The 144,179-nt window shown below is 37.0% G+C and overlaps 1 protein-coding gene across 1 annotated transcript; it reads right to left on the bottom strand.

Annotated features, from left to right (window-relative positions):
- Window positions 1-79,743: 79,743 nt before the first annotated feature.
- Window positions 79,744-143,807, bottom strand: LOC126374488 (agrin-like). The gene is made up of 26 exons (XM_050021160.1): window positions 142,983-143,807; window positions 131,229-131,264; window positions 127,194-127,403; window positions 123,982-124,194; window positions 115,140-115,364; window positions 111,684-111,899; window positions 111,028-111,249; window positions 108,961-109,064; window positions 107,787-107,901; window positions 102,668-102,907; window positions 101,806-101,958; window positions 101,075-101,353; window positions 100,735-100,881; window positions 100,240-100,373; window positions 99,363-99,663; window positions 97,550-97,717; window positions 96,657-97,017; window positions 96,359-96,571; window positions 95,822-96,216; window positions 95,489-95,735; window positions 95,167-95,331; window positions 94,894-95,090; window positions 94,390-94,576; window positions 90,634-90,998; window positions 88,714-89,874; window positions 79,744-81,098 (listed from the first exon to the last, which is right to left on the bottom strand). The coding sequence occupies exons 1-25, from the start codon at window positions 143,767-143,769 to the stop codon at window positions 89,729-89,731; spliced, it is 5,826 nt and encodes a 1,941-aa protein (XP_049877117.1). The 5' UTR covers window positions 143,770-143,807; the 3' UTR covers window positions 79,744-81,098; window positions 88,714-89,728.
- Window positions 143,808-144,179: the final 372 nt, after the last annotated feature.

The following is a 144,179-nucleotide window of genomic DNA, read 5'->3' as shown; positions in this document are numbered from 1 at the left end:
TATAACTCTAATTTCAAAACTACACACGCAGACAGTTAAAATTTGTTATTTATTGCTTGGCATAGTATACTATGCACCACATAAATATCATAGTCTTCGTCTTTATATAAACTTTATAAGCGCTAAGAAAAAATGTATAATGCCTTCAACCTATTATCCAGAGCACACCGTAAAAGTCAGTTTAGGAACTGTGTCCTCTACAACACGATTGACTATCGACATGAGCGATAAGCTGATAACGATAAAGATTTATCAATCTTTTTTAAAAGTTCAATCAACCGGAGGGGGTATGGAGCATACTCCACCACGTTGCTCCACTGCGGGTTGGTGGAGGTGTTTGGGCTAGTAGCCCGGGGCAGCAGTGGGACGTGTATAGGCTATTTATGTATACCAAGCGCGCCTAGATATAGTCTAATAATGGTGTCTTATGATGATGTGATGATGATGTGTGATGATGTGTGTGACGTCTTATGATGATGTCTGTCTGTGTCTGTGGTGTCCGGAAGTAATAAATGTTTCTTTCTTTCTTTATATGTGGCTATGTCTACAATGACGATATAGGTCGAAAATATCACATGGACAGGAAGTGGATCTGGTGGTGTAATTGTTAATACGCTCTCACTCTTGACAAAAAAGCTACGAGTTCAAATCCCGTGCAAATCAGACTTTCTTTTTCTTCATTTCGATACAGTTTACTGGTCTATTAGTAGATCATGTGGGTTTGTCTAGCTTTAGACACATAGATTATAATAGACTATACACTATTCGCTCGCTAATAGGCGAGTACTAAAACTTGATGCACACATAACTGTGAAAGAGTGATAAGCGAGCCGGTACGGATTTCGTTGACGCTTTCATACGAAATATTAATTTAAGTATTATTTAAGTATCACATTGGTCTAGCAGAAAGCCCGGTAAAACGTGGGTACTCAGTTCATCATGTGATCGACTCTCGCAATTGGTGACAGGTAGAATTGTGAGCTTTTGTTGTTGTTTGTTGTTGGTTATGTCTAACATTATAAGACTATAATTATATGGATGAAAGGCTAAGCACCTTTCCGTTTTTGAACGTGTTTGTCCATTTTTGTGACTGCAAAAATTACGCGCGTTAATTTATGTACTTATGTATGAATTTGTGTTCATACAAAATCTCGTGCCCTTTTGCCCGCTTATCCCGCTTTCCCTGCTCTGTGTAGCAAAGCTTTATAGGTAGTGTAAAATAGAATCATACGGACGTGGGTAGATCGGCGCGACTAATTTCAGCTAAGTGCTCACGTAGACAGACGTGGCACATATAATTGAGCTTAAATGGAAATTATATTTGCGTATAATATGGTGTTTATGTGTGACCTTTTCTTGTTTTTATTTGCACGCACCCGGATTTACTCTCGAGCTATTTCTGTGTCGACTTCATTGGATATTTACTTAGTTATGTTGAGATATTTACGCTGCGCCAAGTATGCTCACTTTCACTTTTCACACTTTATTGTGTATTCAACTTATTTAAATCATCATCATCATCACCAGCTCATTAACGTCCCCACTGCTGGGGAACGGGCCTTCCCTATGGATGGATAGGGAGATCGGGCCTTAAACCACCACGCGGGCCCAGTGCGGATTGGTGGTTATTAACGACTGCTAATGCAGCCGGGACCAACGGCTTAACGTGCCTTCCGAAGCACGGAGGAGCTCGAGATGAAAACTTTTTTGGGTCACCCATCCTATGACCGGCCTTTGCAAAAGTTGCTTAACTTCAACAATCGCAAACCGAGCGCGTTTACCGCTGCGCCACCGAGCTCCTCAACTTATTTAAATATTTACTTATAAAAAAAAATGCACAGAAATGTAGTGGATTATTTTTATACGTAAACCTATGCATGCTTTAACACATGCCTTCGGGCAAGTCTGGGGCCAAGAGCAAACCCATCAAAGGTAAAAACATGTATGCAATGTAATGGTGTCTTTGTAGTTTTAGCAAGAAACCCGATTCGGCCTGCAGAGGTCGAGATGGTCCAGACCAAGAGTAACCTTAACTTCCAGCTGAGAAGAATCAGCCAGAAAAGACACAATTTTCATGCAATTCCTGTACGTACATAGCTAGCTATCTATAGAAATTATCAAAAGTCCGCAGTTTGAAAGACCTTTTCTTTACAAAGCGTTCTTATAATCGACTATTCATTTTATTTGATTGATGACTTAGATTTATTGTTCATAATTTATAAATACCACACTTTCTATACGTTTTTTTTCCTCTTCTTATAAAAGTATTTGGCCTAAAATAGCTCGCTTAAATATTTCTTATATACGTGATATTCCGAGAAAAAACCATATGTACCTAATAATTCTCGCATATTTCTCTACATGTTAGTATGAAAGCCTAATAAATTAGCTTTTCGTAAATATTTAATTTTAAGCTTTGACGAGAGCCAGTGAGGAAGAAAATTTATTGGTACTTCTGAAATTACTAGCGTTACGACCGAACGAAGCAAGCATATCAATAAATCATTTTTTCATCGAAAATATATGAGCGGTTTTCAATAAAAAATATTTAATAGCCCTTTGAATAATGTCAATAATGACTTCCGAGTATAACAATGGGGTTCCGTCCATCGACAGCTAGCATTGTCAGGGCTCTCAATGGGCTCCCAGTGGAAAATGGCTCCTCAAATGATTGCTTTTATAAACTTAACGGGTGACAGTCGCCTTTGAATATATGAAGTAATCGAAGTCTTCCCTTTGCAAAATCTTTTTTGGCAACCGAAAGAAAAATATATTTTTTCTTTGCGGTATCCACGACATTGACTTCCTTGAATTCCGCGACATGCACAAAGAACCTGTGATCATACCTTTTGTATTGTCGAGCCTTTAAAAGATCTTCTAATGCCTCGCCATCTTAATGTGACCCAACCCTTTGATGGTTTTGGAAATGTGATCGAACAATAGCTTCTGTTCTTTGTTCAATTGTGAACAGGTTTCCAGGCTAAAACAAGGTAAATGTGAATAAAGTATTCGTGAAAATGTGTTCGTTTAAACGTAGTGGTATTTAAGGGGGTGTCTCAAGCGTTTACGTTTTGAATGCATCCCGGTAGACAACAATGGTAGCGTTGCGAATGCAGCCGCGCTAGATAAAAGTTTTAATGACTCGCAGTACAAAGGAGACGACGCGGGCGTCGCAGGAACCCGTTCACCTTTAGGGTAACAGTAACAGCTAATCGATAAGAAACTTCCCCATTGAAAAGTTTCGCATCTATCAATTCAATAGGCGAGCTAACTCGCCGGGACAAATCCAATTCCTATAGTCCCCTTCTGCCGTTTTGTATTAACAAAGAAACTAAAAGACGTAATAAGGTCTGAGAGTTATTCAGCTCTAAAAGTACTTTTTATCTTTTCAACGTTGTTGCTCACTGATCCAGTTCAAAGAACCCGTGAAACAATTTGAAGTACAATTTCTCCAATGTGTTATAAGAATGACTAATGACGCTTTAATTTTTAAAGAGATCAAATTAATTATAAATGTTTTTAAGACAGATTCCGTGATTAGAACTTTTAAAAACAAAACGTCAAAATGTGTTGATTAACTGGGTATACATATCCAACAAATTATAATTTGTTTACCACAATGGGAACTTTTGTCCTTGGTATGTATTCGAATTTTTCAATAGCCATTAACTGACATCATTATTAAAATTATGTACGATAAGCTGCAAAAGTCTAATAAAAAAAAAAAAACAGTTTCCTGCAAAGTAATAAATTATAACTGGTTGCACTTAAGACCTCCTGGTTACATGTCGTTTAGTTCTGTAACAGACCAAAAACACCAACAAAACATAAATTTTATAATTATGATAACTAATTGTTCTGAATGTCATCACAAAAAATCCACTGGTCTCAGTGACTGAACTTTTGCTCTTTGATTGTATATACAATTTTATCACAACAGGAACTTACAAATGAGCGTAAAGGTCATAAAATCAATGACACACGCTACCTAGGTAGCGCTAGCGCTAGCTAGTTACTTCTTACTACCTACGCTTGATGCAAGCAAATAAAGGAAGCACAAATAGACAAATCACGACGGGTAGGACTTTTTTAACATTTTCTGCGTTAACACGAACCGAACAATATCGGCCGACCCACCTAAAGTTTTAGGGAGTTTATATCAGTTCTATGTTCAAATAAAAAGAATGAACGATTTATCCTTACCTGTTAAATTGAAAAAGTTGGTGGGACTACTGTAAAGGCAGATTTACGTGCAACGGGTGCTGAGTAATATCAAAAAAGTTTATCGAGAGACGTTTGCAGTTGGTAGCGACGACAGCGGGTGTGGCCACATCGGGAATTTTAATAATTTCGATGGAATCGATCTCAGATCGCGGCCGAGATTGAGTTCGCAACTGACCGGATTGTGTCGCTCCCATTAGTACGTTACGGTTTAGTTTCGAGGTTTAGCTCAAGTTTCCCGCTTTGTCATTATTGTTGGTATAACTCGTAAAGGATTTGTCTTGTATACCTGGAGAATATCATTGATAGTAAATGGAAAATCTAGAAAGGATTTTCAGTAGATAATGGTTTTCTTAGCATTTTTGTGTACACTTAATTCATTTGTATATTTTCTATGTATTTCTAAAATAATGAACGTAAGTAATAGTGATTGTGTCATTTATCTCTTTACAATGCAGTTCGAGATAAAAATAGTTGTATAATTTATGTAAATAGCACATTAGAATCAACACCGTAGAATCGTGATCATCAAGCGAGTATATATTCAAAATTAGGTAAACCTATTTAAAAAGCAGTGATAATATTTACACACGCGTATTTTATTACTTTATAATATGAAATAACCTCACTTTACCCCTCACTGATACAGTGAATGAGTGATTTCAATAAATACGTAAGTAAATTAATAATTCAGATTAAAAACTCCATTGAATGTACTCGTAGTTTAATCATTTAACGGCGATATTAATTTGGTTGTTTCCGCTGTAATCCGTTCAATGTGATCGACATGTACGCTTAATTTGACCCGCCATTATTCTCACTTAATTTTGTACACAACTGTACTACAGCTGACCAAATCATGAACATATTAATTAATCCTCACTTTTGATACTTAATTACATAGAGTAACCAAAATTGCGGAAGTAAAAAGAAGACTTTCTTTCAGTAGAAAATATGGTTTTCTTTAGAAAAAAAATATTCTGAAAGCTAGTTTTAATTAAAACCTATTGAAGTATACAATAAGACAAGAATTCACCAAACCCGGAGTGCAATACAAATGTTAGTTCGAATAGTGCCGAACGTTGTGTAGCTACGTCTACGGTGCTACGCCGCTACGATGTTCGTAGCCAGTCTACACGACGTGTTCAAACCATTGGTTCGGAAACGTTTACTCGATTAGACGGAAGGCATACGCTTTAGTGGTGACAGAATTCTCTGGCTTGCCCAATGAATGTCCGATTTGTATAATTTTGATTTCACAGAAAACCCTTTCTATTGAACCATCACATAATACTAACGTCATAGTAAAATCATAGAATAAACAATATAATATTACGTATGGAAGGACCACTCTCCGCCCCGCACCAAAACGAGCTTGGAGCGAGCTTAATTTAGTTCACCCTCCGAACTTTAGTCTATTTAAACCGTAAGCCGTTAAGTAGTAAGGGAGCGTCCGCGGTCTGCCTGTCTCACTCTCACGTACGGCGTAAGGCAGCGGTAAGAACGAGATTTTCGATTTTTTCTGCTTTCAATTCAACATTCTATTATCATAAAAATAAACACAAACTAATTACAACTAAAATTTACACCAGCGATTTAAAGTAATGTGTGGGCTTATCGTAGAATTGAAATTGTTTTTAAAATACACAATGAAATTAAGTTAAATGTATATTTAAAATAAATATCTCACTAAAATATTTCTATGAAATTCAATTGAAATGTTATTTTGGTGCAAAATAATAAAGTGTATTTTGATAAATTTGTCTCGGAGTCAAATACAAGAAACTGAGAGCTCAACTTAATTTTAGAAATTCAAATTCACTTTCAGCTCCTTACTTGTATGTGACATGAATTATTCAGACTCCGTTGCAACATGGCTCAGGAATTTAGTGAAAGGAGCTCTAAAATACATACAGGCACTTATATAACTATATAAACCATACTATTCGATATGGTTTAAAACCCTCTCGACCAGGGGGTTTAAGGCCAGCGCCTTGACATACTCCTGACGTGTGCTTACCAGAACTGTGGATCACCCACTCAAGCATAGTGTTTAAACTATTATAAACTTACTTAGATATTGTGTGCTTGCGCTCAAATGGGCGAGCGCCTTCAATATTAAAACAGATAGGTGCCTTTGCAATATTATTGTAGCAATGTAACGCTCCAATCCGATTAAAAGCTAATTACAGATTACGTCACTAACCCAAAATTATAGCCTTTTTATTATTTTCACGTGGCGAGACGACTTGGTCGCCTGCCGGAGGGACTGTCTAGTACGCACAGTAACCCAGCAGTGGGATCTTGTAAGCTAATCTAGGTAAGATTATTTTCACATAAATGCACTACATACAATTATAATCCCTCATGGGGTTGGCACAAGCAATCACTAGTCAACTTCTACAAACAACAACTTTTGCAAATAGTACATTCATACACATATATAAACTCATGCCTATTTCAAGACTATGAAATTCAATTTTCTTAAAAAGAGTAAGTAAGTGGCTGGGGCGGAAAGGTTCTAGAATGGCGACCACGTGTCGGACGACGCTCAGTGGGTAGGCCCGCTACAAGGTGGACCGACGATCTGGTGAAGGTCGCGGGAAGCTGCTACATGCGGGCAGCGCAGGACCGATCGTCGTGGAGATCCTTGGGGGAGGCCTAGGCCCAGCAGTGGGCGTCGTACGGCTGATGATGATGAAGTGGTAAATAGTAGTGTGAAGTATAGTATACAGTATAGTGTAGTGAAGTACTGTGTAAATAGTAGTACACTTACTACCGAAAAATCTTTTAAATAGCCGATTTACCCGCTCCCAGTTCCAACAGAGCCGCAAATTCTTCCACTTTAGTTGGTCTAGAGACGAATAGCCGCCTCTGCTTACATTTCGTTTAAACCCGCGACTCGCGACATTGATAAGTGTTTGGCGCGACATGTCTCTATTTGGGCCAGAGCGAGATAACAGCTGAAATAACTCTACTGCTAAGAATACTAGCGCCTAAAGTGGGCTACGTTTTATTAGTTTTATATAAGACGTTATGTTGAGTGTAGAGCAGTTTTACGTTTTTATTTCTTAGCTCTTTTTGTAGAATAAAGTCTTAGAATGTTCTTTTATAGTAACATTTAAAACTAGAAAAATGAAATTCCTAGCATTATCCCGTTTTTCACAGGGTCAGTATATCTAACCTGAAGATTTAACAGGTCCGGTTTTTTACAGAAGCGACTGCTTGTTTGACCTTTCAACCCGCGAAGGGAAATCCTGTCCAATACGGGTTCGGTCACATACCTCCGAAAATGCATTTCTCGGGAATGTGGGTATCCTTACGATGTTTTCATACACCGCTGAGCATGTGATAATTATTTATGATCCAAACATGAATTGATCAAACATTGGTTAAGGCCTGTACTGGATTCGAACCTGCGATCTCAAAGTGAGAGGCAAGCATTTTACCAACTGGGCCACCACGACTCACGGCACGGATTAGATAGGTTAATTAGTTTCGAGTATAACATGCTTTAATTAATAGCGAATATTGAAATTATGAATAAAGGAGGAAATACAATTTTTTTATTTGAAATATAACATGTTTTAAGCAGAAAAACCAAGTAAACAAAATATTGTTACGTTATAACCTGTTATTAAAGTCGTGCTCATGCTTCTACTGAAAATTACACGTTATACAGGAAAATGTCTCTTATTACTGACGTTGTTTTAAAACTTCATGATAACAGCGTTGTCATGAATTAGTTAATTCGATGAAACTTTTTCATTGAAGCACCGATACCGTTCTAAGTACCATTGAGCCATTATGTCTAATAAATAACAGGAACGTACCCAGAGTGTACGTTCCTGTTATTGTACGCTCATGCTTCTACTGAAAATTACACGTTATACAGGAAAATGTCTCTTATTACTGACGTTGTTTTAAAACTTCATGATAACAGCGTTGTCATGAATTAGTTAATTCGATGAAACTTTTTCATTGAAGCACCGATACCGTTCTAAGTACCATTGAGCCTGTTATGTCTAATAAATAACAGGAACGTACCCAGAGTGTAGTGTAAGCTAAAAAATCAAGTCAGGATAAACTATGTGAAGGGCGTAGTCTGCTAAAATCTCGCATTATTCACTTCTACTCGACTGCGCCAATCTTTTAGGCATGTCTTTTCGAAAAGAAGTCAAATATCACTTCCTTTGCCGTTAATTTCCTTTTTTATCCAGCTTTTTTTACTCAAACCCTCTTTTTCTTAGCAAACTGACGTTTCAATCGAAAGAAAACAAGGTAATTACAGGTTTAGTCACATGCCTCGATAAATATAACAGCCGCAGTATACTAACACGCGAGAAACCAGCACAAACACAAGATTATAATTATTATGTCCTTCACTTAATAGAGTTGAGCCGAATAATATTAAATCGCCATTTAGGATTACAGCTACAATACAGTGATTAAAGCGCCATCGTTCATTCTAATTACACGTATTCGATCAGATTATGCAAATCGGGGTTTGATGTAATGCATGAAACTTGCCCGAGGTACGTAAAGTAGCAATATCTAGCTCATATTGACGAAATGTGAAATAGGTACAGATAATCGAGTGCCCCTCGAAAGTACGTAATCAAGAAGCAGTTAAGCAAGTAGATTGAAACATTACGCAAGGGAAGATTCTCGCATATACATCAAGCACCAAGGTCCTACTATAAAAAGCTGTTACCGCAATTGAAGCCAGATGCCGAGGCATTTAATAAAAAATAAACGAGAGTGGCGGCGGACGGTCGGCAATCTATCACGCTCTCAGTCATAAGCTGACTTTAATGCTGGGTCACTTCAGGCCTTTTTGTTGACGTTAATATTACTTAGCGTTGTACAAAAAAATTACAAAGTCATCGGGCGCTCTTTAAATGAAACGTCAACGTCGGGATAAACGTCTGAATATTTATGGGGCGACGTGACGTGACGGCATTCAGTTCTCCTCAACGATGAATTAATTAATACATTTTGCTACTATCCAATCGACATTCAGTTAATTAACTGCTTTCCTGAACAATCGCTACTCTGAATTCATTTAACATGTCGATATGTTACACTCAAATGTAATTGGGGAGTCGAGAACTAAAAACACATATCTTGTGCTGTATATTTCTGCGACTTGTTCTCGACTACCTAATTAATGAGTATTGTGACGTGTCGGTACAAACGAATGCGAGGAAGAAGAATAAGAATGGAAAGAAAGAATCCTTTGACAGATGTAGCGTGTGTTAAGAGACGACGAGTGCGGTCAATGTACAGGAAGAGGGCTAGAATGCGCTACCCCGGGCAATTTCACCCTTTGTTTAAATGACAAGGAGTCGTCACTGTTCCGTTGCTCTTACTCCCCTACACTCGAAAAGTCGAGCATTCTCCCCGACTCATGATGCAAGCAGAGTGCAGATTTCAACAGCCTTTTGTTGTTTAGCAACTATACGAAGTTTCAGACGGTTCCCTTACAAAACTACGTGAGAATTCATATTTGCGAGATTTGTTAACATCGTGGAGTGAATTTCCAAATTGTATGATAGAATATGTTATGAGTTTGAGCTATGATACAAAGAAACAGATAGATAGAATTAACAGACAGATAGAGAGGTAGAGGGAAAATTACGATGAAATATTCAATATTAGTATAGTGCATAAATGGCTCCACCAACCCGCAGTGGAGCAGCGTGGTGGAGTATGCTCCATACCCCCTCCAGTTGATTGAGGGGAGGCCTGTGCCCAGCAGTGGGACGTATATAGGCTGTTTATTTTATAGTGCACAGTTACCTATAATAATAAATAACATGCATGAAAGTAGAAAACAGCGTGCATTAAGTATATATTTAACCAATTTAACATGAAAGACAGACAACAGGCACTTGTGAAGAGGCAATTAATTAATTGTAGGTACACAAGAACGGCCGCGCCTACTAACTAGTGTTACATAAACGACAAAGGCTGGGAACAAGAAGAGAGAAACGCGAGGTATGAAACTAGATGCACTGTGCACTGTTAGCATCTAACCGAGAGGGTACCCATCTCCTACAAACGCAAATGAGGATCGTACTCAGGGGCTTCGAGCAAATGAGTTCCTCAAATGAATCGTTACCAAGTGTCGGTAACGAGGAATCAGTCGGCACCATTCCAACGCTTTCCAATTTCGCACACTTACTTATTCCACACGCGTCGAAATAATCCTTGACCTAAATTGTGATGGTCCTAGATTTCTTATTTTCAAAATGTGAAGATGTATTATGTAGATTAGTTGTTGTAATAACTTTGTAAGTCTTCGTGTGCTTCAGTTTTTCGGGGAAACACAACTTTTTAACATATTTATTATTTAATCTTATATTTCCGCCAGGTATTTATACTAATAGCTGGACAGTTGGCAAACAAGTCATCTTTATTTACTATAGTTGACTTATCGGCTAGCAGCTAGTTACTACAGCCAGCGGTTGAAAGAGTTTTTTAGAAAAAGAAAAAGTCCCTTATAATAACTAAGACTTAAATAACAAACAATTGCGTATTTATCTAACAACTAAAAGAGATAAATATAACTCAATCGAAGATGGCAAATAAATCTTCAACCCGTATTTGCAAATTTAAAAAGAAATGTAAATTCAATTAACACAAAACTCCACCGCAGCAATCATAAAATTCGATCAAGACATAAAATACAATTCGGTTTAAAATAGCACGGTAAAGAGTATCGGAATACGGGATGAAACAAACAAAGAGAATATACTGTGAAAGCTCTAAAGATAGTGAAAAATGCATTTTCTTTCACAAAGCACATAACGTAGAGAACATGAAATATGGTACGGATTCCGTTCGGCTCAGCGTGCGTTCGGAGCCAGCTATCGGTTTTCGCGACGCGAAAAGCATCGAACTTATTCCGAGCATTTGTTTTCTATTCACATTGTATGACGACGCGTAACATGCGCTCTTGTGTGCAAACGCATTATGGGATTGCATAGTTGTAACTACTGTGTAAAATGTAGGTATATTTAGGACAAACAACGGATATTTGCCCATTAAATTACCGACACAAATAGATCTATTTCGAACGTTGAAATGGTCTGAATTTTCGATGATCATGCAACAATGTAGCTTCTGTGAGAATTAAGTCAGTGATGTGTGTCAAAGTTAGAGACTATACAGTTTGATACAGGCGTATGTTGAGTGATATGTACATAATGTGGTATTACCTGCGGTCGCTGGGGAGATGCGGCAAACCGCAACTAATTGCGTCGCAGCATAGCTCGCGAGTCACGACTATTTCAATAGATTAGTCGTATCAATCAAACGTACTGTAGATAAGCGACACATTAGAACCAAATGAACGCTAGACGATTACCGTAACGAGAAACACGCCCCAGATGGCTGTAGAAATTACATTCACCGTTGACAAGCCTCGAATTAATTAAAGTCAAACAACGCAACCATTCTGCGAAATTATCTACTTCGCAAACGGAATTAATAATTTCATTTGGCGTATGTGAGCGCAAGACTCAAATACCTAATTCTGTATTGGATAAATAACTTTACATAAGTTATACAATAGGAAGTAGAGTATTACAAAGTTAATAATTCCGAGTGTGCTAAAACTAGAATACATAAAATAACAAATAAATTCATAATGTGTGTTTGTCCACGTTGCTATTTTTGCCGCGAAATTGTTTGGATCCAGCGAAATCTGTTGAGAGCTTTTCATTGTATCATTGAAACAAATGCTGCGTCTGAAAAAGTGAACGAAGCCATAGCAGTTTCAACTTTTGCTGTATTTTATGACAAACAAAAAATAAACCAAATGGCTTTGAGAAATAAAATTGAATTTTGATCAAAGTGGTATTATGTCTAATAGAAAGATTATTAAGAAATGTAAAAAAATGGTCGTTTTATTCTGCCGTAGTTTGTATATATAAATTACCTACGGGGTAATTTTACTATTACCCTCAATTACTTCAAGGACCAGTAAGCCAGTGACTCAGAAACTGTACAACATTGCCAACAATAAATCACCAAACAATGTTTTTATTACCTACCTATTGAAAACGAATTGATTAACCATTTATACACAAATAATATTATAAGTACCTACGATATACACATACAAGCAAGTCCTAATCTGATTAAATATACGTATTTTATTTCTTCTTATGTTAAGATTTAGGTTAAACGCTCGATAAGAACAGTCGTTTAACCGATAAATAACACAGAAAGGTTTTTTGTTCTTCTGTTCCAAGTTGCTTTGTAGTTCAAATGGCAAAGTTTTGGTTTGAGACAAGCCGACCTAAGTGCACTTTGTCACTTAAATTGGAAAATATTGTTCTGGTTGAAGAAGCAAGGCTTGGAGGTTAGAAAATGGGTCTTTATATGAAAAGAACGGCGTTGTTGTTTTCTAGAATTGAGGGGGATTAAACACCTCATCAAAATATTAGCGAAGATTTTTCAAGTCGACGACATTTCAGAATCAAAATCATATTTTCAACGTAATTATTATGGATAAACTTGTTGAAGGTCAATTTAACATTTTTGAATTTAACATTTTAGCAATGCGTTATGGCCAAGGCGAAAACATGACAACAAACAGGAACAAAAAACATCTTTTAAAGCATTACAAGATTTTTAATAATTAGAGGAACACATTTAATATCTGGCACTTTTATCATTTAGGTAATCATACATACATAAACAGTCTATACACGTCCCACTGCTGGGCACACGCCTCCCCTCAATCAACCGGAGGGGTATGGGGCATACTCCACCACGCTGCTCCACTGCGGGTTAGTGGAGGTGTTTGGGCTAGTAGCCCGGGACCAACGGCTTAGCGTGCCTTCCGATGCACTGAATCATCTTACATTTTCGGACAATCAGGTGATTCAAGCAATGTCCTTACCAAACAAAGGACAGTCTCATAAAGTGATTTCGACAATGTCACCATTGAGAATTGAACTCGGACCTCCAAGATCGTCAGCCCAACCATTAATCATTAATGTGAGATAATCATTAATCTTATAAATTTTCTTACGAGAAGGTAATGTGTACACAAATATTTAAAATTCTAAAATCCCTTCGAAGATACACGTGTGGTGCTATGTTGCGGAATGTTTAAAAAAAATGCATAAAATGTACTGATTAAAAGTGAGATTGTGGTCAAAGGCGAATTATTTCAGGACAAAAAAATAAAATAAGACCACATGCATCGTCGTTTTACCGTTACGTCGGCATTTATCGTCGGTGAAACGCAGGCAATGAATTTTGTCGATATGTCATCGTCCGGTCGGGCGCGAAAAACGGGCGTTATCGTCACAAATAGTGTATCTATCTGGACGTGTTTGACAGACTTTATGACACCACTGATGGGAATCAATGGTGGACGCATTTCGAAATTTTTGAATCGAAAATACCATAATAATACTGTCAGTCATCATTAGTTACGTCCGAAATAACGATTTTTTTTATAAATCAGAATGCTTTTCCTGGCTGTATCTGATTACAAGTGATATCTTATTACAATTTCATGCTATTTATTGATGATATTAAGAATAAACGTGAATCCGTGATAGCTCTGTTCGAAGGGAAAAACGCGTGATTAACACCATAGTGACGCGGGTTTGAATCCCGCGTCGGGCTCTAAAGCGTTGAATTCGACTTTACGAGTTTGAATTCATATTTGGATCATATATAACTGATGTCACGTGCATTCCAAGATTTGTGCCCGTTTAATGGCAATAGACTTACCCTCTTTTACATGGAATTTAAACATAGCTTACGAAGAGTGGGCGTATGTGCTATACCTTCATAGATACAGGCATGATACTTAGTTATGTTTGTTGTTAACGATAGAATAAAAAAAAAATTCATAGGTACAGTCCTATTCTATGCTACTAGTCGCAAAGCTCTATTTCTAAATTCAAATAGCCGAATTAAACTATGTATTCGTTCGACAATACAAACTGTTACCAAACCAGCTTGAACTATTGTTTGTTTCTCTTAATTTATAGGAGGACAGCGCAAACAAACAGAAATAGAGTTTTAAGAGAAGAGTCAAATCCCGATATTGGATTTAGTTCAGTGACGCCTCAACTGCAACAATCTAGCTCACTAATGGAAGACAGGCAAAGTTTCACATTATTAAAGTTTTACCTGCATTCGTGGTACTTTGAACACTTTGTACACTTAGTACACTTACCCATGTTAAGCTCACTTGCTAGTGTAATCTGTACTTTGTCTTCGGGCGCCTTGTTTATTAATGAACAGACTTATTACTTCGTACTGGAGTTGCTACGTTCGGGACTAAAGTTGTTAAATTACTTTTCCGCTTGGACATAATAATTAGATGTAGGTGCATACCTACTTGTTAATTATAAATTAAACTAATTCAGGCGTGAGTCTGATAAACCATTAATCTTCTACTGGAAGAAATTTCTTTTAGGACTAGTGTATTGTGTCTCTCTTCTTGTTTTATGTGTAATTATCTTATGTGTTGCACTTTTTCAAATATCGTGTAGACCTGTGAACTTTGTTGGCTAAACCCTGATTTAGATTCATAATTTTCAGACATTTTTAAACTTAATTTAAAGCAACACAGAAAAACTTTCAATTATTATTACACATTGAAATTAATTTACACGCAACAAATTTTCCCCGGGGCAGTTCTTTCGCGGCGTAATATTTCAACTGTTCATAATAAATAGTTGTGGCGCGTACATTTATCTTAAAACACACCCGAACTTCTATAATGGAGTCGTTTGATCAACTCGGACCCATTTTGTTTCGGGGATTGCCAGTAGCAAGGAATAAAAGGGGCATTTTAAAAAGGTCCGGCTATTGTGTTTGCTGCGTCGCGATGCTTAACCCGCCCGTAGCACAAAGCCACTACAGAAGGTAAATGGGCTTTCTGTTCCTGAAACCAGGGCCGCAGTTAGACTGGGAAGAGGAAGAAGTCTGACAGCTCTTTAGAACAATCTTTCATAGGTACTTAAAATGTTATGTGATGTAAATATTATGTTGCTGGAAAACTGTTAGATAATTTGTGTTGTGAAATATCCTGCGGTTTCATTATCAATATCTTAAAATTATAATGCATATTTATTTTTTCGTGTGCTTTGATACATGTATTTATTATACATTCACACACATGGTACCATCAGTAACGCAAATGAGCATTTTTCTCGTATTTTCCTTGCGCCGGTAAATGCGTACGCCAACAATGACACTAATCTTGCTTAAAATCTTAAGGATAATCTCCGGGACACCCTCATTACGAACATTTTTGCGCCCTACTTCCTTGCGCCATGCGCATCTTTAGCCCTTATGTGGCCCCAAGGGCTTGGCCCCTTTGCTTCACTAACGAGAGGCGAGTCGGCGAGGGAAGGAGACCAAGTTTAGTTACAAAAAGTCTGTCACTAAAGGAAGAAAAGCGTTTTCCACATGTAACCGGTAATTAAACGATTCTTGTCTAATAGGAATAAGACTTGATGTACCTATACTCGGCTGGCAAAAAGGGACAAGCAGGCCGGTGTATGTGATTTTGTTTGCGGTGTCATATTGACGCGGAGTAGGGAGTGTCCGTTCTATACTTAGTAATATTCTTTATTCTATGAACAAGGATGAAAACAAAACTAACGTTACCTATATTTACTGCAGAGTAGCGAGTGAAATAACGTGACGTAGGGAATCCTATAAATTCGTAAAAAATATGAACTAGTGCCCTAGAAATATGTCATATCAGAATTATGTAATGTACCCAAAAATTGTTCTGACAGCCGTCTTTGTAATCAAGATTTATTTTTTTACGAGAAATACTGTGAACTTCAACTGTCTTCTTCTTATCGTGTGGGTTGTGAGGTGGATAACCAACCTCATCAACCCTGACGTGACTCAAGTAACGACTACGTACTTACATCTGTAGTAGTAACCGGGACCACCGGCTTAACGTGCCTTCCGAAGCACGGATCATTTACTTCTAGACAATCACGATGATCGACTTGAACTGTGAAAATGAGTAAAACGAAACGTAAGATTGATAAGAAATTATGAGAGAATACTATGGAAGGATAATGTTGATTGTTTGTAGTATGAATTTAGAATGGATAATGAATGGGAAGGAAGTAAGTTTTTTGTTTTTAAAATAAAAAGATTTACTTGTCTTTAATTATTGGGATCGGATGTAAAGGTGCATTTGTTTTTTTTGTGATAAAGGAGAAAATAAATGGAGTGGAGATAAATAAAATATCCCCGCATAATAATTTAGACATAGGAAGTAGGTAAATCGTCACTCGCTTTATCGCTAACAGACGCCCTCACTCCGCCACTGCCGGGGGCCACCAGCCACACTCACATTATGTTTAAAGTACCGAGCAGACAGACTATAGCAGTATTGTTGCTGCGCCTTATTACTGTATGCATAATAACATAACATTCGTAACTGACACTGTTGGCTTTGTCCAGTTTATTAAAACGCAACTGAACTCACTGTTCTTTGCTTAATGTGTAATTGAGGTTCTTATTTGTTTTGGGAACCCGTTTTGCAAAACGCTCGGAAAGTTTAATTTTTACGCTATATGAATTAGGTACCTTTTGTTCACGACGATGAATGTTACAGTGATGATTGCTGTTAGAGTAGGTACTTATTTAATATAAATAGAAAAAAATATATATTTTTAAATTTTAACTAATTGTATATGATACTTAATGAGACGTATAATTGCTAAAGCACTGCTACCTCAAGATGACATTGCCATTGTTAATGTGATAAGTTCGCTGATAGACGGCGGAGTGTACATAATATATTATGAACAGTGTTTGGCTTTTTGCGACAAGACTTACCTGATGATTTACTGATTTTTTCTATTTTTTTTTCTTTGTTATTGTTATTAGTTTACGTATTGATTTTATTTTTATTTTTTTTCGAGTATTATTTTCATGACATTTAAAGTCTTATTTTTTTTAGTGTTAGTTATTTATACCCGCAGTGGAGCAGCGTGGTGGAGTATGCTCCATACCCCCTCCGGTTGATTGAGGGGAGGCCTGTGCCCAGCAGTGGGACGCATATAGGCAGTTTAGTTAGTTAGTATTTATATTTTTTGACGCTTACGTTAGCTTACATAAATAAATAAATAATAATTACCTATTGCGGATCACTAAGCGTAACCTATATACCTCTTCGGATTCATCACTAATCAAACAGTGATTCGTTCGATTAGTTGTTGTAAATGAAAAATAAATACTATAAGTAATAGAATAAAATAAAATAAAATATAAAACATTCTTTTTTTGTAAACGGTATTTCAATTCGTTTTTAACGAATGACCTTTGCGATAATCTCAGAGCCACAGAACGGTTCTGAATGTTTTTATTATTTTTCCATCCGTCCCCCGTATTACGTGCAAACAAGAAAGATTTCCTTGTCTTATCTACCCCACCTTTGTTTGCTTGATAAAGCTAATACCAACAACGGAAACGACTTTGGTGATAAACCAATTCTATAATGCTCATACTAAGCGTAAACATTCGGAATTCCCTCGCTTTAGAATAACGTATACATACATACATACATAAACAGCCTATATACGTCCCACTGCTGGGCACAAGGCCTCCCCTCAATCAACCGGAGGGGGTATGGAGCATACTCCACCACGCTGCTCCAATGCGGGTAGGTGGAGGTGTTTTTACGGCTAATAGCCGGGACCAACGGCTTAACGTGCCCTCCGAAGCACGGAATCATCTTACTTTTTTCCGACAATCAGGTGATTCAAGCCTAAAAAGTCCTTACCAAACAAAGGACAGTCTCACAAAGTGATTTCGACAATGTCCCCATCGGGAATCGAACCCGGACCTCCAGATCGTGAGCCTAACGCTCTAACCACTAGACCACTGAGGCTGTCAGAATAACGTATAGAAAAAAATAATTGTTCAGTTTAGATTTCGTAATTTGAATGGCCAAAACTCAATCAAATATGGGAATCACCCAAAAGACTTACGCTCAATAGCGGACAAAACAGTTCTTAAAACCAAGCTCTTTACGCGACATTAGCAGCCAATAATATATGATAGAGGCTTTAACTTGTTTTTTTTTTTTTTTTCAATAAACTTATAGTGTGACTTAGCTTCCCGCCCGCGACTGTCCACCTGAAAATCGGGTAGCGCGCGCTACACGATTTTTACATCCCCTTTTCATCTCTTTAGGGGGTGATTTTAGCAATAAAAGCTATCCTACGTTTTTCCTTAGGTTTTAAAATTATTGCCATACGAAATTACACCACAATCATTTCAACGGTTTAAGCGTGACAAGGTAACAAGCAGACAGACAGACGCCATTTAGGTTCATCATATCAATATTAAGTTATTTTAGGTTTATTATAATCCGTACTTGGACATCGTAGAATTGCGACGACGCAACGGAGTGGAAAAGCTCGTATGGTCACTCTCTTAAGAGCTTAACTTATATGACCCTGGGAAATTCCTTAGTTAAACAGAACCTTTTATATATGATTTATTTTTGTTTATTCATTTACTCCCAAAGTTGGTATTTGGGCTAAATCAATGTATAGCGCCTAGTGGTCTCTACTGTGCAAATAAGAAACACGATACGTCTTCCGCCACGTGCCCCTGATATTGACGGATTATCTTCTCGGAACAAATTCATCAACACTAAACGCGTTGTGAGTTTAGTTTTGTTCGGATTCTTTCATTTTTGACTTACTTTCTTGCATTACATAGACGTAGTAGTCTATATGTTACCGTAAAACCCGAAGAACGGAATATATAAAATTTACCGGTAACACTTTTACAGTAACATACAGGTATACTTAATTTGAAAAAGTATTTAAAAAAATCGACGAAAAATATCGCTTTGCTCGTCTTGGCGGGGGCACACCCGTGCACCCAGATGTATACGTAAATTTATGTCTCAATAATTATTTATGTACGTATATACGTAAGTACGTACATAAATAATTATTGAGACATAAATTTACGATTTACTTCCCAGGACAGTAACAAAAGCTAATCATGAACCGTGGTTTTTGGAAAGAGTCGACTAGGATTCATGTCACACGGCTACGAGTACCACTATGACGTGAAGAGGCAGTAGGAAATTATGTATGTATTCCGTCTGTCAGTAAATTAGTATATTTACCAGAAAATAGGCCTCAGTGTATACCTACCCTGTAGTAAATATTTGACATACTGAAAAACTACTTCTTGCTATTTTCCACTTAAGTAGGGTCGGCTCTCCTAAAAACACTTCTAATAATTTACTGATACACTACAAAAATCTTCATCATCATCAATATAAGGGCCCCGCTCTTATCGGTGTACCATTATCCATTCTTGTCTATCATATAGGCCAATTTACTTCTTTATAAGACACGACTTTCACTTTCTTCATCTTCATCTTTTAGTTGTTGCATGTAACACAAAATTGGACAATTGGACAAAAATCTCATAATTTCTAATTGAGTAAAAAGTGAATATACGTACAAGAGTGGATACAATATTCGTCCCAAATTTTCCAGATATTTAGTAAAATACTCTGCTCGCAAATAATTATTTTGAATATTGTTTTCTTTCATTTTGAGATTGAAAACCGGGCGTTTCAAATAGAGGCGGTGCAACACCGCACTTCATGTTTCTGATACCTACCGCACTTCACACACTCATTCATGAAATCTCATTAAAATTAAAACTGCAGTGAAGGAAGGTCTCGAATTAAATATCTTAAATGACATCACTTGTTTTAAATAGAGTTAAAGTTGGGAGCATCGAGTGAAATGGCTAATAAATGAGATAATTCCGCGCCAAATGACAAACTGGTGAGAGCGAATGCTCCCACTGATGCGTTGCGCTCCATTCTGCCGTACACAGTCTGTCGATTAAACCGGTTATTAGGTGCAATGATGCCTAGCACAGTTAATTTGTTTGCAAAGCAGAAAACTAGATTTCGATACGCGGAATAGCGAGCCGCATACGCTGTCCTGTTTAGGTAGCTTATTTATAATTATAACTATGCGAAAGACAAGTAGGTACTGAAATGAAAATAAGTTTGAAAGTTTTACCTGTAGATATTTTCTTCTCTTTACATCGGATATTAACGAAATGTGTTCACATCAAATTGTATTTAACGAGTCAACTTATACAGTAATTGCCTTACCAATAAAAAAATAAACATGCGGTGAACGTGTGTATAAGTATTTAACAACCAAGCAAAGTTCAATCAAATCGAAGGATAGTAGTAAGTAGTAGTAACTACTTTGGAGAGGACCATTAATGAGGATCAAATTTTGCTTTGCTGTCATATTATTATACTTAAAACATACGTTCACCGCTTTTTTATGTTTTATTAGTAAGGCGGTAACTGAAGAACGCCTGAAATTACAACTTATTCTATTTACAATAGATGAGCTTTTCATTAGAAAATAGTACATGATTCTGAGTTCTCCACAATATTCGAATATCGGGCGAGTAACTACCTATTGTTAAGTTTATCGGTAAACTGTCGGTGATGCAAACAGCCCGGATTGAAAGCTGAGCTGTAAACAAATGACAGTCGCCCCCGTCTACTTCGGCCCGACTCCGCGCGTCATCCAATCCGATCAGAGGCAATTCTGCCAGACATGGATTTTCTATCCCTTGAGCAAATATGCACTCATGAGTCCGCGAACTAACAATAAAGTCCTCGCACAAAATTGAATTGTATTTGAACACAGAAAATAAAGGTCTCTGTTTGTTTTATTGTCCATACGAGTAGACAGTTATTGCTCCTACTTTTTTTTTCAATTAACCTTTTTTCGGGCAACAAAAATAAAGGTTGAAGTTTGATTTAGGAGGTCAGATATGAGTTTTTGAAAAGGGTTTTTTTACACTGAAATGAACAGGCTGCGAATTAGTTCCGTCAAATTACTTTCCGAGGAGGCGGCCCTACAAACTCAAAACTTACTAGGTATATTGCCTTCGACAATTATTATGTACTTATAAAGGAAATAATATTATAGCCATCACAGTAGATCGTTTGAACTTTACAAAGAAAATTCGATCAATAAGAGCACATGTGTCGGTAGTCTCGACAGACAATTTTTTACTAGAACCAGACCCGCTAACGACACGAAAAAGTTTTGATGGATTTTTCATAGTTCGGCCTAAAAAATATACCAGCGTGCGGTCATTCAATATCGCAAGTTTTCGTCAAATTCTCCCCGTTTCAGACTTACAAAGTTTAGATTTATATTATAAGCTAGTCGTTTTTTTATCCTTTCGAGATTTTTAATACCTTGGGGTCTTGAAACTTATTGCTGTTGACGTGATTTGAATTTATTCGGTAAATATAAATGTTCAGAAATTTCCAATTTGTATTTCCATCGTATTTTTTCGTTAATGTTCTTCGTGAGTTGAAAAATGGTAGTGTGTTTGTTGGTTACGTGATATCCCAGTAGTAGCTCGACAAAGGTATAAATAAGGCTTACGTTGGCCGCAACTCACGTGTAAGATCTTCATATTACGTATCTCCGGCATTCAATCTTGCGTGTGTTATTATTTTTCATTGTGGCCTGTTATTGCGGACGCGAGCTGGAAACACAACAAAATAAAAAAATCAATTTATTTCCCTTGCGAGCGAACATGTCCCGAGCTAATCCAGTTTGTTCGACCGCGCAAGGGTTGAATCGTCAATGAGGAACGCAGTCCAAATGTAAAAGTGTACCACTCGGGAAAAAAAGTATCGAATATTGGCTCTTCGCAATGAAAACCCGCTCCTGAATGAGATCAGTATCTATTTGTAATTCTGTTCTCTCGTGGAAAGTCCCTTCGTAAGTTGTAAACGCTGTAAGTATACAGTATATTTGGGTGCTACAAACATACTCGCGTAATGATGAGGTTGCGGACGTGGCGTCTCTTAATGCATGCGGTTTTAATGTTTCACAACGGCAATTAGTATGTCAAAGCTAATAATTACCACTTATTAATATATTCATGGTTGATGCTGATATTTTAATTAGTTCGCTGCTCTTTTACATAAAATCGAAGTTGCAACTTAAAATAATAAAACTAAGCCTTTTCCGCGCACAGCTTAACGTAAGTTAATTTGTTTTGTGAGCTCTTTCTCTTTTCTTTTTTAATCCGGACTTTGTAAGCATAAAAAGTTTTTATATAAAGAATCTGTCTAGTGTTTCCAGTTTGTTATAATGTAAATTATTTCTTTCTGTAAAGAGATTAAGGTAAGAAGTAAGAGAGAAGATAACAACATACTCTTCATGAATATGAGTAGGTACTAAAGACAACCGACAAACCAAAAACAGTACATAACTTTTTATGTGAACGACTTTAGCTTCAAAACTCATCGCAAACGAGTCGGATGCTCCGACTGCTGGCTTTGGAGCAGAAAAACTTATGAATAAAAAATGAATTCCTTGGTTTTAAAATTAGCATTACAAAGAGAGGGTAATTCTCGTACCTTCACGCTCGCAAAAGGAACGTATAAATGCGCCTTTGTCGTTTATTGTTAGTGAAAAATCAGCGTTTTACCTGGCGTGATTATCTGCGAGGTTTTTTTTTACTTTAACTTAGATTATCTTATTGTGTCTACATTTACATCTTCTGTTGTATGGGTATTGTGTCACTACATTCACTCTTTTTCGTAGGGTAGCAGAATGGTCTCCTAGTCACAGTGGATCATCAAAGATTTCTCAGTAGTCCAAAAATACTGTTTCATTTAAATGTCCAATACCTTACTTGGTTCTTTCTTATTGTTACAAGGTTTTATTTATTAAAAAATCGGCACACGTATGTGGTAATTCGGCTCACCACTCGCTACATTTAGTACTCGAGTTTCGAGGGAGTAAATTTGAACGTATGATTGATCCCGATAAATGGCTCGCACTGGATTTTCCCGCTAATTCTTCAAGCTTTGCGGGGGAATCCGAAATTCCAACATTAGTAGCGTTGATGCGAACATTAGTAAGGTACTGAATAACAGCGATCGTTGGAATCCTTTTCATGAGTTGGAAGCGAAATGTGATACAGATACGTTAATTTGATTGTATTAAGCATTATCGAATTGGGTTTGGCCTGTAATGATAATGTGTTACGAAATGCAAATAAATAAATAAAATTTGCCAGAATATCTAATACCTACATGATGAAAACTATTTGAATTCAATAAATTTATACGTACTAAATTAACCTGTCTCGTTTTAACACATTTCTAGTTACTTAGTTAATTTCAATAGTTTTACTATTATACAAAATGCTAATAAAAAAAAAAACAAAATTATATAGTGTAAGTACCTACATGTTGTGTTAAACCATAACTGAATAAAGACAAGAGGGAGCGTGTCAAGCCAAGTTCAAGTAACAGAACTGGCGAGCAGCAGCAAGTGTAATAATAATATTACATGAACCATTTGGAGCCACTTTTGACTTCCTCATAATTCAAATTAACATTCTAAAATATCGTCATTCAAAAGTTAACATAGTTACAATTTGAATCGTCATTTTTTACATAACGAACGTCTCATCCGCCTAAAACTACTGCAAAAACAATTTCACATACATAATTATAACATTACCGCACTGTAGGGCCTAGACCTCCCCTCAGTCAATCTAAAGCTAAAAATAATAAGTAATAGAAAGTTATTAATCACATGTATTATAATTTTAAAAAATCTATGTAAAAACTATAACACTTTTTTAAGTAGACTTTATAGTGAATTAACTTCCACCTACCTACAATTTTTTTCAATTATTTTTTCCATGTGTTAAATATGTATAACCTTAGTTAAAACTGGAATTAAAAACTCGAGTTATGGGATATAATGTAGAATAAAGTCACGCGATTGTAATAATACGTTGTTAGGCAGTAGTACCTTGAAACAGGAGTATAAAATTTCATATTATGGTCTATTAATATCCATCCATGGTGCTATTTACACGTACTTTATCGCAGAAGTTGCATAATTATATTATATAATTATCTTCCTTATCTCCCAGTTCTATTTTTTATAATATTATTAATTAATTATTCATATATAATTAATAAGATAATTACAAGACTTTATTTGTACCATTTTGTGTATTCAATGGTATTTATTAATTGAATTGAGACATTTAATACCTTACAATGTATACCTTAACCTAAGAATATAAACAATGTTATAAGTAATTATCATTAAAATGTAAGACTATTTAGGGAATTTATTATTTGTCTTCGCCTTCCTGAAGCGTCGGAACACCGCTCCTTCTGGCCAGAAGTCCGCATGAAGCAGCTCAGCAGAGAGTGTGGTGGAGACATGAAGCTTGGAAGACCTAAAGCTTGTAGGCCTCTTATACTCAAAGAGAGTAACCTCTCTTTGAGTATACTTCAGCCCTTGGGCATCCTCGACACCTCGGACGATGTCCTCGTAAATAACTAGCATCACACAGGGTTTTTTTAACGGCCTCCGTGGTCCAGTGGTTTGAGCGTTCGGCTCACGATCCAGAGGTTCCGGGTTCAAATCCCGGTGGGGACATATCATGAAAATCACGTTGTGATCTCTAGTTTGGTTAGGACATTACACTGACACTGGCTGATCACCTGATTGTCCGAAAGTAAGAAGATCCGTGCTTCGGAAGGCACGTTAAGACGTTGGTCCCGGTTACTACTTACTGATGCAAGTTAGTAGTCGTTACATGAGCCATGTCAGGGGCCTTTGGCGGCTCAATAGTAACCCTGACACCAGGGTTGATGAAAAACAGTTTGTAACCATTTTTTGTCAATTTACGTCTTTAGCGCTATTGTTTTCGGTAGCTACGTTCGAGTTTCGCATCTTTATCACTTCCAAAGGAGAAAAATAACCCCGGGATGGAAACTTATAGAATTTTGCTTGAATCATAGGAAAAGCATGATGCTTTCATCAGTGGAGGTTCTTGGTCCAGTTTTGCCCATTGTCCTTTTGACTACTGACGCTAACTATAGTAGAAGTTCACGATTTGTTAACATTACAGCACATCATCTTTTATTATGGGATATGTTGTTCCTTACACGTGCTCGCTACTCGTGAACTTCCTTTATGGTCACTGCTTATTATGTTTAGTTTTCTACGCGGTTATTTGCTTACTAAGTTAGTTGTGATTATGTTTGTTTCAAACTAGTTGTTAATGAAATTATAGCCTATTTTATTTGAACATAGAGTGTAAACGTGAATAGCCATAAACAAAATAAAGCGTCTTCTGCAATCATGATTATGAAATGTTATCGTCTCAAAGTATTGAGCCTTTTCAAGGGATGTACTTACCTATAGCATTAGCATTAGAATAACCTTATAATCCAAAAAAATCTTTCCAAAGAAAAATTTATAGACTTTTTGCTGAAATACGAAGCTTCAGGATATGTATTATAAATATTATACCTATTTATTTAACAGATATTATTAGGTGGCCAATAGAAAGGTGTTCAAAAAGTACGTAAACTTGTTGTTTTTGAAAACTGATAAATTCGTCCTTTATCTCATTATCGTGTAAACAAAACAGCGTATATTTTTTAAATATCCGAAAATATTACAGTAAACATAAGCTAAGAGCTACCATCAAATATTGACAATATCAAAGTAGCTTTTGTTGTGCTTTTAATTATCCAGCGAATGTACCGCGTTGTCGTTTTCCTCATATAGCCGAGTGACGTGTGCACAAATTTCATATCACAGTGTACGTTGAAAAGTGCCCGGGCCGTCATACAAAAAGCGGTGACAGCGGAATTTCTCATTACAGTTCCAAGCAAGATCCCCATACATCACGATGAGGAAATATCGCTTTTAACATCGCCCTCGCCGCCATAAATACTCCGACATACATATATAAAAGTATATACCTACCATGTACTGCGAAAAAGTGTTTATATACAACAAGGTTTTCCTCATAACTGAGGGATTCTGTCTGCGTCGGGTTTCTTAGTTCGTCACACAGTTGGAAGTATACTTTTTGTTGGACAAACACTTCTGGAACAGTTGTTAGTCTAGAAGTGGGAAGTCCTACTTTTGCGTCCTAATACATTATACAATATAGAACCCAAGTAGGTCGCACAATAAGTATTATGTTACAGAAACGTGATCTTGTAATAATAGTTCAAATGTGTTCAAACTCCAAGGGCCCTATCTCACTAGGACACCATGGTGACGCCACTACGAATGCGCTACCAACAAATTGTATGCATTTGTATAAAGGGTACTTAACTCACCGGGTTACACAGCCAATTTGAAGCCGGCAACATATTCCCGAATAATTTCCCGCTAGAGACGCCATCATGGCGTCTAAGTAGTCTAAGTAAGAACACCTTTAGAGGGTATAATCAATTAATTATGATAAATATACTCGTATCATAATTTTTCACATCATGGCAACACAATTGTAAAATTATAAAATATGACGAAATTGTTAGTTGACAAGTTAAGTTCCTAAGTAGTTTCATGAAAAGCAAATCAAAATGAGTGCTTAGGTGTAAAATACACCTAGAAGGGTTACTTTATTTCTAAATCAGTGGGTAGTAAATAGGTACCTAATCATAATTCTAACACGTCCATTTTATTATAATAATTATCGTTTTACAACATGTGGCCTTATTCCTGGATCCTTAAAGTTAAAGAAAGGTAAATAAACAACAACTCTTACAAGTTTCAATTACTGTAGTTCTAGATTAAAATAACCCAACTTAATTAACTTCAATCGACATTAAGTAATTCCACCAAGCGCCGAGGAGGGTCGCTAAACCTTTCCTTTAATTAAGACGAGAAAATAGCGAGCTTAAGATGCAATAATAAGAGACAGACGCCGCAAGGACAACCCTCTATTAATCACAGTACCTTCGATACCGCTCTTACATTTTAGAATTGCTACTCTAACGACGAACTCGTGATGGTAAAATTGAAATTGGCTCGTTCGCCGTTCACAACTTCGACTGCCCATGTTGACCGATCTATTTTTGGATTATCTTTAAATGGCCGGCCATCCTTCTAACTAATCGTCTCCGATCTTAATCCGTAATGGAACTTCTCTCACAAAATTACGTAGCAGCATGTCTTTCCATTAGCTGAGTCTTAATTAGCAGCCATCGGGAAGGTCTCTGAAGCCAAGTTCGGTCTCGCAGGGGCGCCTTAATCCTGTCATCAAAATTCAGATCACGCGTCTGCAGAATTTCTATGAGCAAGCCAAATGTCAATAGGAGTCCGCTACTGTCATCAAATTTATAATCGAAGGGTCACAAATAAATCCAATCGTTTCGCCGAGACGCTTTCGCCTTTTAAATAATATTACGACTTTCGATTCATCAGCTTTTTCTCAAGCGAGCATTTTTTAGACGGTTTATTTACAGTGACTTTCTCACTTTTACAGTTTTAGCTAAGGTTCAACTATCCAGTCGAATTACGTTGTGTACGCTAGGTTTCATGTTCAGCGCAGTCTAGACTTATTATTTAGCTAGAAAACTGGATTCAGCCCGCTTAAACCGGATCAGACTAAACTGGAGAGTAGCATTAAAACGATCCTGTCCCGTGCACCGAGCCCTATAAAAGTTTCAATTCAACAAGCATTGTGTGGAAACCAACAGGAAAACTGAATAAGTATTGTATGAAAAGTATAGTTCAAAAACGTATGTATTCACTATTTGCTCTTTGTGGGTTTTTCAACATGTTTTAGATACCTAATGAATAAATGTCTTTTCCATCAGCTTACTATCAAAAATATTTTATCTAGGTGCTTTCGTTTATCTAAATAATATTAATTAGACATCACCAACATTTAAATTTTAGCAATACAATTAGTTTGAGGGTTGTCAGCAGATCTCCTCTATTCAGCTATCTCGTTATAAAATTAAGGCATCCGTGACGATCTTGAAGTAGCTTCAGTACAAATTAGCTTCGAAGCAAGTCTACATCGGGGTTCTGGTCACGAACCAACTGAATTTAGATGAGTGTATCAATGTGGATAGTCCGTTGAGTGCGTACATAGTAAGTATAAAGTCTTCTACTTGATGAAATTGGATTCGTGGTATTGATTTAGTGCTTTAAAATATATTTTCTTTGCGATTAAGTTACATAAACAAAAGGAATAAGTTCTCACTGAAACTACTGATGCAATTTTAATCAATCTTCCATAATTCATGTTAGAGTTAATACCTAATAACACAATTTGCAAACTGACGTCATAAATGGGAACGACTCCCATTCCCCTAAGCCATTACTGCTTTATTAGGGAATGCCGAGACTCCCAATAGAACCAAACCGGAATAGCAATAATTGCTCCACAATAACAACTTTCATAATTTGGAGAACTACCGATAACGGTTGGGACCGGGAGAAGCATATTTTATCAGTTTTGGCGTATAAAAGCTATCAGATACACCTGAGACTTATTTTACGCCTCGCGTGCCAATAACCCTGCACCCTACCTGTAGACCCGTACGTATTTGTGAGATAAATCACAAAAGTCGAATACAGAATCGGTAGAAATTACCTTTGTTAATTTCCATTCGTTTTGTTGCTCGTTTGCTCCGAGTTTCAAAAGCAATTCACCGCCATAATTGCAATTATTTACTCGCAAGTTTCTGAAACGATAAAAACGCACAATGTTGTAACCATTTCACTATAGGATTTCATATGTGGTCATTTTATTTAGGTACTTAAAACAGTAGGTAACTGGAAGCTATGCCAAGGCACTAAAAAGCAACTACGGTTGTACGTCGCCATTTTCGGCTTAGGCTCACTACACCATGCCAAGAAACAATAACACTAAAACTATGCAGACCAGTCCAGACACTAGTTCCGACTCTAAAATTAATATTCAAGGTGTTAAAGCAAGCTGTTTACTCGCTAGACTGGATGTATTTGCTGGAATAACATCTGTAGCAGAATTCTAAGGGCATTTGTATTCGATCAATTTGCACAAATTTCGTATGCGTTGCCGCGTCGGCGATCGTTTGCATCGTATGTGCTTCGCATAAGTCATTGGGCTCCGGCGTAAAACGTAGCCAGTATATACTTCTGATCCATCATCAGGGATTAATAGGCGCCATTTGATGTGATCCGCTTTTCCAAGCGATAACGTTGTGATGTTGTGTGTAACTTATTTGCCTACATACTTCAGCAGTATACTCTGTTGGTAATGAATCGATTAAGCGCTCATTACAGTCTAATTTAGTTTTATTTTATTATGTATTTTTTTAATCTATCATTATGATTATATCTGTTTCATGTACTTAAGATATTTATATGCCTACCTTCATACTCTGATTTAGATTTGAATAGCATATTGAAATATGGTTTATAAGATCCATTAAGCTTAAATAATGCAATAGAAAAACTATTAAAGCAAAATGTAGAAAATATAGCGAATAATCTTTTACTCAAAATTAATTTACAAAGAAAAGAGAATTTAAAGCCGAACGCAACAATTAATTTAAAACAGTAATAAAAATACATTCTCCAATAAATTAAAGTTCCAGTGCATTTGCTTATCTTGCTTCATTTTATTTAAAATTTTCAATAGTGATTGCAAGCACCTGGATTCTGCCATTACTCTTTTAAAATTGCAAACTTTATAGCGTCAATATTTCAGCGGAATAGCGGGAATGTTCACGAAAATCATTTATTTCAGGAAGTATAGTTTGACTTTTTCTTCGATTCAGAACTTAGTGATCGCAAGATTCGAGTGTTCAAGATATATGTTAAGGCTTAACTGTTCGTTTCTGCTGCCCTAAGTTGGCAATATATTGTGAAAATTCTGCTTTCTGCGTTCATAATAAAGAAATATCAGTGATAAATATTAGAATACTTTCGGAATCGTTTAAACACTAAAGTGAAATCAAAGAAATAAAGTAAACAGAACTGCAAACTCCAACCAAATTTTGAATGGCTTAAAATTCCAACACAAACTAAATTAGTTGAGCTAATGACGATCGAGAAAGATCGAAAGGACATCAGGACAAAAACATTCATCCAATAATGAAACTCCAATTGGTACAAACTAATTTTAACTCTTGAAATGCTACTAGCACTTTTTGGGGAACGTTAAATTAGATCGGCAGCGCGCGTGACTTGCCTTGCGATGTCCACAGCTCCACACCGGTATTAGGCAGTATTTACTTTTCAATTTCCCGTCTCTTTCACTCCACACTATGTTGCGAGAGACGAAAAATACAACCGCCTTTACCAGTACAAAATTCACTGACACAGCAGCCTTCATTACAGCTTACAACCCTCAACGAAAACAAATGAGAGTCGGTTTCAAACGTTATTGCCAACTTGACTGATCTGCGATTATCGTGACGACCTTCAAACTGAGAAGGTGAAAAACAGCCCTAAAGTACTTCATTTTGTTAGTTTTCTTTTCGGCGTCTGAAAAGTTTTCCCTACAAATATAACTCACGGCCAATTGAAGTGCTAAGATGGATATTTATTATTATAATAAATATAGTCCATCATGTTGGCGAGAAAATAGTCTCTCTGTGGACTTCTACAATACGCTACTGCAAGTAAATAACCATAACCACATTATTATTGTTTGATGTTTACGCGGTTATAATCATAATTAAAACACATAATACCGGGTTCTTACCTAAGAAAGAGGGTAGACAGATGTGTTTGCTCTTAGATAATTTTGGATCTATCTGCTCCACTCTAATTTCATCAGTCATCCCGTGATCATGGCACTTGCAACAGTGTTGTAATATCGGGAGTCTCATATCCCTGATTTTAACGCGGTAAGATCCAGTATTATGTGTTTTAAACGCATTATTATGCTTTTTCATTATCCAGCAGAGTTTTGCCTAATCGAAAAAAACGAGGTATCGAATTTTCTCCTTCCATACAACAATGTACCAGACACATCACATTTATACTGTCTAGCTGGTTGATTTAAACAAACGAAAATAGATGTAGAAATGCCTATAAAAATCTGAATCGGCGTAAATGCATTTCTGGTGTTAGCTCACCACGTCGAGTTTATTTTAGCTGGGAATTTTATGGTGTGCCAGTGTATAAAATTCCCGTAAGTCGATTGAAAGCGTTGGATATTTTTCGTTACGGAATCACACCTTGTTTCAAATTGAAACGTAGAGGAGTGGGTGTTTTATCGCAGCCCCTAAATTAGATCCGCTGGGTACGCTACCCGCATCGATAAAGAGGACGAACTTAGCTTTTTCTGATTACATAAAAGAGAAAAACGTTGGACATTCCATTGCACAAAGAGCTGCAATGAAATATTAGATAGTTTTCTTTTTGATTACTTACCTCCTTTGTGTATGTAACGATCCTACTTAGGTTTTTATCTACTTACGTATAAAAAGTAATGTAAAAAAACAAATATGTAAGTAGATACATTATTGTTATTATTAAAAGTGTCATCACATCACTAATTTAAGAGCCACGCTCTTGTCTGTGTAGCATTCTCCATTCTTGTCTATCAAAGACACCTCCTTATAAGACATGACGTTCGCCTTCTCTTTAATTTGTTCCATGTAAGCTCTTCTTGGTCTTCCCCTTCCTTTCTTTTCTTGTAGCTTACCTTCTATGATGTTTTTAATAAATTCGTCATGTCTTATTAACTGTCTAATCATCTTGCCTCTTCTGTCCTAAATAAGTCTCAATATTTGCCTCTTTTCCCTTACTCTTACTAACACTTCCTCATTAGTAACTCTTTCAGTCCAACTTACTCTTTCCATCCTCCTCCAACACCATATTTCAAAGGCCTCGAGTCTCTGTCTGTCTTTCTGAGTCAGCGTCCACGTTTCACATCCATATAGAGGGTATTAAAAGTGTAGTTACAAATCGTGTTGCATAGGTCAATAATTTACTACAAAAACAAAAAAAAACTGTTACTAATAAGTCTTAATTCTATTATTATACAATCAATAGCCCTAATCATTCTATGAGCTCATAGATCACAAAAGATGAATTGTAGCGTTGACAGCGACACTCCGAACGGCGACTGCTTGACATCACATCTGTCATTTACATGTACAGTTCAAAACACAATTTTAATCACTCTACATACAAAAGATCAGCAAAATCCATCGTAAAATAAACTCGAGATTTGGTATAAAATTTTTAGCGACAAGGGATCCGTTAGCTGGAGCTAGTCAACCGAGGAGGCTAGTTCAACGATTAATTACGTCGACTGCCCTCCAGAGGGCGCTCCTGATATTATTCACTCCATTTTGTACCCTCTGCAAAATAATTATTAAGAGAAAACCTTATTAATGTTGCCTTGTAAGCCTTCTTATTATCTCGGGAGATTTTTATATTTATTGTTTTCTCAACGAGCACTGTCTTTTGTATTGTCGAGATTAAACAAGGGTTTAGAGATGAATTGGCTGAAATTAATTATGAAAGTCTTTATTTAAAGAAATTATGTGGCTGTAAATTGAATTAAAAAATGAAGGGTGTAACTAGTCCCAAAAGGTTTGGGATTAAAATCCTAATCAGACTTTTCAGAGGGTTCTTCAGATTTTTCCAGGGACGAACTTAGTGCGCATATCACCAAAAGTCCACGCGAATGAAGACGCGGGCGAAATGCTACTAATCCCTACTAATGTTATACATCCGAAAATATGTATCTATGTTTATCTGTTACATTTTCACGCCAAAACTACTGCCAAATTTCATTTTTATATTTTTAAATAAACATGCCGCGTGATAACCGCAATCCTAACGGCCTCCGTAGTCCAGTGGTTGAGCGTAAGGCTCACGATCCGGAGGTCCCGGGTTTGAATCCCGGTAGGAAAATATCACAAAAATTACTTTGTGATCCCTAGTTTGGTTAGGACATTACAGGCTGATCTCCTGATTGTCAAAAAGTAAGACGATCCGTGCTTCGGAAGGCACGTTAAGCCATTGGTCCCGGTTACTACTTACTGATGTAAGATGATGAGTCATGTCAGGGGCCTTTGGCGGCTCAATAGTAACCCGGGTTGATGTGATTAGTAATCCACCTCACAACCCACACAATAGAAGAAGACCGGAATCCTTGAAAAACTAGTCAATAATAAACCTTAGCTTAGGTAGATAATATTGATTGTTTCCCGAAGCTTAGGCAGCAGTATGTCGCACTATTTCACTTAATTTGAGATGAAAGGAATCCCTCACAAAGCAGATAAATACCACAGATACCCGCTTTGCCACAAAGACTTCCTTTTTCTTTGTGTTTAGATATTCCTGCTATTCATTATAACAGATTATACGTAACCTACATACTATTAAATAATTAGATCAAAGTGTTACAAATTACAAAACATGTCAAAATACTTGTGCGGTATATGAAAGTGTAGGTAAAAGAGTAAGATAATATAAGATGAACGAGTAAGAGAGAGACAGCTACGTGAAACAGAGATGCATGATACGTGTGTGAAAGAAAAAAGGTATTATTATAATATAAATTTAAAGTAAATACATTAGGTTGGTAGATTATTACACTAAGAATATATGTAGGGAAAAATTGACCTTCACTTCTGTTTTCGATGCGATCAACAAAATCAGAAAATAACGAACTCAGTAAAAGTGTGAAGAAAAAAATATTTCGCTTCAAAAGTTCTGAGAGGTAAATTAAATAGCTAGCTGGATGCCACTTCAGTTTGATAGGTTAATTGATTGGAGCGAGGGTCGGCGCTTGTTGCTTCCATTGTCCTGTTTGTGTTGCAAACCCACGCTTGCCTGCGATCCTTGATTACGAACCCGTATCGGGTAATCACAGGACAATCCTCTACTACCTTTAGTACAACATTCATATATAAATTCACGGCCCTAACGGAGTGGGCAGAGCCATAATGTTACCAAAAAACAAATTTGATACAAAGCCTAAATTAGATTATGATGAAACATTATCGTAACATCACCGCAATTAATGGCCCATCACAATAGAAAGGATACAATCCCGTAATTAGATAATATGTTTTATGTTTTTTTTTTTAATTAAATGTTTTTACTCTGGATGCCATTCCACCTCTTCGACAGTGGTGTAAAGTTTTTTCATCGCTCCCATTCCACCTTAAAAGGCACATTTTAGAAGACTAAAACAGACTTTACTTGCATATTACTTACAAATCAAAATTTTGGTTGCAAACCGCCGCTTATGCATCCAACCCTTGATTACTACCGCCAGGCCGGGTAATCACGGACGATCCCATAGCAGCCCGTAATTATGTTATGCTAGCTTCTGTTTTAGTTAGACGGATAATTTGTCGATACTGAGCGTTAGGGGCAACATTTTTACCCAACTGTGGGACGCCGAGGAGGACGATGTGTTTATTCGTCTGTCAATTTGAAACCATATTACCGTATATTACATCCATCAATACAGCAAAGCCTACAAAAGATACGATAATCACCATGATATAAAGGACCAAAAACCTTTCATTCGCGACAATATCCGTGTATCCGACAATATGGTGATAATGACATCGTAACGAAAACTTTAAGATGATTCAGACCATGATTCTGAGTTTATATCAAGTGGAATTACCCGTAGCAAAAGTATGAAACTGAAAATTATTTAAAAAACACTAAAATTTTCATTAATTTTCCGACAGGAAATTCCACTTGATGCCAACTCAGAATCATGGTCTGAATCTTCCCCCTCAGTATTTGTTACGGTGTCACTAACACTCATACGCACGTGTATGGCTACCTGTACGAACTTGTACGGGGTGTATGTGTGTATGTAAGTGACATGGTATCGAATACTGAGACGGATGATTCAGCTCGTTATGCTGAATTAATATCAAATGGAATTGCGCGTTATTCAAGAACTTAATTTTTAAAGACCGGCCACCAACATTTATGCACAATGGTTATTAAGTACCCCTTTTTATATTTAATTTATTGTAATAATAAGAAATTAATCAGGAAACATGATAAAGCGTCTGTACGCGAGTTTATACTTACTTATACTAATATTCAGCTAGCTACAAACGAAGCAACTATAGCTTCCTCCAACTGCGCCTTGTAGCATTGCTACTAATAATTCATTGGTCAACTCCTTGCCAGTAATTGGAGCGAGGTATCCGCAGCTTCGGTGCCTAGTGTAAAATATGAATATTGTTGTACGTGCCTCGCCAGTAAGGAATAATCGTCTCATACACTTGTACGACTTATGCAGCTTGAATATTATTATGTATCACTAGTATTACCGACGGAAGCTTCCTAGTAAATTTAGTATACTGTATAATGTATTGGTTAGGTTTCTATTACTCATTTAAAGAGTAAAGTTGTTTTTTCTGGTAATATGTTAATTCTAAATATGTTTGCCATTAATATAAAAATAAAATAATATATAAATAAAATTATCAAACTGTTTTGTGTGGCAGCAGAGGAATGAAAAGTTTTCGAATAGAAATTGCGAGATGAAATTTTAAAGACTTTTTTTTTCATTCTGTTAACATTTTTTATGTACCTACTACCTACCTACTACGTTCATTTCTAATAAAATGTAACGCGTAATTATATGTCAATTAAGACGTACAATCACTATTCAATTAATTAAATATGGTTCTAAGATTAGATCAATTACTGTGAGCTAGCATGCATTTTTGAGATAGCAATCATTTGATAACAACTAATATATATATTAATAAAGCTAATATCAGCGTGATGAATGGTTACCTTAATATTGTGCATCTTTCATTGTTAATTTGACAAGAAACCGACTAAGATTCTTGTTTTGAATTTAAATGTCGTTTACAAAAATAGTAACTACACAATTGTGTATAACTAGTAACAAACAGGTTGGTTAACAAACAATTTGATCAAATTACAAAACACTTATGTAACTCAGTTCATCTTGCGATGTGTGTACCTCCTGACTAGCGCAATTTAGAATATTATAGTCGTGAATTTAGTTACGTAATTGAATTAGTCATACAAAGTTCATGAGTCAGTCTGTTTTATTAAAATACTTAACCAAAAAATTCCTAAATGTTTTTTCAGATGTACACAATGGTGCTAATTCCCGTAAATACCATCTAATTTTATTTTAAGTTATATCTGTCATTTTCTTATCCGCCGAAAAGGAAAGGGACGGGTAATCGACAAGCATAAAATTTATGGAACACACGTCAATTTTAAGCACAAATCTAAACCAACCGTTGAAAAATTTTACATCTGTCAATAACCCGACACAGTTAAGTAGACAGCACGTCAAACGGATTGCATACCAGCGACGTAACTTTTTGATTCGCCCGGGTTAATCATTCATTTACTCATTCTGCCTAAAATTAAGAGCTGTTAATCATCCGTCCCTTTCCTTTTCGACGGATATGAAAATGACGGATATAACTTAAAATAAAATTAGGCGGTGTCTGCAGGAATCGGGGCCAATATGTACACCTATATTAAAGCACGTATGTAAGAAATTTATAAAAATAATAGTTTAAAAACTAAAATCCGAATAAATCGCACTCTGAAAAGTATGAATCCATAAAAAAATCCCTGACATTCTGTCCTTAGAGATTGTTTACCACAGCATACCACTTTTTTTCTTTTCATCGTTTCCCTAGCATTATGAAGTTTCTCACCGGTCCGCTGACCTAACCTGAAGATTTTAAAGGTGCGGTTTTCTAATTTTTTCTTGTTTCATACTTTTCGTTTTTAAAGTTTTTTATGGTTTTAGTTTTTTAACCTATATTTTTATTTATATTGTTTAAACTTCTTATTTATTAAGAAAACGTGCCTTTGATACGTGTTTTAAACAAGATTTGGAGATAAATCCTATCCGGCACTTGTCTAAACCGTCATGTTATCAATTCAACATAATAAATTATCGAGTAAGTAAATACAAGAAAACCCACAAGTACCTAAAAGCTAGTAATATGTACATATTTGAAATGTGCAAATTAAACCCTTTCATTTGATACTCAACATACCACCATTTGAGGAAAAAAACATTTTTCGTCCACACTTTATGTCCTCTAGAGGGCGCCACATTGAATTCAGCGTGACGTCACCTACCTACTATTACGTCGCATATAACCACCGGAGGATCAAGATGCATCTAGTGACACCTCATTTGTTAAATTCTGACAGATGGTTTAGAATTAAGGTGGCAACAAACGTGCATACATACATTCATATGCGAGCAAACACATAACCCTCCTTTTGCTTCGCCGCAGTCGGCTAAAAAGAAATGGCGTTACTTGCTAGGCACCTATAATTATCCACTGATCCGTCGTACTGAACATAACGTGACATTTAAGGCCTGTTTCTAAAGCAAAGTCTGTTAACTTATTAAAGTCTCGACTCATCTTGAAACGTGTAAATAAACTGATAGGAAGGGCTAAATTATTGAGCCCGGAGTCAGTAACAGAGTGTAATATTTACACAGTAAATTGAATTACAGACTGAGATTGTTTAATTTTAAATGTAAATGTTTGCCGCATTTAAATAATGTTTATTTATGGCGTTTATAACAGTAACGAAATGTTTCTAAATTAGATAATACCCGTGGGTATGAGAGGGTTATTAAAACTTAAGATGTGGGAACGCTCAGGTGGTTTTTCAAATTAACATTGTAAGGTTAACTTTTATATTTAGCTGGCCCCGATTCCTGCAGACTCCTCCTAATTTTAATTTGAGTTATACCCGTCATTTTCTTATCCGCGGAAAAGGAAAGAGTCGGATGTTTGTCAAGTGTCAATTTTAAAACGAATGAATAACCCGCGCTAATAAAATACACATCTCGCTGATATGCAATGCCGTTTAAAGTGTGCTGTCAACTTAATTTTGACTTTCTACTTTCTGCAATACAAATCAATATATCCCAGGAAGTCAGTATCAAGTTAATAAACTCGGAAAATCACTGAATGAATTTACAGTTTTTAATGCTACAATCTCCATTTCAAGCCAAGACAGACCTTAGGCTACAATACATAATCTTATGTTATAATAAGATATGATATGTTATACTGTTACTTATGAATAAATTTCAGGACTGACCATTGAACTTGGCACCCATTTAGATCTCACTTCTTTTTTCGTTGAAGTCAACAACCAAGGCATTTATCATAATATTGAACTTGGCTCTCATTTTACATTTATGTTTTTGATTGGATACTCTTTGCTCGAAATAATTTAATTATTCTGATACTATTGCATTAATTCAGTTAAAAATATCTCTCTTTCATAAGATCCCGTCTAAGTAAAATTAAAACTTATTTAAAATTGTAAAAGGAATTAGAATAATATGATGTAAGTTCCAAGAAATAAACCATAGTCATAACAAAGCATGATAATATTCTGTATCTTATTTAAATAATAGGTATTTTCTTCAAGTAAATAAAGCCATTTCTGCTTCCTGGAGAGATAATAACACTTCAAATGTAAAAGGCTCCTTTGTTGCCTATTTAAATATAGAAACTCCATTATACTGAAGCTGTACCTACAAAGTGTACCTACAATAAATAACTTTACATTAGTTATATCTTATTCAAAGTCAAATAAACGAACCCTAGTATGAATACTTTGCATACTTACGATTACTGATTTAAGTAAATTCGTTCATATTCTTCCTCGTATGGGATCCTGAAGTTAAATCACAAAAGAATAGCTCGACTAGAAAAGGTTTCTTTGAAATCTCCAACATAAATATATTTCTTTTCTAGATCTTAAATATTCTTTTTCCATTCCGCCAGCTACATTCGAAAGAAAAAGTTATCATTTCAAAATAACTCCCACTACAGTCGGACGCTTAGACTGCAGTCGGAGTTCTAGCGGATAGCGAGTAACATTACTAGTGAGGTAAGTAACCATCTCAGGCAATCCTTATATGGCAGGGTCGCCATGAGCTAAGTAGGTTCGATACGAGAGAAATGAAACGTGTATTTGGCAAGACGATCAGTTTATTAATGCGACTGAAGATCGTTCAGTCTTAGATATAAAAAGATACATGATTAATATGAGTAAAAGATATAGTATATTCGCGCGTACACTACTTCACTAGGGATGTACTCCGTACGCTATATACTTTGCGATATGACACATGCGCAGCGAGTGTGGTACGTGCGTAGCAAGGCATGTCGCCACGAATATGAAGATGCACTGCAATTCTTGCGATGCCTGGCGTGCGTAGCATATGCCTCGCCACGAATATGAAGATGCGCAAATTGCGAGTCGTGCCGCGCATGGCCAGTACAAACACATTATTTACCTACGCGCGTTATTTTACTACTACCAAACCTATATGAGCGATCGGGCAGCGTCGTCTGGAGGCTTGCGGGTTTAGGCACATTTTAGTATGGAGGAGTAGATATTAGGTTTAGGAAATTTTGTATTGAGTGATTTATCTCTTGAGTAGAAACTATTAAGTAATCTGGGACGTGGCATGCATAATGCTTCACAATTTTTGTATCCAACTTAATAGATTTCTAGTTGTCCTAAACCAAAATTTGAATAATATCACAGTCCGGACACTTCATACAAAATACCCTGTTTTATACCTGCCATATTGTGTGTGATTTCTGAGGGCTGCCCACTAAAATACCTAATTAATTTATCTGGCATTACTTAGACAGATACTACTATTAAAGCGAAAAGTTTGTTATAGGAATTTTAAATGTAAAAAAATGCTGTCTTTTAGACAACAAATCCAGGATTAACCCAGCTTTTACTATTGAAGCAGCCAGATGTTTGGAAGGTAATATTAGAACCAATTAAACTTGGTAAAAAGTTAAAGTAAACATAAAAAATGCACTCAGTATTTTTAGGTGTCATGTACAATAATCATGAATTATCGGTAGACCTTCCCTTTAGGCTACTTAGGCTAGATAAGATAAGATAAAGTTATGTTAAAAGACCTGTGATATTAAGTAAAATGTGGAGGATATCAAAGCAGTTTCATTGAGAAATTTATATCATTCTTGTGTACAAAAAGCCGCATTTTTAGTTAAGAACACCAGACACTGACTAGTAAACAAGTTACATCGAAGTAATTATCAGTAAGTAGTACATTGTACCTATACTTACTTACATAACAGGCTAACACGATTGCGTCGCCACTAGGGCTGTGTTTACAACGATCACGGTAAAGGTTTCGTTTTGTATTCGAGGACATACCGAGACCTTGTTATACGAGATAATTTTGGTTGCCTCAGTTAATTTTGAAAATAGAGGATAAGACATGGTTTTATATCGATTAGTTTAGATTTGTTGACTTAGATCTATACGGCAAATTGCAATACTTATTGCTTTTTTAGATGAATTGCTTCGGTGTGGCCTTTTTAACCCCCCTGTTTGTTATACATAATTATGATTCTTAATAGGTTCTGTCGGTTCTGTACTAAAATCATTGAATTTACGCCAAATTCTAATTTCAAAACTAAGTAATAAATATAAATCAATTTTCTTTTAAAATATTCTTAAAACAAAATTGTAATTCAAAATGGACGTCGTTTAATATTCAGCCGGGACCGGTGTGTAGCGGCCGCACTTGGCCCGGATACTCGCAGGCGTTAATTGCGAAGCCTTGGCGGAAGAACTGGGGGCAATTTGCTCTCCTGCACAATACTAAAATACGGCTTCCCAGCCACATAAACACATTATTGACTCTCTATACTAAGTACTTATAATAGCTTGTATGCGGAAATAAATACTGAATAAACACGTACGGCCTTACAAAAAAATCCATCCTTATTTCAAGATTATGCTGGGAATAGTTTAACCTGGTATAAGCCGATAATAAGGAGATAATTTAAAAATCCGAGAAGAAACTAACAAATCAACGAAAAATCACATCTGTCATTGTCAGTCAGTTTTAGGTTATTCTGAACTTAAACTAGGGTGAGGCTTGGTTTAGCGATAGTGGGACCTGTGGACGGTAGTCGGGGGACCGCCGTCCACAACATAGGTCTCGTGCTGTAGGGCTCCCCAAGTGTTCCGGGCAGCCCTCGGTGGAGGGGGAGGCGCTTGACGCGCTCCCATGGGCGCTGGGCCCTAAAGGGCATCCGCCGGCGGGGACGCGGTTGTGTGCAATTGCGTTCCCGTATCCCCGCCACACGGCGGCAAAGAGGAACACCGTTGGGTTTTAGTGGGTATACCGGGGACACCCGGGGAGTCCCACATAACCACGTCGTCCCCCCGGGTGGCGTGGTATGCGTAACGCATTTCCCAACGTCAAAAAATAAAAAATAAAAAAAATGGTTTAGCGATAGTATGAGACGTTACATCATGGTATAAGTTATTCCGAGTATATTTTGTAGATTGTGCTTATTCTTAGGTTATGATCGGTATAAAAAGTTACATCAGGATTATTTGTAAGGCTGTTAATATTTTAGTCCTTATTCCCTGGTGTTGTTATGTAAGTACAGAGAGTGGGGCGAAAGAAATGTGAAAACATTTCTCCATTACGTAATCCATCATCTCAGTTTAGTTCGCTAGGGATACTTACAGCATAATTATGCATTGTACCCATATCTAATGCAAAAATTCTACTTAAGAAAACAGTCAAGCACCAACTTTATTTTTGTTTTATTCAATAACTTTTGAATAAGATTTTTTGTCCAAAACTAGTATTAAAGTAAGGAAAACCTTAAAATTACGTTCAGGAAATAATATTTCAATTTTCTAATTTTAGCTACCTATCGTGTTGAAGTGGGGTAAGGCGCTCTAAAAGCTTCACGCTGTTGTGAAAATCGCTCCGGAACCTTTTCGTAGTACGTCAGGAGAGCTCCTTAGAAATAAGGCAACGTTTTTCTTCCGTCAATACTCCGCTCGAGAGTATTATTAAGTGGGGTACAAATGTATTCGATTAAGACACTCCAATGAGGGTCTCTAAAATTTCAAGTGGGTACTCAACGTAAAACGCGGGACAGGTACCTACCTAATTTATATTAATAAATATATGATTATGTTAAGTACTTATATGGTAAACTTATTTACAATATTTAAAAAAAAAACATTTCTTTCTTTGAAGAGTAAATCACATTTGTATACGGTTGCTTTTCTACGCGGAAAAGAATTTCCTTCACAGATTATGGACAAGTAGGTCGAGTTAGTGAGCTCAATTTGTTATTGCCGTTCGATTCGCAAAGGTACGTACTTACTAATGTAGGCCTCAGGCTGAATTGAGACATTATCCGTATCACGGGGGAGCCACTTCTTTTCCCGGCCCACGTCTAAATTAAAGGCCATTTATTTTGTCGCCACTTCCCGGGGATATGGACGCAACGTTTGGCCGATAAAGTGTTTATTATCACAACATCTGTTCTCCCTATCAGGTTGTATATTTGTGCGGAAATTTTAATTTGGCTCGGATATTTTTACGGCCGCCGCCGTTATGTTTTCTTTAGCCAATTTTGTGGACTAAAAGTGGAAAACAACAGACCTTTTTTAGAACTGTAACAGAAAAGTGGTCAGCAACTATGAACGTGCCTATTTGATACGGAACTTGGCAGTTGGCGACACTTTCAATTGCTTACTTAAAATTCACCAATAAAAAGTTGCGACAAATTTTTGTTACGCGGGTATTGCATTGGAGCGTTATTTTGGTCGACATATCAATCAATAAACAAGCATGCCGTAAACCGGCGCTCAAACAAATTGCTCTCCAAGTCGGCGAAAAACTCAAACAAAAAGTGGAGTAAAAGTGCGCTCGGCGGTTTCTCTCTTTATATAGCATCAATATTCAAAGCCTGTAGAAAAATCTGGCGTTGCGTCGATGGCAAGAAGCTTAGCTGTTCAGTTTCAGCGTGTGTTTATGCACCGTGTTGCACGCTCCGCTGGCTTCCTCGACGACAAAATGCACTCACGTCGCGTCCCGCGTGCACTCAAGTATTCCACTGCACAAGTATTATTGATCAGAGGATCAATCGATGCTTTCTCTGCTTTCAGTTCACTGAAAACATTTTATATGACTAGCTTTAAAATTGTCATAAATACAGCGTCACTGATCGTTATGAGCTAAAGCGTTTACTTGAGAAAGTGTCTCAGTTTAATGTGAATGTATTGGATTTTATCTTCGAAAACAATCAGCCAACACCCTTCTTGCCTTTGCAAATAACATAATTCCAGGTTGTGTAACTGCAGTGGTTGTGAACCTGGAATATTTAAGATTCAGAGTGAAAACACGCACCGAACGTACTTAGTCTCGAGCAGCTCTTGAATAAAAAATATATGGAGCGTACTTTAACCTCCGTCATTATTTGTCGCGCGTCAAAGCTTGCTTGCCTAGTTCAAAGGTATTTTCCACTGTGAGCCGAATCGTTGAGCTCGCTACGTGAGCACTTATCCCAAATTAGTAGGGGATCCTGTGCGCAGAGCCGCCAGTAACACGCGATGGAGCGTGAGATCCGCTGGCACTAAGTTAAACCAATCCTGTCTAAACGGGCACGCTCAGACATTCGTCCTGGCCCCGCATCGGAACATATTTCAAGATAAAACGTCCCGTACCAACTGGAACTTCAACTAAGTAAATATTTAATAATTGGGAAGTTTATTTCCGTTCTGTTTGAACTTTCATAGACGACTCCATGCGAGGTTACGAATAAGCTGCGTAATTAAAAAGAGATAGATATTACTTTTGAAATTTCTTTATGAGTCATTATATGTCTATTGGTGCAAAATGGTACTTTCTGTCTAAGCCAGAGCATTAATATAAATTCTTAGAGCTACATCAATTCAAATAACGTTTAAATTATTAAAGCTTCCTTCGAACACTACAATGTACTAAGTTAATTACGACACGGCCAATTTACTGGAAAGTAGTAAGAATCAACAATGGGTTCTGAATGAGGCATTTGTTGGCTCAGACAAAAGTCTGAGTCGACAGAGGCAGGTATTGTGAGCCTTAGCCGTGGCCGTTAAAATAAAACAGATCCGACAACCAACGGTCTATAATAGCTCATTTTGTTCCCTAATGCTGCAATTAGAAAGACAGTAGGTACCGAAGCTAGAACGCAACCCGAGTCGGGACTAAGAACCGGTATAATTCTGAAGTAGACGAGTCGATTTTTGTTCTTGCTACTACATAACCGAAACCGATGGCTTAAACTATAATAATTTATTTTATAAATTTATAATATATTCCTGAGGCTTTTATTTCGATTTTGTTTGATGAACCATAATGGTGATAAGCCAATCGCTCATAATTATGGTTTTTAATGTTAAAAAAGACACAATCCCTCTGATAAACCTAATGTCTATGATAAACCCGTCAAACCAGTCTGTAAAAAATTGTCGCTAAATCGTTCTATAAAGATTGTATTTACTCCCAGTCAGTCCCAGTAGAAGGAAAAACTTTGAAAATAAAAGGTATTAATTAACAAGTAAACGAGGGCGTCGCATAGAAGCTAGCTAGCTATAAATATCTGTTTTCTCTGTATGGTTAATCCTTCACCCTAGAGGAATCTGATTTCATTTATATTCTATTAGCCGCGGAGCTTAGCAAACTACTCTTAATGTATTTACAAAGTATAATAATATTCGTAATGAATTATTTGGAGATACAACATGATAATCTCGAAAATTCATTGATATCTTAAATTATTTATACTTAACAACATACAAAACTATTATTACCCAAATTCAATAATAAAACCTCTTTCATTTTTAAAGTTAGTTAAAAATAATAAGCAAGAAAGACAACGCTTGATCTTAATTCTATAGAAGTCAATAAGGATCTAAAACATTCATTGATTTTCAATTGACTAAAATATTCAATAAGGTATATACTAAGCACATAAAAAAGTATACAGTTAAATGATTGTAGAGAGTAGTTTTGTCCGTAAAACCTTTACGCTAAAATGGGAAGACATCTATTACAAGTAAAGACGACGCAAATTAGCTCTTTCAAAACCCTGGAAACGTTTCTGGCACAGAAAAGCACTGGAAGGATTTGTCTTGCGCTAATGAACACAACAAAATAGCACTCAACTTTTTCTTTCAAGGCAAAACATTCAAATAATTGATATTTACAACTCGGGCTTAAACCCTTTTCAGGGAAATTAAACGTAGCAATAGCATTTTATTTTTTTCTCAGCCGTCTTGCAGACATTGTTCAGAACTTAAACCCTTGTGCCATTATTGTAATTTGTCCATTTCATCCAGGTTTTAATTCACCATTTTGTACAATTTGTAGATTACGCCTGTTCATTTCATTAACCTCGTTATTTCCAGTTTTCAAAAACACCTTATAAAACTGTCTATTAATATTTCTTTAAACCAAACTTGAAAATACTATTCGCTTTCAAAAAGAAACAAATGAAACCCGAACATTCTTTTTAATTAAAAATTTGCAGCTGCTTATTTGCTTATTCAATAATGGAAGCGGCAAAGGATGCGAAAAAGACAACTGTATCATTAACCTATTTTAGAAAGTGGAGAAAAGAGACAGCTAGGATGATTAATTAACAGCGAGCCGGCCACAAACGGGACTGTGAAGGAAAACTTAATTACTTTTCTCGGCGGAATCATAAAGCTGAATAATTCATACACTAGATGCAAGGACAGTCGTAAATGTGTGACGTAGCAATGCACTTGCCGGCACTTGCTGAAATTGAATTGCCCCTTACATTATGCCGCTATGCTAACTTTACAGATTACGGTCTCCAACGCCTCGTCCGTTTTCAAAGCGCTCTATGACAACGTTCCACTGTTATGTTGGATAACACAAAATAGCACGACAATATAATATAGATAAGCAATAAGTGCAAGTACATACATGTTGCTGGTACGTGTTTTTCTAGAAGTACCTACTTTTTTTTTGACGTGACTTATTGTAGATTTGCCGCAGATGGCATTAACTACTTGGCCGGACAAATGGGGAGCGCTGAAGGCTCTCACCCGGTACAACGTTTAAGACAACAGGCCTGAGGGTGCCCAGTTGGGCGCGAACCTCGGCTGAGGGCGTCGTCTGAGAGGAAAAATATTTGAAAGAATTAATCGACCCTAGTGGGTTGGTAGCGATAAGCGCTGAATGAGGAAAATCGTCGACCACACCGGCGGGGTCGGTATCGGGGTCCTGAAGTGTTTGGTGTCGCGAGCTGATTGGCTGCCTCTATGGCAAGTATCTACTGAAACTGGCGCAAAGTATATTAATTTCAATCACAACAATGTCATGTTTGCGGTTCGTAAAATCATTTTGAATTTCACTATTGTTTCATGTCTCTATGTAAATACCAATGTAAATGCCTTACCAATAAAAATAATCAAGAGGTGAACGTGTGCATAAGTAAGTACCTACGTAAATGACCATCCAAAATAGAATCCAATTATCAAATAATGCGATTGAACTTTGCTTGGCTATTTTATTCACACGTTTTTATTTTTTATTGATAAGGCGGTAAGATTATAATGTAATGAAAAGTTGATGATATTTTATTTTCGAATTACTTTATTCATAAAACGTGTCGTTTGTTCAAAAACTTGAAATATAACGAGCGAGTGATTTAATTTGATTTCAGCTCATTGGATTTAAGCTAACGTGGGCTTTAATGATGCAAATGATAAATATTTGGACGAATATTATATTAAACGCTTCGACGTAATCCTTAACTTGTTTTTATAGGTAATGTAATAATAATGTTCGAGATATAATGGCATATATAGTATGTTTAATTTAAACACATAATACCGGGTTCTTACCGCGTTAAAATAGGGGATAAGAACGCGGTCAGAACCCGACATTATGTGTTTAAATTATGAAAATAATCGCGTAAACCTCAAACAATGTAAAGGATATTTATTTCAACAAAGTAGACTTAGAAAATTAATGGCACGGTGACATTTATAAAAAAAGGTAAGTACTTATCTATTAATACTCAGAAATCAGAATCAGTTATTCAATGTAACTATCATAGATAAACTTGTTAAAGGTCAGGCAAGGTGTTATGGCTGAGGAGATGAAATGACAAGAAATTGCAACAGTAACACATCTTTTAAACATTACTTACAAGTTATTTAATAACTAGAGGAATGTATTTAAAATAATACCACATATTTTTGTCATTTAGGTAATCATGAATATTATAATAAGCTTCTACACATAAAGTAAACTTCACATGAGCTTTAAATTTATTTTCTGACACATTCAATATAATGACTGGTGTTTCATTGTGAACTTATTAGATGCTCCATACCCCCTCCTGTTGATTGAGGGGAGGCCTGTGCCCAGCAGTGGGACGTATATAGGCTATTTATGTTATGTTATGATATTAGATTAACTTGTTTGATTTATTATTGACTACCCAAAACAACAACAACGATCCCTATTTGGTAACAGGTTTCTATATACAGGATGTTAATGACATCGTAACGAATACTGAGAGGGATGATTCAGACCATGATTCTGAGTTAATATCAAGGGGAATTTTCCGTCGTAAAATTCATGTTTTTTTAGTATTTTTAAATTATTTTCAATACTATACTCAAGCAAAAGCGATGGAAAATTCCACTTGATATTAACTCAGAATAATGAGCTGAATCATCCCTCTCAGTATTCGTTACGATGTCACTATCACCCCATACAAGTACATACAGGTAGCCATACAATTAGGTATGGGTGTTAGTCACAACGTAACAAATACTGAGGGAGATGATTCAGACCATGATTCTGAGTTGATATCAAGTGGAATTTCCTGTCGGAAAATTCATGTTTTTTTTTGTGTTTTTTAATTATTTTCAGTTTCATACATTTGCGACAGAAAATTTCACTTGATATCAACACAGAATCAAGTTTTGAATTAACCCTCAAAGTTTTCGTTGCGATGTCACTAACACCCTGTATAGGTAGAGGCTAGATCCTTCTGAACTTTGTATAAAGGATCATAGTTTAAAATATTTAATATTGAGATAACTAGCAAATTAATCTTTGGCTAGAGGAGCCGTGAAGGCTATTACCAGCCTATGAATATTCCAAATGTGACGTCACTACTTGACATTCGGCCTATGATGGAGCTCAAGGGACGACGCGGACATGTTAACAAGATATTTGTCATGTCATCGTAGTTGAATTAAACGGGAATATACGTACTAATACAGATATATAATCTATCTGTTAGTAATCACATGCGAGATTGCAAGAACTAGCAAGATATCGATATAGCTGAGTACCGTGATAAGTTACAGGTCATCGCTCCTTCGTGTTACAGATGGCATTTAAACATGGATGGATAGTACTACAAAGTGTTAAGACACTTCTCGTGCCTGTTACTCATTTCAAGGTAAGCTGACTTATGACAATTTCTACTTAACTGCGAACTAAGAACTGCGTGGTAGAGTGCGCATCATAGGTACCAACTCTTCAACAAATATATTTTTATAATTAACTTTATGAAAGGCAACCTCTTATTGATGCATTTTTATGTTGAATAAATAACTTAAAAAAAAACATCTAAATAAGTAGTCAATTTATATATAAACTAGATTAAAATTCCTTATCATAATTAAATTTCGAATGAATCATAATATAAATTAAATTTCGAAAGATCAGGCGATAAACAAAACAAAACTGAACCCAGAAATAAAATCGAGTAGAAACGGCACGGCGTCGTTTCAAGGTCGAATGAAAACAAAGATAACATCCCTTTTAAAAGTTACAGAAATTAATTGACTTCGCAAGTTCATTAGCGATTCAATCTTACACCACTTCCAGTAATTTACAACCATTATTAGCGTTAACTGGAATATTTGAATAATAGCATAGTAAGTACTGTTTATACTGATAAAATGCATTGTATTTTTTTAGTACGTAGGATGACACTCTATGGTGGATTTTTCACGAACACTGTTGGCTTGTCCGTTATAGACAACGATACGTATCACTCTCAATCACGTTGGTCTAACAGATAGCTCGGTGAAGCATTAGTTTTGGTTCAACACTGACTCGAACACTGAATGATGACTGATGATTGGGGTAGTCAGAACTACCCCAATTGGGAATATAGTCGTAAGTATAAATGTAATGTAATCGATGTTTTAAATTCTTAAACTTGAGTTGAAAAGAACACATTGTAAATTTTGATATTTTTCTTTCTCTAATAAATCTCTTTTCAAAAAAGAAATAGTAAAATACAGCCACATTGTACGTAAGCGTCTAGTCTGTTGTTATTTTCTAACTTTTTCTACATCAAATACAGGTTATTATAGACGAAACAAGGCCAGTTGAGAGACTCAAAGGAATGTAGCCAGTTAACCGCTTCTGAGGAAATCCCTGAGGATTCCGAAGACACGTTTCGTTCACTCAGCACTTGAGCTTCCAACTCTCAAAGACAATTTCAACGTTCCTCCCCCGCTCGTAGAGCTCCGATATAGCTGACATATAATTTCGATTCGTCGAAAGTGAACGAGGGGATTTCCTAAATAATCGAAATATTCGCACGCATTTTTGAACCAACTGAGTATTTTCTTTTCGTTTTCTTACCTGAAAAATAAACTCAGAAGTTTGTATGTTTTCAGCAAAAAGATGAAGCGGTAATATCTTCCTTTTATGTGCTTGTTGTTGTAATATGCATTCATTTTGCAGGACAACGTGACAAATTTATTCCTAACTCCCATATCTCAAAACCCTTTCAAGATTGTCCGTTCCCAGTTTTTACAGGCAAAGTGGATTAAGATTTCCCCTATAGGTGGATAATATTTCACATTATGTTAGGTTCGCATGATTTATAGGCTAACTTTACCAACTTTTGCATGTCATCCACTGGCTCCCTCTGAACTTTTCTAAAGAAACTTTAAACTTCCTACATTAGATGGATGACGACGATTTACGGATATGACTAGGTATCTACTACATGCTAAAATATGTTTTAATTTCTATTAAAATGGGTACCTACATACATTTTGAAGGTACTCACCTAATAACAATATTTTCTTTAGTAATACCAGATTATTTCTATAAAATATAGTAAGTACATTAAGTATCTGTAGGTTTATTTAGGCCAAATTAATTGTAGGCCAATATCTAAACCGTATTTGTGATGAAAATTAATATATTCTGTTCGTATTTAATTATAATCACCAGCAATTACACAATAATTGAAATGCGATTAGCCGTCACGTTCCGTAACGTGTTTAACACCCACTTACAGTTGAAATCATTAACTAAATAAAAGAAAGCTATCTGTTTCCATGTTAAAGATTACAAATTTATTGTATGCAGGTGGTTTCCGCAACTAATAGCTGGCAAGACGCGAAATTTGACTACAGTTATTAGGCAATTCTCGCTTCTAATGCTTCGAGAAAACTGCAGAAAAATCTTGGTACGTCGGTAGCAGTGATTAATGGTAACCGACTCACGGATTGTTCGAGCGAGATGAGTTCTGAAGAAGCATTCACAGGCCGTGAAATTAAATTTCGTCGCCTTTCTAAGGGATGTCAGTTTGTTTTCAGAAGTACGGGCATTTCGCTTTTGTGGCCCAATATTTCAAACGTTATTGGAATCGTTTGATGCTCGACTTCTACAGACGAGTTTCTCGCTGTCTCTTCGTCATTTTATTTTATTCGTGTAAAAGCGTTGTGACACATTTTATTTTAGACATCTCGTTATGATATTTGATATGTTTTGTGGGTATATTGTATTTCTTAAAATGTTAGATGTTTTACGTTATGTTTAAGAACTCGTTTTATGCATAGCGTATCCAGAATATTATTATTTCTGTGGTAGTTGAATGATATCAGATTATATCTTTCTAATATTGGTGCTGTTTGCAGATGATACCTCCTTACTTTTTAAAGTAAAGAGACGACAAGATTCCTTTGACGATGTAAACAACGCCATTTCAGAGGTAGTGGATTGGTTTACTGTAAACAACCTGCTACTTAATGAAAATAAAACAAAATATGTTTATTTTACGTTATCGAATGTTAGTAGGCCGCTCGATTCTATTATTGTAAAAAATAAGGAATTGGACCTCACGGATACTGCTGTATTTTTGGGAATTACTTTGGACGCTAAGTTGCAATGGAGTCCTCATATTGATAAGTTGTCCAAAAGGCTCAGCTCAGCAGCATTCGCGGTCAAAAAAATTCGTTTAATAACCGATGTAGAAACCGCGCGATTAGTTTATTTTGCCTATTTCCACAGTCTAATGTCGTACGGCATCTTGCTGTGGGGTCATGCTGCAGATGTGAACAGCATTTTTGTTCTGCAAAAGCGGGCCATTCGGGCGATTTACAAATTGGGACCCAAGATGTCACTTAGAAATAAATTTAAAGAAATTAATATTTTAACTTTGGCATCACAATATATCTTTGAAAACTTAATATATGTAAAAAAACATATAGGATTATTTGCGAAAAATAGCGATCGGCACATTGTTAATACCAGGAATAAAAATAAACTTGCTTTACAAGTCAGTCGATTACATAAGATTACTAAATCTTTTAAGGGGCAATGTATACGTTTTTACAATAAGATTCCCATTGACATTCAGAATTTGCCTTTCAACTGCTTTAAGACAGTAGTTAAACAAAAACTTTCCAAAAAAGGTTATTATAAAGTTAGTGATTATTTAGAAGATATGAATGCTTGGGATTAACTGTCTGAGAACTGATATTAGGCAGCTAAATTACTCAATTGTATAGAATATTTTATGTTTATTTTTATTTTTTTAAAGAACGTCTAGGGCCCTGTGCCGAGGTTTTTCTTGCAGCTTCTTTTCCCCGGCTATACAGGTTGTGAGAAGCTGCAGTAGTTTTAGGCGGATGAGACGTTCGTTATGTAAAATTGACGATTCAAAGTGTAACTATGTTACCTACTGAATAAAGATATTTTTGAATTTGAATTTGAATTTGAATAATAAGGCGCTTCGAATTTGTGATCATCAATTGAAATTTAAGATAGAGAGAGACGGATTATTTGTTCTAGTTGACCAACACGACGCCTGTAATACCATAAATCCTTTATGGTGTCCAGTAGGCATCCCCTCGACACCGATTTGCTGGCGTTGTCAACATTTTCCCAAGTTCAGCGCTTATCGCTATTGGTGCACTAGTGCGCCCTAGTTAGTGACCCTAGGGTCAAATAATTCTTTCAATGCAATCCTCTCAGACGATGCCCTGAGCCGAGGTCCGCGCCCAACTGGATGAGCGCACTCAGCGCTCCTCCCATTTGTCCGGCCAAGTAGATAATGCCATCTGCGGCAAATCTACAATAAGGCACGTCAAAAAATCGAATGTTAGCTATTTGAACATGCCTACGCCCAACAAGGGCCAACAAACCGCTGTTTCAATTTATTTTTATATTACAGAGAGGAAACTACATAACCCCAGATTAGATGGTTTTGCAAATGAGTCGAGTATACAACAGTAATAAAGGGGATGTAGATATAACTGCGTTTGGTGTTTTGTAATTCGCCCAAAGCCCAAATTACGTGGTAACATTACATTCTAACGCGTTGCGGCGTCAATGTTTGTTGATAATAATCGAAACGTGATGCAATGTTCTAACTATACATTTTATATTTGTTATTTTAATGTACGCAGCTAGCTAATGAAACAGGGTCTATCCGAATGCAATTTGAAAAGAAAAAGAAAAAAAGAAAAAGAAAAATGTTATTTATTTCAACAAAAAGGTACAATCATTGCCAAGTGTAGCGGCCTTCTGTTAAGTGAACAACACCTGTGTTAGACGACCGCGCTCTTCAATATCGATTACTAATGGTACCAATACAAAAGCTTAAAGAAATAAGTAATAAGTAACTTATGATTAATAATAAAAATATATTTGTATTTTTTTATTTATTTTTTTTGCCTAAAGTGTTCAGTTGAGAGTGGCAGTCTCAAGTGTGTGTAATAAATTAGAATATTACGTAACTACCGTGTTCTTATGTAAGATGATAATTTGAACTCGAATAAATAAAAGCCATTTGTTGTAGTCAACTCTGTCGCCTCCCACGTATATAGTAAGTACTACTATAACTTGAGTATTATTTATTCTATTATTATACCTAAGCTAAAGAGTAAGTACTGCATACATAATACAGAATGTACACATAAATGTCCTTTTAATTTCTGAAAAACACGTTAAAAATAAAAACCTATCAAAAATATTTCTCGTAACAAATAATAATTCGATATTTGAATACATTTTTCCTAAACACCAATGAACTTACAAATTCAAATTTACAGGAAACATAACATAATTATCATAATACACATGGGTGGGGACATATCACAAAAATCACTTTGTGATCCCTAGTTTGGTTAGGACATTACAGGCTGATCACCTGATTGTCCGAAAGTAAGATGATCCGTGCTTTGGAAGGCACGTTAAGCCGTTGGTCCCGGTTACTACTTACTGATTTAAGTAAGTAGTCGTTACATGAGCCATGTCAGGGGCCTTCGGCGGCTCAATAGTAACCCTGACACCAGGGTTGATGAGGCTGGTATTCCACCTCACAACCCACACGATAAGAAGAAGATTATAATATAACAGGATGTTTACACAAATATTTTCAGTTCCCCACGATAAGCTTTCATACGAATAAGACTGCATACACACTGCTGTGGTTAAGTGCCGCACGTACAAATGAATGAAATATTACTTTCCGTAAGTACTGACACGTGCGTGTATCATTTTTCATACATTTGACGTTACCGTGGAAACACGAATGAAATGACATAAAAACATTTCTTTTAAGAGTCCAAGCCAGTTGATATACTACATACATAAATAGGGAGTGGAATTCTTTGCCGTCTTCTGTATTTCCGAATGCATATAACCTGGGTGCTTCCAAGGTCAGAGTGAACAGGCACCTTTTGGGCGAGCTTGTTCCATCTTAGGCCTCGTCAATGCCTTCGGGCAAGGCTGGGGCAAGAGCAAACCCATCAACGGTAAAAAAAAATACTATAAGATCACGCCTATTTCCCATTGTGGGTAAGCTTTTTTTTGACGTGACTTTTTGAAGATTTGCCGTAATGGGCATCAATTTTTTTTTTGGACGATTGTGGCTAAGCAGAGAATATGGAATTCTACGTACCTACTTCTACCGAGAAACGCCGCTCATCAAAATCTTCATACTTATCGGTTTAGTTAGAATGGCCACTCTAAACATAGTCTTTCTTTTTCCTAATTTTTTTTATATATATATTTTTTTTAACCTAAGTATTTCATATTTGATAACCTAAGTGCCCTAATAACTTAGTTCTATGAGAATACATATAGACACAGCACTTGCCCGATGAAACCGATTTTGTCCCTACCGTTATAAATAACACACCTAATAGAATTATGATAGTAAATTACTGAGTAAAAACCCTTCTTTTGTGGAGTCAGTTAAAAAGTCTATTATAACTTTAAGTAGTCAAATTTACTTAAAATTCAATTTAAATCATAAGCCATTTCGACACAAAATCATTAGTAAGTAATTAAAAACAATGATCGAACCCATTGTCCATCCAAATACCAACCATATCCATACAAATTACGATCAACTCACGCACGACGATGCAACTCGTCTGTCAGTAATTGCCATAGCTGATGGTAATTGGTCTACTTCAACAAAGGCAGCATTAAAAGCCAGAGCATTTATTGACATAGAACATGACGCACGTTACCGATCCATTAGCGGTCTGGGTCTATGTAGGTATATACCTCTGTAAATGCAGTGTGTACGCTGCTTACTATTTTGTTTGTTGTAGGAAAAAAACACAGGAAAATAATGCAACAAAAGGCTCATTTCCCCACTTATTATTGATCGATAGCTGTGTGCCCATTAACACTCCCCTCCCCCAATAACGGCTTCCATAGTCCAGTGGTTGAGCGTTGTGCCCACAATCCCGGGTACGAATCCCGGTGGAAACATACACAACAAGTTTATCCATGATAATTACGTTGCATAAGTGGTTCTAAGTAAGATGATCACTGATGTAAGTACGTAGTCGTTACATGAGTCTATGAGTCTTGTCAGGGGCCTATGGCGGCTCAGTAATTACCCTGACACCAGGGTTGATGGGGTTGGTAATCCACTCGATAGAAGAATAAGGCCCACGGCGTATTTTAAACGCGCAGACGACGCGCAATTTAATTTTATTTAAGTACTGAAACTTAAGAAACAGAAGGTTTTCTGTTTGTCAAAAATATAAGTATTTATCTATATTTTTCATTATATTGAGTGCTTAATGGAAAGCCAGCTTCACAGGAAAAGGCTTTGCGCAGCAGTGTACATCAACCCACTTACGACATTGATGAATGATTACCAACGGATGGACTCCAATGCCCATAATAATGAATTTTCATTTAAAGTTTTATTCAATTGTAAAAATCCAGTGTATGTGTGTGTGTCTTTGGTGCTAAAGACCTACTTCCTGGATAAATTGTTTGTTTTTAGCTTACGATAATTGTTGTATACGATTACGACCTGTATTAAGAAAAAAATAAGCGTCGAGTTAATTTAAGTGTTATGTACGTAACAGCCTCCGTAGTCTAGTGGCTCACTATCTGGAGGTCCGGGTTCGATTCCCGATGGACATACTGTCGAAAAGCACTTAGTGAGAATGACCTTTGTATGGCTAGGACATTGCAGGGTGGATCACCTGGTTGTCAGCTAGAAAAGGATGATTCCGTGAGGCACGTAAAGCCATTGGTCCCGGGCTGCTAGCTCATATGCCTCCTCCAACCCGCAGATGAGCAGCGCGGTGGAGTGTGTTCCAAACCCCCTCCGGTTGATTGAGGGGAGGCCTGTGCCCGTAATGGGTCGTATATAACCTGTTTATGTATGTTATATTATGTACGTACCTACCTGTAAGTAGTTTCAGAGGTTTATACCGTGTAAAATAATAATATATTATCTATTTTTTTAATTGTATTTGACAATTAACATGTTTCGTTTGAAATAAGAAACAAAACATACTATATTGGTTAAAATGGACTGAAATTCATACCTTTGAAACTCGGAAAGTGTCCGTTAATATATAAAACTGTTAACGTTACCTGGAAGAAACTGCTGCATGGGCAATAAGACCGCGTGTGGTGTCGTTATTTTTGTATCTTGTGTCCATTGTGCTCAATAAAGTATTTTATCTATCTATCAACTTATATCTTAAATGTACTGACCAAAATCTTTCGTCGCGCGGAATATAATAAATATGTTTATATAAAAGCCGTATTGTGTTAGAGAATTGCCTTGAATAAATTGGCCTGTGTCTATTACAGTGTTTCCACTGAGAGCCACCGTGAAAATAATGTTTTTAACAACGTCATTTACTAAAAACATGTTCGTACTGAACTTAATGACAGCTTTAAGCGTAATTAAATCCATGGAAACGCGAAGTAGTCATTTAGTTTTGCAGGATAAGTATGGAAAATTTTAATGTGTGAAGTTATTTGTGCTGAAACTATATTTTTATGTGGCTATTTATTATTTTACTGTTTAAATAGTTAATTTTGTAAATTGCCCGTATTTTCTGCTGCGCGTATAATGGGTAATAATTACAGTTTTTATACGTACTAATACGTACTAATGATTCTGAGTTGATATCAAATGGAATTTTGCGTTGGAAAAATATGGAACTGAAAATTATAAAACAAAACAATTTCATGAATTTTCCGAGTAGAAATTGCATTTGATATCAACTCAGAATCGTGGTCTGAATCATTCCCTTCAGTCTTCGTTACGGTGTCACTAATACCATTGTATGGCTATCTGTATTCGTAACGAAAACTAAGAGGGATGATTCAGTTCATTATTCTAAGAAGTTAATATCAAGTGGAATTTCTACCGCAAAAGTATAGAATTTAGAATACTTAGTTTAAAAAAACACAAAATAATAATGAATTTTGCGACGGAAAATTCCGGTTGATATTAACTTATTCGAATAATGAGCATAGTTGTCGTTACGATATCACTAACACCCCGTAAGTAATCTTTCTTCATGAATGTTTCTGGATTTAAAAAAAAAGAAAGGAATGCATGAAACTCTAGGAGTAGGGCCCTGTGCTGGGAGGTTTTCTGGCCACGTCTTTCCCTCAGCGATACAACTTCTGATGTGGTAATAGTTTTAAAGCTATTTACATAAAACGTAATTAAATTTTGACGTTCAAAAAGCGCTAACTATGTAAGCCAATTTTGAAGAATAAATATTTTTGAATTGTGAATTTTTGATTTTTGTATTATTAGTAGATAGTCATTTGTTGTACCCTTCGCGGGTGAAAGTTTCAATTGTTTACAAATAACATACTATTCAATATATTTCGAACAGTGACACTAGTTTGCTTAGGATACTACAGGCTGATCACCTGATTGTCCGAAAGTAAAATGATCCGTGCTTCGGAAGGCACGTTGAGCTGTTCGTCCCAGTTACTAATTACTTATGTAAGTATGTAATCGATAGATGAGCCATGTCAGGAGCCTTTGGCGGCTCAATAGTATCCCTGACACCAGGGTTGATGGGGTTGGTAATCCACCTCACTACTAACACGAAAGAAGTGACACTTAATATATAAAAAAATACCGATACTGATACACAAAACAAAAATATAAAACGAACATCTATAAATGTTGATCTTTATTCTACCTGATTTTTCTCCAATGCCATTTCACCTTTAGCCGGTGCTTCCGGCTTACAATTGCAATGTCGGCTGACAATTCAGCAGACCGTCCGAGTTCTTAAAGTAAATGCCAATATATATTATAACATTTCAAATATATTTTTACATGACGTTAAATGTTTGTCATTTTGCCTTACTGCCTTGTAATACTAAGTGAGACTGCATTTTTTTTTCTTACCTTGTTTGACGTTCGTCTTCACCGTTTTTCACTCCGCTCACCTAATCTGAAGAACCGGTTTTTTTTATAGAATCGACTGCTTGCCTCGTCTTTCAACCCGCGAAGGGAAAACCAGCCCAATACAGGTTACGTTACATCCCTCCGAAATCGAGTTATTATCTTGTGTCTGACCATCCTAATATAAATTTCAAAAGTGTGTACATTTTTAAAATATGTTTTCACTGTAAACAACAGATATCATTCAAATATTTACAACTGTTAGAAAACATAGTCACTCCGCAGAAACACATCATATCTCGCGCCAGTTTCGCTGAACACGAAACAAGATGGAACCGACGCCAATACGTTCAAACAGCTTCTTCGAAAACTACATTTGGGGCAAAAACATGCTTTTTATTTGCGATTCAGACAGCCACTGTGATTTCCAGATCAATATGTAAATGCATTCGTGAGTGCACACAGCCCGGTGGAGGCGTGAGTGCATTTTGTCGTAGAGGAAAAGCCAGCCGAGCGTAGCGACCCAGTGTTTCTGCAGTCTCCTGTAAGATTTAAAGACGCCAGACGATCAGTTGCACTTGCGAGGAACTGTGGCCGCTCCAAATCGATGTTTTATCACCCAGAATCAGGGCTTCTAAGTAATGATCAAATATTTTGTAAATGAAGTAACTAACTGATTTTTTTACACGAAGATAAATAGAAAATTTAATGCAAATTAATAACATTTTAGGGATATTAGTAGTAGAGTCAGCTGATGTATCTGCCTAACCCAATCAGGACTAGACTTGCTGAATTCCTCATCATTTTAATGCATGACTAGAATTATTTTTACTAAAATCAAAATTTTCTACAAAGCAGAAGTATGGCCGAGATCCTACCTCTCTACATAGGTGAAACTGATTATCAAAATGATTAAATGAGAAGTATGCTGCTTTAAATTTTTCATTTATTTCGACAATTTTACCTGGCGTTTGGTTGTCAACTTGTACGAAATGATTATTTCTCATCTAGTGCAAAGTGTCAACAGTTTGGGGTTACCCATAGTAAAATAGTTAAAGCTTTAAATATTCTGAGTTATTTTTTATTTCATTCATTTATTCTGTGAGATTTTATTGACCACCAAAATTTAAAATCGCCTTCTTACTGTCCCACCTTCTTTCGTTAGACAAAACTTCGCAGAAAAAAACTATTTTATTATTAAAGTAACTAACGAAAATGTCAGTACCATGACTGAAAGCAACATTTTAAAATTCTATCTTGTTCTTCAGTCTGATTCGCCATCATAAAGGTATGCTCATTACTATTACGCAGAATTTTGCAGACGTCACCAATTTAGAAGTCCTCTCTGGTCAAATACTAGGAAAGCTTTATACAGACGATATGTTGGCATCCTATATATAGAATCATTTCATACAAATTAATATAAGTACCTACTTATATGAGTTGATTATATTTATGAGGAGCTCGGTGGCGCAGCGATAAACGCGCTCGGTCTGCGATTGTTGAAGGTAAGCAACTTTCGCAAAGGCCGGTCATAGGATGGGTGACCAAAAAAAAGTTTTCATCTCGAGCTCCTCCGAGCTTTGGAAGGCACGTTAAGCCATTGGTCCCGGCTGCATTAGCAGTCGTTAATAACCATCAATCCGCACTGGGCCCGCGTGATGGTTTAAGGTCCGATCTCCCTATCCATCCATAGGGAAGGCCCGTGCCCCAACAGTGGGGATGTTAATGGGCTGATGATGATGATACCAGCACCAAAAGTGTATGCGGTTTTATATTACATATTGAATACGAGCGTGAATTTATATAATGTAATGGATTATACCAACGTGACAACAATAATGTCAGTAATTTCACACCCAATTCAATACCACGTCCCAGTAATTTTTCCTTTCCGTCCAATTTGTTACAAATGAGACATCTCTCGTGGGCATTTAACTATATTAATTTATTTCGTGTTCATTTCTGTAACAAATTGTATCATGGATGATTTAGTTTTCTCCTAGGAGACCAAATTAGTAATTATCTCGGAATTTCTTCCCGTCTTCTTCAGTCGACTGTAATGCCTTGAGAGCGTAAAACGGATAAAATAAGAGATGACTGGTCCTTAACCAGTTATTAAACTCATTGGTGCTAATTCCTGTAAATACCATCTAATTTTATTTTAAGTTATATCTGTCATTTTCTTATCCGCCGAAAAGGAAAGGGACGGGTAATCGACAAGCATAAAATTTATGGAACACACGTCAATTTTAAGCACAAATCTAAACCAACCGTCTAAAAATTTTACATCCGTCAATAACCCGACACATTTAAGTAGGCAGCACGTCAAACGGATTGCATACCAGCGACGTACCTTTTGATTCGCCCGGGTTATTCATTCATTCACTCATTCTTCCTAAAATTAAGAGCTGTGAATCATCCGTCCCTTTCCTTTTCGACGGATATGAAAATGACGGATATAACTTTAAATAAAATTAGGCGGTGTCTGCAGGAATCGGGGCCAATATCTACTTTAGTTGTAAAGTTTTCGGGTAGCGTCTTCTTCTATCGTGTGGGTTGTGAGGTGGATTACCAAGATCATCAACCCTGGTGTCAGGGTTACTATTGAGCAAAGGCCCCTGACATGACTCATGTAATGACTTCGTGCATACATCAGTTAGTAGTAACTGGGACCAACGGCTTAACGTGCCTTCCGAAACACGGATCGTCTTACTTTCGGACAATCGGATGAACAGCCTGTAACGTCCTAACCAAACTAGGGATCACAAAGTGATTTTTGTGATATATCCACACCAGGATTCGAAGCCAGGACCTCCGGATCGTAAGTCCATCGTTAAAAGCCGGGTAGCTTGAAAAATATTGGTTGAATATTTAGTGACTTTGAAACTTTTAGATGTATCAACCTGTAAATAGAGCAGCTAAGGTAGAGTGTTCCATACGCTCTTCGTACTTCCTACGGCTAATCGGGACTGTATGTGTCGAATAATATTCATACGATTAAAATTTTCGTCTTTATGTATTTGGGAGCTCGGTGGCGCAGCGGTAAACGCGCTCGGTCTGCGCACTTTCGCAAAGGCCGGTCATAGGATGGGTGATCACAAAAAAAAAGTTTTCATCTCGAGCTCCTCCGTGCTTCGGAAGGCACGTTAAGCCGTTGGTCCCGGCTACATTAGCAGTCGTTAATAACCATCAATCCGCACTGGGCCCGCGTGATGGTTTAAGGCCCGATCTCCCTATCCATCCATAGGGAAGGCCCGTGCCCCAGCAGTGGGGACGTTAATGGGCTGATAATGATGATGATGTACCTACATGTTAAGACAGATTAACTCGTGTAAGTATGTAAATATACAAGGTTTGTTAAAGAGTAAATTGCTCGCTCTTTAATGACAACACATTTATCTTCATTACGTTAATGGCATACAGTTACTGTCCTATATTTGATTTCGGTCAATGTTTCAGCGTCGACCTCGTAAAACAATAAAACTCGGAATGCACTGTTTGCGTTTCTCGTACAAACTATTTACAACAGAAACACTATCGCTGTGATTGAATAGTTGCATGTTTTGCGGTATTAAAAGGCCAGAACATGCCGTGGTAGGCGCTCGTAAGTCCAACTTAATTTTCACCAGGTAATGACTTAGTGGAACCATGGCGATTCCGCCACGGTGCAATCTCGATCGACCGTTAATATAACAAGGATCCATTTTGTTTTAAATCTATTAAAGTATGCATAATTTCCGGGAAAATTGTTTCTACGAACTTAACGTGTCGGCTTACAAAGCATTTTCTCCCACTAGAAAATGCCAGAATTTAACGTTGCAGGCAGATTATGTTTTTTCCTGTGAAATTGTTTCAGAGATTTTCTGTCTAGAAACTTTTAGTTTAAGGAACAATTTTCTCCTATAAACAACCTATAAACAAATCAAATATCCGCGCCAATAATAACTATCCGTTTTGATTCCATAAAACACGGATATCGAGCAGTTTAATTAGTAGAAACTAAACGTGGGATATCGTAGGTGACCCACAACACGGTCACCTCTCGAGAAGGGTTGAAATAATTAATCATTCAAACAAAAAAGAGTGAGCTCATTATACCGAAAGTGTAAATATTTCCACTAAGTACTTGAAATAGTTTTACATTAGAAACGTTGATCACCAAACAAGATAAGGGAGCAATAAACTAAAGTTCATAGTGAGATAAGAATGTTCGAAAGTTAATTTAAAGTCTAACCACGGCACCAACAGTTCGCAAATTGTGCTTAAGTATACGGTGTCAAAATTTGTTGGTATGCGGTCGCTACACAAGCTGTGTTCACATAAGTTAAATACGACTTAGTCCAACTTGGAGCGACATACCAAACTAGACTAAGATGCCAGTTTTGGCTTCGAAACTGCTTGACTTTGTTTAAACATACAATATATAAAGCTTAATGAAACTTATTGAGATATAAACATAAGCTTCTCCAATTTATAAAAAGGCAGATTTTTTAACGAGTAGTCGATCAATAGCCCGCTTTACAAGTAGGTACTTGATACTGGCATAGAGTTACCCGCTTATCAACATAAGTTAATAAATCGCCAATTTACCTACTATAGACTACGGCTGTGTTGCGAATGAGGGAATTTTCAGCTCTACAGTGTTGCCTTTGTTTAACCTGTTAATAATAAATGCATCTTTTATTATTTTATTTTTTTGTATAAATGATGACCCTTGTTATTACAGCCAGGCACAACACAAAATAAAGAAAAGCAATATAGGTAGCCACATAATTATTAAACATATCTGATCCAAATATCAAGCAACAATTATTTTGTTATATACGCCTCTGTTATTACATTATATTTTTGAATAAGTACTTATGTTCCCGAGCAATGAGAAAATAAGTAATTATCACGTTAAATCTAATACATCGCATTTTTTGGGGAACTTAGCCTGGAAAGTCACTCCTTGCTAAACTTTTACTTGTAAGTTTTCTTTCCAGTCTGGTATTATTTATGTATATTATTCCACCAAGGATAGAAAATGGAGGAGCTCGGTGGCGCAGCGGTAAACGCGCTCGGTCTGCGATTGTTGAAGTTAAGCAACTTTCGCAAAGGCCGGTCATAGGATGGGTGACCACAAAAAAAAAAGTTTTCATCTCGAGCTTCTCCGTGCTTCGGAAGGCACGTTAAGCCGTTGGTCCCGGCTGCTTTAGCAGTCGTTAATAACCATCAATCCGCACTGGGCCCGCGTGATGGTTTAAGGCCCGATCTTCCTATCCATCCATAGGGAACGCCCGTGCCCTAGCAGTGGGGACGTTAATGGGCTGATGATGATGATGATGATTTATTTATTTATTTTATTAGGTTTGCCAACAGACAAAAACACTTTTACATGTAACTTAACCCATTTACAAATACTGGACTAGTGCTCGTCCAATTATAGGCAAATACAACATGCTACTTTATTAACGCTACAAAGGACGACAATCTACATAAAATAAAGAAACAACAGAGAAATAAATCTTTAAAAGAATAAAACAACACTTAATAAACTTAAATGGTTAAAGATCACTCGGCCAAACGAACATTCACAAAATTATTTAATATTTTTTTTAAATTTAGGTAAGGAACAGGATAGCAAATCGACTTTGGATTCCTTATAAAAGTTATTATGATGATGATAGAAAAATTAACCAAAATTAAAAATTTTGAAAAATACCCACGACGGTAAAAATCTCATCGAAAAAGAATAAAATAACTCAAAACCCCTGACTTAACCCAATTATTATGTAACGAAATATTATATTAGACATAAAAATACTTTCTATAAATAAAAGAGTTGATATCTCGAGACATCGGTAATAGATATACTTAAGTACCTAAACAATGAATATGGATGTTTACAGTTTTTTCCTAACGTGTCTGTTTCTCGAAGATATACTTAAAAACGCATGTCAAAAACAATTAACTAATAAAAACTATTACAAATAAATTGCTATTATAAATTGAAGAGGCGTTTCGAATAATATTGATTCTAAACACTAATATTGTGGCGCCCCCTAGTGAGTTACAGACATGACACCTGTCTAATAACATGAACTCATCAAACACAAACCCGTTATTGAAAACCGCATCAAAATCGGATCATTAGTTTAGAAGATAAGTGATAACATTACTTTGCACAAACGCACACACAAACATCTCTCACCCTAAACGCATATACCTGCTCCGTTCCGTCGTGGGTAAAAATGATGTAACTTGACTGACGTTTTAGGCTAACACATAAATTCACAAATACCCACAACACTTACGGACTTTCCAGGCTACGTTCACCAAAAACAATATAGATGGCGTTGTACAGCTTTAACGTGACAATTACCTATTTTCTCATCACTCGACTTAATTATTCCAAACACAATGTAATCGCAGAAGCATATAAAAATAATTGTAGCTTGATATTTGGATCACATAATGTGTAGAATTACGTTGCTACTTATATCATTGCTTCTTTTTAATTCTAATCAGAGTAATAATGGCTGGAGGGTGTTATTGTGCCTGGGTGTAATAAAAAAGGTCATCAAATATACAAATCATCATCATCATCATTGGCCATATACGTCTGATTCAGACGATTTATGACGTCATTGCCTCGAAGAAATGCACTTTCTTTAATGGCTGTGCAAGCCAATCCTAGAGCGGCAAACTCTACCGCACACTCTGTAGGAGAAGTCTCCAACTGGTGGATTGTTGTCGGTTTGATGGCGTAATTATACAAAAAACCAAAGATAAAAGATGCCTGTCTGTTATCCATGAAATTAGAAGGTTAAACAAAGAAAAGTATGTACAGCGCCATCTATATTGTTTTTGAGGAACGTAGCCTAGGAAGTCCCTCATTGAACGATGGAACGGCAGCCTTTTTTCCCTTCGTAGTCGAATATTCCTTTTTTCATTCCCTTTTATCCTTCAAATTTATGGACCAAATTTTCCCACTCATTCATATCACGGGATATTATCGCTTTCGTTCGTGTTTTCCAAACAGTTTATTAACGTTAATTTCTCTAGAGCCGAATTTAAAATCAATTCCCGGGTTATTTCACTCGGTTCAAAGATTTATTTTACGGCGGTTTTTAATTTTTTATATGTTTTACAAAGCTTTTGATTGTTTTGTCACTTTCTAAGGGATTTTGTTGGGTTACATAGGTAGGTATTCTCTCTTTCTCTCAAAACTCTTGTCTTGTGTGGGTTGTATCAGGTCAATGACCGAACTCATCAACCCTGGTGTAGGTCCCTGACATGGCTCAAGTAACTACTACATACTTAGTAGCCGGGACCAACTGCTTAATGTGCCCTCCGAAGCACTACCTTCGGACAATACAAGTGATCATCAGCGTGCAATGTCTTAGCCAAACTAGGTGTCAAAAAGTAATTTTTGTGATATTTCACCACCGGAAATTGAACCTGAGACCTCCAGATCGTCTGATGATCTAACCATTAGACTACTCCGTGCTACAGAGGCCGTTTATAAAAGGATAACTTGCTAATTTGTCTTTTCTAAATCGGTTTGGGTTGTTTCGCTTACAACACAAATCAATAGACTTTGGCATTTCGACTTTTACTGAATCTTGATTTTACCAACTACCCCATAAATATTCAAGCTCTGTCTATTCCAAGCAACGTACAAAGAAATCGTGGGTACTTATGCGTATTTTTTTCTAAATAAGAAACAAACAAACGAATTCGAAAAGAAGATAAACGATTCTTGAGTTTGCGTATCTAATTTCGAAGCTAAAAAGCCTAAAAAATCTCCAATGTTCCGCTAGAACACTAAGCCTGTGTTATCCATAAATCATGAAGTCGAGTGTCAGGTTCCACATAAGTTACGACTGCGTTTTCCTTTCATTGGCGGACGGAATTCTGAATACGGACGAACCACTTCGAACCAAACAGAATTCAATATCGTTTACAGTAGGTACGCTCGTTTTGATTGACAAATATCCGAGTGCTGAATTCTGAAAACTAATTCACTGAATATAAATACATATAGACATAAACTACGTATTCTCTAAGTAATCAAAGACAGACAACCCGAGGAATTGGTTTTGTGGGTTTTTTATTGTACCAATATTTTCTGTATTTTTATGAAAAATAAACATTTTACTTACTGAATTAAGCCACAGTTGATGCAAAAAGTAGGCAAACATAACTTACGCCATAAAATCAGGAATAATATTACGTATAGAAGGCAACTCTCCGCTCCCCACCAGCGTCTGAGCTAGGTTTACCCCACCGGGGGGTGAACATAGTTTAGACTTGAATCGTATGGTGTCAGTCGTCACACACACAGATACGCGTGTACGATAATAGCAATGTGTAGTGTATTTGTAAAACGAGGTTGTTTGTATGAAGTGTCCGGAGTGTGCTTACGCTTTTAATTTTCGAGGCAATACAAAGTGTTCAGAAGACTACTTGAGTTACCAACCCATCTCTCCTGTGGACACCATAATTTTGGATACGAAATAATCGCGAAGGATACATAAATAATATAACATACATCACCAGCCTATATACGCCCTACTGCTGGACACAGGTCTCCCCTTAATCCACCTGAGGGGAAAAATAATACACTTAATAACACCTACTAATCTACTATATAGTAAATAAACAAATAATAATTAGGTATATAACTACCCAGTGAAGGAGCATGGTAATTCCATACCCCCAAGAATGAGGAGAGGCGTGTAATAATAAAATATTGTATTATAATATTAATAATTAGGTAACAATATTGAAAAAAAAAGTGGGCATCCACCACAGGCTTCGTAAAAAATGTAATTATAAACAGGTAATGAAATCCACACAAGCTGCATTCGTTTTTTATAATTATTATGATGTTTCAAGATATACTAGTTACCCATCCGAACCAAAGAGAATCCATTATTGTCTAACCCGTGAATATTGTTTATTTTATTTAACACCATACAACCAAAGAGAGATCATCTTGTGTGTGAAATAAACCTCGATTACTTAAATGAAATATGTTACAAACGTTTAAAATACCAAAATAACTTATTTTTTATTTACATCTTAAAAAACAATATAATATATAATCTATCAAATAATACTAAAATATAATAATAATAATAATAATAAAAAAGAACAGAAAATACCTTAACTAAACATTGTAGCTGTAAAATATAAGTACTTACATAATACATTTTTCGGGGATTTAATAGATATTTTTTCTTTTTTAGTAAAAATATGTGAAAATTACTAAAATATTTGAATATTCTGGCCTCGGAAAGCTTTCCGATTTCGATAAAAACATAATATAGACTATAATGATTTGAGTGTGTTAAATAGTTTCATAATGGCAACGCCGAAATGAATTTATTTATTTTTTTATTTTATTTTTTATTTACGGAAAATTCCACTTGATATTAACTCAGAATCATGGTCGGAATCATCCCTCTGAGTATTCGTTACGATGTCACTAACACCCTGTATATATATATATATATTAAGTTCTTCGAATCTTTAATGCTAATTAACAGCTTCAAAAAAGGTTCAACGGGTGGGGACGATAAGCCGAAATTAAATAATATAAAATCTGTCACTTATTTCCTGAAAATATATTATTTTTCACAATGTTATTTTTCTACGTACAGTTAGAGCAGTAGATATGGACAAGGTTGGGTAGCTTGGAGCCAGAGGCAAGTACGGCGTGAGTAAATTACTCGCTTATTGGTCTTTGCTTATTACTTTTTTCTTAATTTCTTAGTAAATATTAAACACACACTTTAAAATACGTATCGTCGACAGTGAGCTTACAAAACGATTTCATCAATACTTCTAAAGTTGTCAATTGATTTAATGAGTATGCACTGAATGAAACGGTATAGCTGTAGAGTCGGTTAATCAGCAAATAATCCAATTTCCCGATTCCCGATATTAACAAACATGCTGTATACAAACATAAACTCACACCTATTTCCCACCGGAGTAAGCAGAGACTATAGTTTTCCATTTGCTTCGATCCTGACACACTTCGCTTGCTTCCTCCACATTCATCAATCGCTTCATACATGTACGCACCGGTTCAGAGTAGATCGTACTAAACCTCTTCTAAGGACATCTCCAATTTGGTCAATGTAAGTCCTTCTAGGTCTTCCTTCGCCAGTCCGATACTAACAGTAATGATGTAATGCAATGGGTATGTGAGAGTACTGTATTTTAAAATGTAGCAGATCATAATACAAAATATTTTTCACCTCAAAATACTAATGATTGTTTTCACCAGTTTAAATATTTAATAGACTTTCTCTGAAATAGAATCACAATCAGTAAGAAGGTAAGCTTGATATTCTTACACGCTCAGCACTGAGACGCTTAGTTTAAGCAAGTATAATAAGTCAAGCGAAGTAATCTGTACTTCGAAGCTTTGGGATAGAAAATCCTATTTACATTTTAGAAAGCAGGGCTTTTGTTAAAAATTCATTTCTTTATGCAAGAGGAAACCGTGAACTCGCATTTGTGAATGGAATGAATATCTCACGGATTTTGAACCCCATTTTGCCCAAGTTTGTACTAGCAATTTTTTATTGTTGCATTGTTCGTTTTTAATACCTACTTTTGTGGGGTAAGTTTGAAGAAGTTATGAAAAAGCTGACAGATTTTTTGTTATCTGAGAGAGAGATATAAAAAAATGACACTTGCAACAGTGTTGAAAGATAAGGAGTCTCATATCCCTGATTTTAACGCGGTAAGAACCCGGCATTATGTGTTTTAATTACGTTTCCAGTGTTTTCTACACAAGTATGACATAACTGTGAAGAAAACCACTGTAAACCAAAGGATTTAGTGGTAAAAACTTGTTACCCCTCACTTTGGTCTATGAAGAAGCATCTACGACAGACTAGGTAGATATAAGATTATGGTTTTTTTTGTCATGACTTATTGTAGATTTTCCGCAGATGGCATTAACTACTTGGCTGGGCAAATGGGGAGCGCTGAAGGCTCTCACCCGGTCTTCTTCTTTTTATCGTGTGGGTTGTGAGTTGGAATACGAACCTCATCAACCCTGGTGTCAGGCTTATTACTGAGCCGCCGAAGGCCCCTGACATGGCTCATGTAACGACTCTACCCGGTACAACGTTTAAGACAACAGGCCTGAGGATGCCCAGTTGGGAGCGAACCTCGGCTCCGGGCGTCGTCTGAGAGGAAATATATTTGAAAGAATTAATCGACCCTAGTGGTTTGATAGCGACAAGCGCTGATTGAGGGAAATCGTAGGGTACCCTCCTTGGTTACGTATCACTTTTTTGTTCCGTAATGTTTCTTGTCTTCCAATTTTCCGAGAATTTTCCACGTCAACAGACAACCCTTTCACGTGCGTATCTTATAAGTACCAAATAACAAGCTTACGAATTTGAAACGCACCCCAATTCTCCGATACTTTTTATCATCGATCGGACACCCATTGTAACCATTCAAATTGAACACAACTGTTGTCGAACTACGTAGGGGTAGCAGTACAGTGATTTCCAAAAGGAAAATAACATTCCGCTAAAAAGTTTATCTACCTAGAACTTTGTGTAACGTAGTTCTTTTGAATTCATCTCAATCTGGATAAAACGTTGTTTGAGATTTCTCAGGAAGTTGACGAAATCACAAAGTAAAAAGATTTCTAAGGATTGCACGTAATGGACTAAATTTATATTTTAGTCTTTCTGTTTTTTCTAGAATAATATGGTTTGTGTCTCAGCAAATCATACAAATCTAGTAAAATGCTTTTGAAAAATTAATGTAAACGAAATTTGTCTAGGAAGGACACCATGTGAATTAAACAGAATGGAGGAGTGGCTGTATATACTATATACATCTCTGCCTACCCCTTTGGGCATAAAAGCTTGATGCTACGTTACGTTGTGTTATCACGACTGCTTAATAGTGCTTTAGTTTAGCACAATTGCATGTGCTGTATTAAGAAGCTAATACACTAAATACACAATAATCATTCGAGGATTTGCATTATCCCGTTTTTCACAGGGACCGCTTACCTAACCTGAAGATTTGACAGGCCCGGTTTTTTACAGAAGCAATTGCCTGTCTAACCTTACCTACGAAAATCTTTCGATATATACAGGCATAAAAATAACTTATCACGCGGCAAAATATAAACCCCAATTTCACGCAAGATATTTAACACCCAGTTATCACGACAATAAGAAAAAATCGCTAGCGATGACGGAAAATGTTCATAAAACCGATTTTTAGTGTGGCAATCACAGCTTGTTGTACCCCAGTGTAGGTAGCGGGAGTTCGCAGTAAATCGTGCAGGCGTTTTGGCCTCTCGCAATCGGCCGAGTCACCGGGGTGGAATTAAACGATTTATCGTAGTCACGGACTCCGATTTCCACGGATCCCTGTCACGGGTCGCAATATTGTTGTTACATGGGACCTTTTAAATGTATGTATAATTTCGCATTTGTACCCTTTCGGTGTGAACGCCGTAAATTAGGGTACGGAGTGTTTACCGATGTGTCGATTATAGGTTCTGCGTAAACGGGTATTGGTTTTAGTTTATGGTTAAGTTGAGACTGGGTGCGTTTGTTTCTTTATTGACGCACTAGTGTAAGCATATGACCACGGGTCTTGCTTTTTATTGGGGTATCCAATTCCAAATACAACTAAAACAAGACAAGATCAAAATAAGAATTTGACGTAATCTAAAACTAAAAATTGGCGCTAGCTAACTGGAAATATATAAATATATAGTATAAAGACATAAGTTCGTACATGTAAGTATCTTAACAAAAGATAACTACATGTTTAACGCCAATGACAAATAAGTATGTACGTGCACTTTGTTGAGGTCTGGTCTTCCAATTAAACGCCCAACTTGAGATGAATAGATTTATTGGCAATGCGTAGGTACTTGTTACACAGAACGCGAGAAAGTGACAGGGTAAAACAAATAACTCACAAAAAAATATTTTAGTTGGTGTTGCCAGAGAGATTGAACTAATTACCTATATATAAATTAATTGGTCATCATCATCACCAGCCCATTAACGTCCCCACTGCTGGGGCACGGGCCCTCCCTATGGATGGATAGGGAGATCGGGCCTTAAACCATCACGCGGGCCCAGTGCGGATTGATGGTTATTAACGACTGCTAATGCAGCCGGGACCAACGGCTTAACGTGCCTTCCGAAGCACGGAGGAGCTCGAGATGAAAACTTTTTTTTTTTTTGTGGTCACCCATCCTCTGACCGGCCTTTGCGAAAGTTGCTTTACTTCAACAATCGCAGACCGTTATTATTTTGATATGTATTTTAATTTATTGGAAGTACCGTTTAATCCTTAGTAACAAAGCCTACCTATTGGTAAACTTAATTTATTACCGCCAGTTAACAAGAATAAGCCAGCTTGAAATCCGCATCAATTCAGCTTACTCTTTCAGAGGCTGAAATATTAAATAAAGTGATTGTTAAATTCATGTTAATTATAGGAATAATATGTGATATTTTCTTGATGCAAATTATAATATGGCCGATGCGCAGCAACAAGCTCTCGGGTAGTCATATTTTACAAAGCCTCATTCCACGTAGGTCTCCACAGGGACAATATATCAACCCCAATTTATTTTCTTCTTCTAACCTTTCATAACCTCCTCTTTTTATCCTGTGTCCTCTTACAAGATTATCCTGTGTAAATATTTTCAAGAGCGAACTCTCGAAATGCAGGTATCTTTTCGTTTATCTCCCTCCGGAATTCATTTTAAAATAGCTACGACGTTTCCCCGGGTGGCCGTAATCAACATAGAAATAATTTCGTTTCCGCAACTTTTCGAAATATTCCCTAGTGGGCTTGTTATTTGCAAAATCTGAGATTGAGCCTGTTGGAATTGTTATTGGTTATATTTTAAAAGCCACTGCGAATTGTAATGCAGTCTCGACGTGTGGTGCTTAACAGTCTCGGCATGCTGTCGGGCCACCGATAGATATGTGTACTGGCTGTGCAATGTTTGGATTTCTTTCAGACAGTCGTCAAACGAGAGTTTTACGCGATGCGAGTACCAGGAAGATCTCGGTATTTGGAACACGTCCCTCGCTGCGGGAGACGAGATACAAATCCCGCGGGCCGGGAATATGTTCGCAACACACACCTACGTTCACCTTACCCTTATTTATACGCGATTGAAAGAAAAATACGTGCATGATAGGATGCAATACTCAAGCGACACACCTTTCTTTCGTGCTCTTCACGTCACGTCGCTATCTACCAACGTACATGTTTAAAAAGGTTTATTTTTAGCATAAGTAGGTAACGGCCTCCGTGGTCTAGTGGTTTATGCGTTGGGCTTACAATCCGGAGGTCCCGGGTTCAAATCCCGGTGGGGACATATGACAAAAAAACACTTTGTGATCACTAGTTTGGTTAGAACATTACAGTGTAGGTTGTGAGGTGGATTACCAACCCCATCAACCCTGGTGTCAGGGTTACTATTGAGTCTCCAAAGGTCCCTGACATGGCTCATGTAACGACTACTTACTTAAATCAGTAAGTAGTAAAACCGGGCCCAACGGCTTAACGTGCCTTCCGAACGGAACGGATCTTCTTACTTTTTGGACTATCATGTGATCAGCCTGTAATATCCTAACCCAACTTGGGATCACAAAGTGTTTTTTGTGATGTGTCCCTACGGGGATTCGAACTCGGGACCTCCGGATCGTGAGCCCGCTGAACGCTCAACCACTAGATCATGGAGGCCGTTCGTATAATTAGATCTGTGAGACATCCACGAAACTGTCAGACTGTCTGTAATATCCCTATCAAAGCGGCTTTTCTTGTCCAAATATGCCTAAGTTTGAACTTTTCAAACGTCATTTCATCAAGCTGCAATTAAATATCGATTGTGTATATTTAATAACTTTGAAGACTTTGAATTCCAAATTGATGTTTCTGGTAGCATTGCTAATGAAGTTGTTTTACGGTTCGAATGAATTTCCATAGACAGGACACTCGTTACACCAATAAAAAGTGAATTGCTGTTGGCCATGCAATGATGGAATTGTAGCACTCCACCTCGACATTACTGCATTTATACAACAACTCGAACATTTAATAAAGTGATAAAACGTTTGCGTTGAACACGCGATATTTTTACGATTTCGTTCCCTTTTACTACATTTTTTCTTATAATCTTTTAACCCAGAAATAGGTTCGTGTTATTACTCTGACTCGAGGCTATTTCTTTGCACAGACTTTAGATATTATCTGAGAAATTTTTCTATTGATATGAAAGAAAAATCTGTCTTTGTACTTAAACTATATTCTCTAAAATGATTTCGATTGTTAACGCTGTATTAAGATCGAAAGCTTCATACATTTGTGGTATTGAAACTGTTCTCCTCGCAAATATGAAAAAGTTGTAATTTTAATAGTGTACGGTCACGAGCATTAATATGTATACACTTTGCTACCATGTCACATTAACTTTTTTGACAAATTGAACTGTAAGTCTCACTAAATGTCAAATATGTTAGTGCGACAGAGTCTTAAAGTGGGTACATTAAATTGCTCATGACTGTATGTTAATGAGCTTTTTAAAAATATAAAATTCCATACTAGAGCACCACGCAACCGTTTTACAAGTTACGCTTTTGAAGTGACATCGATACCAAACTAACGGACGGCCGTGGATATTCTGCGATAGAACGCCCTCCCCAGAGGAGAGTAGGTTTCATGTTTTTCTCTTTATAAGTCGAACACGGAGCGTTCAAACACAGTTACTGAGTTTCGAAGACAGTCCCCAGCGGCGTTCAATGACGTAAATGTTTCTAGTACGGAAAATATAATTCGATGTCGTCTTGTCTGTGAGACAATTTCAGTGTATATGTAAATATTTACTATTGCCATTTCTTTCTATTTATGTTTGCTTGTTCATTTTGAATAGATGATAAGGTTGGTCGTGGATCAAATTACTTACTTACTTTATCTTTCTGTTTTGTCAATATCAAGATCGGTTGGTAATTTGGTATAAACAACATTTCTTGAAAATAAGTAACCTACTTACTTAACCTTAACAGCACTGGAGGAGAAATGTGGTGGAGTATGCTCCATACGCCCTCCAGCTGATTGAGGAGAGGCTTGTGCACAGCAGTGGGACGTATGTAGGCCTTAACGATACTAAAATAAAATGTCTCAAAATTAATTATTTTTACATTTACCTAAATTATATTTCTTAATAGAGTTTTCAAGTTAGTTGATAATGATTCTGTTCTTTCACACCTTTACTTTGCTTAAAATTACAAGTAAAAAGATAAATACGTTCGGAATTTGTCTAGTTTACGAACGACATTTTATTCATACCAGTGTAGAATCATAAAGATAAAAGGAGTGATGAAATCACAAAAAATATAAAACAGCTTTCCGTCCAAGTTTCCGAAATCTTCCGGTAACACAATTTTATTTTCCTTCAGCCCGTTCGCAATATTCTAAACAACTCACTCACAAAATGCGTTCCACTTTTTGGTTAATATCTATTGCTTATTTTCCCCCTTCATAATGCCTGGAGGGATTCCGGGGTGGCCCTTCTGATTTATGACTTATGCAAAGAATGGGAGGATATTTTCTTGACTATAATTCAGGATAGTTGAGATTAGAGCCAGATGATATATCAATCTATTCGTTTCCTAAACCTCTTCTTGACCTTATTTATATTATGTAGGCTTATATATATTTTTTCATTAACTGTGTGTGGGTACGCTTGACTGTTACTTTGAGGTCGCAGGTTCGAATCAAACACAGACCTAATTCGTTTCGAGTCGAATTTGTTTTCGAATTCATGTTTTTATCATAAATGAATATCACGTGCTCAGCGGTGAAGAAAACTATCGTGAGGAAACCGACATTCCCGAGAAATGCATTTTCGGAGGTATGTGATCTAACCTGTATTGGGCTGTCACTTTTGTAAAAAACCGGACTTGTCAAATCTTCAGGTTAGGTAAGCGGGCCCTGTGGGAAATATGGGATAATCCTACGGAGATAATGTGTGTGTAGTGTGTAGGTATTTGGGAAATAAAATGATACAGTTGATAATTTTAAACCGAAGCTTACAAAGCAGGTTGAATATTATTTAACAAGTCATTAAATAACATTAATCATTACTACTTAAGTCATTAAGTACTTTTAAATAAATATATATATTTAAAATCTTACCACTTCGACAAACACGGTTCGCCGTGTCCGTCAAAATCGCCGGTTACTCGTATCGGCGTAGTCGGCGTATTTTAATTGAAATGCTGCCCAATAATTGCTGCCCACTTTATGCCGGCTACAACCTAGCACCAGACATTTGCTTCCAAAGTATTTTAGAAATAAAAGAACATTTAAAGGTGACCGGTGGTTCGCCGAACAAAAATAAATTAATACAATACAAATACGTACACTTTATTACACCAAAAAAAATGAAAAGAAATAATTACAAAAAGACTCATAACTAAGTACATGGCAAATGGCGGCCTTATTGCTTAAAGCGATTTGTTCCAGACAACCATAAGGTGAGAATTTAAAAAAAACTTGAAATATTGCGGGTACAAACTATAAGTACAACTTACCAATAAATACATGCAAATAAATATAATTAATAAAGCGACTGAAATTGTATAGAATTGACATAAAGTACTTACCCAACCAAATGTCACGTGATGCATATCAAGTAAGCCCTCTGAAACACTTCCTTCAAAACTTACCTAAACAAAATAACGACGAACTACTTTCTCTCACCTTGATGCAAAAGTTTCTCGATTCTCGACGAGTATAATAAAATGAAATGTAGCTGCGCTACGCGTAGTTCGGTGAAGCAGTAACAGAAACAAAAGTATAGAAGTTTGGTCATCAATCTTATCGGCTATCATGCCAAATACTCCGTCCATCATATTGAACTGGAACGAACTAGTTTCCGTTACCTGTCTATTGAAATTAGTTTGGAGGCATTTTCCTTACCTAAGCGAAGGCATGAGTTACAATTATGAAACGCGTATTTTGAGTTGTAACGTTTAATAAAATAAGTTTTTTTGCAGCATGCGTTGAAATTCTGTCTACTTAATTAGGCGAAGACTTCCTTCCGTTCCTTTCCAATCTACGCATTTATGAACTAATTTGACATCAGTACCAGTACGATGTTAAGATAATAAAATTGAGTCTACTGTGTGAAAGCGTGTATGGTATTAGAGGGTGTGGGTCTGTGAGCATGTTAACGAGTGGGTACTTTTCCAAATTATTAGAAATGAAAGTGGTTGCTTGTAAATATAAAAATATAAGTACCTTAAGTGGTATCAAGAGTAAAGTGGATAATACAGCATAGTCTTCTTCTTCTTCTCTTGTGTAGGCTGTGATTGTAAGATCAACGACCTCATCAACCACACTATCAGGGTCATGTTATTGAGCAGCAGAGCAGACTCATAGCGTCCGAGGTTTGCAAAGGGAGAAAACCGTACACTCACGACTTTAACGATTTACCAAATCAACTAAAGGTAGCTTGAGTAAACATGAATACTTATTTAAGCAGTAGCTTTTATACACCTCTTTTGTTTGACTGCTTATAAACAATCAGTCACAGCATAAATCCATGCAAACACGTTATAAACATGAAACTTTATGTATGCACGATATGAATCCAGGACATGAGTTAGAGCACATAGCTGGCATATCGCAATTGTCTATAGCACTACATTAGAACCTTTCGTGTTTCCAAGTCATTAGTAATATTCGCGGCACCTTAGCTCCGTCTGTAGAAGGGCACGGTCGACCAAACAGTTAACTAATTTATTATCCATAAATTTCTGATCAAGAAGTTGATAAGACACGTACTAAGACGGTTTACGAGTTTCGGCTATGCTTAATCAGGCAGTGAATTGAAAGTGGGTTGGCTTAGGAGTATCGTAAAGTAAACGAGTGGATGTTAACCGTCGTCAGTTGAAGTGGAATTTTGTAACAGCTTTCATGTTTCCACTTGTATCTTGTTCTTTTTCTAAAATTTTAGCCCTTATCCCATTATTGAGTTACGAGGTCTCTTTGTTGTTAAGGGAGATTGCTTTGTTTTGGCCTGTTTTCACACTCACGGCAGTAAAGCTTGATGTACACACACACTGCTAGGAAAGAAGGATGAGGGAATTTGTTTACGGTTCCATGTAAAGCTCGTCACGCCCTCTATGTGCAGCAAGCATTAGTTATCCGAAATACTGCATCAAAATGTATCTTCAGCAGTATTTCTTCTCAAAATTGGACCTACTTACTTATGTTTTTTGATAGGTAAAAAAAATATATTCACTACTACCGTAGATTGAACATCAGCGCTCAAAAAGTGGGACGCAAAGTTACTGTTAATATAGCGACGTTGACAGTACTTTACCTCAGTGCGCGATTAGGCGCCGAACTGGCAACACGGGGAAGTGCGTGGTAAAAACTTGCAAAAAAGCACAAAGAGAAAAATGAAGGATGAGACGTCATATTTCAATACGTAATGACATTGTGTATATTACCTATAAAAGTAGTATAAAAACATTTTAATTTTCGCAGTAAAACCCACCAAAATTATTATTTTAGTTTAAAATACTCTTAAACACCACGCGCTAATATACGTAATAACACGATGCGTACTTTCTTAATTTGACACGATTTTATTGAATGTATATACCGCTGTGTACGAATGTATAGTTAAACAAGCGCCAAGTTTTCGCCGCATTTTTGTATCAAGCGCTGTATCTACGGTAATGGTCAAACGAAATGGTATACACTTTGTTGTTTGCGAGATATAAATTCAATCTGAAGGCACTTCTTGCTAAGCTGCCGCTGTATCTGAATTGCTGAATAGCATTTTTTTCCACACAACTACCTACGTAATATAACGTAAAATAAATTGAAATACTCACACTATCTCTAGCCAAATTTACGAAGTTCAAAATGTTAAGTAAGAACAATTGCGTTTGTTTGAGGTCACGACCACAGAGTACTCAGCGTCCTCTTCCTACTTTACGAGGCGCACCGCTTGTCAACTCACGAAATCTTGACGTCGTAAATAGGTCGCTTTATCCTCCTCCCACAAAGCCGTAGTATAAACAGAGAAGTAAGATATCTTAATGCAATGATGTATAGGTATGTCTCTGCTGGACTGGGAGCGAATACAATAACATAAAATAAGATCACGCCTGTATCCCCGAAGGGGTAAACAGAGGTGTACAGTCATGAGCAATATAATGTACCCACTTTAGGACTCTGTCGCACTAACATATTTGACATTTAGTGAGACTTACAGTTAAATTTGTCAAAAAAGTTAATGTGACCAGGTACCAAAGTGTATACATATTAATGCTCGTGACCGTACAGTACACACCCACTCCTAGTCGCCTATTTTTAAGTCCCATGTAAAAGGGGGCGAGCCTATTGCCATTAACCGGGCACAAATCCTGGAAACTACAATATAATACAATACAAATACACTTTATTGCACCAAAATAAAAAGAAATAATTACAAAAAAAAAAGTCTCTTAACTAAGTACACGTGAAACTTCGTGTTAACAATTATCTAAAGACCACCTGCATATGTGTGTCCTGCATATAAATTACATAGTCAATTGGTAACTGCTGCCATCGTTAGTGTAAATAATCGTAAAAGTAAAGGCCTTTACCTAAGTTCTTTATTCTGTTGTGCATTTGCAAAATGGAATAATTGCTAACAAGCAATTTTGATTTTTTAATTATTTAGTAGATATATACAAATTGCCTGACAGCACTTTTACACACATACATACATACATAAACTCACGCCCGTAATCCCAAATGGGGTGGGCAGAGCCACAAGTAATCAAAGACAACTTGCAGCCACTGTTGATACGAAGTCCTAAGATGGATATGATGAACCTTATGGTGATAAGGGATCAGCCTATCGCCCATAACATTAGTCCATCATATTAGAGGACGCAATCCCTCTGTCGGTTTGTACGACATGCCCGGGCATGCCTTTTATACACATAACACGTTATTTGGCTATCAAATACGTCACATATTAATCAAGCATGAAAAAATAGGCAGCAATTTTTTTAGTAATGGCTCGCCAGCTTGCATCGCCTGTATCACGGACTTTTTTTATGACGTGACTTATATATTTAGGTTTTGTAGATCTGCCGCTAAGACAACAGGCCTGAGGCCGAAACTCGGCTCAGGGCGTTATCTGAGAGACAAAATCTCTGTCAAAAGTCTGTTGTGTTTTATATTTGAAAGAATTAATCGACTCAGTGGGCCAATAGCGATAAGCGCTTTCGCATTCGATACCGCCCTATGACGACAGGTTTACTGTTCTGTTTGTATTCTTCTTCTTATCGTGTGGGTTAGAGGTGGAATACCAACCTCACCAACCCTGGTGTCAGGGTTATTACTGAGCCGCCAAAGGCCTCTGACATGGCTCATGTAACAACTACATACTTACATCAGTAAGCAGTAACCGGGACCAACGGCTTAACCTGCCTTTCGAAGCACGGATCATCTTACTTTCGGACAATCAGGTGATTAGCCTGTAATGTCCTAACCAAACTAGGGATCACAAAGTGATTTTTGTGATATGTCCCCACCAGGATTCAAACCCGGGGCCCCCGGATCGTGAGCCCTATGCTCAACCACTGGACCACAGAGGCCGATAAGGAGGCGTGGAGGCCGTGTTTGTATTGCGACAAAGCTTTAGACTCCAAGAGATGTCAGATTAGTATGCAACCTGTATTTTACGCGCCACTGCCTCCTCATTTTCTTAGAACAAGGATAAGGGGTTAAAACAAACGACAACGGATTGCAGTCTCATTTTATTTATCATCTTGTATCTTTAAACTAAGAGAGTTACATCAAAACACTCATTGCGTAACAAATTGGACTGGAAGATATGTCGAGAACCAGTGATACATTGTACCTAAAGGTAGGTAGATTTATTGCTGTGAAGCCACACTCCCATTTACTTGAACGTGTTCATTGATACGAATAGAAATATTTATTTTAACGAATCCAAATTACCCTATTCAAATAAAAGGGAGTTGGGCTAACCTAAATACAATCTAAAAGTGAACTGGATATGTTTCGTTCCATAACGAAGCATGTCTAACACGAAAAAGTAAATCTAAATGCCATGTTGTTAAATATTATAATATTGTCATTTCCTTTTTATTTAAATTAGTAGTATAATACTTTACAAGTTCACTAGAAAGTAGTGAAAACAACTTAGCTTTATCATCTACAGAGCGTCTTGCTTTACACATCAATTTTAACAGAACTAAATTTTGATATAGGCTTTTGCTAGCCTCAATGATACGTATAGTGTATAGGAAATAAGTACGTAAGTATAATAACACGCAACAGGAGGGCTACATTTGGACTGCAAGGTAACTGCAGCACGGAAATTTTCTAGCAGTTTCGTTGCGTTCTATCTAGAATGCAATTTCCTTAAATGTATTAAGCTGCATGTGTTTCTAACGAAGGGTCAGCTCTACGGACAATTTCAAAACAATATTAGACAAATAAGCCAAATCCGAAAAATCCTATTTTTTCCTTGGCAGTACAAATGTAACCCATCTGTATACACTTTGTGGAAATAAGGTCCAGAATCAATATTACTACACAACGTCAAACTTACGGCCCCCACGGGAGCCGTTCATAAGTTGTTCGAATGTCAAGTACGATTTCGCCAGGAAAATATATAACATCCGAAATATTCTGAAACTATCGCTTTCTCCCTCTAAATTACAACAAACATCATAAGTTAGAGCAAGACAATATATCCACAAAATTCTAACGTAATTAATTTTCTTTTCCTCATAAAGTAAATAGCAACGTAAGATTTAACCGAAGTCACGTGTTATGGACATTTATTATTAAAAAATAGTAAAGCGGCTTGTAAAAAAATCTAGTCTAATTAATTATGTACATATTTTACAAAATACCATGAGTATCTACATAAAATTATTGTTGAATAGAATGTCATTAGAAAAGTGGATATGAATTATTTTCCAAAGTTACCTACACTTAGACATATCTCAAAATAATTATATAATAATTCCAAACCAATACGTAAAAAATAGGGACAAATTAATTTATGAAATATCAGAAAAAAAACAACTTTGTAAAAACCTAAAACTAAAAATAAATAAGTGGGTGTACACAACACAACCTAGATAAATCACCCGGGGTGAGAGGACTGTTTTTAAAAAGACAATTTAATTGAATTTAAAACTATTTATTTAGAATAAGACACACGTATTCTCTAAAAGAAGTTCAGCTTAAGACTACTTTAAAAACTAATGGGAAGGGACCAAGCGTCTGATCTCATCACGGCTTATCTTATGCAACGTAGCGCATTCTCTAGGCAGTCTAGACGCTTCATGAGCTTATCTTGGTGAATGTGCAACGTGGCGCATTCTCCAGGCAGTCTGGACGCTTAACTCCTCCCTCCATAACTTCGAAATTCTCAGGGGATGATTTTTGAGACTGAGAATTTCGACGTCTTCTTAAAGTTATGAAGATACCGATAAAAATTGTTAAAACTAAGATTATATATAAAAATAGAGTTCCTATACTAATGCTATTTATATTTACCGCACTTACACTTTTATCACTTTCACTTAGCACAACACTGTCAGCTTTTTTTAGGGCGTACGACAACACTTGGAGATGTCGCAGGTCGACCTCATCCAAGTTGATAGGCTTCCAGGGCGATGCTGCTGCTGAAGTTGGGATTTCCGGAAAATTTATAAGAGGTAACTTGGGATATAGTATTGGAGATGCTTCGGAACTATGATGCCTCAGTGTGACGTCATCGATTTTTAGTTCGCAGTTATCATCGATCACAGCCAGGTAAGTACCTCTGATGTAGATTCTGCTCATCTCACTTCCACAGCGTGTCTTCAAAAGGATGTTGGCTTTAGAGTAGAGAATCCATCGATTAGGTTGTATGGGCTCTACTTTAATTGTCTTCACTTCCACCAGGATAGGATAACAGGTGGTAATATTCATAGTAAACTTCATTAAGTCCGCCACACAGGTATCCTCCATGGATCTTGGGGGAATGTGTTCTTCGTAGCAAATAAAGAAGCCTCTCTCCAACTCTTTGCAGCGTTTGGTGAGTGAGAATGTGTTCGAACCATTCGCAATAAGGTAAGGTTGTTTTGGGATAATTAGGACGGATTGATTTAGGTTGTTTGTAATAGGTAGAGGAAAGACGTGATAATAATCGTATATTCCCTTTTTGACCAAGGGAACTTCGATGATAAAGACTATCTGATTTTCTTTGATATATGCCTTAATCTCTACACACTGCTCTATTTTAATTAAATTTACATAATTTACGGGATATGCAAGGCTCTCTTTACGTTCAATTTTTCCTAAAACAGTTACAAATTCGTCAGTGTCTAATATTGACTGGTGGAGAGTTCCCATTTTGCTAAATGCTATTGCTGTTTCTATTTCATCCAATCTGATATACAACATTTGGAAGTTATGTAAAAATAAATTGTAAATATGAATTAATCTATTGTTTGTAAAATTTGTCATTGACTCATTCAGTATTTTTCTAATGTCCCAAATTTCCCTATCCAATTGGATGAAATTATTTTTTGTTACATTGCTGTTATTCGTAAATGTCCCCAACATTTCAGTGACCAGACTCATTTTCTTTAATTCTGAAATTTGTCGAGTTTTGAGTTCATTTAACATTTTATCATACTTCACAGCATCCTCATTGTCCAAGTTGCCAGTTATTACTTTTATAAGTGACCCTAAAGGGTTTAGTAGTCCACGTTTTATTCTTTTTGATGGATTTAATTGTCTGAGTTTAGTGAAAGTTATGTGTTTTAGGTGATCAGTTTGACTTTTGACATTCGCGAGTTCGAAATTAAAAACATTCTTGCCAAAATGGTTTAGGACGTGTTTGTTGAGGTTCGCATAGCGGTTGAAATTAAACTCTATATCATCGTATACTAAACTTAAATCTAGATTCTTAATTATTATCCACTTATCGTAACTTATAATAGCAGTTCCCTCTTTTACAGGAAGTATCCCGGGATTGTGTTCAATCCGTTGTAGCTTGGCCTCCTCCTGGCTCTGGCTCAACTGGACCACCAGCAGGAGCACGACCCTGTGGAGGACGACGAATGTCCTTAATAGGTACATTGGTATTACGGTTCCTAACATCGACAGGTACTACATTCCTACTTATCTCTCCAACCACTTCTGCTTTTTGAAACCGGGGCTTATCTTTACCGCGTCTTGTGTTTACCCCTTTTATAAATATCGTGTCTCCTTCTGCTAGATTAAACCCTGTCTCTCCTCCCCGTCTTTCTTTAACCTTTTCCTTTTTTTTTAGCATTTCCTCCGTCATATATTTATACAGATATTTGGTTCGTCTCGCGTGTTCGGCTACCAGTTTTTGCGTGTAATATTTGTCAAACTCGACGTTAAAAGCATTAGTACAGTCGGTATGTCCAAATACGACTTCAAAAGGTGTAAGTCCTGTTGTCGAATGTATGGTGTGATTGTACGCCATTATTGCGTATGTCATGATCGAAGTTGCGTCCGTAATTTTCTGCTCGTATTTCGCAAGGCGATAAATTTCTAGGATGGTAGAGTGAAATCTTTCGATCATGCCCATAGAATTCGGGTTATGAGGTGTCCCTATGTGTAAGTTTATTTTATAAAATTTTAACGTTTCTTTCATTAATGTATTATTGAACTCTGATCCGGGATCAGCGCTTATCTTCTCAGGGACACCGTAGAATGAAAAGTATTTTATCAGAGCTCTTACTACTTCCGGTGTAGAGCGATTAGGAATTTCGAAAGCCTGTCCTAGTTTACTAAACGCATCAATGATGGTCAGGAAGTATTTCCCTTCTATTGAGAACAAATCCATAAACAATTCTTGGAAAGGTTTTGTCTGCGTCTGTGTCAACTGCAATTCAGGTTTGTATGGTTTGCGGTCGTACTTCATTGCTTTACAAATTTCACACGCGTTTATCACGCTACTGACTGTTATGTTCATATTGTTCCAGTAGTATACGCGTTTCAGCTTCATGAGAGTTTCGTTGATTCCTCGATGACATGTCTTACTCTCGTGGTATTTTAAAACAATTTGTCGTTGCTCTTCTTCGTCCTCTACATGTATAACTCTTTTAGTGCATTCAAATAGTTTGACTGTCCCTTTTCTAAAAAGTTTTATAGCCGCTTGTGTAAACTGTTTACGGTGAATTTCATTTTCAAAATATATGAAATGCTTAGTTTTCGGTTTTACATATTCTTTTAGGAATTGAGTGACCAAATCTGGCCTATTTGTTGGTAAATGTGCTTCTAATATCTTTTGATTGTTACTAGAGATATTCTTTACAGCCGTTTCGTTTCTGTTCCATGTATAAATTAACATCTGATTAGGTTTAGAGTCTATGGCTTCGTTTAGAATAGGTATGCCATTTGTGTCCATGTCTGGTGCCGAATGAACAGTTTGTGATAGAGACATGTTACTCATCGTTCCTTCTGGTATTGTAATGGTGCTTTCAGAAGGCGATAATATAGGGTACTCAGTTTCTAACTCATGCTTTGTTGTTTCTTCTTTCTCTCCACTGCTTATTGATATTACTTCGTCTTCCCGATTTGGTTGCGCGTTACTTAACCTTTCAATTTCAGAAACCACATCATCCAAGTAAGAATGTAATCGTCTTTCAGATTCGTCTACATTCACCTGCATGGATTCAGTATCGTCTTTACCTAAAGCATTTAGCCTTATACGGGATAACGCGTCCGCGTTGCTATTTTGTTTGCCATTTTTGTATATAATGTCAAAATCGAATTCTGAAAGTCGCAACTTCCATCTTGTTAATTTGGAATTTGGGTCCTTCATGGAATTCAACCATGCGAGGGGTCGGTGGTCTGTGTATATTGTAAACTTTCTGCCGTACAGATACGGACGAAAGTGTTTTACGGCCCATACAATGGCCAAAAGCTCTTTTTCGATGGTGCTATATTTAGTTTCTGCGTCATTGAGAGTTCTGCTCGCGTATGCAATGGGTTTGTCGCTTCCTATTGGTCCCTGTGAAAGTACTGCACCGATGGCAAAGTTGGAAGCATCGGTGGTTAACACAAATGGTTTCGAAAAATCCGGAAACTGAAGTAGAGGGGCGCTTACGAGGAGCTCTTTGCATCTTTCAAAAGCTGCTTTGAACTCATCGGTGATTTCAACCTTGTTTTTCTTTTTCAGACAGACTGTTAGGGGTCGTGTAATTTTGGCGAAATCTTTCAGGAATTTCCTGTAATATCCCACGAGGCCAAGGAAACTCTTAATTTCGGTAGGTGTTTTAGGCAATGGGAAATTGAGAACAGCCTCTATCTTATCGTTGTTTGGTTGTAGTCCATCCTTTGTAATGACATGGCCAAGGTAGAGAACTTCCTTCCTGAGGAACTCGGATTTATCCAGGGTTATTTTAAGGTTAGTTGCTCTGAGCCGTTCGAAAACTTTCCTGAGCTTTTCTATGTGTTCCTGAAGACTACATGAGTATACAATGATATCGTCAAGATATACCATACAGTGTATACCCTGCAATCCTCTTAAAATGCTATCCATGGCCCTCTGGAACGTGGCCGGAGCTGTTTTGAGTCCAAACGGCATGCGAGTGAACTCGTAATGTCCCGATTGTGTAGAAAAGGCTGTTTTCGGTCTGTCCTGCTCTGCAACTTCTATTTGATGATATCCACTTGCTAAGTCTATTGTGCTGAAATATGTAGACTTTCCCAGCTTATCGAATAGATCGGTAATGTTGGGCAGTGGATATTTATCATCGGTGGTGACGTCATTCAGGCGACGGTAATCTATTACCATTCGGTATTTGACCTCGCCTGAGGCATCCATTTTTTTTGGGACGAGGTGGACTGGGGCACTCCATGGTGAATGGGATTCTTGTATAACATTGTCCTTGAGGAGTTTTTGCACTTGCTTTTCTATTTCCAGATTTTGAGCTGGTGGTTGTCTAAATGGTTTAATATAGATGGGATCTTCATTTTTTGTACGAATGTTATGCTTTACTTCGTTGGTAAAAGTTAGCGGTAGTTGTTCACAATAAAAGATGTCGCGAAATTCATGGCATAATTTAAATATTTTATCCTTTTCTTCTTTGTTCATGTGATCAAGCCGGAGTCGTTTTAAATTGTCTTTCAGTAATTCGTCAATCTCGATATTAGTCGTGGTAAAGTTGATGTTGCATTCATTTCGTTCGAATTTTTCGACGTGCAACGGTTTAGAAAAAGTTAATGTGACGATATCTCTAGAGGCGTTTTGTATTACAGTTGTCGCGAAATAATTTTTGCATGTCACTATTGCGCTCGGCATACGCACGTCTTTACCGAAATCTACGAAATTAATAATCGCCTCTCCATCTTTCAGGTCCGCAGGAATCGTCACGCGTGTTTCAGTACGTGGTTGAAGCTGTACTTCGTATGGTGGGTTATATATTATTGGTATTTCTACATTTTTCGTTCGGAGAACTTGATTCTGCATATCGATTGTGGCGCCTAATTGTTTTAGAAGGTCGGAACCGATCAAGCCATCGTAGCGATTATCGACGTCATAAACATAAAACTTATGTTGTAACATGCTCTTAAAAGTTTTCAGAAGGGGTATGACGATGACTTCGTCGTGTCTGCTACGAGCGTGAGTGCTTACAACCTCGAAGGGTTCGAAGAACTTATAGTTGGCGAAGAACTCGTCAACTTTCCTTGGGCTGATAAACGATCGAGTGCTTCCCGTGTCTATCATAAAACGAGCATTTATCTCAGGTAAGTTAATGTGTGGTAATTTTAATAAGCTATCACAATTAAGATTTACTATATCGGGTTGTTGGGTGCGGCCGGCTCGTGAAAATCCGGGGTAGTTTCGGTTGTTTCCGAGCTGGTCGGCTCTTCATACAGATCGTAATATGCTTCATAATCTCCTTCATTTGGATGACAGTAAGTTTCCGCAAGTTCGTAGTTATAGAAAAGGTTATTATTACCTTCAGGTTCATCTAACATGTACTGTCTTGTTGCTGTTCGCATAGAGACATCAGTGTCCAATGGTTTGGAGTTGTTTACAGGGGGTCTGTATCCCTGAGGCTGGGGTGGAATCCCGAACCGATACTGATTGGGAATCCCGAATTTGAAACCCTGTGTGTTTTGATTGAAGTTGGGTCTAAAACCTTGAGGTTGGGGAATACCGAATTTAAATTGAGGGTTTGGTTTAAAATTATTTTGGTTTTGGGTCAGGTTTGGCTTATAGCCCATCTGCTGTGGAATCCCAAATTTAAATTGAGGATTTCCAGGTAATGGCATCCGGAACTGTTGTAAAGCACTTGGTCGAAAGACAGGTGTATTTTGTGGAATATTAAATTTAAAATTCTGGGGTTGAACATTTTGAGAATTTTGTGGTTGTACATTATGTGTTGAAGTTAACTGTTTGTGTTTAGAGTTATATTGGTGCTGGAAATTCACCTCTTCAGTTACGATGCCTAACGCATTTTCGAGAGTGGAGCAACCTTTTAGGCGAACAATACGTATTAGGTTTTCCGGAAGGTTATATAGAAAAACATTGAGCGCGCTGTTATTGTAAATGATCATTTTGGCTGCTTTTACGCCTTCGTCGGTCAACCGGTTTACTTTAGCAAATAAGGCGCTGCGAACATGTTGAATGCGGTTACAGAACTCATTGTAGGACTCCCCCGACTTTATTTTCATGCTCTCGAGTTCAATACTAATGCACTCCTCTGAGCGTGGGTCACCGAAATGCTGAAGTAACACAGATTTCAATGCATCCCAGGACGTTATGTCTTGTCTCTCACTGATAAGGGTAGCTGCTCTATCTACAAGCCTACTACTTATACAATGGAAAAGGTATGTGCTCTGAGCAAGGTTACCCTGTATCGTGTAACTATCTAGTACATATTGAGCTTTAGATAAGAATAAATTAAGCTGTTCAGGTTGACCACTAAACTTCGGTATCAAACACAGCATTTCTTTGGGAACTAACGTTACTTGAGCCATATTTAGTTTTATAACGAAACACACACAAAATAAAATAAATGTAACAAACAAAAGTAATAAAAATACTTAAAAGTTCACTTATCACCTATTTTAGTGCGATATGTGAAAATCAGATATTCTTTATCTCAGTGAAGTTAACCGAAACAAACTATATAGAGCTATAGAGTTCACTTATTAATAATTGAGCCCGCAACTAACAGGAATAGATAAGCATAAGAAGTGGAATGCGAATTAGTCACTCACAATCTGCTCACTGCCATATCCTCCACGATAAAGCTGCACTGAACTTCGTAGAATTATGTGTCTCTCGTATTATGTGAAAACGATTTTCACTCTGTCCGCTCACTCACTTGTGTTTAACTTATTTATTTGGTTCGTGGATATCTGCGACTTTTTGACCCGACGACCGATTTTCTAGTCCTCAGGTGCAGCCTTAATGCAAATATCCTACCGGCTGCGCCAGATAAATCACCCGGGGTGAGAGGACTGTTTTTAAAAAGACAATTTAATTGAATTTAAAACTATTTATTTAGAATAAGACACACGTATTCTCTAAAAGAAGTTCAGCTTAAGACTACTTTAAAAACTAATGGGAAGGGACCAAGCGTCTGATCTCATCACGGCTTATCTTATGCAACGTAGCGCATTCTCTAGGCAGTCTAGACGCTTCATGAGCTTATCTTGGTGAATGTGCAACGTGGCGCATTCTCCAGGCAGTCTGGACGCTTAACTACCTATCGCCTTGTTCGGAGTTTATATATGTCTATGAGAAACTACTGTACAACTATGGCACTGATTAAAATATTATTTATATAACGTATTACATACCCTATGGAACAGCAAACTTAGAATGCCAAATTTAAAAATATTATTTTATAGCAGAAAAAGTTAGCGCCAAATTAGTATAAAATTCACGTATATAGTCGAACAGTACTTACTAATCTACCTTAATTTATCTGCCAGCATAAACAGTATCAAGTAAGTATAAAACATTATTAAAAAGAAATTCGTAAAAGAAGGCATCTTATTTCGTCTAACAAAATGGAATGTCGTCATTAAAGCCCGTCAATCATCCTCTAACGTACAATATGATAAACATTTACAAATATCCAAATTTAATATCCTCATATCATATTTCAGCACTTGCTTACAATAATGAAACTATGTATATGGACTATTCTACATCTAGATATAATATTTCAGCTATTATAACAACAAAATATCAAGAGTCTTTTTTAGTATTCAGTACTTTCGCACATTCTACTCGTATTCTCATTTTGTTTATAATACCTCTGATGTGTAATCCGAGCACCGATTTTACAAAGATAAAATTAATTTAATCCTAATTAGACCTAGAACTATAACATAACGTATTTTTATTATGGCAACGTATTATTTTGGTTAGATATGAATACTCTTTTACGTTTTCTTGTATGAAATATTATACGAGTAGTACTTAATTCCTTAAAGGGAGACATTCGTCACAATAAATGCTGCAAATTGAGGTAAAACCGAAATAATCGAACGGAAGTTCGGATCGGATATGTATCGGTAGGTACTTTACAGGCAGGTACTTCAAACACTAGTGAACATAAATACTACGAAATAATACTTTTTTATCTCACAATCCTTTTTATTGTTCTTTTAAGGACTGAGCAATTGACTCTTCTCTCCCCGTTTTGCTGGGGGATGTACGACAGTCGAATTGTACGCATAAATCGTTAAATAGTACTCGTACTGTGTTGTACTTTAGTCGCAATGTCGTATGTTAGTCGCAGGTCGGATTGGGGTGGCCAGTTGGATGTGTCGCCCGCTTGCCTTTACACTGGCTACGCAACCGCGTAACCCCGTGTAAAATGATGCTGGTAGACCCAATGGTAGAGATGGCGATCCCCCTACACAAAAAAAAGCAAAATAAGCTGGATGAAATGTACATGCGACTTTTAAAGAAAACCTTTATTAAGTTTTTAAAAAACAAAATGTTCGAAAATAGGTATCGGGAAAGCGAAGCCAGCGAAGACTAAGACCAACAGTTCGCTCACATCTGTCTCTCGCCGGAGATATTTTCGCTAAGTTTCGCCGGAAGAGCTAACAAGTACTGAGCCGCATATGAGCTTTTACGCGAGAAACAACAAAGTTTTTTATTGCAGGAAAGGGGCGTGTTATCATGCACAAATAAAAGTTCACTAGCTAATAAAATTACACCGAGAGCTAGACTGTTTATAGCGGTATTACATAATACAATTTATGAAATACGTTTGGTCTAATGCACGTAGGTTTTCGAGAACAGAGCGTGAAGTATTAATTACATAAATATAACATAAACAGTCTATGTACGTCCCATTGTTGAACATAGGCCTCCCGTCCATCAACCGGAGGGGGTATGAAGCATACTTCAACACGCTGCTCTAATGAGGGTATTAATTAATAATAAGTAAATAATTATATGCCTTGGCTCCTTGAACTGGATAACATGACCCCTGGTAAGTGTACAAAATACACAAAATTAGTTTGAATAATTGATTCTCGCACACGTTCCACGTGTCCCATTATAACATTACATGTGAAATACACGAAATGTGGCAGGTGTATGAGGGCGATGAGATTCGGGGAAATGTTTTGTGGGAGGTTCCTATTACATATTATATACTTACCAATCCATAATTTGGGGTTGGACTTCGAGGGCACCAGCGGAGACTGCGAGTACCCTCTCACTGGCTGCGTGTCATCTACTTGAAGCATCGCAAGCCTCTTTCTTCTCCTGACAGTAGCCGTATGCCACAATCCGTCGTCCACTCGTACCTTGGACTCGATACTTTGGAACCAATCTTCGTGAGTTGCCAAGTTAGCCTCTTTAGCGTCAGTGTCCGTGTAAATTAAGTGGAGTTTGCCTTCGCTAAGTCCGAGCCCGATAAAGTCCCGCGGTCTTATACCAATCTTGCGTCTCCACATGAGAAGACCAGAGTCATTGTAGGTACGGAATTTTATTTCGTACCGCATGCCTCGCACTCCGTGATTCCTAAAATATTTTATGAACTTCTACATTAATCAAGTTGCGTGATTGAAATTTTATAGCAACTAGTTATTTAGTTTAGAATGGTAATATTTATATTTTTTCAATCAAAATAATATTTCAATGGCAAGCAAAATTAAAAAAAAAACTATTTGATTAAGTTAAAATTGGTTTTCCAGCAGAAAAGGTGAGTTGTTAAACAATGTTGAACGCAAAGTTAATAATTGTAAAATCCTTATATACACTTCTCATCAAAAAAATCGAAACACTTCCGTTTTCATTGTTTCTGTCCGAATTTAACACAAAAAAGAATTCATACGATGAAAAAAAATACATAAATGTATAGCTGGCAGTTTGGCCATTACAGTAATAAGCGAAAATTCTAAATTCAAAATTAGAATTTCATTTGTTTATCTTATAAACGAAATGAATCACTGTTTTGAGACAAATGTGTGTTTAGGGTTGGAGTACATTTAGCGTTTAAAAACTAAAAATTGGCGCCTATCCTTAAACTTTTTGTTTTTTATTTCAATACTGTGACTTTGGGACGTCTGAAAAAAGTTTTTTTTCCTAAAACGTATGGCTACTTCGCCCACAGAAGCCGCCCAAGTTGTGGAATTGCTGGATTCTGGCCTTAGTCAGCGTGTTGTGGCTGCAAGACTGCATCTAAGCCTGTCATCTGTTCATAGAGTCTATAAACGTTATCGGGAGACTGGTTTGTTCACGCGCCGTTCAGGATCTGGCAGGAATCGGGTCACTTCTGAGCGAGATGATCGATTTATTGTAACAACTTCTTTAAGAAATCGACGCCTTAACGCTTTTCAACTGCAGCAGCGGCTTCGTGTTGTACGAAGGGTGGCTGTAAGTGACTCTACAATTAGAAGAAGGTTGAAGGATCGTGGACTGGTACCGCATAAGCCAGCAAATGGGCCGAAATTAACTGCAGACCATCGAAGAGCGCGCCTTAACTTTGCACGTGAGCACCTAAATTGGTCATACCTACAGTGGAGCAAAGTTCTCTTTTCTGATGAGTGTAAAATTATGCTGTATGGTAACGACGGAAGTAACAAGGTCTACAGAAGAGACGGAGAACGCTATGCACAATACTGCATTGAAGAAAAGGTCAGCTATGGTGGCGGTTCGTGGACGGTTTGGGGAGGAATCAGCGCCGACGGTAAGACAGAGCTTGCTTTCGTGTCTGGGCCACGTCTGCCTGCACTAAACTGTCATCGGTACGTCGAAGAGTGTCTCGAGCCTCATGTGATGCCCTATGCACATTTTATTGGCAACGGCTTCATATTCATGCACGACAATGCTAGGGCTCACACCGCGGGCGTCGTACGAGATTATCTTAACGAAGTCGATATCTCTATTATGGAATGGCCAGCAAGAAGCCCGGACATGAATCCCATTGAACATCTGTGGGATGAATTAAAGAGACGAATTCGAGCAAGAGATCCTGCCCCAGAAACACTTAGCCAGCTGCAAGATGCAATCCAAGAGGAATGGGACAATATACCACAGCATGTGATCGTGACTCTCATCCGATCGATGAAGAACCGTATGGAAGCAGTAATTAGAGCTCGGGGAGGGAATACAAGTTATTAAATAAACGTTTTTTAGCTTTTTTTTTCATTTACGTGTGTTGTATTATCCATTTCCTTTATACTCCATACGGAATAAAAATGACTCATTTAACAAAATACGAAACCTATGAAAAATTCATTTAAATTTAGAACATTAACATTAAGATTTGATAAGCTCATATTACTCACTATTAAACGACATTTAACATTTATTCCTAAATGTACACATTTTTCTGATAATCCTGACAAAACGTAAACTTGCAAGGTGTTTTGATTTTTTTGATGAGAAGTGTATTTAATGTTCCATAAATATGTAAAACACAGAATACGTTGTTTGAAACGATTTTTAGATAGTAGTAACACGCCACTCCATATTGATTTTTTATAAGAATAATAACAATCAACATTCATAATTAACCATGTAAATTAATAAAAGATTACGAAATAAGTCTTTTCTACTACTACAAACATTACTAAAATAGAGTAAAAAATGTTTACCTAACTTATTGAAGAGGGTTAACAGAATTAATAGTAACTATTGTTTTTCAATGTGTCCTTCAAATGTTATCTCACATCAAAATTTCCGTCACCGCCGCTGTTAGTATGAAAGCTAGAAATTAGAAATATGGTTAGTAATGTAGCAAATGGGCAAGGAAATATAGTAAAGAGTTTTTTATGTCTTAAGGCAAGGAGAACATTTATGTCTATTATGAATTCAAAAGAAAGATCAGAATTTGAACTTTAGAATCATGATAGTAGATTTGAGAGTAAGTAGGTATTGGAAAACACGCTTAATATTTCGAAATAAGTAAGTAATGTCATGTCAGATGTGCTTAAATAGGTTTAGCTTCAGTTTTACAAATCAACTAGAAGCTGCGTAATTACGAGTTGCTTTTGATGATCGAACTCATAATAACCTCACCTATTCGGATGCGTCAATCGTAACATAACTTCACGCAGTGATCGAAAACCGCAATTAAGCTATGCGTGCCTACAATCTCGTTTGGACGCAAAACTAATTTAAAAGGGAACCCCAAAAATACTATTTTATACATTACCATAACTAATGGTCACCCTACTGATTTGCATGAAATATGGTGGGATTTTTACTTTCTACTAAATGCATAGCTAGCTACGAAATATTACATTTGGAACATTTTATTTTCTTTTTTTCGAATTTTCGATTTGTGACGTAAGAACATTACAATGAAGGTTAAAGAATAAAGAAGACTTAGCAAAACACCTAGGTAGGTACCTATTTATTGTACCATACTGAGTCCTAGTAGTGATTACAGAGAGAACAACGAAGATTTATATAAGTACCTACGCTTGGTGCCTGTGAGATGAATGCCTTTTCGTTTTAGTTTACGGAGTTTGTTAGCAACATTACTTTTATGTTCTTAGCTCCTTCAGTTATATTTTAAGAACATTGTTTGTTTTATTTCAACATTTTTGATAAATAACACAGGTAGTCGAGACATAAATTTGTGTGAAAATAATTTATAAAATATAGATTTAGATCCCTATTAATTAATTACTTAGTTTGTATTTTACCTTTAGACAAGGTAATTAACCATCTTCATACACGCAGCTACATTTCTCAATTAAAAATCAATTCGTTATGTAAGTATTATGATAATACGTATGATTTACACAATCCATTTTAGAAATAATAGTCGTTACATGGGCTATATTAGGGGTCTTTGGTGGCTCACTAATAACCGTGACACCAGGTTTGATGTCTATAACCGACCTAGTTATAGACATCAGAACCCAAACGAGGGAGAGTATTTTTTTTTCTAGTTCCTTACCTGCGACTTCCTCTACTCCTGTAAGAGTAGTAATTGTTTCCATCGAACTTGACAGGAGCTCCATCGTTCAACATGTCAGCTTTCAAAGAAAGTTCACAATTCCTGCCCTGGTAGCCTTCTTGGCATATGCACTTGTATTCATTCAACAAGGGAATACACGAGCCGTTGTTTTTGCAAGGTGTTAAACCTAAAAGAAATGGTGTTAAACAATAAAGAAAATAATAAAAAAAAATGTAAGATTTGAAAATGATTTTAAAAGATCGGAAAATTGATATTTATGTTTTAGATTTTGTACGTATTTTATAAAAAACTTTTGTTTTCTAAATAATTATTTTCTACTTAATACTCATTCAAACGTTTTATGACTTGAAATTGAAATACTTTATTTGTATTTCTTTCTTTACTTATGTATTTGTTACGGTTTGAGTTCAAAAGATAGCATAATTATACCAAAAATCTGTTTATGATTTAGAGAAACGTATTAAAAATAATTGCCAATCTTACCATCTCCACACGGCGGCCCAGTATATTTAGTGACACCGCTAGTAGAACAAGGCAATCTTTCCTCCTCCTGGACAATTGCACATTTAGCTGTATCGGCACTATACAGAACCAATGGAATTCCATTCACGAAGACTTGCTGTATCGCTCCTATAAAGCTACTGGTCACCCCTGACATTTTATGCGGGCGAATGTAGGCACTGCAGACAAAAATGAGAATTAAGCTTGTAGAAAGTACTAGAATATTCTAGAAAATCATTCTCGTGGTACACTTACGGTAATGATCCAATGAATAGAGGCAGAGTGAGTTCGAGATGGGTAAGGGGAGGAGCAGATTGACCTCTCTGCGTTGGATGCTGATCCAATTGCAAACTTCCATGCCGACCAACTCTCGTGATCCGAGCTCGATGCCAACGACCTTTAGTTATAGGTACCGGAGATCTAAAATAAAAATAAAAACGTTATAATTTCCCTTCTAGGTATTTTTGCTAATAAGATTCCAAAGGTACTCTGTTACAAATGGAAAACGACAAAGTCACAGTAAAACAATTTCATTCAAGGCTACACAAAAGGTAGCCGAAATAAAAGCCTTACTTACGTGATGTTAGCAATTCCGCTCCCCAAATTGTACCTAAACTGTAGGTATCCATTAACCAAGTTAATCGCTATGAAATCCCCCTTGGCTTTATTAGACTGGCCCGTGTAGAGGAGCATCCCCGAGAAACGGTTCGTTAAAAACCAGATTTCAATGCGGAACGCTTTGCCCAACCCCTCTAGTGGTGGCAATTCCACGTAACTTGTCCCGTTAAATTGAGGAGACCATGTCTCTTGGACAACAGTTACATCTGCAAAAAATATATACAATTGAAAAAAAAAACTGACTCTAAAAAATATAAAGTAATGAGATAAAGGGTAATAAGATAGTATGTACCATTACTACAAGTATTTCCATTTGATCCAATTTCGCCTCCAAACAAACAACGGCAGACGTGCCCACCGTCGGTCCCTATGTCACACAATAGCCCCTCATCATATCCGCAGGGATTGGATTCACATGGATCTAATCTTTCGTCACAATTGGCTCCTTGAAACCCGATAGGGCAAGTGCAAGAATATTCGGTTGCCGATCCTTCCACTGCCTTACACGTGGCCCCATTCTGGCACGGTACACTTATACACGGATTAGATTGGCACTCGCGGACATTTTCTATAGCCACCACTAATGAGTCCGGACGCCCCAATTTCTTTGTCACTTGATGACGTATTATTCTCAAGTATTTCACGCATCCAATAAAGCCCCTCCGAGTGCCGATATTATCGAAGACCCTGGACAAAAGCATTCATTATACGTCTGATTACTTATTAAGCGCGCCGGATAGGATACGGACAATGAAGGAAGATCAATAAAATGTGGTAAAAAAAAACAACATAATCGCAATGAGCAGACATTAATTAAGTAGGTACATACCTAGAGAAATTTGTTGGGACGCTTCCGATGTATGCATCCTCCGCAAGGTCTAAAGCTTTCAAGTGTCCGCTGGACTGGCCAGCGACGTCTTCCATATCATCAACTGACAAGATCCCGTCACGATGGTATCGCTTCGCTGACACCTTATGGTACTCGTTAAGAGTTATCTTCTCTAAAGACGTCAGTACTATCGCTCCATTCCCAAGATTATACCTGAACGAAGAAGATCAAGAGAAATGAAATTTCTACACTGCATTTTCCACTTATATTGTAGCAAGAGCTAGAAAATATCACTCACCTAAATTCCAAATATCCGTTGACCAAAGCGAGTGAAACAAAATCACCAGTGCCGTCAGCTTTCTGCTGATTGTACAATATGACGCCATTTTCTGAGAAAGCCTTAAATTCGATATCGATGTTCAATTTATGGTAAGCTTTCAATGGTTTCAGGCGAATATATGACGAGCCATCAAAGGAGGGTGTCTCGATGTAAGAGCTCATGCCATCGTTTGTGAGGGATTCGCAATTTAATCCTGTATAAGGGCCGGCACAGACGCAAGTGTATGTGGTTCCCGGCAAGTCTATGCAAGTTCCCAGGTTGTAGCATGGCTCAGACAAACAGGCACTGTACTCTTCAGTCGTCTCCTGCGTTACGAGTTCTGTAAACAAACATTAGGTATGCTAGATAAAGACCTGACACACGAAAGTGAAATCACCCATGAATACTATGAGGCATTCGATATATTATTTAAATATTTATGAATATCGTGGTTGAATACTAAATGAGAGCTAAATTATCCCGGACTGTTTTTTGTATATTTTCGAGGTTTGTTTGTCGACGGCGGCGGGCGGATTTATTGATTATGATAATTATAATTGTAGGTTAAAATAAAATCTATTGTTGGTGAGAGTATAACTTTGATACAATTCACTTTCAGCATATTATACAGATACTTTAAGCCAGTTTGTATCTTACAAATGTTCCAAAAAGCAGTAACATTTCAAAAGGAACCTACTTCGAAATTTGTCTCCTCTATTTATTGTTGATTTAAATGTCATTCTTTATTAAAGGTATGCCAATTTAAACTGAAGATAATAATATTCTTATATTACAAATGATTACATGCCTGTTTTTTTCTATTTTGTTGATGCAAAAAATACAATTTTGTATTGCTTATTTCTATCACTTACCTATGCACGCCTTCCGATGCGAAGTAGGCGCATATCCCGGACGACACACGCAGCCGCCGAGTGCGCAATGCGCGCCGGGAAGTGCTGCACAATCCGCGTCCTCAGTACACAGGTCGCCTAGCAACGCCCCCACCGCGCCAACAGTAGCCGTCGTGGCTGTTTGTGAACCTAACATCAATATTCTGTCATCATCATCATCGGCAACCTACTACTCAAATATTAGACCAAGCCTCTACCAGACCAAAAAGTATTATTATGATGAAGCCGTCGCTACCCTGCAATATAAAGCGTTACTCGCAGGGAATAAGTTTTGAATCGCTATTGGCACAAGTTTCGAAATTACATAGAAAGAAACAGACAATAATCTAGAGTATGATTTTCTAAATTTAATTTTGTACAGATTTTTGCATGGACAGAAGGAGGACCCGGTGGTCTAATGGTTGACACGCTCGACCCGGCTTGACAAGACCTGCGGGTTCAAGTCCCGTCCGAGTTAGATTTTTTCGTTTTAATTTCGTTTTACGTGTTTCGCTAAGCACGGGTGAGTGCTATAAAAACAAAAATCATTTAAAAAAAGCTAAGATGTCAGCTTTACGATAAGTTGAAATCTACACGTAACTGTAGACTTATTGGTATAAATAATATTAGTAAGTACTCAATATTCTAGATACATAGCGCCGGCGTCGGTTTAGTGACGATACATAGATCGAAAGAATTTCGCATCGACAGAAGCAGGACCCGGTGGTGTAATGGTTGACACGCTGGACCCGGCTTGACAAACACTGCGGGTTCAAGTCTTGTTCAAGTAAGTTTTTTTCGATTTAATTCTCTCTCTGTGAGTTCCCCAAACAAGTGCTATAGAATGAATTTTGACATAACAACATCATTACTTGAAAGATCACTATAGGTAGACCGTCTAAATCAGACTTCGCCTGCGCGGTGCATATCGTTACATATCTTCGGAACTGTCTATTACGCATTTTGCCTAATGTGTGTCACGCTTCGTGCGCCCGCCCCCGCACCTCTCTCGGTCCCCGCTGTCGCCATTCCCCCGCACCCCTGCACCGCGCAGGCGAAGTCTGTTTTAACCTCTCATCTGCCGAGATACCAGACACAATAGATTTTACATTGTGTCTGGTCGAGATCCGCGTTCCGGCAGATGAGAGGTTAAACGGTCTACCTATAGATACTTTCTCTTCATCTCAAATGTCGATATTTCAGTTTCTAAATATCGAATAGCCATCGTCGACCTACGTCACGTATTTATGAAACAGCCTTGTAACACCCATATCTCGCAGAGTGTGCAATGTGTTTGAAATCGACGTTTTCGTGATAATAAAGAATAAGGAACAAGAAATAAATGCCGTATTATACGAGTATTATTATTCTAACATTCTAGTAAATCAGAACCCACCAACACTTTCCTGAACGGTTTCCGTTTACGTGACCTAAATCGTAACTTTATTCGACTAATAAGTAAGATAATGTGTTTAGCAAAGTTTGGAGACCACGTCACAAGTGTGACAAGAGAGATTAAAATCTATAATCTCTATGCTCACAATATATAATGATTTTTATAGCCAAAATAAATGTTCTAATGGAATCTGCCTGTGCAGCTGAATTCATTTATGTAAAATTCTACATTCATATTTTATGAATCTATATCGGTGTTTAATCGAAAACATGGTTAATACGCAAATACGCGCATGAAATTTGTTTACTCACAAAATGCGGGCTCAATACGAATATTTGTTATAGTTTAAATTGTTTTCACATAGTGTAAATTGTTTTATATAGTTTTAGAAGATATTACCTTTGAATTTTTGTCCGGATAGAATGCTGTCGAAGTCGCTGGGTGTTTCTTTTCGTGTCCAATCGTACTTGTTGTAGTACTTGTCGGGGTTGAGGAGGTGTCGCGTGGATTTGGAAGCAGCGCCGTCGTCTTGCTGGGTGAACTGTATGGGGGAGGAGGGTCGGGGAGGGCCGGCGGTACCAGCTAGCTCGCCCAACTTGCACGGCCCGAATGCTTGCACCACAATGTCTTCTTGCGTGCGACATGCTTGTAGCTTCAGGTGGCACTCTGATTCGTACGTCTTGCCGTCGCTCCCACATACCTGTTGGTTTTCGTTTTGCTTGGGTACCGACTTTGTTTAAGTGCTTAGTATCACGAATATCGTGTACAATTTGAACTTATTTTACTATTCTTTTGTATTCAGAAGAAAAAATACATTAAAAATTGTGTACTTAATAAAAATACAGCCTAGAAAACGTAAAATGAATCTCTAAATTTCTTTAGAATACAATAAAAACTCTGCACTAATTGAAGTTAATGAATTTCCTGAAGGCAAAGTAAATTAAATTCCTTAGCGAATAACTATTAAGCTCTTAATCTATATGATGTAAATTGCTTCTTAAATTTGTAATTAGCGAGGAATTACGCTTAAAAAAAATCATTAACGTACAAAATTATTTTGTAAAAGTGGCTTGAACTAATTGCTGTGTTATAAAAGGAACTGCAATTTTTATTCAATAAAAATGCGTCATAAAAGGAAAGAAATAACCGTAATGAAACATGCAAAACAATTACAGTGCTAATTTACTGCCGTTAAAGTGGAGGTGAAAGAATTGTAATTGTAAACGTAGTATTTATATTTTCGTGATATGAAACACGTACGTAAGCTTCAACTCACCAACATATTAGTATCGCTGTCGGGGCAGGGCGCTGCAGCACACTCACATAAAGCTCCACCCGTGCGCTCTGTACATACAGCCCCGAAATAGCAGGACAGCTCCGCGCAAGATTCTACCACGCCCCCGCTCTCCGCTGCAACATCGATTGGATTAATCCCAACCAACATATTTATATCCGCCATCGCAAATCCAATCATCCCTTAATAACGCCCACTCAAGCTCAATAACTCAATAAAACCCCAGCTCTGCGAAAGTAGTTTCTACTTCCTGCACAAGTATGCATAATGCCCGGAACTTTCAACCTAATATGTTTATTATTATACATCCCAACACACTTCCCTGAATAGCTTTGTACATTATACTAAAAGAACCCTGTGAAATATGTAAGAATATATTTGACAAGGGTCAGGTAATCAGGTCGGGACTCGTGAAATGAACCCGACAGTAAAAATAGTCTGAAGAGGGTGTACGATTTGAAAATTGGTGGAACTTACGATCGGAACAGCCGTTGGGGCCCAATCTGCGTCTGTGGTCCGCGCACACGGTACATTTCTGACCTTGTACTCCCGGTCTACAGACACATCGACCGGTCATTTGCTCACAATCTTCCCGCACTGACCCGAACGCCGAACATCCACAGGCTAGAATAACATTAATTTCTATATAAATCAATTCTCACATAATACACTATTATAACACTAAAAGTGCTTTACAGGAAACAGTTACGTGTTTAGTTGCATCTTATCTGCGATGGATACAATCACAGCGGAGTCAAATACAAATCGGAATAAGACTAGCTTTGGAGGTAATTTGTGTAAGGTAAAAGATACGTACGTATGCAACCAGTATGTCCGGTGCCGATACGCGGTAGTCCCCAGTATCCGGGCTCGCAGCGGTCGCACTTCTCCCCGCCGACGCCGGGCCGACACACGCACTGCCCGCTCTCATCGCATCGATCCGACACCGATCCCAGCCGATTGCAACCACAAGTCGAACTCGTAATTGGACATCCCTCCTCGTTAGGACCCGTGGCTGCGGTTGAGCCATCCGAACAACAACCGTACGGACCCTCCGAACAATGCAACTTCTTTTCCTCCATTTGTTTTGTATCGTCTGCGCAGAAGAGGCACGACGTAAATAAATTAAGGCTTAAAGTCATGAGGCATTCATGTGACGTTGGCTATACTAATAGGTAATGTACATGTCATTAATGTTGTGACAAAGGCATCGAAGCAGTAACAGCTAGCGTGATTGCAGTCAATTTAGTTATGGTGCGTGTATCGTTAGTGTTTTCACCCTTACAAATCATCAGTAAGTAACCTTATGTCTTCCTGTTACGAATGATATTAAAAGCAATAGTGTTATAAATAATAGTCACAAAATATTTTAATGGTGTGACAATAATGACAATAAAATATCACACGAGTTTGACACTGGAATATAATTTTACAATTCAGAGCACGTTTCAAACCAATTAGAAGTTCGACTTAGTCATTTAGTCTCCTATTAATCTAGAACATTCATTACAAAATTTAATTTGGAATTGTCTGCAAAACATTACTCACTTTTAGGACAACATCGTGCCGCAGTCAGAGTAATGTGGCAGTAGCTGCCGACGGGGCAATCTTGGCGATGTGGGCCGTTGCCACAGTCTATTTCCAAGCCCGTCGTAGGATCGACCATTGCCTTGTTGTTACCGCAAGGCCTTACTTCCATACCTGCGGTTAAACGTTTCATTTTCGATACTGAACTAAACCACATTTTCATCATAAACTGAACTACGAATATGCCATACTATGCAAGGTCAATATCCACTAATAAACATGCGATTAGAAACGAACCTTTACAAAGATCCAAAGGCCGCAACCTAAGCTCGAGTTGTTTTTGGCAGCCCTCTTTCCTCATTGCGCATAAGCTGGGGTAAAGCCTGAAGTCGGAAGCACAAACTGGGAAGTATTCGTCGTCGACGGGGCATTCGAAGAGGCAGGAGCAACGCGGGTAGCCGTCGGAGCCGAGCTCGCAGCTGGCGCCGAAGTCACAGCGGATGTCGCGGCAGGCGGACGGGCTGGCCGTGCCTTCGTCCGTGGCTCCCGCCTCCGTCGACCCTTCTTCAGCCTCTGTCGTGGTCATCGCGGTTGTAGCTAACCAACCCACCCAAATATTTGCGTGTTAGTGGAGCGATAAAGCGGAAAGTTAGTTAATTGATCAAGGATGGGTCGCTTTATTGGAATTACTCCTAACAACTGGGTTGATGACGGTCCGATGGTAAATATTTTGACTGCGCCCATCCTCAACTTTTATGGATATTATAGCGGTGAAATATAATTTTGTAAGAAGTTTATTTGGGATAATTAATAAAGTTAGTTGTTTATTAGTTATGAGTGAAAGTAATTAGATGTACCTAATCATATATGTCTCATCACTTACTCATAGCGATGGGCGGGACGACAGCGAGTCTGTCCTTGCAGTCTCCGTAGAAGATGACGTGAAGTGTCGCAGGTGGTGGAAGTCTACATGCTGCTTTCTGTAGTTCGCATTCATTGGGATATGTCTGCATGGTGCTGCCGCAGACGGGTTCACGGGCGGCGCCGGTGCAGTCGGTGGGACACATGCACTCGCCCGCTGAACAGTGCGCTCCGAACGAACACCTCACTCCTTCGCAAAGGGCTGTTTACAACAAAACTCCAATAAATCTCCCTCTACATTAACTATTCCGTTTTTCTGAGCGAATAATATGAACAAAAGATATTTGTACGGAACGGCAACTCATAAATAATAGTAAGTATACGAGTTTTATTTCGTCTGCGGGCTGGAAGGTTACGACTTTGTAAGCACCCGGCTAAAGTTTGCGGAGAAACGAATGGCTGAACAGATAATGTCATTTTGTTGGACATTGCGAGCTTTCCATTGCATTGTCTCGTTCTCTCACAGCGGAAAATTAGGTTCTCTCGGTCCCACAATGAGGAACGAGGGAAGACATCCGTGCAAATTTAATAACGATTGTTTACCACTTCCCCGCAAAATGAAAGCCTTGTGAATGCGCCCGATTAATGCCGGCGCAGGAAATAAATTAAATTGTTCCGAGAATTCAAAAATTACCGACAAGATTAAAGAACAATCTTTTTTTAATAAGGAACGTACAGCTCGATGAACAGCAAGGATACTCTGTACCTCTGACTAGCCCAATTGCAAATGTAGTCGTCGCGTTTATATTATAGGTAAGTAGGTATACGATGTAAACTTGTAACGTTTTTTGTAACTTCTGTAGTAATTAATTATTCGAACCATAGACCAAAATTAATAATTTGAAGTTCGAAAACGGTTATTAATCAAAATGGTCGCTGTAAAAAGTTTGTGATTTCCCACCCATTGTAACTTTGTGACAAAGTTTAATTACGCTTGTAACCTAATGCTAATGGGCACACAAAGTAGACATTGCTACTTTCGTATGTAACGCTTTAAATTATTCACCACGCACATTTTAACATAAAAGCTTTTCATCGACAGTATTTTCCAAAGTTCACACCAAATGTAATTTCTCACAGAATATGAAGAGAAATTCAATAAATATTAAAGCATTTAATTTCTGTGGGTTGACAAATGTTACGTGTAATAATGAGGTACCCACATTCAAATGCTATATTGTACGTAACACTTGACTTGATGAGTAAGTATTTTAGTATACCTGTCTACTCATAACAATAATGGGTACGTAAGCCTTCATAACACCAATTAATGTTTTACAATTGAATATTAATGAGAAATTTCCTAGAAACGTTTATCGTCTAATTATAGGTGAACCTAATTCAACCACTAGGGCTTTTATTGAATGAATTAAATAGCTTATATTGTGATTAAAGTAACTCTCGAAACGAACGCAAACGATATTCTGTTAGCATCCAAACCGCAACACCTTGTTCGCTTTACCACGACACTAATTAAACTAACCATGTAAAATTAAATTTGAATCCCGTGTACCGAATACGACACAAAAGGTGCCCGGTGCCGATTAACCACAAATCAACCGAGTGATGCACGTCACAAAGACAATTTACCTACTTAATCTGACTTCCTTTGGAGTAGGAGAACACTTTAATCCCTTATCGATCTCTAATCCCCACAATATATAATATTATTCAATACTATAGGTTTAGGTAACAAACAAATCAAAGCCTCAGTGAATTTGTTAGGATGCCTACACAAAGCCCGGCCTTATTTGAAGAGGATGACTACTCATTATTTAAATTCGTTGAACAATATTTGTGCACGAGGTAGACTAAATTGTGTGGGTTAGGTTTGCTCTACATTATAATAATATCCTTCATATTGTATTCGTAATGATACTATAACAACAATATGTATATCTGAGAAGTTACAATGATTATTTATTATGTTTTGTAGTTCGATAGAAATAACTAATTATAATTAGGTACTATGGCTCTCCACTACAGAAAGTTCGCCTCCAGTTCTATATAAGTACCTATTCCTAGCAATCGAAACAGTGTGCGTCAAGCTAGCGGCCTCAAAAAAAATGGGCACGAAAAAATAATTTGACCATACCAAAAATTAGTACTATTATTGAAAAAAATAGTACCTGTTGTAAAAAAATTAGTACCATCACGGTTCTGGATTTATAGCCATGTTTTATTGCACTTGCTAGCTTGACGGTGAGCGAAATTTGGCGAGAGTTAACGACAAGGTCTTTCGCTTTGATTTAAACGCCAAAAAATAGTACCGAAATAGTACTCACCCCCTGCAAAATACCGAAATTAGTACTTCAACGGTTCCAAAGTTATAAAGGCAGTTCTTTGATCCCGCTGGCTTGACGTTTTGAAAATACCTATTATCTGGGGAACGCTTGCATACTTCAATATGTAACTAATGTCAATAAACTCGTATGAAATAGTACTCCCTACCATCATAATTTTGATCCGATTCTCTTTGTAGAAATATGTTAAAAAATCATCATAACCTATGCCATACATTTTTTGTTGATACAGTCACGTAGACAAATACATAACCTCACAATTTATTCGTAAGTATTGCCATTTTGGAGGTCTACCCTACCATTTCTTTGCATTTCAGAGTGTTGCTATTACAAAAAAATGCTATTGCATACACCCATATGCACTAATTTTAATAGAAAATGGCTGCATGGGTCTAGTTCTTATTGAAAACAATCTGTGATTTTAATACATCATAATACATTTTTAATCTACTTTTTTATTTTATAATTTATACCTTCATGTTGAATTTGTTACGGATCGAAGTGTTTGTTAATAAACAATTTGCAGTATTTGTAGAAAAACTCAAAGAGTTTCAACAATGATATTACTTTCATCTGACGACCCTGGCACTTCACCAATTTTTACCCAAAAATGGGGAAAAATACTAAAATCTGACAACATTCTTGAGCATGTGTAATAATTTTGTTCGCGACTGTACTTGTCTTGATAAATGTATGACATAGGTTATAATGACTTTTTGAAATATTTCTACAAAGAGAATCAGGTCCAAATTATGTTGGTAGGGAGTACTATTTCATACGAGTTTATTGACATTAGTTACATACTGAAGTATGCAAGCGTTCCCCAGATAATAGGTATTTTCAAAACGTCAAGCCAGCGGGATCAAAGAACTGCCTTTATAACTTTGGAACCGTAGAAGTACTAATTTCAGTATTTTGCAGGGGGTGAGTACTATTTTGGTACTATTTTTTGGCGTTTAAATCAAAGCGAAAGACCTTGTCGTTAACTCTCGCCAAATTTCGCTCACCGTCAAGCTAGCAAGTGCAATAAAACATGGCTATAAATCCAGAACCGTGATGGTACTAATTTTTTTACGACAGGTACTATTTTTTTCAATAAGAGTACAAATTTTTGGTATGGTCAAATTATTTTTTCGTGCCCATTTTTTTTGAGGCCGCTAGCTTGACGCACACGCGAAACAGGGGTATATTTCAATAACTTTCAAGCCGAATACCAGAATGATATTTACCTGTACCATACTACGAAATACGATTGTCACTTAACAAACACCATTGTGAAAACGATCTCTATTTCCCCTACTTTTATACTTCAGAAAACATTCAGCGAAGTTTGTTTAACAACCGCCTTAATACTGTTAAAGCAGCCATGATTATCTGGATTTGTGAATAAGGCCTTCACAATTTATTCGCATCATTTCGTGTTGTAAAACATTTTAGAGGTTAATGGTGTAATATTACTGAAACGATTCGAGTTTATTTCCAAGAACTGCTCATGGTGTTTCTAATTAATGACGTTGTGGTCAAACGCCGCGATTTAAGGCTAATACCAGGAAATTTAAGGGCACAGGAAACGTTTACGTAAATGTTCGTGTGAGCATAGCAATGGAACAAATAGAACATTAAACTATAAAATTATTTGTTTTGAGGCACTGAGTTAAAAGTGTGGTTGGTTGGTTGGTGGTGGTTTGAATTTGGAAAAATACTTAATTTCAATCACTATAAAAACACTTCAGGTTGATTGATATTCGAGGAAAAAAGACATAATTATCAATGTATCAATTAAAGGTAAATTAGGTAGACTTTTATGTGAAGATTTGAATAGTAAGGAATTACGTTTTGTGCTCCTTTTTTACTTTTATCTCCACGTGGTGTCAAATCAAGTTTGTTTCAATTGAAACAATGGACACATATTATATTCAAGTCATCATTTTCTCTGATCTTTTTTTTATATTCCTGTTGTTGAAAAACCAGACTGTTTTATTATGATAATTCACAAAGGGGATATCCCATGCAATGAGTCATGGGGACACGTTCACTGAAAGGGAGGTTACCAAAAAGCTATAAAACAGGCTTAATTTATTGCACCGCAACATGCCACTGCATTTTTAAAAATACAAACTTTACTACAATACTATTGACTAGGGTTATAATTGTAGATTTGATTTGATAAAATTATCCTTAAACGATTTAGTATTTACAACGTTATAATTAGAATTGGTAAACTCATGAATGTTTTTAATTAGTCTTAAATTTGTCTGTAAGTTCTACGAAAATTCCACTAGATGTAATAGTGTGGTCGTTAAAACTTGGTCAAACTAGTAAACCTTTTATGTCAGGTAATTCTCAAACAAACATCTAAGTACCTTGTAAAGACGCTTCTTTATAGGGCCACACCAAGGCTGAGGAGGTTAGTCATTGAACTATCAATCATTGATCGAGACGAGAAAAAGAGAGCCATTTTCATTCACTGTGGATTTTTAGTTCAATTTTTGTCAATTATATACTTAAATACAGTTATTATACGGTTTAAGTAACATAATTTTTATATTATGGGGATACATGCTTCGTCATGCATGCTTGTTGTTTTATATCTATTGTGAAGAACTTTTTCTAAGTACTTATATAATATATCTTTTCGGCCTGCTTGAAGGTTTACTTTGTATGAAAAATGCATTGAATTTTATTGTAATTTAGGAACAATGTTGTTTAGAATAAGACATTGATGTTTGAAAATATTGGGAGATGATAAATAAAAGCACTGTAGATATAGCAACTTACCACAATCGCCTCTATATGCCGTCCGCAGCTCACTCTGTGCTCGACATGCTGTCGAGTCCAGCTCACACTGCGACGGATAGGTTTGCCCATCCGAACCGCAAACCACGTCGGTTTCCTAATTGGAAAGTAAACAGTACAAATTAACAAACTTCATCATGAAGAAAGACCGCAGAAGCTAATCGAAAGACCGTGGAGAATATGTGTGGCTCACGTCTAAAAAATATATAAGGATGTGTCTCAGTTAGACCCCGTTTTCGGTTGAAATGCGTATTCCCTGATTAAAACTAGTTGTTGTTAAATTTATTAAGTATTTAACACTGTAGTGTACCAAATGCTACTGTTTTTATACATAATTATTATTTAAAACAATAATTTACGATGAAAAATCAATAAGTAGGTATCCAATAATTAGATTGAAAGTTTTTAAGTCAAAATCATTTATTTACAAAGTTGACGACTAAATATACAATATTAAAATGGTAATCAGTCGTTTGCCGCCCCTTACTAAACAATTTACTTTACATTAGTCTTGTAGTTCAGACGATAAAGACATGAAGTTATTTGATTATTCATAAATGTCAAATTTAACGACATTTTAAACAGTTTACCTATGAGATTATCCCATGATTCATCGACAAATCAACGTATGACCATAACGGTTTTTCATTAATAGAAAACTATAAGTGACACTTATTATGCATTGAAAACTATGGACTTGACTTTTTCTCAATTCAGATAAAGTTAATTTTATCTTGAGTAGGTATAAGGAATAAAACAAAAATGAGTACTAGATAGAATTAAGTCCAAGCGACTGTGGAACTCAATTAACGATTGAGAAGTTAACCAAAGCGATATTACTTTTAAGCCGGAGATATTATCAGGTTCAGGCGCAAACCGGTTTGATCCGTCGCTTTTGAAAGGGTATAATCATATTATGGAATTGTTTGAAATCGCTTGTAAAAGGACGATTGCGATTGTTTTCTAATGCGACAAAAAAATATGGAGAAATTAAAGGTGTATGTATGACCAACATAATAATATTGTGCGTGTGTACCAACTCCTTTTATGCTGGACTGGAAACGAAGAAAAAACATAGAAGGTACCTATTCCGCTGCATATCTTCCCGGGTAGATAAAGTATGTTATATTATGTTTTATATTTATTATCATAATACCTGTGCTTCAGTGCAGTTATGGTTGCAGAGACACACGGGCCGCCCGGTATCAGGATCGACAGAGCAGTCGCCACCACCCTGGCAGACTATGTCGGCGCAGGTCTCTAAACAGAAAAAAAATAACAAATTTATAAATCAAATACATAATATAAAAGAAACTTGCCCTATGCATGTTCTGTCTGAACTCAAATAAAAAGAAACGAAAAGAGCTGAAAATATAACACGAGAGGAAACGCCGTAACACAATCTCAAAACAATTGCCATAGTCTGCTTACGATTAAATTTTCTTTTGTGTTTTATCAAAACGTATTTTGAATAATACGTTTCAGTGTAAAAGATATTAAGGAGTAAGTATAAACTTTCGCCAGGATAAACTTTTCAAGTTTACTAAAGGCAAAGGTATCACAGAAACTTTTCATAAAGTCTTCAAGATATAATTAAGACATTAATAAAACGACGACTGTGGATAAGGAGAAAGTTTTATAAAATTCAATGAAAAATCTACTGTAATTAATAATACTTGTAGAGCTAGTTGCTCCTCAGCAGCTTTCAAACTAAAAGAAAATCATTGAAACTGCGATGGAATCGAGGAAGATTCTCTTATAATAACATTATTCTGTACTAATAGCTAATCTGACGCCGACGCTCTGATAAATTGATTGATTTATTAATTAATAAACGACGAAAATACCAATCTTTATAATGTATTTGGAAATTCTGCTAAACCCTTTGAAGCCAGATCAAAGTAGGTATACATTGAACAAGCCGATCAAATACATTTTATATAATACCTATTATTTAAAACACAGTATATCTTTCAATCAAAACTTAAGTTTTGTTTTACAAGTGACTCAAGGTTGAACAACTTGGAGTTCGTTCATTAAATATGACTTTAATTTTCAGAAGTAAATTATATCAATTTGTATGGAAAATCCCATAGCAATCGCCTACTGTTTCGTTTTATGAATCAAACAATTGTAGGTATAAATTAATTCTCGGTCGGCGTTCATCAATCCGTGTCCAGTTCAATTTCCCATTGAAGCGGTTTTAATCTCTAATTGACATTTCAGCGGGCACTGTAAATGATAGGTTCCGTATAATTTATTAACCCGTCTCATTCGGTAAGCAAAATAAATGACTGCGACCATGTCGCCGGAGAAAAATTAAAAATAATGGACGACGTAAAAAATCACTGAATGTTACCGAGCTGATATTTTATCACGCTGCTGGCGGAGCTATTTTAAGTGAAGAACATAAAACATGCACCGTAAGAGCACCGGGTGCTACGCCGTAGCAGAGCGCTACGCGACTTGCCATGTGCTCTGAAAAGTCAAAGTCGTAAAAGCACTACTCGTGGAGCAGCCATGCAAATACGTTTTATAATATCAACAACCGAAATATTTTCTTAACAAAAGCATCTTACCGCAGAAGAACTTGCGCGTCTTTTATCGACAATTTCATAAGAGGAAAAGATTTTTATCACGGGAAATTGATAGCATTTTTTCTCGGTTGGTATTTTATGATTTATTTCGTCTTTACTTTTTAAATTCGCCGTTGCGGCGATGAGACTTCCATTTAAATGACTAATGAAAGTATTCCTTTTACCTTTGGAATTCTAAAATGAATAGACGCCCTGCATAGGAATGAAATCACCATTCGCCAAGGCTCTCTCTATCTTATTACGTAAGCTTTTAATAATATAAATGCCTGTGAAATAGCTGGGCGTTGGAGCAACGAGTAATTATTACAGCGTAATTATTTTTAATGTTTAGTCCAGCTGGGTTACTCCAGGTAACGAGATTCAATAAATCTTTGGTGACCAAGTTAATGACATAGACAAATAGGTATCACTGAGGAAGATAAGTCTATAAAACACAGCGAGAAAGATTATTTAGAGCGGTGAAGTTTTTGAGAATAATTACTAAATAACTGTGCTGTATGCAATTTTATTATTTTTTTGATAATAGTATACTATTTGTCTACAAATATTAATTAACATAACTAAATAACTGTGAATAACTAACGCGAAAATCCATTGTCCTAATTCAACAAAATAAAAATGCTTACGGCAGGTCCCATTATATAGGACTTTGAGTTCTCCCTCCTTGATGCCTTCTTGGCAGGCGTGCATACGCATCTTGCACTCGCTCCCGTAAGTGTTGTGGTCGGAGGCGCAGACCGGCGCAAGCGTCGCGTCGCAGACGGGACATGCGCACTGCGCCGCGCCGCCGCGGGATATACAAGCTCCGCCCCACGGACAAGTGGCGCGGGCGCACGGGTTTTCGTCACCTAGTAAAAAAAAGTCTTGTATATTTTTGTAATTTGATATTCGTTAGAGTTACACATTTCCATCGTCTTTGTTGTTAAAATACTTCGCGGTAAAAGGGATGTTGTATTTCTGCACAAAAAATTCAGATACTTTATTATTATTAATCTAATACAGGTGTGCCAAAGCTTGTGTGTACTGAATCGAGTGCTTTATCACTGGACTGCTACTAGACATATTATTTTTGAGACACTCTATAAACCTAGACATCCCATCGAAATAATACCATAATTTACATTCAAATTGTAACCACAGCACGAAATGACTTGTACATCCCGTAGAGACACGAGTCACGGTTAAAAGGCTTGAGTTTTGACATCGCTCACATTTAGATTCGGAGCCACACACAAACCATTAGCCCTTTCATTAAAATAATTACGTTCTATTAGAAACTCACCACAGGGACCGATGTACGCGACGCGGACGTCTCTGTTGTCGAGGCACGAAGTACGGTCGAGGGCGCAAGGACTGTCGTACGTCCGTCCATCGGTACCACAGACAGGGCGTACCACGGCCTCGCACTCGGGGCCACACCCACACACGGCAACGCCTCGTGCGTCTAACGCGCAACGCTCCCGAACTCCGCATTTCACTGCCTCACATGGATGTTGAGCTGTAGGGAGAGTACTTTATTTATAAAACTACTACTTATTTTTTATTCTTGTTTAAGGTGTTAAGTTATTTTTTAAGGACCCGCCCGCGTCTTCATTTTAAGCGAGCTATGTACCTACCAAAGTCTTGATATAGAGACGGGCTCAGCTTATAGTGGTAATTTGGGAGCAAACCAATTTAACAGGATAGTTTGTACTTGACACATCTCTGCCTACATACACACATACCTACTCCCGCGTATTTCCCATCGGGGTAAGCAGAGACTATGGAATTCTAATTTAATGGAAGATATTTGCAATCATTTTATAGAGTTATATATAACGAAGCCACTGACAATGCCGTAAGCGTGGCCAATTATTGGTCAGCAAAAATTTAGTATCGATTGCCATCGACTCGCAAAGAAGATATATATTATATGATCATAACAATTGTTGTACAAATTATGAATAGGAACTGATTATTCTACACTATACTAATATATGTATAGTTATAGAAGTTTTTCAAATATTGTAGCCAACACTATCTGTCGCACCTTCTCCTTTTTAACGTAGGTAAACAGACACTTTGTAAAAAAGGTTATTTATAGATTAGTGATTACCTAGAAGATATATTATGAATGCATGGGATTAACTGTCTGGAAACTGATATTAGGCAGCCAAATTACTAAATTGTATAACAATATTTTATGTTTATTTTTAAAATAACGCCTCGGGCCCTGTTCCGAGGTTTTTCTTGAACCTCCTTTTCCCGACTATACAGATTGTGAGACGCTGCAGTAGTTGTAAGCGGATGAGACGTCGTTATGTAAGAAATGACGATTCAAAGTGTAACTATGTTACCTACTGAATAAAGATATTTTAGAATTTGAATATCTCACATTTTATCAGCGTAGTTCAAGTAGTTCAACATGTAAAACTACTCGGTAAGACTACTGGGAATAGGGGAATATATCTAATTACTAAAAAAAAACACTAAACAATGACGTAAATCAAATAATAACATTAGATCTATATTTCCGTAATGATTCCCACCATGTCAACAGTATCCCATAAAAGATATAAAATATTGATACCGTAAAAATCAATAGAACAAATGGTTCAACCTCCTTTTAGAGAACATTTCGTTTGGTGAATGAATTCAATATACAATCGAGGGGCGATAGCCCGAACAATCTAACTAAAAGGAAGCTCTGTTGGAAATAAATTAAGAAAGGACAAGACAACCCTTCAAATGTTAAAACTTCATAATAAAATTATTTCATTTCTGTCCTGTTACAATTTCTTTTGACGCTACGATGGCCTCGTCAAATTACTTTCTTAGAACAAAATGTCTCTCAAAACGGCTTTCAATAAAGCCGGCGTCTAATATTTTCGAATACATAATATATTTTAATTTTAGATTACATGACAAGATATTAGGGTACACTACTTTTAAAAGTACACGGCCTCCGTGGTCCAGTAGTTGAGCGTTGGGCTCACGGTGTGGAGGTTCCGGGTTCAAATCTCGGTGGGGACAAAAAAATCACTTGGTGATTCCTAGTTTGGTTAGTTTATTACAGGATGATCACCTGATTGCTCAAAAAGTAAGATAATCCGTGCTTTAGAAGGCACGTTAAGCCGTTAGCCCCGGTTTCTACTCACTGATGTAAGTAAGTAACCGTTACATGAGCAATATCAAGAGCCTTTGGCGGCTCAATAATAACCCTGACACCAGGGTTGATGAGGTTGGTAATCCACCTCACAACCCACACAATAGAAGAAGAAGACTATATTTTTAATAGACGCGATGTTTATATATAGCTTAAAGTTCGATTGTTATTTTCAACATTAGACCTTTAATCGATGAGCTTTCATATTTTCAGGTCATTAGGGAATCGGTAAAGGGTCGTTAGGTATTTATAAAATTAATGCTGTCCGATTTTGACTGTGATTAATGCGTTTGTGTGTAGCATTTTTGGAAATCATATGATTCTATTAAGTTGGGGTTTTGAAATACAGATATTTTTGCCGATTCGAATGAGAGAAATATTGTTTATTTGTATGTAAGTTTATGTATGTGTGTATGTTTATATATATTTTTATATTTTTTATAAGTATTATTTCTTTAGATAAGTATAATTATATTATTTATTATTATTCTTTAGTTATGTTGGTATCATTATATGTTTATTGCACCACCCCGTGCTCCAATGAATAATCTTCTTTCACCCTATGGTTGCCTGGCAGAAATTACTGTTTAGCAATAAGGCCGCCTATTGTGCTTATGTGTTATTCGTATGTTTATGTCCTTTATACAGGGTGTTAGTGACATCGTAACGAATACTGAGGGGGATGATTCAGACCATGATTCTAAGTTGATATCAAGTGGAATTTTCCGTCGCAAAATTCATGATTTTTTTTTAGTTTTTTAAAATTATTTTCAATTCTATACTTTTGCGATGAAAAATTCCACTTGATATTAACTCAGAATAATCAGCTGTTTCACTGAGGGGGACCTCAGTATTCGTTACTATGTCACTTACACCCCGCACAAGTACATACTGTACCCATACAAGTAGGTATGGGTGTTAGTGACACCGTAACGAATACTGAGGGGGATGATTCAGACCATGATTCTGAGTTGATATCAAGTGGAATTTTCAGTCGGAAAATTCATGAAAATTTTTGTTTTTCTTTTTATTATTTTCTGTTCCATACTTTTGCGACGGAAAATTCCACTTCATATCATCTCAGAATCATGGTCTCAATCATCCCTCAAAGTTTTCGTTACGACGTCACTAACACCCTGTATTATGTTGTTGTGCAATAAAGTATTATTGATTGATTGAGAAATTTAGTTTATTACTGTTGCCGTGGGCACTCCTAAACCGAGTGGAGACATTTTAAAATATTTATTTTAGTGCTGTTATAGTCACGTTTTGTTATCGCTAATTGGTAAAGCAATAACAAGATGGCAACTGCCAGTAACTTATTCTGTGTGTCACAATAAAATGTTATACTTTATTGGCCACGCATGGCCGTGCAATGGCTTAGAGTTTTTAAATTATTATAGATGTATTTCTCAGCAATGTACAGTCGGATTACTAGTAGGTAAAGGTAACGAGATGACTTGACATCTATGTTTTATGTAATTACTAATGTTGTCTAACCAAACAGCGCGCAGCGTATCCATCGTAGGTTGTATATACCAGTCGAGATTGCGGCCAAACGCGAGTCTATATTAAAAAAAATATTGAACTCACCCGAAGCACATTCCCCTCTATAAGCGATGGTGAGTTGTTGTCGGGTTCGGCAGGACTCCCTTCGCAAAGCACATTCGCTGCGGTAGTCCTTATAGTCCGACCCACAGACCGCCGACCCTGGTCGAGCCACCAGGTCGCACGGTGGTCCACAGCGGCAGGTTGGTGCGCGGGCTTCGTTCAACTGGCATATACTGCCGTCGGCGCATTCATGGTCGCCGCATGGATCTATGTGCAATAAAACATTAATTAACTTTCTAATTCATATTCGGTAAAGACGTTGCTGTTTCGGGCAAGGTTTTTTTTTACAGTGACTTATTTGTATATCCGGCCCAACTGCCAACCTCACAGTGCGCGCGTCGGTGCTTCATTATGAGTCGCTGGCGGCGGTGTCCACTGGACGCCGCGGTGCTCCCTGCTAGATAACAACAAACTGTGCCAGGATAATAAAATCCACAAATATGCGTTCATAATTGACTCAAATCTGAATTTGACTTGTGACAATAAGATGTTTACAGGGAGAGGGATTTTGAACAACAATGGCATGAGGACTATCTTCAAAGATATTCAAGATCTGATAATGGACATAGAGAAGAGTAACAGTAAGAATGACATTGTTAAAGACACCTTTTTTCGTGTCTAATACGGAATCTTGTAATAATAATGTCTTGACTTCGACATGTACAATAAATGTTGTTTCGCAAAACGTATGTGGCATCACGAAAAGGAGAGACTCTTATGAAGTTTATTTAAATGAATTAAATCGAACACCCCAGTTTGTCTGTCTTTGTGAACACTTTTTAAATGAACTTTCGGTTCCTCACTTGAACTTTGAGAACCATTACCTCGCAACTCATTATACACGAAAAAACAAAGTGCGAGGAGGGTCGTTGATATTAGTTGAAACTGGGAGGCAAGTTGAAATAGTTGACTGTAAAGGCTTTAGCAAGATAGATTGTTTCGAAATTTGTGGTATCAAAGATTTAATTTCAAATATTTTCATATTCTGCTGCTATCAGAACAACACTAAGTTTGACAGTTTTATGGAACAACTTGATGTTTTTTTGCAGCGCTTTTATAATAGAAAGTGCATTGTCTGCGGGGACTTCAACGTCAATATGCTGGCCAATGACGATAACAACAACAAATCTGAATTCTTGAGTTTGTTGGGTAGCTACAATTTCAGGCATCTAGTAAATTCAGTTACGTTTTTCCGAAATGATATTGAGTCATGCATCGATAACATTCTTACAAATATGCCCAGTGATAGCTTTGATTCTCCAATAATAGACCGAAATGGTCACTCTGATGGTCATGCAGCTATTTTGGCCACTTTTCATACGGAAGAAATTAGTGCAGATCGGGGAAAGGAGACAGCGTTTTACACTTGTAAAAGGCTGTTTAATGTCAGAAATCAAAAGAAATTTCGTGAAAGAATTCTTGGTCAGGATTGGTGTGCCTTGGGAATAAATGGTTTCATAAAGCAATTTAATGTGATATTTGGAATGAGTTTTAAAAATGCAAAGAGAAAAGTCAATTTAAAAAAGTACAAAAAAATTAGATGGGTCACAAGAGGTATCAAGGTATCTAGTAAGATGAAACGTATTCTATGTAACACAAATAATCAGAATAGTCACACTTCGATTAACAAGTATAAGGATACATTTATCCGTCTCTATAGAAAAGTAATTAGACAAGCAAGATTACTAGCGCTACAAACTGATATAACTCGAGCTGCAAATTGCTCTCGGGGAATTTGGCAAGTAGTTAACAAATTAGCAAACAAGAAAAGTGTTACGTTTAAAGAAAAAATTTTGTTGAAATTGGATGGTAAAATAATACAGGACCCTAAAAGCATTGTAGAAGTGTTTAGTAATAAATTTGACTACGGGAATAAGTCTAACAATTATAATTCTGCTCTTTATTGCCTTAAACAAAACGTTGAACGTGTCAAAACAGCTATGCCAATTACTATGACAAATCCGAGAGAGATTGCTAAAATTGTCAAAGAAATGAAAACCAAACATTCTTGTGGTTACGACGATGTTCCCATCACTATTATAAAGAATAATATTGATGTCTTATCTATTCCATTAGCCCATTTCTATAATATGTGTATCGAGGAAAGCACTTTCCCTGAGCAATTAAAAATAGCAAAAGTCGTACCGGTACATAAAAAACTTAGTAAAACTGACCCCCAAAATTATAGGCCCATTTCCCTCCTACCGATCCTATCTAAAATATTCGAAAAGGTCTTAAAAATAAGATTAGTTTCTCATTTAAATTCTAGTGCAATACTAAATTCGAGACAATATGGCTTTCAAAAGGCAGTCGGAACAAGTGATGCCATAGACGCTCTAGTATCTGATACAATAGAGAGTCTAAATAGTAAAAATAAGGTTGCGGGGCTATTCCTAGATCTAAGCTCAGCTTTTGATTCGGTAGATCATTGCCTGTTAATTCATAAATTGGAGCATTATGGAGTGAGAAGCAGCTGTCTTCACTTGTTTGAGTCTTACTTGAGCAATAGGAAACAATTTGTCGAAGTAACGGACATCTCACCTGAAAATGTGGAATTGCGGATCAAATCTAAGTTAAAGCACATCAAGAGAGGCGTTCCCCAGGGATCAATATTGGGCCCAATATTTTTTCTCGTTTTTGTGAATGATTTATTATTTTATGTGCAAAATTTATGTAGTAATGTCAAATTAGTAAACTTTGCAGATGATACAAATGCAATTCTGACTGGTAAAACTATGACCGAACTAAACACTGTATTAAATGAAACTCTAAATGCTTTTGAAGAATGGTTCACATTAAATAACTTACAGATTAATGTATCTAAAACTAAGCTCCTACTCTTTAAAACGACATCTCGAAATAATGACATTTTAAGTGGCAATTTATGTAATTCAAGAATCACCTCGGCTGATGAAGTTAAATTTCTGGGAGTTCATATTGATACCTTGTTAAACTGGAAACTAGAAGTGTCAGCTGTTGTAAACTCAGTAAGCTCTGCTTGCTATGCACTTAGAACTCTGCGAGATGTTTTAACTACACCTCAATTGAAAACGGTATACCACGCGTTAGTGGAATCAAAATTTCGCTATAGTATTGCACTATGGGGAAATAGTTACGAATATAACATGAAACGAGCTTTTGCAGTACAAAAAAGAGCTATACGTACAATGGTGCGTATTCCTCCATGGGAGAGCTGTAAAGACCACTTCAGACGCCTAGGTATCCTAACTTTACCGAGTTTATACATATTGGTGGTAATGATGGGCTTTATTAAACGGCGACTTAATTTTGAATCTGACTCGGAGAAGCGAGACAGAGAAAATACGCGAAGGAAGGATCTAAAAAATGTTATACGACCAAAACTAGAAATATCAATGCACTGTGCTCGGTATCAAGCTGTGAGACTGTTTAACAGGATGCCCCTGGAATTGAAAAGTCTTTCGGATTCGCATATATTTGAACGGAAATTAAAAGCGCTTCTTTTACAAAAGTGTTGCTATCATGTTGATGAATTTTGAGTCTTGTTTTGAAATTTATTATTTATTCACACTTTAATAATTACATATTGTTTATTTTGCACTGTTTTTATGTGGTCTTTGACATGTCTGTTTTTAAATCGTGTTCAATCTTGATTAATGATATTTTGAATTCTAATATTAATTTCACATTTATGTAATATTATTTGTACTTATTAATTGTATTTTAATTGATGTCTCGCATGTATATTAATCGATGTTTTTAATGTATTTTAGTTGACGGCTTGTTTAAAATTATGTTTAATTCTGAAGATATTATTTTTGTTTCAATATTGACTTTTTATAATTTGTAAGTATGTAAAATCTACTAGATGTGTTCGAACACAATATTGTTATTGTTTCCGAAATAAATGAAATGAAATGAATGAAATGAGGCTCTGGCGACCGAGCAATGGCGGTATAACCATACCACCGGTCGGGCAACCGACCGTAGAGGCAACAGCGGCCTTGGAGTTTAAATAACTTCAAAAATGTCTTGGGCAGAAGGCAACGGGAAACCACTGCTTCTATTTTCCCAAGAGAGTCAGCATGAAGGGTCCTCGCAACCCTGATGCTGACCACGATCCTCAGATATGAGGGACCGACCCAAGAGAGAGAGAGAGATTTGTAACAGTATTCAACCGGACAGACTATAGACAACACGCACTTATTTCTTTAGACAAAATATGATGAACATACATTTATTAGCGCGCACATTTAAATGTAACTGTATTCAGTCTGTGGCTAGACCTGCATATACTTGAGTCTGCCAACAATGTCACATCCATCACGTGAGTCCAGTTAGTAGATACATATATGCATAAAATATGGAAGCAGAATGACTTTTGAAAAACCCATTGCTGCGACTGAAAATATTTCTATGTCGATGTTGGTATTATACTTAATAAAAAAATCTTTTCGAACTTGACTGATACGGAAACAATAAAGTACTTGTTTACAATATAATTTGTTGACATGTAACATTTTCCCGTTGTACGCAAACAAAGAGTCGTAAACAGCTTTGAAGTGGATGTTACTAAACAAAAAAACGTTTCGCCTAGTACCTAGAAGCCTGTGATAGAAGTGGTACAAGGACCAAGATGAAACAATTTAATAAAAGTACAAAAGCGAACCCGTAAAGTAAACAGAATCTCACAAAGGACGTCGGAATGTGCGGGCTTCGGTCTTGTACAAATTTAGTTCAGATCGAATGTACCAGGGCAACTTCTCTGAAAAGGGTTACTAGAACGTACGTAGTAGATAAAGAGGATGGGATTAAATTACTTTCATAAAAATGAAGGCGGGATTCCCAATTTGTGTTTTGTAAGGTTTTATGTGGAATAATATTTTAACCGATTAGACTTCCCGTAAGTTGCAGGTACTCGGACTTCCTGCTCAGTAATTTATTACGCTCTATTATTGAGGTATAGGACAAGAGATTTATGAGGACAAGCTTTGCCCGTTTTGTAAGCTCAGTCAACTGGGGAAAGTTTATGACATCGTCTCGAAACGCAGAGAGTGGGTTCGGCAGAGTATATGTGCGCATATCAAAAGTAATCGCTGAGGAAAAATAGGCGAAAACGTCTTCATTTTATGAGAAAGGTTCGTCTTGTGTTCCAGGTACTGACACCAGAAGAATAGGTTAATGTTATAAAGGGTCCTATTAGAATTATTATGTTACACTTATGGAAATAACTTTGCTTCAGTAGGTCACTTAAGCGCGTATTGAGTATATATCACCACGCTACGTGAAGGATACTTCTCAGTCGTAAATATTATTCACGTGAAAGAGATGTTCGCGAGAAAATGAAACAAAAAGATACAAAAGAGGTAACATTAGGCGGGTATTCCAACGATCAGTGTCACAACAGCCGATTCTTTTCAATAAGGGCATGACATAAGGTGTGTCATCTTGCCATGCACGTTTTCTCGACTCGATTTTCCAAGGGAGCCGCGTCATCTTTGGGCCCGAAATGAAATGTTGACCCTTTTTGTATCCCGCCTCTATTATCAAGGAGTGACCTCTCCTTAACGAGTCCCTTTTGTACTTTCGAGATCGGCGTCAACAATACACGGCCATTAGTTTTAATTAATTTAGCTTATTACAAAATAGATGGGGTTATAATTTTTCGAAATAGAGCATTTAAAGTGGACAGTTGATGACGGAAATAATTATTTTGATTACATATATTTCGTGCTTTTATACAGAGTAATTATTGAAGTATAATTGTTCAGGACTGGTTTTTAGATAGGGGCATTTATAACTAAGTATATCCTATTAAAATAGTTGTTGTCGATATACCTATTTGAATTTCAAACTTTTGTAGAAGAAAATCTAGGTTCATATGTAAGTATATACAGTTTTTGTATTGCATTTTATTGTTAATGGGTACGAGATTTGAACCCCGAACTCTATTAAATGTAAATGATCAGCTTCCCAGACTAAATAGCACCTTCAGACTAAATAGGGAGTTTCCAAGGTCAAGATTAATCTAACTTAGCTTTTGACTAACTATTTGATATGCTGCCTCCGGTTCAAAGTCCAAGTGAGGATCAAAGGCTACATTAGGGTCAGGACATAAAACGAAACAAGTCGTGTATAAGTATTTTAGACCTCTAAATAAAGTCATCAAAATTTTTGATTTAATTCAGTAAAGTAAACTCGTCACTTACGACAATACTTCAAAAAGTTTGCTCTTATTTAAATCCAAAACGTGGCTTCCCTGCTTTTTTGTCCAAAAAGGAAAGGGTTACTTAGCTATAACTTATAAAACTTTTCTCGCTGGTCGAGGTGAAAAATATATGTTTTGTTTCACACGAGGTCAATTTGTTTTTATGTCTCTGGCCTTTATATTACTCACTGGTGCTAATTCCTGTAAATACCATCTAATTTTATTTTAAGTTATATCTGTCATTTTCTTATCCGCCGAAAAGGAAAGGGACGGGTAATCGACAAGCATAAAATTTATGGAACACACGTCAATTTTAAGCACAAATCTAAACCAACCGTCTAAAAATTTTACGTCAGTCAATAACCCGACACATTAATTTACTCATTCTTCCTAAAATTAAGAGCTGTGAATCATCCGTCCCTTTCCTTTTCGACGGATATGAAAATGACGGATATAACTTAAAATAAAATTAGGCGGTGTCTGCAGGAATCGGGGCCACTGTACTCAGGAGTCTATATTAAAACCACTTGCTACACTTATGATTAAATTGTAGAATACTCCGCCATTTCTTGATTTATAGACGGCACGGGCAGCAAAAACATCGTTAGCCATTACACGTAGGATTCTTAACCTAAAAGAATTATACAGTGGGACCATGCCAGCTAGGCTCATTTAATAATTTCGGTGAGAGCCATCAGCGCTTTCCATCTGTCCAGTTGAATAGTTCCAGTAAACCTCATCTAATTTTATTTTAAGTTGTAATAACTGTAATTTTTTATCCGCCGAAAAGGACAGGTAATCGATACGCATATATGGAACACACGTAATTTTATTATTAGAAATTTAAAAAACCCTCCCAAACTTTTACATTGGCCAATAATCCGACAGAATTAAGATGACAGCACACGTCAAACAAGTTGGATAGTATCAGCGAGATGCCTATTTTATTCGCCCGGGTTATTAATTCATTCCCTTATTCATTTTAAAATTAACAGTTGTCAATCATCCGTCCCTTTCCTTTTCGGCGGATAAGAAAATTACGGGTAAAACTTAAAATATGATTAGGAGGTGTCTGCAGGAATCGGGGCCAACATATTATGGTTTCTGTGGCAAATATACTACACAAATTCAAACAATATAGGTAAGTACAAAGAAACTGACCTAACTAAAGCATTATTTTCGCTACCAGTGTTATCAAAATAAAATATTATTATAGCATTTGTTTTCACTGTACTGTCTGTAAGTTTTATTCGTATAAAAACTCAATCGAGTTATCTCTTCGTAGGCCTTTGTACGAGTATATTTGCCCAAAAGTACTAGTAGTTTTTTCTTGTAAATAATAAAGAATAAAATAATACTTTATAGTCACTGAGGTTCTGTGATACATCGGCTTGCTTCTCAAATGGTACCGGAATTGCACCAATGAGTTATTAATTTATCTTACGTGCAGTTTTTACTAATACAAATGGCTCGACCATTATAGTCGGCGATACGGCTCTCCACCTATCACATTGGTCTAACAGAAAGCTCGTTGAGGTGTACCTCTCACTAACCCAATTGAGATATAGGCATAAGCGTGTTATACAGGGTGTTAGTGGCATCGTAACGAATACTGAGGGGGATGATTCAGACCATGATTCTGAGTTGATATGATGTGGATTTTTTTTTTAATTTTTTAAAATTATTTTCAATTCTATACTTTTGCGATAAAAAAAATCCACTCGATATTAACTCAGAATAATCAGCTGAATCATCCCTCTCAGTATTCGTCACGATGTCACTTACACCCCGCACAAGTACATACTGTAGCCATACAAGTAGGTATGGGTGTTAGTGACACCGTAACGAATACTGAGAGGATGATTCAGACCATAATTCTGAGTTGATTTCAAATGGAATTTTCAGTCGGAAAATTCATGAAAATTTTTGTTATTTTTTAAAATTATTTTCTGTTTTATACTTTTGCGGCGGAAAATTCCACTTGATATCATCTCAGAATCATGGTCTCAATCATCCCTCAAAGTTTTCGTTACGATGTTACTAACACCCTGTATATGTGTTGCTTGTTATATGCATGTTGTTATCGTTATTGTCTTCTTATCTTATCCTATCTAGCCTAAAGTGTCCCACTGCTGGGCAAAGGCCTCCCTCCATTTCTTCTAGAACTCTCTCTCCAGTGCTTCCTCTGGCTAGCCTTCCAGGAAAGCATCCAAGTCGTCAAGCCATATCCACCTCGCTCTGCCACGCCTGCGTCTGTCTCTATTCGGAAGCAATTCTGTGGTGATCTTAGTCCACAGATTGTTATTGTATGTATGTAAATATTTTATGAGGAGCTCTGTGGCGCAGCGGTTAACGCACTCGGTCTGCGATTGTTGAAGTTAAGCAACTTTCGCAAAGGCCGGTCATAGGATGAGTGACCACAAAAAAAAAGTTTTCATCTCGAGCTCCTCCGTGCTTCGGAAGGCACGTTAAGCCGTTCGTCCCGGCTGCATTAGCAGTCGTTAATAACCATCAATCCGCACTGGGCCCGCGTGGTGATTTAAGGCCCGATCTCCCTATCCATCCATAGGGAAGGCCCGTGCCCCAGCAGTGGGGACGTTAATGGGCTGGTGATGATGAATATTTTATAGAACTTACCGCATTTGCCGTGGTATTTAATAGTGATGTTGAGCTGGTTGTCACAGGAATGCTTGTCGAGGTGGCAAGCCGAGGCGTACTCCTTGCCATCGGTGCCACACACTGGTTTCCTTCGCTGGCAACTCCGGGGACATCGACACTCAGGGTTGCCATATGTGACGATGCAACGAGCTCCTGGTTGGCAAGTCACGCCGGAACAGGGATCACCGGATTCTATACGATAGAGAAACATAGAATTAGATTTTTTAATAGTATCTATTTGTTATCAATTGCATAAGGTGTCGGGTGACGTCGCGTCGGCGTTAGTTTCCGCGTTGCGGCGACGTGGCGTGGACATGCGCTTAGATAAATCATAAATGTCATAATGAAGCGCCATCATAAAATATCATTTGCCAAGAAAATCCCAAGATAGGTTTTATGGTGTGATTTTTATTTTTTGTTATTATTTTTCTTTTTACCGAATTAAAATAAAAGAAAGGTGAGGACTTGCAAAGTTCTTTCACCTAAGGTTGCCTGGCAGAAATTGCTGTTTAGTAATAAGGCCGCCTATTGTGCTTATTTTATTCGTTTGTACATATCCTTTACTTATGTCTTTGTGCAATAAAGAATTATTGATTGATTGATTGACTTTAGACGGTGTTAGAATGACCACAATTTGTCCCCTGCAAAACGTACCGGCGTAACGTACTTTTCCTATTTACTTACGCCCCTGTATTTTAATGCAGTCATTAAAAAAGTAAAAGGATTAACGAGGGGAAGATAAGGAAATAATAGTCTTAAGATTTAACCGGTTACCTCAACGCCAAAGGCTGCAATCTGTTTTCTAACGACTTATCTAACGCTCAACCTAGCTCAATAAATACCTACACCTGTCAGGCATGCATACTATAAAACTCACACATTACATAAAATTCACATCAAACAGGAATATTTACTTTACCAACGAAGGTTTATTAACTTTGTACTAAAACAAACAACTTTTGTTTTATTTAGATGTACATTCCGCTGAGAAAATAAACGCTACATAAGATTCCCGTTCACGCCGAATTTAGTGATTCAAGTGGAGTCGAGTAGAAGGGGATGTGACTTACTAACCAACAACGCATTTACCTACACGGAAATGAGTGAGGGCCACACGATGTGATGCGTTGTGGCGTCTGAGCGGAGACGTTACCGCAATCAGCACGATAAGTAACAGTCTGTTGCGACAACGCAACGGACCGGCATCGCCTGTGGCCTTTCTCTTAGTACGCGCTTTGCTACATACGTAAGTATTTCTATTGTTCTTCAAGAGCTCATAAACAAACAGGCATTACTCCTTTGAGAGTCGTCTGCGATGTAGCGGGGTACATTTATTTTGGGGTCCCATCGTCAAAACGTTACTAGACTTACTGTTGAGTCATTGCTTTACTTTATGAGAGTCAGAGAGAGACTAGAGAATATATTAATAGATATAAGCTCGTTTATATATTGTGAGCTTTATGTAATATTACTTAAGAACAGGTGGTAAATAAAGAATCATACGCGAATCGGAAACAAATCTTTACGTCTCTCTTTATATTGGGACAAATCGTCGCTGATGTCTCTAACTGATGTATCTGCATTTTTTGTAGAAACTAATTTACACCTTTTTCAATTGTCAATAAGACACAGACAAATCATTCCAGTGACAAAATACAGATAGGTGCGTCAGTTAGCAAAGTCAACCACGAAATCATGTGCTAAAAAGAAACATAAGTATGGGACGTACGTCGCCTGTCTTTTATTTTATTTCTAGATACATGTATATATCTGTGAGATATAAAATTAATCGTCACTCTATTTATTTTCTCCTTATTTTTAAAATAAGAAAAACTTCCTTCCGTCCATTCATTATCCATTCTAATTTCTTAAGTACCATAAACAAGAAATCTCCTTATATTATCCTTCTATAGTACTTGTTTCCTTCTTTCTTATCAATCTTACGTTCCGTTCTACTCACTTTCTTGCATATATTATAATGTATATTAGGTACTTTTAAAAGCGTTTTTGATTACAAAACAGTTTTTTTCTCCGGTGTACTTATGCCCAATGTATTCCGACGTAATACGTTTCATTTTACAGCTAGCTAACGATTCAATTCAACTTGAGGCAAGTCCATTGGGCCCGTTTGTTTCCCGTTGCTTTCTTATTCTACCACATAATGCTACAGGGATGGTATATTATACTATACTTATTTGAACTAGGTGGTTACAGCCGCCGTAGCCGTGAACCGCGTCACTACACATATTTTATGAGATGACTGGAGTGAAAGAGATGAATGGCATTTTTCATGAGCTAGCTAGAGTAAAAGCCCTTTCATAATATAAACGTAAATATAATCACAAATATATTCCGCCTACTGCGAAAAGATTATGTCGCAATTTGTTATTTAACAAGAAATCTTGTTGTGTTTCTTTTATAATATGATAAATAATATTTACTTACCCAAAAACAAACGTATTAAAAGATGTTGTTTTAAATGAATTTGTGGCTCTATCACATTACAGACGACATCACAATATCACGTTTGGTCTAACAAAAAGCTCAGTGAGGTGCGTGTACTTAGTTCATCTTTCGATAGTACCTCTGACTACCCTAATTGGGATGTAGTCGTGAACTTGTGAGACAGCACAGAGATATGCTTATTACATTTTTAATTTTACCGTTTATGCTGAATTTCTAATAAAGTCCATTTTCATAATGAATTATTGAAATGTCCACAGCACGGCGTCCGTCAAAACTCGAGAGTAAAGTTTTCAAATTTAATCAACATAAACAAGTTTTACAGCTTTCAAAGCAGTTAAAAATTTGTGTCACAATTCGTACCCTTCAATCAGGCTAAACATTTTTGCTTAATGGCGACAAAATTTCAACATTGTGTTGTATGCAGACTTGGTCATTAGTTTGCAGTGTACATTTCTTTTGAATAGCACTTGTAGAATGTAATCTTACAGCATATAGTCACTACAATTTTGTATTTACTCAATACTTTCCGACTTTTTACAGTTGAAGTTCATTTATCGTTTATGATCGACATCATAAAACCCCAGGCTGAAGTTTATATCATATATACCTTGTATGTCTATATAAGCCAAAATCACAAGTTTGAGTTTACACGAAACCTACTCGTCAGAGTTATGAGACTTCGCTTGTACCTGGATGTACTAAGTAACTAGTAGAGTTATACTGACCGCATTCGCCTTCATGTTTGACTCGTAAGTTGAGCCGGCGCTCGCAGGCCTCTTTGCGCAGATAGCAGTGGTTGCGGTACGTGCGGCTAGCTGTGGAGCAGACCGGTGCTTGCGACGCCGGACAGCTGGTCGGACATGCGCAGTGGGCCCGCCCGTCCCCTAGAGACACGCACTCTGCACCCCACCGGCAGAACGTCTTCTCACATGCTTCTGCAACAAGAGAAATCACATATTATAAATACACAAAGTCATAAGACACATTGCAGTAAGTTTTGATACAAAGCCTTAAGTTGGATCACGTTGACGAACAGTATAGGTACCCCGTATAGTATGGCCTATCGTTTTAGAAAAGACACACAATGCCTCCGCGGTTTTTACGATGTGTAGGTATGCCCGGGAAGTAATATAGCTGAACGCGTTCTATGCCACAGGAATCCCACAAGAACATTATTACCATACCATGAATAGCCCTAATACAAAACTCTTCGGATGTAAAAGTCTTTGAGGCAGACGTGACTCCAAGACAAACTCCGCGAAGAATGTCACAATTTCCAATTTTCTACCTGGGGAGACGGCGCCGTGACTAAATTATTAAGAGGGACTAAAATAAGACGCAAACATCCGCTTTGCCACAGCATTGTGTTAGCAGGCTTTAGGGATTACCGATCTCTATCGCCTAGTTAAAATTCTGAGCAGAAATTGTCGGGCTCGAACTCATACAGTGGTTTGGCAGAAGTTAATTTACAATTTTCTTCTCGATTTAAAAGTTAGAAGTACTTATAGACATAGCCAGGCTTTGTGCGAGTTATGTGTGCCCTTTATACAACTGCATACATTTTGTGGGTAGCGTCATAATAGTGCAAGTTATTTACTTTTTCTTTAGCGAACTTTTAATTATTTTCGAGGTCTTTTTTTTCTAACCACAATCTTCCAGGAGACATTGCTAATATACACGACACCTAAATAACTGCTTTGAAATATAAATAAAAGTGTCTTGTACTCGTAATATTTGTACAAAATATTTTCATTGTTGCGTTTTGCGAAGGGGAACCTTTAATTTTCCGCTTACATCCTTCACATTCAATATGATCACATATGCTGGGGCGAGGGAAGGATCGACTCGTAAAAAAGGTTTCAGCCGCCTTCAGTATACCGTATAATCTGAAGCACCGCAAATAAACTTTCCTTTATGTAAAATTAAATTCTGGGTGGATATATTAAATGTAATCCACATCTGTTCTTATTTTATCCATCACATACAGCACATTGCAATCTTGAATGGAGAAATAAGCAAGTCGAAATCGATCCCTGAAAGCAACGAATGAAATCATTCAGCACCTAGACAACGCAATGGGTACAATACCTACAATATATGAATCTCCCGTCAAAGCCAATTTCATTTATGTGAAATTATTCACGTTTCATGATTCCAAATGCTATAACATCCGCAAAGGCGACAAATTGTTTTCATTATTACATTTATTCTAAAAAGAGGTCAAGCATCAGAATCCAGCCGCGAACTCATTTCCTTGACTTTTGTATAAAGGCTGTAGACGAATCCGCTTAAAGAAAAGAAAGCAGGCGGAAATAACAATTTCGTAAGAAACAAACAAAATGTTAGAACGCGAATCGCTGTAGGAGAAGCCGAGATAAATGGAGACAGGAGGGGAGATAAAAATGATGGCGGATGCGCCGTGAATGGAACAAAATTAGGAAATTCACCGCGGCGCTTTTTCAGGCCGCCGTCGCGAGCTGTTTAAATTATCTATATTTAAACATAAATTCCTCGCTATGCGGGTCGGACATTTCGACAGACAGAGCCTCCATACAGGAGCACGTTTATTAAATTCAATAAAGCTCTCTCCGAGGCTTTATAAAGAGCCAAAATAAAGTTGATACGCAATCACGATCCACGACTTCGCATACAAATGCTGCGCTACGAAATATTGTAATATCTTTGAGAAAATTTTCTTTTTGTTACATTATTCTGTAGTTGAATATTTCGACGTTATTACAAACCTCCGCGTCCCTGAACCCCTAGACAAAAAGTAATGAAATATTTCCAAACGTGAGCTGACTGCGAACAGGTAGTTATTAAGGAACCGCAATTCATCGGAACACGGGGCCTCATTAGCTGAGGATACGTTCAAAGGAATAAGCCAGAAATAATAACATATATGTGTGGCTTCGCGTCGCCCGCATAAGCCCGCGCCGTACGGAGTCGCACTAAGCAATTTTGTTGGCTTGAGACTCCGCCTGTGCTGGCATGTCACCCCCACATATTGTACTCACAACTGTAACTTATGTGAGTGCTCATGTGGTCCAAAATCACGCAAAATTATTTTAGTTATTTATTTCCTTATAAGCAAGCGTTATGACTTATTTATAAAATAATGTTACACTTTTAAAACATCATGATGATCACACTTTTAAAAATCAGGGCACTGTTTATACACAAGATTAAAGCCCGAGTCTAGAATCAAACCCGTGATCTTACAATCTACTTTAGTCATTCGTAGGTTATTAAAAAATGGTAAGTAATTTATTAAATAAACCATATACCTACTTACTTGCCTAATATTAAGACTGAAAAACAGTAAAAGCATTGCCTAACAATAAATGCAAAATTCTACTCATAAAGATATTTTATCTCTGCTCTTTATCCCTAAATAAGTAGGTAACAAAAACATCTAATTCCATTTACAAACGTACAAAATCCCAGATAAGATCTGTCCATAGTTTTGGGACCCTAATATTTTTGGTTTGTATTACCCTTATCTCACCTAACACAATATTAGCCATTTATTTGCTCCTATGGGAATTATTTCTTCCCCATAGATACGATGTGTGAAATTGCGAAAGGAAGCTACTAGAGAAATGTCAAAGGATGCGACGAAGGAATGAGAACGAAGAGAATTATGATGTAATGCTAAATGCCGATAAGTACGTACCTGTAGAAATACCTGTTTTGAAATAAATATTAATTATTATTTACCTCTTTTTTGAGATTTTGAAAATTCATCATTATCAGAAATTATGAAGTAAGTACCTACCTATTATGTACCATTTATTCACCAAACGTAGGCACTTTTAAAATTGCTAGGTATGAAAACCTAATTTTGAACGACTATTACACAATTATATTATTACAGTACTAAAGGAAATATTATTTCTTCTCACAAATACAAACAGTTGGGAAAAGGTCTGATTTTCAATTGTTCTTATTTTATCCAACACAATACCATATAAGCCTTTGACGTTTGCCTCTTTGGGCTTCGGAATGGAAAATTGATTACCAGCTGAAGAATTTAATCCTTTAACGTTTGATTCTGTGAATTCAGCACTGTCCATTAACGGATAAGCCGTGAAAAAAAGTACTAAACCCGAACATTCAAATCAACAATAAACATCTAACCTGGAAATTAAAAATACCTACCGTCGGTCAAAATAATTCTAATATACTTCGGTATATATGATGCTGCTCAGACAGGAAGGATTGAAACTCACATACAGAATTAGTTCATAACAAAAAAAAAGTTATGGAAAAGCGGATCCTTCTGCTCAAAATTCAAACTAATTACTTGCTTAAGAAGAAACCCCGACCCCTTGTATTGTAAATAAATCGACTTTTAAAGAAAATAAACATTTTTAATTCCTTTTAATTTTAATTTTCACTTAAAGACATATCACACAGTACGAATATCACTTTTTATATTTTTGATTTTTGAGTTTTATGCTCTTCTCACTGGCTTTTCTCTCAGCCTATTCACTAACTCTATGAAAGCTAGAGAGATTTAAACATTTACTAGACATGTATGTAACCGTGTTTTATCTTAGGCCACATTGTCCACATTGTCACTGATTTGGTATTTGTGATTTAGTATTTAACCATGAATTAAAATTGTAGACAAAATAATATGATTCCTTTCTTTATATATAACAAAAATAAATTAGTAATATTGACTTAGTCGTAGATTACATTTAAACTAAAGTTAAGAATTATTTATTCGTAGAATTAAGAGAAAGAAGATTTACCTTCGGGGGCTGGTGGTCTTGGCTGATAATGTAAATCTGAAACAAAACGAAAACGTATATTACAACGTGTTCAATAATATTATATTGTACTTATTATCTTAAAATAGTGTTTCTCTATGTTTACCATCAGGCATAGTTGAGCCAACATACTTGGCCATTATAAATATATCTATATATGAGAAAAAATATTGTCAGGGCACAACCTAAACCATTGGGATATATTTTTTCATTACAATTTACAACCAATACAATCAACCCAATATTATAAATTATGTGCCACAAAACTTCCTTTCATTATTGGACAGGCATATCAAAGGTATATCAATTTTTCTATTTATAATAAGCTGGTATTGTTTTTATTGTTATTTTTATTGCTAATTATAATTAATATATTAATTTCTTGAATATCAGAAATTCTATCTTCATGACATCTGGATCGAAAACTAGCAAATAAAATATTATATTTAACATTAGGTAGATACAAGTACTTATATTGTAAAATATTGTGATGTGTAAAATTTAATGTTACTTTTCAACTACATTTTATGAACTTCAGTATTGTGAAAATTAAGTTGATAACAATAATTAGTTACTAAAATGCCCACAATCGTCGCAAAAAGCCCCCGACGGATATTCCTCGGTTATGTATTATGGTAAAATTATTATCGCTACATTTAAGTATATCTTCGAGAAACAGACACGTTAGGAAAAAACTGTAAACATCCATATTCATTGTTTAGGTACTTAAATATATCAATTACCGATGTCTCGAGATATCAACTCTTTTTTAGAAAGTATTTTTAAGTCTAATATAATATTTCGTTACATAATAATTGGGTTAAGTCGGGGGTTTTGAGTTATTTTATTCTTTTTCGATGAGATTTTTACCGTCGTGGGTTTTTTCAAAATTTTTAATTTTTAGATAATCTGAAGATTCAAGCGATGTCCTTACCAAACAAAGGAAAGTGTCACAAAGTGATTTCGACAATGTCGCCATCGGGAATCGCAACCGAGCTTTGTATCGACAAAAAATAAATTGATATCTTTATAAAAATTCAAAGCCCGTTCCTTCTGACCAATAAGCGTATTCCAGAAATAACGTCCAACCAATATATATTCTGGGACTATATGGAAAATATTAGATCACGTCCCATTCTGCTTACCAAGCCGGACCGTAGCATACGAACACTGAAAATATTTGTACTGTAAACCGAATGCATCGCACATCTTCATGCAAAACACGTAGATGCAACTCGGTGCATTGTGCCGAAGGTAGAACGAATGCAAGCAAATACCATTTGCTTATTGGTATCATATACCCTGTATTCTTATACTAGGTAGGTATATCAACATTTCAGTAGCATTACTTACCTAGATTGGCTTTCTTAATAACAAATTCCACATACACATCGAAATATTCCATTTTGCAACCTTACAATAACTAGTATACTTTTAATAAAACTGTTAGGTAGGTACTTTTTTAAATAAACCGCTTTATAAAGTTGAATATAATATTCCGTGCTTTAGAAGGGACGTTGGTCACGAGCTGCTATCTCAAACGCTTCTACCAATTCACAGCATTGAACAACGTGGTGGAGTATACTTCATACTCCCTGCGGGTGATTGAGGGGAGGCCCGTGCCAACCAGAGAGACGTGTATACTTATAAGCTATTTATGTTTTTAGATATAAAATAAAATTAAATGGAACATTGAAGTAGTAAGTGCCTAACTGAAATTGTGAAAACACGTTTGCTAACCATTTTGCCAAAATAAAATCAGTATAAAAGCAATTCTGAATTTAAATTCAAAGCTTTTGATTTAATATTTACAACATTTATTTTAAAATCTGATATCAGTGCTGAAAAATATAGTTTTATATAGTTACATGTACAAAGACCGCAAAGTGAACATTCAGTACAACATGCTTTAAATAAACGAAGTAAATTGGATTCAAGGGGTCACGCACGCCTAGCATGCCGACATTTTCCAAGCAGTAACACTTCAAGTCTTTTGACAAGAACTTTCAAGTATCTGTTGCTGTCCTATGAAAATAAGGAAGGGACAGACACCACGAATCACGTAACATTGTAAGGACATGTCCAAGTATTCGAGATAAAATGTCCAAATATATACTTACTGGTTCCCTAATGTGCGAAGTTTCAAACAATAATATTAGCAGCATTTATGGACACGAGATAGAGTTGTTTTTTCTCGAGTAATAGCTTTTATTTTATAGGTTATCTTGTATTTGATCGTAAGCTTTGTGATATCACCGAAATGTCTACTTCACCTCCAAATATCTAATATAAAGTAGGTATATTTCCTGTCCCATTCTAATATAATATTATCCTGCTCTTTATCACATGATCAAAACAAAGCCCTTTTCTTCTATCGAACTCAGTAGCACGATAGTATAAAATTAGCCTTTGTTTCAGCTGCGTTCTTAGGTAAGTAAATATATTTTCTCTCACGATATTTTTGTGGAAATAAGTGTAGCATAACTAGGGCGCTACATGCCATTGTAACTGAAACACGCAACTGTTTCATACGAGACCCGGTAATTTTCAAGGTTGCCACACATCAACCCGCGGTGTTATAGGCACAAGCGACGTTGCCGCCCACTCCTTCCCACCTTTATTAAATTATGAAGGTTGCCGTTAAGAAAAAGAAAAACATAATCCGCTAAAATCCTTTCCTTTTCCTAGCCTTTCTCTTTTAAATTGAAAGTCGGATCCAGAGATTATTTAAATGCTTTCAAAATAAGTTGGTAGGTATATTTACTGTGTCATTATAAACTTGAAAGTGCGTTTTCATGAATATTTAAATTAATCCGATTATTCATAAGTACATTATAATTGGTTTGTTCTGCATTTACGTAATAAAATTTAAATTGAATAATTATTATTTTATATTGCCAATTCTACGGGAAGTGACGGTTGGTTCTTGTTAACGTAATCGTTGTTCGGGTTGTGTGTATAGTTAGCTACCACTTAATAGTGATTAATTTTCATTGTCCGCACACCGCTAACTTGGCACTATCACTTTGAAAGTTCCACACGTATAAGTACAATGAACAAGGAACATTTGGGAAAGCGACACAAAGGCCCTCGTTAATGGGTTCGCTGCTTTAACAAATACAAAATACCTGCTTATAACTACATATATACCCATACAGCCGAAGAAAATGACACACTAGGAAATCATTCTTTCATACAACGTTTGGCCACGCCTGTACTATGTTGATGTATGTAGGAATTTAGAAATCTACTTAAGGCTCTCTCACTTGGACATCATAGTTGCACCAGCAACAAATCATTCGGGATTCGATTCCCGGCAACAAATTGTAACCGCAGCCAGATGAGGTACTCTTTATCACAACTGCATACATTTGTTTGGTGGCGCAACGGTCGTGACGCCACCATGGTGTACTAGTGAAATAGAGCTGTTGCAGTTCCTGCTCAGTGATTTATAAGTCATCATAATATCTTATAACATAAGGATTATCCTCAAATACACGATACGCGAAAATTACACGTCTGGGATGATTTGATAAGAAACCTAAACATTCCCAGATTTTCTTTTTGCTAAAATATTTCCAGATTTTCCTTATCGCCACAAAAAAACATAGAAGTGGGTTACATTTTTACTACACAATATATATTCAGTTACTACAATACATGTTACAGAAATGCGGTATCATATTGTAAGAATTCCACGTTCCTATTTGGAACGTGTCGTCTGCCTCATAGTTTCTTTGGAAAGGCTGGCGACGGCGCAAGCTGGGTCTGCACCATATTGTTTTATTGCAAATTGGTTGGACGTAGTCCGCCTGTCCTTTACATATACGAGGCCATTAAACCACGGCCGGTGCCCAGTCACGTGTTAAACGAATCCGATCGCTGCATACAATGTTAGGGACACTGACACTTAACTTAGGATAGGAAAAACCTCGATGCAAATTCCATTTATTCTTCGCAATCTCATGGGCTTAAGAAGGAATTGCTAATATATTATTCACTAATGCCTTTTTAATAACTGGAAATATTTCATTAAAAACATCTAGCATCATAAATCATTATTTACCTATATGTTATCATAATATGGTTTTACGCGCCGAAAATGGAAATCATCAGAATAATCGATTAACTATTATCAGATTATCAGATGTCAGCAGTGGTTTACGTTAAATTTTATTAATCACGCACAGCGCCACGCTTTGTATCCTGCACTATACAATAATCGGGTATGAAGCTATAATTTAAACTACGATAATGAATATGACTAACGGCTTCCTGACACGCAGGTTTTTACCTTAATAAGTAGCACCCAGTCACAAAAAGTTCACAAAGGGTATTGAATTATGTCTTGGGGTTGCCTTCCTTGGACCGTGGGCGTCAGCAACCAGCGACAGAGCTTGTGTCTACGAAGATTTTGCAGAACATTGTGAATATTATTATGTTGCAGGCCACCCGGCGCGTGATCGAGTCATTTTCTCGAAACTCTGTGCAAAGTCGTTTAGCAGATAAGAATCTTGACATAGATCCATAGAGTTAACAAACAGTTAGATACGGGAACCACCTCGCCACCGCCGGTGCGCGGTGGGTTAGTGCGTGATTGTGCTTGACACTCGTAATATCCGGCCGCCCGCTGCTGCCCACCGATGATATCAATTTCAATTTGTTGCGGCGCCATAACAACCGCCTCTGCTCGATTCGTTGTGAATCGATTTCACTCTAGTTTCCTGTACCGATCGCACCGGACTTAATCTCGTATCTCTCGATTGAAACGCTCGCTTCGAATCGTTGGTGTTTATACCACCCGATGTCTATTTAATTTCGTGTTTGGCGAAATTCAATAAATAAGATTTATGGTGGTTATTTTAGCGCGACCATTTATAGCGTATAAGCTGTATGCTGCGAGAATTCAAAGCTTTGGCTTTGTTATCGTCATTGGGATTAAATGTGTTCATAATTTTCAATATACCGAATACCTACCGGTCAAGTACCTAATTAACTTTCTACATAAAGCTCAGTTCGGAGAATGCGTGACTTACCTACATCGTGACGGGTTCGAATGCCAGCTCGGGCTCTAAGCCTCTGAACTCGACTTTGAGTTTAATTCATGTTTGACTATAGATATTATTGATATCGCGTGGTTTCCAGGACTTGTGCCCAGTTAACTTAAACATAGCTGGCAAGGAGTAGTTGCATCTACTATAGGTACACCTATGCCCTACCCCTTCGGGGATATAAGCGTGATGCTATGTTATGGTACACTTTCTACAAAAAAAGAGTGCTTAGGTTTAAATTTTATTAAATTCAAACCAGTAAAAGTTATGACACAAAAATTTCTCCAGCAAACTTTATTAACTGACGACGAAATCACGTATGATCGAGGAACTAGCATTCTACCGGAATTCTGCGTTCAAATGGCGTGAAAATTAATCGATCGATTAGCCATTCGAACTCCGCTTCAAAAGCTAAAGTTGAACGTGACTGAACTGAACCAGTCCCATGTCGCTGCCGGTGGAAATTAATTCTCCCGAAAAAAATGAACAAAAAGGGAACGAATCGTTCCGACTTTTCGACAATCTATTGCATGGAGTGCCGAATACTCGTAAAGCGCTAACACTTTTACAGTGTTGTGGATACGTAGGCGTTGATATTGTAACACACGAATATGCCTGCACTATACCTCGGTGACCGCAGATTCCGACTCAGTTATTAGTTCGCTTCCGAACTTTCGTTTGAATATTCGAGATTGTATTGTAGCGGGTGACCTAAATGGGATCTGCACAACAGCACAAAACTAATCCACTGCGAAGGTACTCCCGGGCTGTGCTAGTGAAATTACTTGCCTATAGTTAAAATTGCAACGCTGTTACCAACTTCCCTGCTAATATCGGGTGCTCGTGAAATGAATCGACAATGAAATGGTGCATTTTAGAATAAGAATCTCTTTTATAAAGAAATAAAATTACCGATTCCATCTTGCGCTTTTCAATTTCTGTTCTAATATTCTCTCTCCGGAAATGGAATGGTTTTTTTTCACGTTTTTATTGGTATTATTATTTATACATATAATCTCTCCGAAGAAGTAGGGGTGTCGCGGACCGTAGCCAAGTGTTGTTATCTGTTCAGCGATAAGAATTTCCTAACAATGCGACACGTATTCATAATGACTACTTTTTGAAGCAGTGCAAGCGTGAATGGAAGTACGGTCGCGAGCATACAACAACGGTGTAAACAATTTGGTACCATGTCATATTAACTTTTTTGACAAATTGAACCGTTTTCTATATGACACCTGTAGTGGATACGATGATAGGTGCTCTTACTTGCCACTGGGTTAGGATTTCTATCGCAGGATCGGCTAAATTTTCAGTGTGAGTAGTAAGTAGGTTATGAGTGTTGCGTACAGCTATGTCTATCAGAAATTCGCTCTGGTTGGCCTTGTCAAATAATGTTATATCCGGTCTATTGAAATGAACTGTTTAATATGTGATTTTTGTTCTGTACCAATATAGTATATATAATTGTTATTTTCTAGTACAGTTTTTGGTTGGCATTTATAGTACGGGAGCTTTTTTGTTATGAATTTGTACTTGAAGCCTAGGTTTTGACGTACAATTGCTGCAACTTGGTCATGCCTATGTTTGTAATCCGTCTGAACTATGGATTTACATGCATCAGTAGTATGGTGTATTTTGTCTGAGGAACTATGACAACGTCTGCCTGAACAGTTGGTAAGTTGGGCAATCGAATGATGTGTTTTTGGCAATTACGATGCTAGATGGCAATTACAAAATCTTCAGTCTACGGGAAGAGCTTGCCTCTAAATACAAATTGGTATTTGTTGTTTCGATTTTTTATAATTTTAACACAAGTACGTCATATGAATCTTTTCATTTCTGCTGTCCATTTTTTTTGTGCGCGTGTGGTGCCAGTAGTAGGAGCACGATCAGCGGCGTGTGGCTCGTGCTCAGCATTTACTGACATTGGGGTCGCTGTTGATGAGCGGGAGATGGATGGATTTTGGAACGAATGAGGTGATAAGCTGGGTGATTGGAATAAACTATAGATATGTAATGGGGAGGTTATGGTGGGGATTTTAACAGCCTCCGTGGTCTAGTGGTTAGAGCGTTAGGCTCACTATCTGGAGGTCCGGGTTCGATTCCCGATGGGGACATTGTCGAAATCACTTTGTGAGACTGTCTTTTGTTTGTTAAGAACTTTTCAGGCTTGAATCACCTGATTGTCCGAAAAAGTAAGATGATTCCGTGCTTGGGAGAGCACGTTAAGCCATCGGCCCCGGCTAATAGCCATAAAACATCTCCACCAACCCGCAGTGGAGCAGCGTGATGGAGTATGCTCCATACCCCCTTCGGTTGATTGAGGGGAGGCCTGTGCCCAGCAGTGGGACGTATATAGGCTGTTTATGTATGTTATGTATGATGGGGATATCAATTAAACGAAAGTGTCATGTAACTCTCAAATAAGTCACCCAGAAGAATTTTAACAAAGCAAATTTCGTGTTTCTTTAATTAAAAGTTAATCGACAGCTTCGGAAGTTAGGCGAAATTCAGATCTCGCGAGCTCACATGCCCCGCCCCGTCGAATCGTTATTACGTGACAAATTATTCATGATAGCGACTAGGAAGTTTCATGACTTTTATTTGAGAAGCGAGTAAGGGTGACAACACATTTAAGTATACCTTGTGGCGCTGCATTGCATCGTCGAACTATTGATTTTGCGACTAGATGAAACTATGGTGTAACTTTTGCGGTGCGGCGCCGTACAGTCATGAGCAATATAATGTACCCACTTTAGGACTCTGTCGCGCTAACATATTTGACATTTAGTGAGACTTACAATTCAATTTATCAAAAAAGTTAATGTGACATGGTACCAAAGTGTATACATATTAATGCTCATGACCGTACAGGTAAATAAAAAAAACCTAAAACATTATAAACATACCATATTTTCATAAAATAAAGAACATTATTGATAGAAAGTAATTAAGGTGAAGGAGATAAGCTTTAATACGTAGTTGATCCCTTTTTTCGTAATAATGAAATTAATTAGACGTGGGACGTAAGAGGCCGTGTCAGATAAGAAGTGTCGAACTGATTTTCGCTTCAATTTCGAACAAAAATAGCACACAATGTTTATGTAGCTAAAACATGTGTAATAAATAGACCTTTAATACCTATTTTAGAGTTACTATTAGTGATAAAATGTATGTTCAATTATTATTATAATAATAAGTACTTACTGGGAGGTTAAAAAGGCCACATTGAAGCAATTCATCAAAAAAAAAATATTGCTTCAAATTACAATATTGATTTTTAGATGTATTGTGTCGGTGCGGCCTTTTTAACCCCTCTGTTAGAAAAAAATAAAATTTCACATTTATTTAAGCGATCTTCTTGTTATAATTTCGAGTACTTTTTTGATGTAATCGGATGGCATTCAGTACTCGATCAAACATTCTTTCTGACTACATACAAGGGAGAATACAAATTAAAAATCGATCTAAAAATCATACAAAATAAAAACGCAAAGGTATTTTTATCAAGACAAATCCTGGTCCTCCTGAATATTTGAACTAGTCCCTAACGCCGATAGTTAGAGTTAAGTTGAAAATCCAACCGTGTGGCGCTTAGAGTGCGACTAAAATTAATGTGCTGCCAAGGAGAAAAACGAGCGGAACGGCAGAGCCACCTACATTCGTATACTTTGGTGTGGTATGTACTTACTCATGGAGCGATGGGGTTGTGAGACGATTGCTTGGTTTTTTCTAGAGAATGATAGAGAGTTTTTTAAGTGAATGAATGAGTATTTTGAGTGAACTTTCCACATTTCGTTTCTTTTTTAACATGACTTAATTTAACTAAATTTGCTTTGGTGTGAATTTCATAACATATTCTGGCAAACGGGGGAGCGTAGGCTATAAATTACTGTGCTATTATGTAATAGCATTCCTTAGAACAAATTGTACTTTTCATAGGAGAATATTATACAATCTATGTACAGTCATGAGCATTTTCATATATCCACTTTAGAACCCTGTCGCACTATCATATTTGACATTTAATGTGGCTTACGGTTTAATTTGTCAAAACAATTAATGTGACATGGTTGCAAAGTGTACTCGTGACCGTACCTCTATAATAATGTACTTAAATACACTTTTAATACACTACTTTATAATACAATTAGAGTTGCGAAAAGTGGAAGTGTATACTATACACCTCTGCCTACCCCTTAGGGGATACAAGTGTGCTATGTAATGTTGTAGTGTTAAATAATAAAATACAAACAAAATGAAATGAAAATTCGTGACGTTGTACCTTTTGTGATACTTACTTCTAACTTATGTTTCCCGGCTCGATTCAATAAAATTAACTTGATACGTCATATAAACTTCAGACAGAAAACGACTGCAAAGTTCTCTATAAACTCGTCTTTCTAATTACCTACATCATTAGAAATGGTAGCGAATTAAATTCTTTAACTTTATTTCCTCTGTCAACTGAGAACTGGAATATAGATAAATATTTTTAATTAAGTGAATGGAAAATAAATAACACGTTCAGCTGTTTTATTTGTGTTCCCGGGCATGTCGCAAAAGCCGACAGAGCGATCGAGTCCTTTCTAACTTAATTGACGATGAGCCCATCGTCATCGTGATCAGCCGATCACCACCACCACCAGGCTACCAGGGTTTGAAAGCGGTATAAGAAAGTATAAGATTACGCTACCGCTATAAAATAACGGTATCGATATGACTTAAAGGTAGAGCCTTGAATATAAGTACCTAACTGTAATTTCGGTACCGAAAACACTATGCAACACGAATGCAACGTTGCCAGTTCTCGTACCTAATTCCCGACGTTTCCAGCTTTAATACTCGTACCTCTTATTTACAATTTCGGTAACGTTAAGAATAACGGTCCCTTTATTTTTCGGTATCAGAAAATAACGGTATCGTTAATTAACGATTCGTAATTGGGAGGTATGACGTGCCGCTAACCGTTTTAAGCGATAGTTTTTCGGTTATTCAAGCCCTGCCTGTCTCCATACAGTTCGTCATAATATCCTTCTTCGGGCTCTGCATCATCAGTGGCTGCAAGTAGCCTTGTGGTTCTGTCCATCCCATTGGAGATTAGAAGCTTGAATTTGTATACATATGAATATTAATACCAAATCGTCAACTTTATTTTATCATATTATAGAGCTCTTTTGCTATTTCAATTAAGTACACAGCAAAACGGTTACTCGCATGCGAAAGTGTTTTAAGGCATCTCATTAAAAGTATAATTACCAGCAAACATCGTCTTTTGAATTATTATCTTCAATTAGATTTCCAGTACAGGAAAGTTTTATTTTCATGATGCCAGTAATAAGGAAGTGTAATAAACTTATCTTGGTTTCGAGTTTCAACCGCCTAGATTCATTTTAATTTAGGTGTTGACTATTAAAACACGTGGTCAGGTGTATCGCGATCATAGTAAATGGAATTCTGTAGGTACCTATTTTCCTTTAGCGTAAGTTGATCTCAAGGAAATCTTCTTAAGATACTCCACTTTACTTTTTTCTAGAAAGTACCAATATTTAACTAGAAAGGTAATTTTAAAAACAGACGTAGCTTTCAACAAGTGATAGATAATCGACAGCGCCATATGAATCAATTTTATAACACTCCCGGCACTATGCAAAATAAAGTAAACACAGAATACGAAATTTATGCAGATTGAAATTGTAAACTGAAAATTTGAATGTGAATATTCGGTGAGGCACTGACAACTGCTGCCGATTCTAACCCGATTAATTCCATCGGTTCGATCATTGGCTTCTGCTATAAACTCTTGTGTCCTATTACACCTGCTCCCTCCCTTTTTTGCTTAGTCTATGCTGCATAAAACTTTTTGAACGCCACTTTCCTAACGCGGAAAATAAAATAAACCAGTTTTATGGTATGGAATTTTATTTTTCATTTCCTGTCTTGTTTGAAGTTATTTTCTTCAGGAAATAGATTGATGCAGGGTACGATAGTGGATTTAGTGGTTTGCCATTTTAATTTTAAAATATTTTAACTGCTACATAAAAATGCTAATAATATAGAGTTTTTATTGATAAAACTGAAAAAATTTAAGACTCTAATTTTCTAACAAAAATTAATTATATTTTTGTAAACTTACGAAAGTTATATTTTATATTAAAATAAGTTAGTGTTAATACTTCTGCAAAATAAGACGTGGAAGATAAACAGTTCTTTCACATTCTCTAGAGAGCGTGTGAGAAGCGGATGAAACAAAATACATGCGCTTAAATCGCAACGCATGGCAATCGGTCCTACCCCCCTGCTTCTTTCTCAAGGGATGCAACTTGACTATGTATGTATTAGGTACGGACCAACAAGAATATACATTTATGCTGATATATATTAGAGGTATGCAGGTGCATGAGTTAAGCATTTGGCGTATAGATACCGCTACCGATTAGGCCTTTCTATCCAAAGACATGAAGATTGAGGACAAAAGGTCAATATTTGTATAGAATGCTGTAGGGAAAACCAACAACGAAAATAATGAGCTAGAACACATTTAGACCATAACTAACTCATTAAACTTTTTGACTTTTTGTAATTATTTATTTTTAGTTTGGTGCAATAAAGTGTATTTGTATTGTATTGTATTGTAAACTAAAACTCTACATTTCTGCGGACTATAAAGTAAAATACTTACAGTTATTTGTCAATAAGAACCCTGTTGAGACTCCCAGCAAGACTAGAAAAAACAGTAGCAGCAAAACTATGAGCGCTGGGCGGCAGTAATGGATCCAACAGTAGTCTTCAGAGTTGGCGGCGGCGGGTGGCGTCGACCATGGGCAGCACTTGCCGCACGCGGACTCTGGCGCCGCCCCAGCCCGCACCACTGCACTGTTCCCCTGCTGGTTCACTATCACACCCTGCACCGGAGCTTCGCTCCCTTGTCCGTACACAGCACTCTTCTCGAGCCGCGCGAACCCTGAACTATCGTCATCCTGCGGGTTCCCGTACACACCGTACGATGCCACCATATCCACTCCAGACACCGATCTGGCTCCCTCGTTAGCCGCACTATCTTGCACCGCGTTATTGTCAGTGCTAGGCCAACACTCGCACGAGCAACGGTCCTCTTTCCGTCTCTGTCTCGCTTGACTCGCTTCCGATCTCCTGACGAGCGAATCACTCTTTTTCTCCTCCTCCTTTTTAATTTTGGCATCTTGGGGAATTGTTTCATGAGTGACCTCATAGCTGGGTTGTAAGTTTTTGTGGTTTTCTATGTACCAGTGGCGCTCCTCGGCTCGGAGGGTGGTGTCGTTGTTGCCCTCGTAGACATCGGCGTAGTTGGCGAGCGGGTGCGCGGTGGGGCTGTAAAGCGTGCCGGCCGGCAGCTGCCCATAGCCGCGGTCGTATTGCGGCGGCCGGTTATTACTGGGGTAGTACGCGGTCGAAGCGGGCACGCTGTAATCGTAGCCCTGCCTGTTCATCTTCAACGCTTGATCGCCTCATTTGAGCTTATGTAGCACTGCAGAAAATATTATAATGAGCAACTCGCATAAATCGCCGCGGAACCACTAAGATGCTATTCACGTTATAGTCTAACGAGGATGTAAAAGTTTAGCCATAATTTCCGCATACGACTATAATGGGAATGTTCGTAGATTACGCCCTCGTCGCGAGGCGCGGAGCAGTGTATAAGGGAAGGTAAGTTGGTAGACAAACTTCGTTGATTTTGTTACGTGCTACGCGCGGAGGCAGAAAGTTATAGAGTAGAATACACATCTGTTTATCTCAATTACCCCTCTTGTTCGGTGGTGGTATTTATCTTTTGTGTTACAACAAACGCGCCGTTCGCTCCCGAGGAGGTAGACAAAGAAGTAGCGTACGTGAGTAAATA

The sequence above is a fragment of the Pectinophora gossypiella genome, chromosome 2 (assembly GCF_024362695.1).
Source record: "Pectinophora gossypiella chromosome 2, ilPecGoss1.1, whole genome shotgun sequence".
NCBI lineage: Eukaryota > Metazoa > Arthropoda > Insecta > Lepidoptera > Gelechiidae > Pectinophora > Pectinophora gossypiella.
This window is presented reverse-complemented; position numbering and strand designations above follow the sequence as displayed.

Coding starts and splice junctions, on each gene's coding strand:
- LOC126374488 (XM_050021160.1), bottom strand. CDS start 143,769: ATGAACAGGCAGGGCTACGATTACAGCGTGCCCGCTTCGACCGCGTAC. Junction 111,250..111,683: donor CGCGTACATCGGTCCCTGTG/GTGAGTTTCTAA, acceptor TTTTTTTACTAG/GTGACGAAAACCCGTGCGCC. Junction 100,882..101,074: donor CGGACATACTGGTTGCATAC/GTACGTATCTTT, acceptor ATGTTATTCTAG/CCTGTGGATGTTCGGCGTTC.